The 121,562-nt window shown below is 33.8% G+C and overlaps 2 protein-coding genes across 6 annotated transcripts; both read right to left on the bottom strand.

The window, feature by feature from the left end:
• Nucleotides 1–8,645: 8,645 nt before the first annotated feature.
• Nucleotides 8,646–34,033, bottom strand: LOC133176971 (vitellogenin-1-like). The gene is made up of 29 exons (XM_061312042.1): nucleotides 33,976–34,033; nucleotides 29,024–29,169; nucleotides 23,470–23,618; nucleotides 22,164–22,359; nucleotides 21,741–21,917; nucleotides 21,429–21,574; nucleotides 21,040–21,262; nucleotides 20,133–20,302; nucleotides 19,671–19,836; nucleotides 18,547–18,816; nucleotides 17,451–17,642; nucleotides 16,893–17,110; nucleotides 16,710–16,801; nucleotides 16,470–16,594; nucleotides 16,219–16,386; nucleotides 15,940–16,063; nucleotides 15,593–15,851; nucleotides 15,355–15,517; nucleotides 15,024–15,155; nucleotides 14,287–14,898; nucleotides 11,404–14,190; nucleotides 11,095–11,289; nucleotides 10,745–10,900; nucleotides 10,459–10,618; nucleotides 10,212–10,372; nucleotides 9,958–10,097; nucleotides 9,758–9,866; nucleotides 9,416–9,617; nucleotides 8,646–9,212 (listed from the first exon to the last, which is right to left on the bottom strand). The coding sequence occupies exons 1-29, from the start codon at nucleotides 34,016–34,018 to the stop codon at nucleotides 8,932–8,934; spliced, it is 7,962 nt and encodes a 2,653-aa protein (XP_061168026.1). The 5' UTR covers nucleotides 34,019–34,033; the 3' UTR covers nucleotides 8,646–8,931.
• Nucleotides 34,034–39,860: 5,827 nt separating this feature from the next.
• On the bottom strand, nucleotides 39,861–119,908 carry LOC133177003 (uncharacterized). 5 transcript variants are annotated; one of them, XM_061312082.1, is made up of 16 exons: nucleotides 119,205–119,908; nucleotides 118,489–118,617; nucleotides 100,590–100,756; nucleotides 71,002–71,060; nucleotides 67,650–67,779; nucleotides 67,160–67,305; nucleotides 66,711–66,865; nucleotides 62,792–62,921; nucleotides 60,988–61,050; nucleotides 54,662–54,873; nucleotides 50,280–51,802; nucleotides 50,030–50,145; nucleotides 48,066–48,184; nucleotides 44,354–44,636; nucleotides 43,807–43,992; nucleotides 39,861–40,762 (listed from the first exon to the last, which is right to left on the bottom strand). In XM_061312082.1, the coding sequence occupies exons 1-16, from the start codon at nucleotides 119,313–119,315 to the stop codon at nucleotides 40,752–40,754; spliced, it is 3,540 nt and encodes a 1,179-aa protein (XP_061168066.1). In that variant the 5' UTR covers nucleotides 119,316–119,908; the 3' UTR covers nucleotides 39,861–40,751. The 5 variants fall into 5 exon arrangements, with proteins under 5 accessions (XP_061168066.1, XP_061168065.1, XP_061168064.1 ...); XM_061312081.1 differs by having other exon boundaries at nucleotides 43,811–43,992; nucleotides 44,354–44,552; XM_061312080.1 differs by having other exon boundaries at nucleotides 43,811–43,992; nucleotides 48,066–48,181.
• Nucleotides 119,909–121,562: the final 1,654 nt, after the last annotated feature.

The following is a 121,562-nucleotide window of genomic DNA, read 5'->3' as shown; positions in this document are numbered from 1 at the left end:
TTACATAAGAACTTACGACTAAGACCAAAAACTTCAGTTGACTGTAACATTTTGCAAAATTGATGATTCTGTTTCAAATCGTTAGCGTAAAAGTGCAGAATCTTTCTACATTCTTTTTAAAAAGATTAAAACCATTTTCTATTTAATGTAAATTAGAAAGTTATTAGCAGAATTAAATTTTGGTCTTAGTCGTAGGTTCTTTTGTAAAACGTGCCCCAGATCTCAAGATGAACCACGTGCTGATACCCTGGATCTTTGTCACAAGATAATGCCCATGATTTCTGCAGAGTAGGCTATGCTGCACGGCGTGGTCAAAATGTAGAAAACATTATCCATGTGTCATTTGCAGCTGTAGCATATTCATAACAATTTTTACTAGTTGAACATCTTTTCAATTTTTATTCACCATGCACTTTTACTACTTCATTATTATCCGGAAAATCATAACGATTTGCTTTCGTATCTTACACACTCCCAGGTTGGGGAGTACCTATTGTAAACTCTCTTTTATATAATCATAAATTATCAAATATCTGAAGAGAAATGATAATGAAATTGAAACATAATAAGAACAATTAAGACTTAGTTTAAAGCAAGTTTTTAAAATATTTTACTCATGATTTTATACATGTTATCATTTAAGAATTATTTTACTGAACTAATAGAGAAATAACGTCTCATTCCCCCATGTGCACTTTCTAACACAACCACAAATAGATCGGCGGCTGCTGCGGCTGATAATGAAACTGCGAAACCCTATTTTTGCAACATCCTAATCTACGGATTATGATGAGAGAAGAAATTTTATCTACACTTCATATGAATTCTTTCATGTTAAATTTTTATCATCTTGGTAGTACCATTGTTTGGAAGAAACATTTTTAAAGACTAGTCTAAGCATTACTATAAAATTTTGATCCCATATCCAGCTTCATAAAACTCTTGGGTGCATGATTTGAACCAAATTGAGTATAAACTGTACAATGAGTGAGCCACTACTATCGGCTCATCATTTGCTCACTAATATCACTACAATTTGCACAATAAGTGCTGCCTGCAGAGCAGAGTGACACAGGAATCGCCTTACCTGGTGTCTCTTCGACTTTTTTCCATTGCAGAGGTGTCTAAGAGAGAAACAAACAACAACTCTGGACAGGAGATTATGAATAAGCTTTTACTTAAGTTTTGGTTGTGTCTTGAGAAAACTCCCCCACTCTCACCCCATCACACACACACATTTATTTGGGGACACCGTAGTCCTTGGACTATGATTTGAAGAAAACCAAATTTATGCTATATAGTAATGCTTGCATATTATTTCTACTAGATGTAGCCCTGCTGATTAAAAAAAAATTATCCTATCTATTTCGATGTAAAAGTCTTTTTTCCCCCAGTCAAAATGAAGTGGGGATGGGTGACATGGTAAGAATCTACTCTGGAAGAGGAAGTATTAACTTAACTTCTAGCTCATCTCAATGAAGTTCGAAGAGCTTGAGTACTACCTTGGCAACGGTGTCAAAGGTTAAAGATTTTGTTTCACTGTACCATTCAAATTTCAGATGCTGGATTTTTAGCCATTATTTTCATAAGAATGACCAGGTTAATGTTTTTGGTGAATGTCAAAGTTTTGGGAACAGGTCTCACTTCCAAGTTACTAGTATATAATCCCTACTGGACCAAACTTGCAGGGATGACTAGACTTGTTTCGATTGCTGGATCTGACCTCGCAGTCCATGTATGAGTGACCAGGTTAAAGATTTTGGAGCAGGTTCACTCTAAAGAACGATAAGCTCTATGGTGACCAAACTTGCATGCATGATGCATCTAGGAATCCACACTATCAGACATGCTTTGGATTTTTTTTACCTAATATATACTAGTATTTTAAATGAGTGAACTGGTTAAAGTTTTTGGAGCAGGTTCATTTCATGTATAAGTCATATCCAGACCAAACATGCATGTATGACGCCTTGATCTAGGGATGTTCACTACCAGACCTGCTTCGGATGCTGGATCTGACCAAATTTTTCGAGAGGATTGAACAGGTTGTTTATGGAGTTGGTTGATTCTAAAGTAACAATAAGAGAATCGCTCATCCGACTGTAACCAATAAAATTAACTCAAATACTTGTTAGGACTAATTCACAAATCTTTGATAGTTCAGGAGTAAAAAATCCAATATGGAAGATCAGATAGCAATAGAATTTGCTAAATATATACCGTAGATTTTGTCTAGTTGGCTATTTTTGTTTTCTCAATTTTCATTTGCATTGTGTCATATAATTTATAAATATAGTAGCCAACATCTACATTAATATCAAATTTATATTTGAGGGTCTATAACTCCAACGTTTAAGAGCAAACATTAAGGAAATTTGGTACACAAGAAGACCTTGTTATACCATTTCATTTTGTAATAACAATTGTGCAATTCCAATAGATTTCAAGAAATTCAGGCCCGTAGGAAGCAATTTCAGTTGGGGGGGGGGGGGGGAGAGGGGGCACAGCCATACATTTTCAGTTGAGGGGGCACTATCACCTACCAAAAATTCCTTGACAAACCAAAAAAAAAAGTTATCAGACGTTTTTTTTTTTGAGGGGGCACAAGCATATAGATCTATGTTTTCTGTAGTACTCCATATATTGGCAAAATTATTGGGGGGTGGGCACGGCCCCCAGTGCCCCCCCCCCCCGTTCCTACGGCCATGAAATTATATATTCAAGAAATCAAAAACTGCAAGAATCATCAGAATTTGATATATCGGGGCCACAACTCCCACATGGCTGCACAAATTGTTGCGAAGCTTGCTTAGTAACTCAATTCTGCCATTTTGAATATTTTCAACCTTTCCAGAATTTGCATATCTGCTTTTTTTATTATTAGTTAAAAACTGCATATCGCCCTTGTTTTATTTTTAGTGGCCTTGTTCCCATGTAGAGTCAGAGAAGATGTTTGAAAAAAAGTTTACGACAACGATGGTCGCCAAAAGATGGTATGAATTCACTTGGCCCTCTGGCTTGCTGAGGCAATAAACCATATTGTGACAAAACAACATGTATGGCTGATGCATCTAGGGATGCACATCTTAGACTAGCTTCGGATGCTATATCTGTCATACATTTCCCAAAAGATTGAACAAGTTTAAGTTTTTGGAACTGGTCCATTCCCCTACATTTTCCAGATGAACAAGCATTCTGAGAGTATTGCATTAGCAATACTAGTCCCCTACCGGCAAGTGTAATCTGGTTCCCTTTAAAAATTGAAAATGCCATAATTCCGTCAAAAATCATTGAAGCGGAACGAAATGCAAACTTGATCTATAACTAATCAAGATAAAGTCACATACCAAAAATCGGCTCAATATCTGCAAGCGTTTAGAAAAAAAATTGTGGAAAACCCTTAAAAATTAAAAAATCGTAATTCCGTCAAATATGAATGAAGCGGAGAATTGCAAACTTGATCTGTAACTCATCAAGATACACTCACATTCCAAAAAATCAGCTCAATATCTGCAAGCGTTTAGGAAAAAAGTGCGGAAAACCAAGTGGGACAGACTGACAGACAAACGGACAGACTCAGAGGAAACCTATAGTCCCCTCCGGTTTCACCGGTAGGGGACTAATAACCAGGTTGATTCCAAAGTTACTATAAGCCCTATGCTGTCCAAACTTGCATTGAAGATGCATTTATAGGGATGCACACTACCAGGCTAGCTTCAGATGCTGAATCTTACTTACATTTTCTAGGTGATTGAACAGAAAAGGTTTTTGAAGCAAATCCATCCCCGAGTAGCTATTTAAAGATAACATTCGTTGAGGTGGCTTTCTATCTTTAATTACCTATGTTTCCTGTTCTTCTTGAGTGGTTCCTAAGAAACATTTTGAATATATTCGACGCAAAACTGCAATCCTTTTCGTTGCCCTGTTGTTTTCTCATAGATTTCCATTGATGCTCAATGTGTTAATTATGGTTTATTTATGAACAGATGAAGGCAGGGAGTAGACAGGGGAGAACAGGAGAAGGATAGCGAGGGGTGGGAGGATAGGAAAAAAAAATGAATATGGCTGTCTGCCGGCAAGAAGTTATCTTATTGCATCGAAGTACTGGATATGATCTTCGATTACTTGTCAAATCTCAAAGTTTTGAAGATAATTAGTGTTTAAGGCAAATCTCAGGCGGCTTTAAAGAACATCTAGCTGATAAAGGGAAGAAAACCCCAAAAGAAATCCCACCCTCAGGATTTATTGATTTGGAAATACTACTAAAATCCAAATGAAAACAAGATCATAGAGAAGAAAGGATGGCGAGAAAAACAATGACAAAGAGCTAACAAAGCCGTTCGGACTTTAGCCGACTGACAGCTTCTCTGTATACCAAGATCAACATCAACTTTCGGTACACTGATTAATCTGCGGACTAGGAAAAGTAACACTCGTTGAAGGTTGAATTTCTCAAGTGAAACAAATTGGACATTATTAGGGATAGGTCTGAAAATGATATGCTCCAGGGGTGTGCAATTAGCATCGCCCGACGCCCGGGGCTACCATTTTTTGGGGTCGGGCTAGTTGTTCTCTGCATGCAGGTAGCCCCTTGGGCTAGTAAAAATTAAAAATACCAATGTTATAAATGAAAATCACTACCGGTATTTTCACTTATTTTTTGCTATTAAATTCCCAAACAATGAAAAATTTCCAGGCAGAATGCTCCTATTGTTCGTAAATCTCCATAATCTTATCCATTTTGCAGCACTTCCTGACTTATTTACTTCCAAAAACGATCGTTTTTTTCCTAATCCGAATTCCCTCCATTCATGTGTTTATGATAAATAAAGGCAGATATCTATTATTTACGATCACTCAATCAACTGAAAGATAAGTATTATGTGAATTACGTGTACATAAAATATATTTCCAGTGTATTTAATAATTTAAGATAAAAAAAAAGATTTCACTTCGTTTTAAATGAGCTAGTGCAATATGCACAGAGAAAAGGAAAAAAATAATAATTTATTTAAATTCATCTTTATTTTCTACCATAATTATTTATTTATACATGATTCAATTTTACTAGTGAGAATAAAACTTTAATTTTAAAAAGAATTACCTTAAACCCCTGACTTATTCAACAATTATTTATTCAGTTTTCGTAGTTGTTACTTTTCCCACCTACATTTGGGCTAGTAACTTTTTACTTGGGGCTAGTAACTTTATTGCTGCCACTAGCCCGTGGGCTAGTACTTGATTTTTTTAATTGCACACCCCTGTGCTCATGACAACTTAAAGAAAAGCACAGAAGGCGGGGGATTTCCGGGGAATCAGTCAGTTCAAGACTTGTTATTACCAGTTTTAGAAATAAGCACAGTATTAATACTATTAATAATAATAGTATTAATACTATTGCAAAAACATTCCTATAAATATAGCCAAAAACTCAGCAATGTAACTATTTACACCTTCAGAATTAAGAATATGCAAGTCAGTCTATGGTAATCTAGAGAGAGAAAGTACGATTTTAAAGACGTGACCCCACATAAGGTATGTAATCTAACGCAGCCAAGCTTTTCAAGGAAGGAGAAAAAAGAAGAATTGTAATATTCAAAGATGAGGTTACTTTGGTAGATAGCCAATTGAGGCTTACCACATTTAATCCGAGTTTTCTCTGAATCTAACACCTGTTTTTATTTTGTGACATTTGCAGGGGAGAGTCAGAGCGGAGGCCATATTGAAAAGTGGGAATTCGGCGACACCAGCTGGTGTAGCGACTCTGCCTACCTTTTACAACTTTATTTCGCGGATCTAACATGTAGGTAAAGAGAGATTTCAATAGGGACTAGTTGGCTTTTTCAAGTAGCGGAGGCATCTGCAGAATGAAAATATGAAGGTACTAACGCTACCAGACAATTCGCTGGTAAGTTTTATCCGACAAACAATCAAATTAAAGAAACTCAAGAAATCATCTTTACAAGAGAACAACTGAAAGGATGAGCGCAACGTTTTTATAACTTTCTTATCTGACCCACACTAGCTGCTAAAAACATTAAACATCAAGGAAGCTTCATTTTTCACAAAAATTCGGCATGCTAGACATCCTTGTCAAGTGAAAAGCAAGTACATATGGTGGATTTAGAAATTCAAGAGAAGAAGTTAGATCATGAAAGAACCAACAGAAATGAAAATGGGATTCAGAGGACTCTATGTAAAGCTGCAGAGACAACATCCCTACCACTAACAAGAGACCAATGGTCCACCTTGATTCTGCTGTTGTCTCTCTTTATACCCATAGAAAAAACGTGATCCAAAGATTGTGGCCCAACCCTTGCCTCAAGAAACCATGACTTAAGCAAACTCAAATCCACAAAACATTGGGATGTTTCTTTATATGACTAACATCATGGTCTTGCTAATCTCGAGAACAAACTTTTCCCTGCATAAAAAATTGTAAAATTTGATTCCCTATTTTAGCCCCGCCGTAACCCCAGGGTCCATGATTTGAAAAAAAATTGACTCCACACAGCTTGGAAATGTTTACATATATATTACAAATTAAGTGTGATCTTGCTATTCTTGAATAATTTAAAAGAAAGTCCTTAGATATTCTCATGTAAAACTTTGAATCACCATTTTATCCCTACCCTGTCCCAATGGGCCATGATTTTAAGACATATAACGACTTATTAAGATTTTGACCAATGTTTTTACATGTAAGACCTCGCCTCGATTCCCTATTGTGTTCGAAATCTACCCCAACCAATATCTCCGGGGAATGATTTGAACAAACTTGAATCTACATTACCTGATGATGCTCGTATACTACTATGACATCAAGCTTTTACTGTTCTTGACAAAAAGATTTTAAAATTATTTTTTCCTATATATATTCAAGTTACCCGGTAAACTCTGATCCACTATTGTGTCCTAACCACACCCCGGTGTCATGATCTGTACACATTTTAATCCACCAACTCATTAAGAAAATCTCAGCTATAAATGTTGTATTTTTAAAAAGGAAATGGATACTAGTATATCATAGTGCAAGTCAAGTCAAAGAAACATCATTACAAGACAGGACCTAGAATGGAATCCTTAGGGGAAAAGATAAAGGGACGGTACATGAATACCAGGCAGAAAGATACAGACGCAAAAATGAAAAATGGATCTGGAGTCTATATCCTCAGATAGAGAGAGAGAGAGGGATGGGGATGGACATGAAGAGGAAATATTCATTAGTGTCCGCTTCATCGAGCCTGGTATTGGGTTAATAGCCTATCTAACAATTATTTGTTCTAGGACTGAATACAAAATAGTTTATATTATTACAAAAGTTCATTTTAAGAACATAATTATAGGTGGCGAGGGAGGATAAACTTTGGAGAAAAAAGATTTATAAACACATCGACCACAGAATAAAATCAAGTTTAAGTCTTATTTTAGGGATGAGGGTTGTTGAGATTGCAGTGCCATTAATTTTTAATCATCGTCAGTAACCCATGAGTTTCTGTTCACTTCCACTTCATCATTGGCAACCTGGATAAAAGAAGTGTAAAAGAATAGAAAACCCCGAGTGTAACCGACGAAGATTTCTTAAAAACTTTAAAAATCACCATGGGTTACATCTGATATACATTAAACATAAAAGTATTCAGATGTAATCTATTGTGATTTTTTAAAGTTTAAAGACTTTCATAAGAATACTAATTACCAGGATTTTTTCTTTAGTGCAAACTTTCAACTTCTATAGTGTAAACTTTCAGCATTTTCGACTTCTTCTGCAAAACCACTGGGTCAATTTCAACTAATTTTGCCGCAATGCATCCATGGGTAAAGGGGATCGAAGGATAGAAGTTTGTTAAAATGAAGAGCCATGCTTTCTTTCTAGGAGAGATAATTGAAAATTTGTTAAACTCTGAAATATGAAAATCTCAAGAACTACTGGACCAGAAAAAATTAAACATAGGAAAGTGTCTTTTTTTCATGGAAAAATCCTTTGAATATATTCTTCTGAAGAACAGGGCCTAGGTGACTCAAGAGGGCATCGTGGCGTATAAGCGTTTTTTTTAAGTTGAAAAACTTCGTATAAAATATTTTAAAGGTAAGTGAAAGTAAATATGCATGGATCATCTTTGGTATCTTTTGCATTTGGACCAAATTTTTAACATTTATTTGTTTCCCGGCTTTAAAGCTTGCTTTTATCTAGATATTGAATTATTTGTCATTTATGATCAGTAGGAATATCGAGAAATAACTTATGATACGCCGAACAAATACAGGTAAAGAAGGAAACGTATCAAAATATATAAACATTTACTGTATTGAGATAAATGCTTCATGAAAAAAAAAACGCATGAAATGATTTCTTTTGAATAGGATACAAAGCATGAAATTAAGCCTTACATTTTAGGAATACCGTATTGAGGACTTGTCGTACCTATCTGGAAAAGATAAATTCATTTTAATGTAGGGACTAGTATAGTGTATTACTCATTGATTTTGCAGAAAATGAATGGTAAACTCTTCGATAAAGATGACAGCGGGTAAGTTCATATTTCTTTTATCTGTATTCAACACTAACACGACATTTTCTGATCGAAGTCGATAGAGGAAATGCTAATACTCAAAACATTTTGAAACTTTTTCATAAGACATGGTTAGAATTTTCACTGCTGCATGCATATTTTATTCACAATACACAACAAATCAATGGTTATAACAACAAAAAACTTGCTGCATAATGACTATAGACTAGAGAACCCGTTGTTATGAAGACCACAATCTATACTAAATAATGTACATATACTCGCAAATGATTAAAAAAAACTCCGCCACCAAAGATCTTTTTGATATGATACATCGTCTATGCCCTATATATAATCGCTAATTTTATATCGTGCACATATTTAAGATATAAAAAAGTGATAAAAGGTCCAAGAGAATTTACACTTCCCCACAACTTGTGGGTTCCTGCACATATTCCGTGTAATCGGCTTGATGCGACTTCAGTTCCGATACAGGGCCCTTGTAGCTGGCTTTCTTTAATGCTTTGGCTTTGACACTGTCATGCTCATAACACACCATGGGGACCGCCTTTGATTTGGGGTCTTTTTGCTTGCAGTGGGCTGGACAACTCTTCACAGAACTCTGGGAGAAACAGAGCTGGGATACGCCTTTGTTCAAACGTGTTCGTAGTACGGTTTCAGGTTTTACTAAGCATCGTGCTGTGGAAAAAAGGATAAACACTCATTCAAATCATATTAAATCCTGGAGTATTATTTCATAACCTTAATGACGCAGATCGGTATCTATGGTTCTGAAAAGTTTGAACTTACATTAGAGAGTCAGAGATTACGTAAGTCTGAATATAGGAATTCTTTGAATGCATCGTTGTAACAATCATTGGATTAAAATGAAGGACACTTACATGGCGATGACGAATTCTGATGTTGATGACATTCCTTCAGTACACTTCCAGAATCACATTTACTGTCTGGGATTAAATAATCAAGAACAAAACAATTTGGATCGGAACGATCAACTCTCTGCGGACTTTGATATTCATTTCCTTGTTTTCCGTCGAAGTTTCCACAGAGACCGCAAACTTGAGAGTAGTAAAACGGGGTCACCTGAAAAGAGACGGCAAAAATCAACAATAACAGAAAATTAAACAAAATTATATGCAGGAGTTATCTCAACAAAAATCAACAGGAAATGTACAAAAAGAGTAAAAAGATTTTAAATACAGCAATAAAATGCCAAGACAAACCTTAATGGATATTTTGTGACCATCTGATGTGACATGTACTCCTTTCCGTGATGCCGAGATGGAAATCCTATTTTGTTGACGACTGATTTCTAGTCTGGAATCTTTATTGCTAAAGAATGAAGGAAAGAAAAATAAAAATAGATATAGAAAATTTATGAATCAGCGAAAACAAAAACGAGAAAGGGAGGAGATTTTGGTACCTGCTTAAGGATGATGCTACTTTAACGCTGATTGCAGACTCAGCTGGAATGTCTTCTTTTTTGCCATCAACTTTAACATCTAAAGAGGATTTTACTGGAACAATCTCTATGCGTTTACCTTCTATATGAACCTCAACAGCCTATGAAGACGCATGAAATATTCAAAAATATATCAAAGATTTGTTATAAATTAATAGGATATGTTAAGCATTATAGTCTTTCAATGACATTTTTATTCTTTTAAATACACTCACTCTTTTAGAGGGATCGGATGAATCCTTTCTGTATTTAATGGCGAATTGCTTAGCAGAGGAACAGTCTATGGACAGAACGACTTTGCAATCCTTTGTGTCTGGTATGCTGTATTCTTTCCCATCCATAGTTCTAACCTGGTTATGTTTCACCTCGCATTGTCCTAGAAAAATATGTCTTTATTAATGTGCTAAATGTATAAGACTATTTCAATTTTATGAATTATAGTGCATAAAAACCAGCTCTGACCTGGCAGACGGCTAGTGATGCTGGACAATGTCTTCTGTAACGGACGTCGAAGTCCATCCCTGATACCTTTCATAGATTCAAAGAAGAATGGTCCAAAATATGGAATGGAAATGCCTCTCAGAAAGTTAGACTCTTCAGAAAGTTTAAATTCTGCGTCAAACTAAGGTAAACACAAAAAATCTCTCACCTCTTTGAAGATTAATAATGCTTGAAATTGCGTTTGAGTTTAGTTTGCGGAATATCAATCTAATAACATGAAAAGATGGTCACATGATTGCTATCTTACTTGTCTATTGTTTCTCCTGAAATTAAGAAGGACTTCCAATCTGTCTTTAGGACGGAAGGAATGAGGGTACTTTGTGAATAAATGTCGATACATCATGGCTTTCATTGCTTCATGTGTCCACCACGCAAATTCTTCTAAACTACGAGGTATTTCTTCCTAGAAATGAAAAATATGTACAAAAATGAAATGTCCACTTATAAATCTAGAAAGTGTTTAAAACCATTGCACTTTACTTGTACGATATTTTAAAAGATGTAAGACTTTTCCAATTGGCAGGTGAATGATTATTTCTAGAGAATTTTACAAAATTGTTTGGTTTATAGAAGAGATATATTCTAAGTATTCGTTACCCTTTCATAATGAACACGGACGTGCAGGTGACGAATCATGTTCATTTCTAAGCTGAGTTTAAGATAAGCTGAAGTTACTTCTTCAGATCCACCTCTCATTTCCCTCAGATATGTTTTTGTTATGCTGCTTCTCTCTAGTGGCGATTTTTGTGCCCTTTCCCATATTAACTGTTCCAAAGAGGGTGTTCCGAGAATCTTCAATGGAACATTTTATTTTAAAATTTTGTATTGAGAATGATTTTTACCAAAACTAGTGACAAATAAATTTTTCAAACACAGATACAAAGGTGCTATTCATCTTAAAAATACCTGGACTTCGAAAAATTTCTTTTTATCACCTTCGGCCCCGTACTGCGCCTTCACCGATATACACATTTCTCTGTCGGTTTCTACTTTTAAGTCTCCAGGTGCTGACGACTTGGCCTTCCTGCTTGACTTTTGTTTTTGACGAATGTCTTTGCTCTTGTCTGACTGCTGACTGCTTGGTCGCCTTTTAGAAGGACTTTGATCACTGCTTTGTTTGGAGTCAACGTCGCTTGGTTGTGAACTCCTAGACTCTGTTTGTTGATCGTTAATGGATTTCTCAGATCTTTGTTTTGCGGATTCTTTTTGTGACCTGCGAGATATCTGTTCAGATTTCTCTTTAGATTTACGATTGTTCCTTGTACCATCTCCATTCTGTCGATCTTTACTATCTTGCAATTTGTCTTCTTGCCTAATACCGGCAACAGGTCTATTTTGAGAAGATTGAACTGACTGTGACTCCCGGGATGAGCTTGTTGAGCTATGTTGAGATTCTTCGTTTTTGAGATCTTGAACCTTCTGCTGCAGTTCTTCTAACCTCTTCTCCTGAGTTTTCAAAGAGGCCTGAATGGTTTGTTTTTCTTGTGGACTCATTTCTGATTTCGGTATGAGTTCCTTTACCTTCTCAACAATTTGTTTTTGGATTTCAATTCTTCGCAATGGTTCTTTTGTAGTATCATCCACCTTCTGATGGAGTTGATTTGATCTTATATCACTTTCTACCTTTTCGATTTCATCTTGGACGGTTTTACATTTTGCAGCTAGTTCTGTAATCGTTGTGGATTCAAGCTTTTTAGCAGACTTCTTTTGATCCTTTTCAATATCTCTTACTCTATGTTCAATTTTTATTTGCATTGATCTAATTAATCCCATCTTATTGTGGACTATCTGAAGCATTTTATTATCAGATCGACTAAGACTAGAAACGGATCTTTTCGCTTTAATTGATTTTAGTATATTTCTCATTATTTGAAGATACTCAAGTTTTTCCGTTTCAGCCTTCTCCTCAAGTTTTTCTATTCTTGTGTCCATTGCTTCGGAGCGGGAAACAGATTGAATCAATTGCTCTCTGGCACGCCCAGCAACTAATCCCAACAAACTGTGTTGCATTTGTATAACCTCAACAAGTTTAGCTATAACGTCTGGTGGGCTTTGGTTTACATTGCTTTGTTTGATTAAAGACACTATTTGTGTGCCTGTTTCATCTAAAATCTCCATACATTGCTGCACTCTTTGAACTGGTTGGGCATTATCTTTCCTAGATTTCGCAGATGATGATGATTCTGCAGCCACTAACTGCTGGACAGCGATTACTTGTGACAGCTGGACTTGTCTAAGACTTTCAAGTGTTCTCTGTTCTCTCTGTGAACGTGTTCCCCTCACTGCCTCTCTTTCTTTCTCTTGCTGAGTTGCTATTGCCAATACCTTTGACAGTTTGTCATTTTCTTGTTTCAAGTGTTGCAACAATGTCGTCATTTCTTGCATTTCTTTCTGATTTTGCGGTTTGGATTTCTGTCTTTTTATTCTCTGTTCTAAACATTTGGAAATTTGTTGTTGTTGGATTACAGCTTTTAGCAAAATTGCTCTTTCCTTTTCAATTCTATGGGGCAATGAGGTCGACGCCTCTCGACGAATCTTTTCATTGATTTCCTTAGCTACACGAACTGCTTCTTTTATTTTCTTCTGATCAATATTTTTTGCCCCATCCAATTTTTCTTTCGACTCGGAAAGTTCTTGAATGGCCTCCCGCTGGATCTGCAGAAGACTCGAAACTGATTTGGATAAAGGAGACTTACTTTTGGACTGAGAGAGAGAGGCGCTATCTTGGGATTGTTGATGTGTCCTCTGTAGTTGTTCCCGACTTTGCGGTGATTTCTCTGACTGTTTGGATGTTTTTTTTGATTGCCGAGATTGTTGCTCCGGTTGTTCTGACTGTTCAGACTTTTGTGGGGATTCCTGAGCCTCTTTCGAATTAACTTCAGGTACAGAGGGAGACTGAGAGTCTGACTGTCCGGGTTGCGACTTAGATGAATCCCTTTGTTGTGTTTCTTCTGACTGTTGTGGTTCTTGTTGCTGAGAGGAACCCTCAACCTGTACTTCAGGGATGGGCGGAGATTGTGGATTGGATTGAGAACTTTGAGAAACCCTCTGTGAAGAACTTTGCTTTTGCAATATTTTTCTCAGTGATTCTCTGTTTGTTTCTAATGATTTTTTGAGAGATTGTTGATCTTTAGAAGACAATGCCCTCGATGAAGATAGGACGGATTCCTCAATTCTTTGCTCAACGATTTGTTGAAGTAATGCAGAGTATTTTCGTAGATTATCAGATTCTTCACTGGTTGGAACTGATCTTGACTCTCTTTCTAAAAGTTGTTTAACCTTTTCTGACCACTTTATGACAGAGGAGAGTGTTGATTTTATCCTCTGAAGTTTTAATGGGTCAGATGACTTTCTACGAATATTCGTCACTTCTTTCAGAAGATGTTTCTGTTCTCGGATAAGCTTGATTACCTTTCTGTCAGAACTTGGCGAAGATTCTTCTGATTGACTCACTTCCGTGTTCACAACTTCGTCAATGATTTCTTGGGTGCCTGTTGAGCTTAAAAGTGTTTTTAGAACTTTAATCTGTTGGCTTGGTATCTCCCGATCGATTAACCTATGATACTCATCCTCTCCATGTCTTCTTATATGCACCTCTATTTGTTTTTCAAGCTCTTTCTGGTATGATTCAGACATCAGTTCCGAAGGATTTACAAGTTTTGTTGGTAAATTTAACTTGATGGCAATGTCCATCTGAAATCACACAATTTAAGCTATAAGTTCATTTGTTCTTCAGGCAACACATAGAGCAAATTTGTTTTTCACATACACAACCAATTTATTTCTTACCTTCCATGCTTTGGTTTCTACTTCTGGAACAGGAGATCTATTCAGAGTCGCCAGAATTGAAGTGACTCTTGAGCTCATGTCAAAACCGGCTGCCATACAGACTTGCAGATGTCGTTTAATTGATCTAGATTCATCTATTCCAATGACATTTATCAGAATTCCAATACTGTTGTTACGTGACACAACAGCTTTGTCTGACTGGACAGATTGTGGTTCTTTCAAATGTTGAATGAGACTTGCCAAGGATGAATCTTTTGATTTGATGTCTTTTGGAGGAGAGGAAGGTTGTGAAGAAGAGGATGGGATCTGATCAGACTGACCACCACTTAATAACGTTAAATAACTTGCTATTTTAGAAATAATCCCTTCTTCTCCCGAATTCGTAGCCTTATCTGAGGCTGATTGTTGAGCAGATTCTTGTTTTGGAGCCATCAGTTGAACTTGAAATTCCATATATTTTTGAGGATTAATTCCTGGTGATAAGGTGATAAACAATTCCTGTTTACCTATCATTGGGTAATATGGGACATTCATCTCGAAATCGCTCACAACAGCTTGTCCGCTTATTCCTACTTCAAGACCCAAACTGCGTTTACCAAATGAAATTGACAACTGTAAAAGAATTTATCACACTAAAACCTAGTATTAGAAAATATTATATCATATTGAACTTCATAATATGGATATTTCAATGATCGCTTCAAAGAATGAATGTTAATATCTATGTATACACTTACTGGCATGGCCTTTGCACCTTCAGCAGCCCTGATGCATTGCGTTTCTCTTGGTGCAGGATACTTTGCTATGTCAGACGGGTTTTCTTTGAAATACGTTGATGGAGATATTTCCATCTTAGCTACTTTCTCATTCTATTACGAAAGAAAAATTCATTATATTCAGTATTGCTTTCTTCTCAACTAGATCAAATTACTAGTAAATAAAATCTTGTAATGTAAAAGTATGTACACTAAGTCTTGTAATATAATATAATATAATATAATATATATATATATATATATATATATATATATATATATATATATATATATATATATATATATATCATACCAATTTCTCAATATTGACTTTAGTTATAAGTTTGGCAGTAGGAAGATTAAAGGTAGTGGAGATCGAAAGAGGTGTCTCTACATGTGCCATAGATTTAATAGATACACCCGCTTTGAAGTATTCTGCATCCATTTCCATTTCACCTCGCATGTCAACCAATACACTGAAAACAAACAATGAGTCCTAAGCAAAGATCTCTCAGCAGGAAATTTTAAGACTGAAAGTGAAATGAGAATACCTTGGATTAAGTTCTAAATCTAAGCCTAGTTCTCTCGCGGCCTTTCCTGGACGGTTGATCTGAAACAGAGAAGGTACCCCAGAAACTTTCATTTTGCCTGTTACTTTAACTGCAGCTGTCCCCCTAAGTTTCAGACGGAGTGGGAGACCAGACTCGGTTGGAATCATAGTGTCAGCATCGAGAGGTATGAGAGACCTGTGTATGTCAATGTCTATACCGCTCTTCATTTTCTGTTCCGTCACACTTAACAGGATCTTTCCTAGAATAGGGAGTTTTATGCTTGTGAAGTTCATAAAATACGCATAGGAAGCAATTTCCTTTAAAATGTGTTTTGTATAAAAAATTACCCTCTTTAAGTAATGCTTCCACCATAGTACTGCGATCCAGACTAAAATACTGGAGTTCATTGCCCATCATTTTTATGTATAAATGGCCTTTAGGTTCAGGGCTTGTACGAGCTGACACCTTCAGCTATAAAAACACCAGTTTGTTTTATGACAACAGAGTTCACAATCTTGATATAAGAAATATTAAATGGGAAGTTAAGGTTGTGAGGGTACATAAAGGGAAGGATGCTCATTAACAAAGATGATGAAAATCATTGCAATGCCATTAAAATTCATCACCTGCTGATGGATTTGACTGATCGGGTCACTTTGAGTTTGCGTTGACTGTGAACTTCTGCGTACTCGCTGTTTGAGAACATCCACAACTGATTTTCCTTTGGTAAGTTCACCGAGTGGTCCAACCATTTTCGACAGAAGTGTTTGCAATCCCTCGGTGTTGAATCCAATCTTAAATGAATGAAAAAAGGGAAATATCATAGTGGTCAAACTCCTCAAAAATAAAGCATAAACTATCAGAATAAAAAAAATACCTCCATAAAATTAATTGAGCTTCCCAGAACATGAGTATTGAGATGTACAGCACCAGCTCTTGGAATAAACTCTTCTGGGGAAGTTATGAAACCAAGTTCTGCAGCTGCCCCTAGCTTTACTCTATCTATATTACACCAAAACCAATCAGACATACATGTATTCAATGAAGTTACAAGATAAAAAGAATATGTTTTTTATTATAAGCTATAATTTTAAGAAATTGAAACACTCATTTTTACCGTTGTATCTGGAGAATTGAAGAAATCTCGAATATTGGAACGTCGGGCTAAACTTCTTTGCAAATCGCAATGCGAATGTCGCATTCTTTGCCCTAATGATAAAATGAATAGAGTGAAAAAGTCATGAGCTCATTAAACTCCAAAAGAAAAGAAATCGAAAAGAAATAAACAAATGTGACCTACCAAGACATGAGGCATGGATAAGTACTGTTGGACATTTGTTCAAGGTGTGTATAGACAAATGTTCCGACATGTGGGTTGGTTTCTCTGTGGAGCGAATGGGCAACCATCTCTAGAAGCTGGCGGGAAGGACTTGTTGATGTCAAGACAATATATGAGGAAATTCTAACTTCCTCTTTCTCAGTGCGGTCAAAGTATCTGGGTAGCAGAATGGACTGAATCTGTGGCGATAATTAATTGTCATTAAAAATTATCTCTAGGATTTATAAATATATGCTCATTTTTGTTGTTGCATTTCCAAACAGTTTAATTCAAAACGCTAGAAATGTCATCAACAGAACAGTCACTCCCTGTTTCATTATGACTTCAACAAATTGTTTGGATTCCTCATAAAGATTAATTAATGAAAAGCGATTGTTTATGAATTAATATTAATGTCAAGTCTTGGAAAACATAACCTTGTGCAATGCTTCAGATTGCCGTTTTCCAACAGTCATACAAAAAAAAAACGACTTTAGACAACACTATACCTGGAAATAAACAGGATTATAAATCACTCACGTCTTGAGGGTGCTGACTGGTGAGTTTTCTCAAACTGTAGATGGCTTGAGCTCGGAGCAGCTGAGGTTGGGACTTATCTTCTATGTATGTTCTGATACTGGGAATCATCTCCCGCAGTCCGGAGTTCCCTGCTGTTTTAAAGCTTAAGATTTTATCGTCAATGTCAGTGGACTTCATTAAACTCTGAATTTCCTGTTGAATAAAAAGGCTTTATTTGGTTTTAATTGTTTCTCACGGATTATTTTCAGGTCTGGGCGAAACGTATAGGGATGATTTCGATTACTTGCAAGTATATCATTAGTCTGTAACTCTTCTTTATTCATGCTATACTCTATTGAGCTCATGCGTTTGCTAGTGAAGTATTTGTCTTTCGTCCGTTCATTTATGTATTCCTGTGAAAAACGTGTATAAAAAGTTACTCTTTAAAATTTTCGAATATATCCTTAAAATGCATATTTCAATTTCGTTGATAGATGTCGCTGACGCAAATATAGAAAATTGGAATTAAGAAAAAATGAGTGGTAGTAAGAATTACAGATTATGAGAGTTGCTTAGATTATTTGATTCTTCTCTTTGGCATTAAAATTTGATTGAAATGGCTTACCAGGTGAAAATATCAGTAAATATTTTGTTCTTCATGTTTTTACCACAATCAAAGAGGTCTTTTTTTAAAAATAATTCACATAAGAATCTTAGAATTGTTATAATGGATACTGTTCCTTTTTCACACCGTAATTCTGTTTTAATTTCGACAATCAACTGCACGTATATCGTCAGAATTTTTCTATTTTTATTTAATAAATATAACAGCATTTGCCAGAATTTATGGTAATTGTGTCACTTGACGCATATATGTTTATTATCGATATGTTAAAACCGTTGTGTGTTCGAGTGATTAATGCAGATTCCTATATAAATATTAAATATACCTTCAAAAATTTATTTTAAACCTTTTGTATGTCAAATATGACTTGGGGGACCAAGCTCAGTATAAAAAGATAGCAACAATCACATGTACCGAAGCGAAAGTGGTTTCAAAAACAGTTCAAGGCCCATATTGTATTGACATTTATTTAAAATAAAAAGAAATAAAAACCTTGACAATTTCCTGTCTTATTCTTGTGTAAATACTCTGCTGTTTTCTCTTTCTATCCCCCATATCTCTCTTTTTGGACTTCAGTTTTTTCCTGCTCTGAGAGTTTGACACAGTAGACATAAGAGTATTGACGATCCTCTCCTGACGAGCCATTTGGCGGGATCTTCTGTGTTCTTCCTCTCTAAGCTTACCCGCTACTGCTCCCAAACACAGGAAAGCTGCTCTTTTCAACATTCGATTCTGAGAAACTTTAGGGCTCTGTGTTAGTTCCTGTTAAAGGATACACAAAATTGCATAACTCTCGAAAAAATACCAGGGTAATGTATGTATGAACATATTAGACTGGCTTGTAATTGAATCAAGGAATTGTACGATCAATTTTGAAAAATAGCGAAGACGTGTCAGTTGTATGAAACTCTTGCAGTGGCAGTGGGTACACGAATTTCAAAGTGTCTTTCTAAATATGAAAAAAGTTACTAAAGAATTGTTGATTTTTTTATGCTCTTGCACCTGTATTTAGATGGAAACTATCTTAAAAGTACTAACATATAAGCCAAAGCCAAAGGTGGCAGCAACTTTACAGAGAAAGGTTCTGGAAAAGTTCAGTGTTTCCGAGGATTGTCGTAGAGAGCAAACGCAGCCCGCCGATAAAGACTGAGCTCACTGGAATGTATATAGACAGCTCTGTCATCATTGGCTGGCCAACGATTGTCTTCCTCTAACTCCTTATCTAACTCTTCATCATGCATATGTTGAAAATAGCGTAAAGTTTTACACTCTGGAAAAAGAGGTTTCGAAAGAGACATTGGTATCGCACTGCATGCAAGTGAGCAAAAGAGAGGTAAAAACATTGATAAATTCAATGCATATAGATTCGGATCTTCTATCATCGTTAAAATGTTTAGTAGAGCAAAAGGATCTGTGAGGAGATACAGAGTGGGCAAAAGAATGTGAGAGAGGTTAACCTCAGCAAAAGGATGAAATCAAAGCTGTTTTGAAACCCCATTCCCATTTTCTGTAGGGCGCTACAGAAAACCCCACATAAATAACACTAGAACTACGGGTGATGATTTAGACAAAGAGGAATTTTTCAATTGATGATTAATATATAAGCAAATGGTTACCAAAAGTGTTTTGGCAACAAGAACTTCCGGTCGGGCTGACAGAGACAGAATGTTTAGAGCGATGGCGGCTTGGGGCTTGGTGATTTGGTCATTCTTGATAGCGTCCCTAAGTACTTCTGTAGCAGGGGCGGTCCCAGCTGACGGCAACAGGTCCATCAACATCTTTCTGTAAGGTTTAACAAACAAAATAAAGATTTATTTAAATATTTGTTTCTTCTTTGTTCACAACCTTAACACAGTGTCACTTAACGGAAGAATTGTAACGTCAATTTTTTTAGGTTTTGCAATTCCAAGCATTCTTGGTATTTGTTTCTAAAACGAATTATCGAAATTTGACCTGAAATTTCCTTGATATTATTAATGTTTTCGGTTCATTGAAACAAGCATTGATGTATGAAATAAAAGAGTATCAGTAATCAGACAGTTAAGATCTTTGGATTTTTATCCATTACAGTGACTTACAATTTTTTCTTGTCTGCAGATGCACTTTGGACTGTTTCGCGGAACACTGCTCTCAGGCTCTCGACGTCGGCCTTTCGGATCTCCTCTAGAAGTGACATTAGAAGTGGGCCAGCCTCTTCCTTGATAGTTGGTTTCATGAACGTTTCCAACATTTTCAACAGTTTTCGGATCTTGATATTGTAAATAAAATATTTATTTACTAAATATATTTTATTATTGCTAAAAAATTATATATATTTAATCAATTAGATAATAAACATTTTTAAAAAATAAGTTTCGTTTTCAAAAATCAAGGATGGATATGAAAAATACCGCATAGTCGTACAATTTTCTAAGGATTTATATCATAAGTGCATTCTGTTCTTGAAACTTGATAGACGATTACACATTTACTAAATTCAAAATGTTAGATTAACATTCCCAATAATTTCCCTCAAAATTCTTTAGAAATAGGAATACGATTCATTTCCGGACATATGAGCAGAAATATCTCAATGACGTCAAAAATATAGTGCATTTTTTTTTTCAAAAGTGATAGCTTATGAAATAATTTGTGGCTTTTCATCAATTAAAATATTATATGAATCTAATTTTTGAACGTTTATGAGGCACATGAACTACGATGCTTCACGCCTGCATATTTATCATGAAGCGCTTGCAAATTCATCTCTTAATTCAACAAATTATCAGTGTCTGAACTATTGAGTTTGTGTGTGTGTTCTAGTATGCGGTAAACAAAAACCAGTGAGCACAGAGACGCTTTAAAAGGAAAAAAAAATCTTGGATTGGCCTGACGTGCTTGCAACCAAACTGGTATATCCATATGAACCTCACTATGGCATGGGGAAAAAATACAATTTTTCTCAAATTTATTTAATGAATGCGTATGAAGATTTAAAGGATGTACCCTCTCTTTTGCCTGATTTGCACTTTTCTGCGACTGTTTGCTGAGCACCTGTGATGCTGGACTTTGACTGGAAGGTGGCGATTTCTGTGAACTACTCAAGGATTCGTCACGTGATTCGATCTCACGAGACGAGAACTGCAGTCCAGATCTAACAGTTTTTGGACTGCTTGGCTGAGATAAACTATCTTTTACATCCATTACTTTTATCAGATTTAAGGTTTGGCTACAAATACATAAACCATTCATTGCTATGACACATTTTCTTCTTTATTGAAATGCCAATTATTTTTCTCAAGTATTATTCACTCCTATAACGATAAAAAAGAAATATTAACTATTTCATTGTTAAAAATTATATTTGGCAACATAAAAATTATAATTTTATGCACTTTAGATAGGTTGCAACATTCCCTCCTTTTTCAGAGTATGGTGTGAAGACATGCTGACTTTCAGCAATGGCGCTCTGGATCTGAAACAACCTAGTATTTCCCCTTAATGTGTACATGACCTGCGAGGCGGATCTCAGTGGGTCTGACTGTGGAAGAAAAAAGAGATTGACTAAATTTCAAAGCTTATTACCCCTTGGCTTTAATGAACAGCTTTAGGGTCATCTAAAGCCAAGGAAAGTACAACTATAAACATGTTTCAAAACGATGGCGTACAAAATTTGACATGCTGCATTATTTTAATAAATATCTTACCCTATCTTTGACACACTCAGCACACTTTTTTCCGTGGAACATAGAGGTTAAGTACATTGGTCTGTCCAGACAGTTTTTATAGTTTCTGACTTTCGTTATATACATTATTGGATCACCACTACTTGATGTGCGAGGACTGACTTTGTATAGAGTTTCACATTCACCACCAATGCTGGGCTTAAAATATAATAACCATAGATAAAGAAAACTGTAAGTGACTGGGCAATCTTAATACACTTACTGTTAAACCGTTTAACAAAACAGCAATTATAGAAATAACTTTTTCTACAAACATGTAATAGTCATCTTTTTATCGAAACTACTAGTATTTATTTTAAAAATCATTGGCATTTTTATGCCCGAAATTCATTCAGAAATTAACGCAATATGCATGCATTGAACTGGGCCCATCAACAAACCTACCTCCATAACCTTATACATGGAGTCTTCGTTAGCAGACTGGGGACGCAGAACTCGAGGGATGGAACTGCTTTGGTCTAGCTGCTTCCTCTTATCTAGGTTCACTTCCAGAATACTAAGGAGACCTTTCTTAACATTGACCGACCACTCTGGGTCGTCTGCTTCTTGTTTGATTTCGTGGATGCTGCCACGGACATATCTTTGCAGAAAAAACAAAGCCTCAAATGGAAGAACTGCTGACTGCCATACAAGAGGATTTTACAGGTATATACACAAAACATTATTTTCTTACAAGGGGAGGGGGGGGGGGGGGGTCACACATGTAACGAAGCACTGAAAAACTGGATTTCATCTCTTTTGAATTTACCCCTTTTTAATGACGGAATCAAATAGAAATAAACCTCTCCGATATACGCCCCCTACTTTCGCGAAAGCGTGAGGACAATAAATCTCATTCGTCTATCTGTCTGTCTGTCACAAAAACTTTAACCTTGGTTATAGAGGATGGAGCTGTTATATTTTTAAATGCATTCCTGAGTCTTATGCTTTTTGACACCATGACCTTGGGGGTTTGAGTTTCAAAAATTTTAACCTTAAGCCGTAGCTTTTGCACCTGAGGAGGTCAGGCTTTCACATTTTACATTACCTGTGATGAGACTTTCTGGATGTACTATGATTCTGACCGTCTGTCAGTCCAGTTAGTTATTTGTCTGTTTCAAGAACTTTAACCATGGTCATAAATTTTGAATGAGAGACGACATGACCTATTGAAAGACACAACAATATCATAGAAGGCTACATTATTGCAGGTAGGTGTACATGTATGTAATAAAATGTGGGCAATGTATCCAGAATTCACAAAAAATATAACTTGTATGTGTACTTCAAATTACTAGTATAAACAATTGTATAAAACCTTTTAAGTATGTTAGACAGACAAGACAATTACATGTATATACAATACGCCATAGATCATTACATCCCAACCATTAAGACCAGAAAGTTGGAGACCACGATTCTCTGAATTTGCTAGTTAAAATTCTAAGAAATTATCTTCAAGTTGAGTGGCATGAGAATTTTGTGATCTTTTCTGCTTAGAGAAAAATTAATTCTTGATAATTTTATGGAAACTACTTCTCAATACATATACTTCCAATACAAGGAATAATTCTTCGAAGTAAAGGTTCTTGAAACAATACATATATATAGTATTTCATAAATTAATCTACAGAAATTAACAAGATGGAGACAACACATGAAAACTGATAAAAGAAATATACATTGACTGTTCGAGATGGTGCTGGCTTACAGGAAGTTGATGGGTCTAGACAGGTCTTTTATCATCTGGTCAGTATCCTTGCCTGTGAGTGGTCTGAACAGACTCTCGGGTACCTGTTGTTGTGTTGGGTTCACCGATTCGATCGGGTCATTAATCTTCGCCAAGGCAATTTTGTCCATCTAAAGAAAAAAAAAATTCTAAACAGTTCAGCACGATTGTTATTTTTAATGATAATAAATTCTTAATAATTTTAGTTTATGAAGAAAGTAAGAGATTACATTTTCAATCATGTTTAACAGCTGTTTAAGATTTCAATGCAAGTCATTCTACTCTTTTCGACCAATCACATGATTATGTAGCAAATAGAAGTTTTTGACCACCATTTTAGCCACGACTAATATGTTGAGTGTTGTGCACATAGTTACCAGACTGACTGTATTTTTGTTTTAAATTGCGTTTCTTAAAATAATTTGTGTATAGTACTTTTACTTACATTAGATCCGTTTACAACTAATATCATCAGATAAAAACTTAAGCACTGAACATTTTGATTAGGCAAAAACTTTCTTGAAAAGCCATACCCAATCAATTTTGTCACCCCCCCCCCCCCCCCAACACACACACACAATGATTCATTATTTCAAATGAGAAAATGTAAATAGAAGTAAAGTGACTAGTTTTTAAAATATGGGTACCAACTGGTGCAGATCCAGTGCTCAGCTGGGAAAGGGGAGATGTGTCATTTAAAGTCAATCAAATGCTCTTAAAGCAAAGGGTTTTTGTTTCGCTTTGGAAATGGGGAGGGAACACGAAAGTCAAAGACACCAAGGTTTTACAACTGTTTCTTTTGTTTTCATTTCTTTAAATTGTAAAAAAGAAAAGTAAATTGGTTGTAAAAATTCTAACTTGAATTCATCACAAAAATTAAATTAATTAGCACTTCTAATGTTCCTTATGTCTCAATTTCTTAATTTTGATATTTTTACCACTTGTTAGCGTAATTAAAACATGAGTGACATATTTAATGTATATTTACACATGTGACCTGGACTTATAGGAAAAAGGCATCTGAATAGACCATCCTCATAAAGTTTTTATATTCACTATAACTGGAGATAATGCAATAATGATTTTCTAAAACTGAAATCTTTCTAATAATTTGAGTAATGAAATGTGGTGGTCCTTAAAAGAACTGGGAAGTAATGTATAAAAAGGCCTGTTCACAAAAAAAAGATTATTTTTTTTATCTTTATACAACCATTCCCCGTGATAAATCAAAGTCAAGGCTTTTTAACACCAGCAGACAGCTGCTTTTTCAATAAATTTACAAAAATTGTCATTGGTCATATGCAAAATTATTTTGCTAAACAACATTTTGATTGTACACACATACATGCATTTAAATATATCGACGACGTATTATCAATTAACAATAGTTCATATGTCGACTAGTTATATCCCCGTGAACTTGAAATAAGATTGATTGTATGTTGTTTTACGTCCCATTCGAGAATTTTTCACTCATATAGAGACGTCACCATATACCGGTGAAGGGCTTCAATTTTGACCTTTACTCGGCACTCAGGGCCATTGAGCAGTGAGGGATCTTTATCGTGCCAACGCCTGAACTTGAAATAAACAAGAGGCCCAAGGGCCTTAACGGTCACCTGAGTATAATACAACAATTTAGAAGTTAAATACACTGATAGATGAAGCTTTGTTGCCCTAAAGCAAGAGAAGTAGGAAGATCAGGATCAACAAAATAATTAGTCTAGTATTCAGTATCAACTCATAAATTAAGTTCTAATCTGTCCCCCACTTAACACTATCACCATGCAGACTATTAACAAACTATTAGTGCTTCAGTACTATTTTTAATCCCATATTAAGAGCTCTAGCATTGACCTCTCTTATGGTCTTTGAAGAACTTTTAATAAGATAAGTTATTTTTGTCTCATTTTTATTTATCTATTACTTACAGGTCAACCTGATTATTAAAACTAAGAAAATACTTTTTGAATTATATGATAAACATTCTTGCATAATTATCTTATTCTATTAACCTTTAAAATACATTATTTACAGTGATTAAAGGTGAATGGAAAAGGGGAATAACTTCTCTCAGTAGAATACAAATTAATAGAGCCCTGCCCAGGACTAGAATGCTTAGACAAATGGTCCAGATGTTCAAAAATCTGGTAGAAATACGCTTACTTATATCATTTAAACTTTTACTCAGTTTTCTTCCGATATGCCCAGAAGCAGAGAAGAATTTCACAGGTACAATGCTTCAACAAAGCCTTACCCTAACACCAGAACCCAAGACCAAGGGTCAAGAAATTTACAAATTTGGAAGAGTTACCCTCATCATCATACCTATGGACTTCAAAGAATTAACACTTTTGCACTATATTATCAAAAGCCCCCCCCCCCCCCCCCAGGTATGCCAGAACCCCTGACCCTAGGACCACAAGATTTAAAAATTCTGTTCGAAGCTCACATTTTCATCATAGCTAAGCAATTTATTTATCAGCTCAACGCTAAGGAGCAGACAGGATTAATTAATGATTAATTAATAGAATTAATCTTTTTCACTATATAATCAATAGAGCCCCCCCCCCCTTCCTCAAGAACCCCAAAAACTGAGGCCATATATTTAAAAATTTTGGAAGAGGCATCCTTGCCCATCATAATCATGCACCAAGTTTGTTTAAATAATCTCCAGTAGCAGAGAAGACGATTTTCAAAGAATCAATGCATTTTCACTATATAATCAATAGAGCCCCGCCCTAACACCAGAACCGCTGACCCTGGGGCCATGAAATTCACAATTTTTGAAAAGGCATCCTTATGCATCATAACCATGTACTTAGTTTGTTTAAATAATACCCTGGAGCAGAGAAGAAGACTTTCAAAGAATTAATGCGTTTTCACTATATAATCAATAGAGCCCCGCCCTAACATCAGAACCCCTCACCCAGGGGCCATGGCTTTCATAATTCTGGAAGAGGCCCACCTCCTCATCATAACTATGTACTTAGTTTATCACCTTAATGCCCAGGAGCAGAGAAGAAGATTTTCAAAGAATTAATGCATTTTCACTATATAGTCGATAGAGCCCCGCCCTAACACCAGAACCCCTGACCATGGGGCCATGAAATTCACAATTTTAGAAGAGATACTCCTGCTCATCATAACTATGTACTTAGTTACTTTATTTAATACCCAGGAGCAGAGAAGAAGATTTTCAAAGAATTAATGCATTTTCACTATATAATCAATAGAGCCCCGCCCTTACACCAGAACCCCTGACCCTGGGGCCATGAATTTCAAATTTTGGAAGAGGCACTCTTGCTCTTCATAACTATGTACTTAGTTACTTTATTTAATACCCAGGAGCAGAGAAGAAGATTTTCAAAGAATTAATGCATTTTCATTATATAATCAATAGAGCCCTGCCCTTACACCAGAACCCCTGACCCTGGGGCCATGAATTTCACACTTTTGGAAGAGGCACTCTTGCTATTCATAACTATGTACTTAGTTACTTTATTTAATACCCAGGAGCAGAGAAGAAGATTTTCAAAGAATTAATGCACTTTCACTATATGATCAACAGAGCCCCACCCTTACACCAGAACCCCTGACCCTGGGGCCATGAATTTCACAATTTTTGAAGAGGCACTCTTGCTCATCATAACTATGTACTTAGTTATTTTATTTAATACCCAGGAGCAGAGAAGAAGATTTTCAAAGAATTAATGCATTTTCATTATATAATCAATATAGCCCCGCCCTAACACCAGAACCCCTGACCCTTGGGCCATGAATTTCACAATTTTGGAAGAGGCACTCTTGCTCTTCATAACTATGTACTTAGTTACTTTATTTAATACCCAGGAGCAGAGAAGAAGATTTTCAAAGAATTAATGCACTTTCACTATATGATCTATATAGCCCCACCCTGGGGCCAGAACCCCTGACCCTGGGGCCATGAATTTCACAATTTCGGAAGAGGCACTCTTGCTCAACATAACTATGTACTTAGTTACTTTATTTAATACCCAGGAGCAGAGAAGAAGATTTTCAAAGAATTAATGCATTTTCACTATATAATCAATAGAGCCCCACCCTAACACCAGAACCCCTGACCCTGGGGCCATGAATTTCACAATTTTTGAAGAGGCACTCTTGCTCATCATAACTATGTACTTAGTTACTTTATTTAATACCCAGGAGCAGAGAAGAAGATTTTCAAAGAATTAATGCATTTTCACTATATAATTATGGAGCCCCGCCCTAACACCAGAACCCCTGACCCTGGGGCCATGAATTTCACAATTTTGGAAGAGGCACTCTTGCTCAACATAACTATGTACTTAGTTACTTTATTTAATACCCAGGAGCAGAGAAGAAGATTTTCAAAGAAATAATGCACTTTCACTATATGATCTATATAGCCCCACCCTGGGGCCAGAACCCCTGACCCTGGGGCCATGAATTTCACAATTTTGGTAGAGGGCTCACTGCTTATTACAATGATGCCAACAGTTTGACTGCTTGATGTCCTGGAGTAAAGAAGAAGATTTTTAAAGATTGCATTATTTTTGGTGGTTTTAGCCCCACCCCTCAGGCCCCAGGGGGGCAGGGACCATGAAATTCACAATTTTTGTTCTCCTTCACCCATAGATGCTATATGCCAAATTTGGTTGAAATTGGTTAAGCGGTTTCAGAGAAGAAGCTAAAAATGTTCAAATGTTAACACACGACGCACGACGCACGCCGACGGACGAGAACGGATAGCAATAGGTCACCTGAGTGACTCAGGTGACCTAAAGATACGACAGAGTCTGACCCATCTGTTTCTTATCTGGATATTCTACTAGAAAAAAAACGTTAATGGTAACATAACAACAAAACTATGATAAACGTGATGACTTCAATTTTTTCTATCGTCAACTTCCCTTATTTTTGTAGCAAACCTTTATCACCTACATATGGAATTGATTCGATACGGAAGACCATATTCTACGTACGAACAATTTCTGAAACAAGGCAAGCTACTGACAAACACTGAAGTTGATGAAACAAGGATATCAACAGTCTCGTTTGAAGTCAACATTTTGCATGTTCTATGGTCGATACAATGACATTGTCAGCAAATACAATCCATCATGAAGCTGACTGACGTTTTTCACACTAATTGTAATGCCATTATTTACACACTGAATCATTGTCTACGTTTTTTCCGTTTGCCTGATCATGACAGGGAGCACACGGCGGGTGTGACCGGTCGACAGGGGATGCTCACTCCTCCATGGCACCTGATCCCAGCTCTGATGCTTTTAGAGGTCCATGTTTGCTCTGCTTCTGTTTTTATTGTTTAAATGGACCTTTGAGCTTGATTAATGTTCGTTATTTTTTTACTTGATTAGACTTGAACACTGTAACTCGTGATCATCAAAAATTTTATAGCTCTGGATAAAACTCGTAATACGTAATTATTGTAATACGTAAATATTTAACACATAGATCGACACTGGGTTTTTTTACAAAAAAATCATCAAATAAAAAAAAAACTAACCTGTAATGTAGCCGAGGATCTGGAGCGGAACTGAATTCTGACGTCACATTTTAACTTCATTCCAGAGTAAATCGTGCTTCCCTGAGGTATTCCAGTTAGTGCTTGTGTTTCATATTCATAAAGGTATTCCTTATTTCTCTCGTAGGCTAAAATCATAAAGCATTTACAAATAATATATCTGTGAAAAAATTTAATTATTCCAAATACTCTCCGAATAAGAATTAGTAATCATTTATTATGATGAATTATGAAAATTAACGGGGAAATCACTTTACTGTTTACAGAGAAATTTTGACCCATGTTTTATCCCCCCCCCCCCCCCCCCAGCGAATATTCAAGAAAGCATATTATCTCGTATGTACGACTTAGAAAAAAAATATTTTCACTTGGCAGCAATACGCTTCCGTAACAAAGACTATTTATCCCTCTTATTAAAGTCAGATGTGTTAGGCGAATATAAAGCAGGGCAAAATCATTTGCAAGCGTGATACGGCGAATACATCACTGGGCGAAAATAACCCTGTTTAGATTATCGATTATCATTTAACGTTTCAAATAAATTAATCTAACAAGTCTAATTTAAAATTTGTTTTGAGTGATCGTTAAATGCAAGTTATTTTACGAAAGAAAAATAATATGTTATATTAAATACATTTTTCATATACATGTAAATAAAATGTTTTATCAAGTGATAGGTTTTTTAGTGTATTCAATCGAATTAGGAACATATAATTTTCGGGTTCACACTATAGCACCGCCTTTTTAAGTGCTTCTGTGAGAATGCAAAAAAGAAAAGAGCCAAAGCAGATATTTGTACTGAAGAGCATTTCAGATGTTGGGTATGTCACAGTTTCCTCGTACACTTTTGCAGACAGATTCACGACAAAAGCTTAACTTGAACATTAGATACTTTTTCGTTGATTTGAACAGTGAGGACTTTCTTCAACCTTTTTTTCGAACACCATTCTATTTTGTCTAAATAAATGCACTGGTAAATTTGTCCATTTTTTTCACCCTCGAGATAAATCAATGCACTACTGCAAGAACCTACGTGTAAATTTAGGCTTACAGAATTCAACTTTATAATTTGATATTACCGTAACGTTATATTCAAGTAAAAATACTTGCCTTGACTAGTAGGACTTCGCGCTGCTGAAAAAAAAGAAGATATGTTTGAAAAACACAAATTAATGTCCCATTTGAGATATGGATAATTTGATCTTGCCATTGAGTCATACAATGTATAATTTTCTCCATTTGTAATATTTCGTAAAAAAAAAAATCCATTAAACAGTTTTTGACGGGATAAAGATTTTACTTTGGAACCGATTCCTATGACCTTGTCCAAATGAGGCAGGGTCAGGACATTCCCTCTAATCATATGATATCAAATACTACTGTAAATCAATTACATTTTGCGAGACTTAAGGTATGTCACTCGTGAAATTTGTTATATCAAGGATTTTTTGAGAAGTATATTTTGGATAAGTACTCATATAGTATGACTCAAAATCGCAGAGAAAATGGGGGGTCAGTGTGCATCTAACTGAGCTACGGTACAATTAAGTTGACCTTTTTGCACTTAAATTGTAACTCTTTGGTTAATCACTTTAACCGTTATCATATTTTATCACATGTAACCATGGCAATAAACATAATCTTATTTTACGTAAAATAGTTTGAATAATATTTATCATTGAACAAATCATGCAAATTAATGCGCGTAAATTATCGCGTGACCTTTTTGCACTAAAAAAGTCTCATATTTGGGGTATTAAAAATCTAAATAGGCAATAGAATATTTTCTTGTATCAAACTTTTTACGACTTAAGTGCTGATTGGTCAAAAGTATCGAGTAGTTTAAAATAATGAAAGAAAAAGTTGGGGTCAGTGATGTAAATTTTGAAATATTGGTCAAAATATGCAATTTTCAGGCAAAAAACTGTGTAAATTTTATCTCGACTTCCTTAATATATCTTCGTTTCTTGACAATGTTTGTTGAGCGAAGGTGTAAATTTTGTTATAAAAATATAAATTGAGACCTATATTTAATATTCCAGGCATATCATAACGGAAAATATTCTCTGAGTGAAAGTATGTGAGGCTAAAGTTCCAAGATATTAAATTTAATAAATGTGGAGATTTGCAGAATTTTCAGCTAAATATCCTTCCGCCACAAGAAATAGTCCCTTATAAATCTTGCTTCTTTGTGAATTTTTGAGCAGTTTTTTAATTGATTGTTGAACATTTTACATTGTTTAATTTAAATATGTTATAAAGATTGAATTGTAATAAATAGTTTTTAAGTAAGAGGTTCTGACTGAAATTTTCTAAAAGGCTGACGAGTGACATACCTTAAATCTCTATTTCTTTGCGCGATAAATATTTTGGCGAGTTCTCCATACAAGTCCCGTAATATTTCACGAGCTTTATCTTTTCGAGTCGAGACAATATAGCGAAAATTCAAAAACAGTATTCTTGCAAACTATTTCAGTATGATATACACATTATGTACATCTATATTTGTGGCAAGTATGAAGTATACAGTCTCCATGTTATTTAATTCATTGTTCTGGACATCCTATAGAGGAGGAGACAGGCATAAATCAATACCTCATTCCCCGATGTAGGGGCATAAAATGCTTCAAAATCTTAAATTTTAAAGTGTAGTCTTTCAGGGGAATTCGCGCTGGGTTTACGTTAACCTGAATCACTTACTAAAGATTTTGGTCAGGAAAACTAAAGATTAAATAACTAGTTTTTGGCCAGGGAAACTAAAACTAAAAAGGATTTTTTTGTTATGTTTTTTGGTTTTTTTTTTTTTTTTGGTCATAGAGTTGTCTTTTAAAACCAATTCACAGTAGGTAAACAGTAACCTGGAGCACTTAATCCATATTTATAATTCACGCTTTGGTAATTATGTCTTTTTGGTGGGGTGGGAGTGGGATTAAGTTTATCAGCAGTGTTTTATTTAAACAGATTGTGGCTGACAATACAGGCTTGTTGGAACCTAAAAAAAGGAAAATACAAAGATGCTTTACTACTACGGTTGTCTCAAAAATTTGTTTTAACAATTTCCCCCCGAAATGGAATTTCTTCTCGGTTGCCCCCCCCCCCCCCCTGAAAAATTGCTTCCTTCGAGCCTGCATTGCGAGTTAACCTCCATTTACCCAAGTTAACCCTTATTAACTAAGAAGTGTGGACAAGATTTCATGTTTTTTTTTGTTTTGTTTTGTTTTTGTTTGTTTGTTTTTGTTTTTGTCTTAAGGTTAAGATCTAGTAAAGAGATCCTTTTGGTGCCAGATCCATTATCAAAATCAATTCAAGCTTACCTTTTCCAGTACCTTACAGGTAACGTTAATTGTAGAAAATGAAGATTTTCACGGCATTCAATTTGAAATCATGTGAAAAGTAATCTGGATACTACATGACAATACCCATTTAGGACCTATCAAAATTATTTTTAAATTCAATATAACGAGTTGTCGAATTTGTTAAAACGAATTTAATTCGCTAAATCTATGGCATTTTCTTGAATTCGTTTTACCAAATTAAACCTGTTTAAGATGGGCGTATTTAACGTGTGATCTGCTGGAATCATCTGTACGAAACATTTATTCACATGTAATTTAAATGTCCACGAATTGGTCGGCTGACCACAGCTGAACAAACTTTCCAAAGTTACGCACATAGGAGAATGTTATATTTAGTTTGAAATATCTTGTGAAATTGTTATATTTAAGTTCGGTTATCTTAATAGTTACTATATCATATTAATGCTTCACATAAATAATAAATACCTGTAAGATAATCAGGGTATAATTAAATACAAGTACATTTGTATAAAGTATCAGTAGGTTGAAACGATACTTTCGCTATTGGTCCAACAGAACCAGAATTTATAAATTTTAAAAATAAAAAAGTTCATAAAATTAAATTGATAAAAGAATTGATTTTTTGCATTAAAAAAATATCACGCTCCATGTAAGGATCGAACCAAAACATTTTCGACTCCATTGCATTGGACTATACTGTCTGTTCCTTTGAATTAAAATACACACAAATAATGTTTCAAAATCATGGAGAGATGACCCAGAGATTAGAAACTTTTGAGAAAAACATGCTTAAAAATTTTGTACAAAATGACTCATAATCAAAACAAAGTATCAGGAAAATATTTCCTTTTCTATTTCACAGGAAACCGATACATCAAATTCATGTGAGAGATCAATGAAATTTTCACTTTTCAAGTCATTCGGCAAACCTCGGATGATTCCGTCGCCTTCAGATGAGGTACGAATCGACCGAAGTGTGCCGAGTGTTTTCAAGTGCGCCCAGATTCCTGCCGAATGCCAATCTAAAGTGCCCTAGTTCTTTGATACAACAAATTAAATTCAACAAATTTATAATAACATATTAAATTCGTTATATAGACCATTTTAAGACTATTTAAACCTCCTGGGGAAAAAAGTCTTGCATAAAAATATAGACAATTGCATTAAACATTTAGCTAGGTCATGTGATTTTTTTTCTTTACTAAATAATAGTAATAGTTTATGACCACCCAGTCTCCTTAAGCATCATTAAAAGAATTCATTTATCAAAACTGAGAAACTTCATTTACTAGATCTTAAGGTCTTGTAAGGATGAAGGTTTGATCATTTAATGTATCTCTTTTGCAGTTATATCTATATATAGTTATATCTATATTTTAAAGAACCAAGAAATTGGTTTGCACGAAAGAAAACGAACATTTTTTTCTTTGAACGTTTAAAAAATGAGTGCATACATGGTTTGTTCACAATCATTTTGAATATAATTTCCAGTTTATTCTATACTGCTTCCTGTAAGAATAAATTGAAAAGACTCAATTTGACCATGTGAAATTTTCATAAATCATGTTTCATGTAATTAATTTGAGGGAAAAATAAAAAACATTATGATAATGTTACCTGACGCGGCAACCGCCGCCGCTACCGCCAGCAGAAGATACATCCCTCTAGTGTGACTGGATGGGACTGGGCCTCGGGTTTTTATACAGAGTACCCTGTCCTTTATGTCCAAAGCCCTCTCTCAAAACCGATATGAATATTTATTTTGGCATTTTGTTATGGAAATCGTTCGTGTGAAACTGGTAGCTACAACAGAGAGGTGGTAGGAGAATCTGTCACAACATTCAGTCCGGCTACCTTTGGTGCAAAACCACATTATGGGAAAAATTTATTTGTGTGTTGCACTTTGAGTATTATGTTAAGTTTTGACAATTCTTTGGACAAATTTTGACAATTTACTTTGTGATGTTACTATCTAATTCTTAATGCGTTTTCATGTATGTCAAATGAACGCTGGAAAGGTATTTTGTCCCACATTTCATCGGTATATTTTGGTTTTTTTTTGTTTTTGTTTTTATGTCTTTCAGAAGCACAAGATTTCAGAGACAAAAACCGAGTTTATTTGATTTGTAAAGCTTGAAGTATCTATTTCTGTGGTTGTAAAATTACTTTAAAAATTATCTTAAAATTCAGATTGACCACGATCAAATAGTGATTTATTAAAAATATGATTCTAATGCAGTGAGAGTTTTCAAACAATTCCTTTTGAAAATGTCCTCGTTTTCGAGATCGTAAAGGTGTAAATTTTCGAAAATCGTACATTTTAGCCTATTTCTTGCTTATAAGGGCTCGCATTAAAATGAAACCTTCGAGGTATATTTTTATTAATAAAAATGCATCATTTAAAGTGAACTTCTTCTTTGACTTCGCAGACACTTTAAAGATCATGTTTACACGGTTCTAGAATCCTAATTTTCTTCTTCTCCCAAGAATGTTTCAAGGAGACAAATACAAGTATTTCCACAAGAAAAATCGAACACATCTTTATTCTAAGTTACGATATTTTAAGGCAAATCTGCATAGCTATCATAGATTCGATTCTTGACTCAATCGATATACTGGTATTCAACTTGCATATTTCTATTTCATCGCCGTATTGTAACATGCGCTCTCTTTACAAACCACCAGACGATATGCACCACAATGAAGAACATTTTCAAATTGGATATAAATACAAAAATTGTCATCAGTGTTTAATTATGTTTGCTCTCTAAACGATTTACAATATTTCAAAATGATTTTGCATCACAAGATGTTCCACAGACCTTCTCTAGCGAAGATATGCAAGTACATAAATACGAAAAAGTGAAAAGGTTGGTAGCAAGCTTTTAGGGACACACGGAAATATCGCTTTTAATTTGTCAATTTTGTACTACGGATAAGACAATTTTTATTATGTCGTGCATTCCACTTTGTTTAAGGTACCTTCGAGGATTATCACTCATATTTCAAGAGACGCCACCACTTCTCGTTGGAGGGCTGTAAATTTAGACCTATACTCGGCACTTACTGCCTTTAAAGGGATCCTTTTTGTGCCAGCACCTACTGCCCCACGGGACCTCGGTTTATACAGTCTCATCAGAAGGACCGGTCTCCCGAGTCACACAGTGGATTCGAATCGCGACGTAAGGATCAGCTCCTTACTCCGCGACTCTAGAGCAAGAACGCTCTAACCACTGTGTCACGCGGACATTTCACGTATTTGGCTACTGAAAAGCCCCCCCCCCCCCCCATTTCTATACCCTTTAACACTGACATGTATTGTCTTTACAAAGAAAGACAGGTTAACAATGTGAACAGTAGATTTATTATAATTGTACATGATGTCTACATATAATATCAGTAAAACATATTAATTATAATAACAAATCCAATAGGTTGACCCATCAGAGGTCAAAGGTCATACAATATGACAAAACACCATTCAATACAACTGGAAATATGTATAAACTCGTATATATAGATTTGAAAGAAATGGGTAAATCACATGAAATGTTAAAAACAATTAACATTTAACTCGCAAAACATGAGAAATGACAAACTTGAACGACAGAAGGACGCCCTCGTTGTTGTAATGGTGAAGACTGAATAATGTGCAATTATTCACGTTCAATTTAGCAAACATTATCACAAGCGTGGGGGTAAATATAATGTAAATAAGGATATACAATAAAAATGGCCACATGTAAATGACAGGACATTATATGATAGTGCACTCCTAGATCTTGTCGTACATTTGCAAATATGACTGTCCGACTTACTGTCCCTTGGGTCTGCGAAGTCTTAAATTGCATAATTATTTCACAAAAAAAATTCAACCATCAGATTTTGTAGAAAGACAATATACAGAAAATTTAAAAAAAAAAAAAAAGGTGCACAACCGAAGTACATCATAAAGCAGATTGTAGTGTGCCCTGCAAAACATAATCATAAGATTAAAATCCTCAACTGCATAAAAATGTTGAACAAGGCAGTTTTAGAAGAAAATGGAGTGTACATTTGTAATATAAACGCAAAATGTAATAAAATGTTATTGTTATATTTTGTAGCATTATACATGTATACTGCTTTAATACAAAATGTAGCATGTATTTAAAACGATTTTTGACACGGTTGCGATTAAACCAATCATCACTCTTTATTCTTGAAATTCCAAAAAGATCAGAAAACCGATAGTTACACTGTATTATTACATTTGCAATATGTTAGATAAGTTGTTTTTCAAAACGTGTTTTTTAAATGTAATCAAGGTAATGACGAGATTCAGATTCCACGCGGGATTATCATGGCATGTCAAACATTGATATTCGATTTTTTCCATCTGCAATTAATTATTTTCTGTTTGTATTGTATATCTATCCATTTCAGGCCCGTAGGAAGCAATTTCAGTTTGGGGGGGGGGGGGGGGGCACAGCCATACATTTTTCAGTTGACAGTTGAGGGGGTACTAATAAAAATTTCCTGACAAGCGAAAAAAAAAAAAGTCATCAACTACCAAAAATTCCTCGACAAGGAAAAAAAAAAAAAAAGGTCATCAGACGTTTTTATTGAGGGGGCACAAGCATATAGTATCTATGTTTACTATAGTAATCTATATATCGGCAAAATTATTGGGGGGGGGGGGAGGGCACGCCCCCCCCCCCCGGTTCCTACGGCCATGCATTTGTGTTTTATAATCATTCATTTGTATTGTATAATTTTCATTTGTATTGTTTAATTTTTATTTGTATTTTATATTTTCCATTTGTATTTTACAGGTTTCTATTTGTATTGTATATTTTCCCTTTACATTGTAAAAATTTCATTTTTACTCTATATTTTCCATTTCTAGTTGAGCAAATTAAATTTTTAAATTGCATTTTAAATCTAACTTTAAAAAAAACTCTGCAAAATTGTATTAAATAATAAAAGTACGTATTTTTTCACACATGTAGGATTGTTCAAGACACTTTTAAATGAAATGGTCTAAAAGTTAAAAAAAAAAACATTAAGCAAGATGAAGAATGTTTCTTTTAAAAATCTGTAATTTTAGAATATTTAATGTAGTATTTGGGAACATGCCATGCAGAAACCATTGATAAAAAAATGACAAAGAACTAGAGTGTTCAAGGAACATATTTGTCACCTGCCAGTACTAAATATAGTAACATAAGAAATTATACATGTAAACAGTGTTTTAATTAGGTCAAGAGGATCACAATTAGAAATTTATTATAAAAAGCACAGTCTTATAGCCAAGAGTCTTTTTGACAGAATTTCACAGAAATTTCACAATTAGTAACCATGGTTACACTGTCTATATCAAAAATCGATACTCAGAATAATGTCTTTACTGTAGTCTCCTGGTGTAAGTCTTATTGACATCAGACAAAAACTAAAGGAGGAATAGTTTTGAAAGAATTCCATTGTGCATGTATTTTGTATTTGGAACACTGCCTTAATCAAAAACTGTTGTACAGATCAATAATCATAGTCTAGTCTAAATGTGTAACAAGTTTTATTGAAATTAGACCAACAGTGTAGGAAGAGTAGCATTTTTAAAAAGAATTTCACAGAATCTTATTACTTTTTTTTAAATTGGCATGGCAACATTATTTGTCAAAATCAACAAGAGGCCCATGGGCCACAATGCTCACCTGAGTAACTCTGGCCCTTCCTGTTCTTCATCATTAGATTTTTTTTCCTTATATATTCCTATGTAAAACCTTTAATTATCAATTGTAGCCCTACCCTACCCCCAGGGGTCATGATTTAAATAAATTTGAATCTACATTACTCTGAGGATGCTTCCATTTAAATATGACGAATCATGGCTTTGCTGTTTTTGAGAAGATTTTTTTTAAAGATTTTTCCTATATATACTTATACAAAACTTTGATTCACCATTGTGGCTACAATCTACCCCTGGGGGTCATGATTTGAAGCAACTTGAATCTAAACTATGTCAGGAGGCTTTCACATAAGTTTCATCTTTTCTGGTTCAGTGCTTCTTGAGAAGATTTTTTAATGACCCCACCCAATTTTATCTTTTTTTTAAAATTATCTCCCCTTGGAAGAGGGTGTGGCCCTTTATTTGAACAGACTTGAATCCTCTTCAACCATGGATACTCAGTGCCAAGTTTGGTTGAAATTTGCAAAGTTGTTCTGTAGAAGAAGATGAAATTGTAAAAAGTTTATGACTATGACAACAACAACAAAACCGGTAGACAACAGACAAATTTTGATCAGAAAAAGCTCATCTGAGCCACAGGTGAACTAAAAATCAATCTCCAGAATTATGTATCTAAGTATAGCTTAGTTGTGCATTATTTCTAACTGAATAACTGAAAGGAGGAGTACTTTGTAAAAGTTGTTCACAGACAGATGGACAGATGAAGGGCACCTTACTATCTCATGAGCTCTTCTGGTTTTTGACCAGGTGAGCTAAAAATTTGCTGGGGCAAAAAAAAAAGGGGGGACAAAGCCCTGTTAGCATCAATATAAACTTTATATAGACTTTATAAAGTACCTGCTTTAGTAGAGATCAATTCAAAATTTACAGTGTAATTAAACCAATAACCTTGTAGGTGGTGGTAATAGACAACAAGCCTGTATATCACAGATATATAACATAAAATGAGTTAAAAGGTTCAACAAAGTGTAAGGAGCTACACTAATACTAACAAATTGGATTGAAATAAACAAATGATTTAATGGAAGCACAGTTAAACTGGTACTATAAGCACCAAAAGGATATAGTGTATCAAAGTATGATCTATAGGATGCCACATTTAACATGGATCTAAACTTTACACAGACATGTACATACTTAACCATAATCACACTCAACAAGTGCCTAAATTATTATATTTTTTTTTTTGGGGGGGGGGGGTTATTAGATTCTGCAAACATTAAAATTGAAAGAAAGGAAGAGGTAGAATTTCTACATTTTGAGAGTAAATTATTTGGCTTGTAATTAAAACATCAGTTTATTGTAAAAATAAGTTATTAGCACATGATACATGCTTTATTCAAAGCACAAAATTATATATCAAAAGTACACATTCTTTCTTGCCAGGTGACTGAGATAAAGAACCCAAACATGTGAATTGTATATTTCAAACTTAAATATACCTGGTATATGTACATTGAGGATTGAAAATTGTGTTTTTGTTTACTATTTTTTGTTCAGAAAAATATCAATACCTAAAAATTGTTTAGAATCAAACAACAGCATGCTGAAATACTGATGCAAATAATAAACAATATCATTGGTTTTGGTTACAAAGAAAAATACCTTTTTAAAATAAGGTTACTGTGCCACTATTTACCACCCTGATAGCCACAGCAAATAAACTTTCAGGTTTAAAAGAATAATGATGACATTAAATGGAAAAATTTTTACCAAAGTTCATAATTTTTATGGTGTTATTTTACTTTAAGATACCAAAACATCACCTGCATATAATTTTTTTTAAAATGTTAATTCCTTTAAAAATATTTAATGAATAAATTTACACATATACATCTCTTTCTTTGCTTGGGTAACAGGTACACCGTATTGGTTAAAACAAAGTATATCACAACCAGTTAAACTCTTCTGTCAAAGACAATAAAGTACAATGGAGTTATCTGCATGAAATGAAAGGAAAATATCAACTGTATCATGGATTGTTATGGTCTGTTGATTGTTAAAACATGAACATGATGAAAGTAGGATGATTCAATTACAAAAATACAAAAAAGTTAAAGCTGTACAAGACTTTATAATATTTGTGATTATAAAGCTCTCACTCTGTTTCTGTGCAGGTGCTACCATAAAGAAATATTTCAAAAAGGAAAAATATTAACAGCTGATAGACAAGAGCTCAACCATTTGGTAAAAAAAAAATCTTCCCTAGAAACTGTTTCTCATGTGCCATGAACAATGCATGACAAACTGGAATGATAATTTATTTATATTGAAAATATCAATGGGAATGAAAGGGAGTACAAAGCTCTCAACTTTGTGGCAGATTCAGAGAAAAACCAGAGTCCCCATCACAGACCTAGTCATCATAGCTGTGATTGGTTTACACAGAGATGGTCTGCCATTTTGGTCAGCCTCTCTCTGAATCTGTCACCACGACAACCACAACTGCATCTGATGGGAGACTGAACACATACGAGGCTACATTATCACAAGTACACAAGTTTGCATTGTCTGTCTGTCTTCCTGTGCTGATTGGTGACTGACGGACCGTCATGTGTGAGCATATTTTTTGTAGGCAGAGTACTTCTTGGCATCCTGCACATTCTTAATTGCCATTGATGTTTTGATTGCTACATCCACACTCTGTTCAAACCTGAAGGTGCACTCACTTCCCTGCTGTAAAAATCAGATGTTGTAAACAGAGATATAAAGGCAATATCAGTTTCAGAATGTACAATAAAACATATTTAAACATACATGTACCTAAAAAATGAGGTGCCATTTTGGTATTTATTGCCATTAAGTGATATCACCTATTCAATTCAGTGATATCAAATAATCACATATTCAAACAAGCAATATCACTTATTCAATTTAAATTGGTGATATCATATTTGTATTTGAATATGTATATCACCTATTTGAATAAGTGATATCACCTATTTGAATAGGTATATCATTTATTCCAATAGATGACATCAACTATTCACATTGAATAGATGATATCTTCTATTTGAATAGGTAATACATGTACATGTATCACTTATTTGAATTGGTGATATACCCTATTCATTTTGAACTGTTGATATCACTTATTAGAACAAGTGATATCACCTATTTGCATTTCCTACTACATTAAAAAATGATGGTCCTTTCATTGAGAAAATCTAGCTTAAAAGCAAGTAAAGGATGAAATTTTAAAAGCCTTTCAAAGAAAATTTTATTTTCTTAGTACTGCTTCAAAAATGATGACATGTTTAATAACTATTAAACAAACTTTTTTGAAAAAGATTATAAAAGACTCTCTGGACTTATTGAACTTAATCTGAGCCATATTCTCTACTATTTCTGCATTTATTTCATAAATAAACTGAAGATACACTGTTAAAGGTCTCATTTTCAACAGAAAAAAGGGGTGGTGGTGTATTTTTATGTTGTATGTACAAATAAAATTGTTCATGAAACATGATTTTACACATGACAAACTAGATTTAGATTTCTCCTTAGCAAATTTGGCTGCCCTTTACTCACTTTATATTTTGAGACAATTTAAAAAACCATAAGATATCGCTCCCTGTGAAGTTATATATATTCAACTTGCAGTCAGTTTTTGATATATTTATTGATACTTTATCTCTATTATTATTTATGTACAAAGAAACTGAAATGTTTAGAGTATACCGTATGTGTACTTAAAAAAGCAGGTTTCATATTTTAGCAGCTTTGGTGCAGACAACAATGTGCTAATTCATGAATACTGCTTAGAAATCATTTATATATACAATACATGGCACTGATATGTGTTGCGCTAATTCATGATTACACCATCAACTCAGTACCCAGTGATTGCACTAAATTTTGAGTACGCCAATTTATGTACATGTACATTGCATGTATATTCTTGGGAGCAGTTGCTATTTCAAACATAGTTTGAATATGTGATATCACCTATCTGAATAAGTGATATCACCTATTCAAGATGAATATCACCCCATTCAAATTGGTTGTATCACATATTTGATTTGAATAGGTGATATCGCCTATATGAATGAGTAATATCATCTATTTGAATAGACAATATCACTTTTTAAATAGGTGATATCATTTAATGGCAGTAAATACCAACCCCACCCTCACACTAAACAAGAGGCCCATGGGACACAAGGCTCACCTGAGTTACTATGGCCCATCTGTTCTTCATCAGCAGATTCTTTTTCCTACATATTCTTATGTAAAATTTTGATCACATATTATGGCCCCATCCTACTCAGAGGGTCATGATTTTAACAAACTTCAATCTACACTACCTGCAGATGCTTCCATATAAATGTGACTAAACATGGATTTGCTGTTCTTCAGAAGAAGAATTTTAAAGATTTTTCATATGTATTCCTAAGTAAAACGTTGATTGCCCACTGTGGCCCCACTCTATTCCTGGGGTTCAAGATCTGAACCTACACTGGATGCTTCCATGTAAATATTAATCAAGGCTTTGCTGTTCCTAGAAAAACAAGATGTGTTTGTGAAACACTGATGCCCCCATATGGCAGCTCAAAGGTCAAGGTCTAAAAGGGCAAGATTGTTGGTACCCAAGGAAAGGTCTTGTCACAAGGAATATACAAGTGAAAAATGAAAACCCTACTTTTAACCATTCAAAAGTTATGGCCAAGATTAGAGTTTTTCAAACGTAGGTCAAACTCAGAGGTCAAGGTCAAATGGTCATTATTTGTTGGTACTCTAGAGAAGGTCTTATCACAATGAATACACATGTGAAATATGAAAACCCTAGTTCCAACTGTTCACAAGTTATGACCTAGATTAAAGTTTTTGTAAAGTAGATCAAACTCTAAGGTCAAGGTCAAAAATTCAAAAATATTTGTACCCAAGGAAAGGTCTAGTCACAAGCAGTATACATTATAAGAATGAAAGCCCTAGTATCAACCATTCAAATGTTATGACTAATGGTAAAGTGTGGTAAAATTTTGCAAAAGTGGGTCAAACTCCAAGGTCAAGAGGTCAAATATGTTGGTACCCAAAGAAAGGTCTTGTCACAAGGAATACACATGAAATATGAAAGCTGTAGCTCCAATCAATCAAAAGTTATGGCCACAGTTAAAGTGTTTGCAGAGAAACAGACAGACAGACAGGGCAAAAACTATATGTCCCCGAATCTTCGATTTCGGGGCATAATAATTTGAAAGATTTCTATATATATTCATATAGGTCATGAAATGTATAAACTTAAATTTGCAGTATATAATGAAGCTTTCGCATAAGTTTCATCTTTTTCTGGCCAGGTAGTTCTTGAGAAAAAGATTTTTGAAAGGTGCCATCAAATTTTCACAAATTCTTAATTATCTCCCCTTGAATGAGGGTGTGTCACTTCCTGTAAACAGACATAACTCCCCTTCACCCCAGGATGCTTTAAAGCAAGTAGCTGAAAATGGCCTTGGGGCTCTGGAGAAGAAATTGAAAATGTGAAAAGTTTACAGACAGATGGACAGACAGACAGATGGACTCCAGACACTTTTTGATCAGAAAAGCTCGCTTGAGCCTTCAGCTAAGGTGAGATAAATACATGTATTTGTTTTTAAAAACAGAGTGATTTTGGCTTTCCTGTAGAATCACATTATCATGTTTTACAGAAATTTTAATGATACTGCATATTTGAATGAAAATATCGATTTGTTGTACATATACCATAGACATTGTCTAATCACCTACACCATCATCAGATTGCTGGTCATCACTGTATGTACAATCTCTACACCCTTTCCAACTCAGAAGGCACGACTTAGCTTGAGGAGATTCTGAGGATACCACAGTAAAATCAAAGACTTTAGTGGCTGATGCAGGTGAGGGGGGAATATGACCGGGAACAGGGGAGGGATGAACCTCTAAACTATCTGTAAGGGAACAAAAAATAATAATCTGATAAAAAAAAATTATACTGAAGACTTGAAAGAAGCTACATGTAACAGTTCAGACTGTAGCAGGTAATCTAGCTACTACTGTTTGTAGATCTGTCGAATGCACCATATGAATTAAAGCTTTTTTTCCCTACATAACAAAACTGGAATACAGTATTCCAGTTTAAATTAATTTGAATTTGCTCTTCTATCTTGAATTCAGCTCAGATCACTTTAGTAATATAACAAATTTCTTTCAAATGTAATTATTTGGTTATTCAAAATCAATATATATGTATAATCCAGTCTGAATTAATTTGAATTTTGTTCAAGAGTTCCATTAGGGGAGCTAACTCACCAGAAAACACAGGGATAGGGGATGGGGAGAAGGCAGTCTCCATTTCACTGCTGCTGTCATCGGGGTTAGGTCGATGGAGAGCGCTGTTACAGGCCATTCGAGCGTGCCCATTGCGCGAGTCCACATGGTGATTGGAATGGACAGAGTCGTTGTTGTTTTGACTACGATGAGTATGACTTGGTTTCTTCTTCCTTAAAAACTGTACAAAGCCATGCTTCCATGGTGAACATTTGATAAACTTTTTGCTCTCTGTGTTGTGTTTACCATTTTTGTCAGAACAGTTCTGCAAAACAAAAAGATAGAATATCAGCAGATATCTTTCTTCCTTTTTTTTTTTTTTTTACTTATTTTTAAAATAAAGAGAGAAAACTGGAGATGACAAGATTAATCATTATCCATGAGAAGAAAACCACACTGATAAGAATTTGTTTCATTCAAAATATTTTGATATTCAAGACTTTTTTTATCTATTTTCCAAGGAACTGCACTCTTGGTTTATACGCTTCATATCTTTATAAAAGATTTCTTTCATTTTCTTGCCTGTATTTTTTCAGATTATGTTGATGTGCAATACCAATTTAAAACTTGATATTAGTAGCTTGACTTGTTCTCAGTATCATTAGATATCCATGACTTAAATTTTTAGTTTTCAAAAGAACTATGCCAGTAAATAATGAAATTATCTGAAGATATTTTAAAGTTATATGTGATTAGATTTATAAACTAATGTAAAATAGTTTGCTTTAGGTGATAAATGTATCATTCAAAACTGCATGGCTTCAAAATTTAAAATGGACAACCAGGCCTACAATGAATTCAGATTTACACAAATGTACATTAAATTATGAAATCAACTCTTTGCATTTTTGCCATACCAATGTAGCTTTACTTCAAGTATGATTTAACATTAAATTTCAAAACACTTTCAAAAATATTAACTTTTATCCTTGTACATGCATTCAAATTTTTAGAGAAAGAGATAGAGAGAAAGAGAGAGACAGATTGTGATTTGATATTTTTTTTGAAAAATAAGCAAATTTCAAAATAGGTAAAAGCAGCATATGTTTCTGCAGTCATATTCATATATTACTTACTAGTCATGATGTCAGTAAAAATATTGTATGTCAGAAAATTTTAAAACCATATCTAAATGTATACCAATATGCCTTTTTATAAAAATTATACCATTCAAAGAATATTTAAAAGTTATACCATTTAAAGAATATTTGAAATTTATACCATTTAAAGAATATAGTGTTAGGAAAAATCCATATCTAAACAATACCAAAAAAATAATAATAAGGCAATAAGTAAATTCATACAATAGTTTTTAGAAGGAAGGCTGGAAAATACTAAAGCTAAGCAATTATCTTGTTAAACTAGTTAGTGGGAAAATTAGAGAAAAATAAATAACAATCTAGTATATAAAATAAATTTTGACGAGTATTAACATAATCCCTAATCAATGAAATTTGAAAGGAAGCCATAGATCTTTTTGAAGACGACATTTATATGTGGGTGTCTGTCAGTAAATGAAATCTAACTGTCTTATAGCATTTCTTTGTTATGTTGATACTTTTGGTAAAATGATTTAAGGAGACTGGGTGGTCAACAAATTACCCAAAAGATCCACCTAAAAATATAAAATATGATTTTTCTAACCATTTACTATTATGTAGTAAGAAAAAAACCACATGTTCAAGCTATAAAATTTAATACAATTTTCTATATTTTATTTTTTTACAGAGCTCTTCTTTTCAGGAGATTTAAATATATAAAAAAATGGTCATGAACATCAAGGCCTATGGAATAGTTTCTGGTTACATGATCTAAAAAAATGATTATTACCATGTGTATCTGTAACAATTTACATTTATTGACTGTGTTTGATGGCAACATACTTTTTGTCAGACCCTGAAGAACCAAACTGTTTACGTGAGGCCGTTAGGCCGAAAGCAAACATTTTGGTTCAAGGGGTCAACAAAACGCATTTTGCCCAAGAACACAGTCAATGAATATTTTGTTATACCTTTTATTTATTTATATTTTTACTGGCTTCCATGATGAAAAATCTCTTTACTTGCACTGCGGAAAAACTCGGTCAATTCACCTAAGATTTAGCTGATCCCACCCAAAGTGTAACGTAAGCGGTCCAATATCTCATCGATAGGTCCAATATCTCACTCTGCAGTCAAACATTGTAAATGTTAAGACTTTTTTAGTATAGATTTATATAGGAACCAATTTTTAAAGGTATAACAAAAATGCTAATTTAGACTTTAAATTAGTTAGCTCTCCCATTCCCAACTAGTCATGACCATGTGACTTTGACAAGATACTGAATCAAGGTCATACCTCACCCACCCCACCCAACCCCCATTTAATGAGCAACAACATATATTTATATAATAAAATATATGTAATTTCCATGCAATAGTTGCAGAATCATACTTCAGGCATAAATTTAGCATATCATTCCATGTGACCTTGAAAATACAAACTCCTCAAGGTTATGGCACATATCAAGGTCAAAAATAAGCTCAAGGCACATGCAAACTTGTAGCAGAAGAAATGCCTCCTTCCATTCCTGAGCTATGTGTATTGTAGGCTTTTGTTAGATATACTAAAAGCTTTATGGATTATAAAATCTTATTGTGTAGCACAAGAAGAAAGAGGACTTTTTCTGTTGCATCTATATAAAATTTTGATCAGTACCTATTTTGCAGTGTTGGCTATTTTTTGTTTGCATTGAAGAAAAACAGGCTAAAAATGCCAAACAAAAACTAGAAATAAATAGAAAAGCATTATTATTTTTGAAACTCATTAAAATGCTAACCATTTACATGTAAATAATGACTACTGAAAATAGCCTATGCATGATATATTTAGCATATATCATGATAACATACATTTGATATAGAGGAGAGAACATCCAGATATATGTTACAATAAAGGCATGACACTAAAGAGAGAGGATTTACCTTATGGAACTGTTATTTATAGGCCATTTGCTGCTTGATTGGATTCGTGAAAGAAAAAGAAGTTGCTGGTGTAATTTATTTGTGGATATTAGTTGAAAGAAAAAAAAAAGCCTTAAAGAGATTAGTGGCAAAGATAAAATGTAATGTAGGACATACGGTACAGTTTTATTAACTTGACCAAGAAATAAAAAAAAATTAAAAACATTAAAATTTGGTGGTTGTTATCAAAAACTGTGTAATTTCATTCAAACGAGTAAAAAATAAATGAAAGGAGTAAGCTACAAAAAGTAAGCATTAAAGAATATTTCAAGACACAAAGCATTTCTCATTTTCCACAAATGCTAGTTAGCTGACTCAGACAATAAAGCTTTCAGAATAGGAACAACTACCATTGAATAATGAAATGATGCTACATTTTCTACCCACACATAAAATGTGTGTGGACCTCTAGACAAATCCAAAGATGTGGTGGATTCAGAGGGATACGATCAGGGTCCATTATTTTTATTCTTACACCAAAATTAAGAACAGCTTTTTTTTGCCAGAATATCTCTTAATGTGAACTATGTTTCAAAAATCACAATTGAATTCATGCCCTTTTCCTCTAAATGGAACCCAAACTAACCTTGGATCCACCACTGTAAATCTATATCATGATACAAATGCACAGCTTGACTTCCAGGACCAGATCTCTACATCCAATAAAGGGACATAACTTAGGAAGCACTGACCTGGGTATTCTTGCCCTTGATGTCATTGTCAGTATTGTCATTATTGGTCAAGCAGCGATTCTTCTGGTTTGACTGGGAAATCTTGGATCCTTTGACTAATAATTCTGTCTCCTGATCTTCTAAAATAAAGCACATTTTGCAGTCTGTATCTTGCTTTTCCTTTCAATAATAAGTACAGTCAAACCTCATTATTTCAAACTTGACGGGACTGAGAAACAAGAGGCCCATGGGCCACAACACTCACCTGAGTCAATATGGCCCTGTTGTTCTTCATCAGCTGATTTTTTTCTATTACATATTCCTATGTAAAACTTTTATCCCTGTTGTGACCCCAACCTCCCCCTAGGTGTCATGATTTTTATAGATGTAGTCCCAATGTACCCCTCAAGGCCATGATTTAATCAACCTTGAATGTTCATTACCTACAAAATACTTCCATATCAATGTGACTAAAATGGCTTTGCTGTTCTTGAGAAGAAGATTTTTAAGATTTTTTTCCCTATATATTCCTATGTAAAACTTTGATCCCCCCATTATGGCTGCAACCTACCCCCAGAGGACATAATCTGAACAAACTTGAATCTACACTACTTGAGGATGCTTCCATTGCAATATGACTAATCAGGGTTTTTCTGTTCTTGAGAAGAAGATTTTAAAAGATTTTTTTCCTATATCTTCCATTATACACTTTGATCCCCAATTGTATCCAAGACCCTACCCCAGGGTCTTGATTTATACAAACTTGAATTTACACTATCTGAGGATGCTTCAATACATGTATCAATATGACTTATCAAATCTTTGCTATTCTTGAGAAGAGGATTTTTTGAAGATTTTTCCTATATATTCCTATCTAAAACTTTGATCCCCCATTGTTGCCCCACCCTACCCCTGTGGTAATAATTTGAACAAACTTGAATTTACACTATGTAAATAAATTTTCACCTTAGTTTCAACTTTTTTTTTTTTGGCCCAGTGGTTTTTGAGAAGAAGATTTTTAAAAGATACAGCCAAATTTTCAATTATCCTTAATTACCTCCCCTTGAAAGAGGGTGTGGCCCTTCATTTGAACAAATTTGAATTCCTTTACCCAAGGGTGCTTTATCACAAAATTGGTTAAAATTGGCACAGTAGTTCTGGAGGGGAAGTTGAAAGTGTGAAAAGTTTACAGATGGACTGACAGATGGACAAAATTTGATCAGAAAAGCTCACTTGAGCTAAAAACTGTGAGATATCCAAGGATTTGAGATACAGAAGTTAAAATACATTATGGAAAAAATGGTTGAGACTTCCACCTCACTTTGACATAACCATAGTATTTGAAATATTGAAGTTCAAGATAATAAAGTTTAACTGTAGTTTAAAGATTACATTTTAGAAACCATTTTGATATTAACCAAAGTATTGGAACAGTGATTATGGAGATTTTCTACGTGACTAGCTTAAAGTAAAAATGAAAATGAAAAAATAAAACTGCCAAATGTGTCTAACGTCGGTCTCTTTTGAGACACCATGATAAAGTAGTTGAAGCCTGAGTTCGTTTCAGAAAAGTTAAAATCACACTTTAATATATAACACCATTGTTTTAAACTTTTTTTTCAAATTTTGTTTCCAATAAGAGAAGTTTGGGGAATATCAATTTTATAAACAGTTTTATAAAAACTGTATCTATCATTGTGTTTTGTAATGATTTTAAAGTGTCCCAAAAAATGCCCCCCAAAAAAGAATCGCATTTATTTATGAGGTTTTGATAAAGAGAAGGAATAAAAAGTTGCCTAGTGGGAATTTACATCATCTTGAAAAAGTTGCTATTCAGAGGATTAAAAAAACCCACACACAAACCAAGCTGTACAAAGCAAGCAATACAATCAACTTGGATTTTCTAATCATTTCATCTAATCTCATGCTTTGAAAAGCACTAGGGTAAAAATAAGCTCAAGCAGTGGATGGGTGTGCATATTTACCTTTGTTCATTGGATGTATTTTGGCTCTGCTGACTGTTGACCCTTTGTCCAATCCATCATCTGCTTTATTTTGGTCATTCCCAGCACCAGCAGATAAAGGGTCCACAGAATTACTCCTGAAAATAAACCAATTTTAGTTCCTTGGCATATTAACATAATTCAGATGTTTTTTTACCAAACCTCTTTATTCTTCCTCTTTCTTGGATGCTATGGACAATTCATATGGCTGTGACTAACATGTGATACTTACTGACATTCTTGGACTTCTGGTTCCTCATTTGCATATTTTGGGCTTCCTTGCAAATTTGAAAGGGAGGATTTTTGTTTGGTTTTATTAGACTTTAATTTTGCATTTTTCTTTTTCAGGTTGAGTTTGTAGCCAAAACATGGCAAGGTTGGGGTCTGCACACAGCTGGAAGGAGTTGTGGCTGTAGATTTTAATTCAGTATTTGAAAGCAAGAAATCAAAGTCATCACTGTGGAAGCTTTCTATGCGAGCAAGAGGAGTTTTGAACATGTTTCTAGTTGGGGTATTGGGCATAGCAAACTTATACAAGTGTTTTGAATAGCTTTCTGATGGAGTTAATGGACTAAGCTTGTCCTCTGGAAGATTTGGTTGAATAGAAGACTCTGGTACATTCACATCACTACTGGCATTATTGGCAATATCTTTGGCATGAACACTTTCTACACTGGGGAAATTTTTCACCACTGGCAATTTCAATTCAAGCTTTTGAGGTGTGCATAATTTGCTAGGATTTAAGTCCTTCATGGTAGTCTTTTTCACAATTTGATCTTTGGAATTAATCCTCCTCCCTTTCAGTGGATGATGGATTTCCTTCACCACAGAACTCGGATTTACCACATCCAACAAATTGGTTTTACTATCTGACTGATCCTCTGAACAGTCCACATCTGAAAGACATACAATTCCTACATCCTGAGGCATGTTTGGAGAATTTCCATCCACTTGGTCAAATCCACCACAAGCTTCATCATGACTATCACTTTCTGACAACACCTGAATGTCACTCTTTTGCATAGAAGAATAATTTTCATCACAAGAACCAGAAGAGGAATAATTGCACTCTTTTTCACTCTTTGCAAAATGATCTACTGCAGTTTGAATCTGACCATTCCTAGATGGAGAGATCAACTTGTTTTTAGGTCTCACAATGGCTTTGATATCTGCAGAAGCAATTTTTGCCTCGACAGAGTCCTGATGCACAGCCTCTAACAATGGATGTTTTGATTGCCTGGAATGTATCTCAGCAGTGGATGTAGTAGTTTTGCTAACTGATACAGGAACTATTTCTTCTGGATGAAGGTATCCTGCAGAATTTGGACAGGAAGCATCTGAGTTATTCTGATCACTCTCGTCATGTGAGGAATCATCCATCACATCACTACAGGATTTGTGTTGTTTCTGGCCAGGCACCAATAGTGTCACAGAATCAGAATGGAGTTGAATTGTGGCAGACCTTGGAGTTTGATTTGCACTAATTGGAGGGTCAATCTTAATTTCTGGATTAACAAGCAGTACAGGACTATTGGGTTGTGAAGAACTTGTGTGTTCCTTCATGCTAGCAGTCCTCCTGTGACCTGGGCCATAAGAACTGGATCGAGGACCCTGCCTCCTTTTTGAGGATCTCCGTCTGAGGGAGCGTCTGTTGTAGGGCTGGGCTTGACCAGGTGATAACAGATTGGGGTTGTCTTGTCCAGGAATTCCCTGAGTATGAGCCAAGTTTTCTGTTGAGTGTGGAACAGATTCCGCCTGCAACAACAAATTAAAACTAGATATCATTGAGATGGGGCCATCTCAAAGGGCCCCGCTTTCAGCAACGAACATGAAAATGTAAGGTAGCTGAAAAGGGTTTATTTTGAAGAGGAACACTTGTGTACCATTAAGGGATGTGTTGTTTGAGTCTAAAGAGCTTCTATGTCATCCTTGTTATAATAAAAAATGGCACGAAAATCAAGAGTGCTCCATACCCTCTATCAAAAAACGGCACAAAAATCACAAATGTTGCATATCCTCTATGAACACTATTGCATATATATCAAAATATGGAAGGAAAATCACAAATGTTTTGTACCCTAAGTCAATTGGTAAAGTTTGAGGCTGACTGGACTTAAGAGAAAGAAACCATGCACCGAACAAAGATTTTAAACAGAGAGGCTATTTTTGACCTTGACCCTTGACCTAGAAACTTCGTTCAAGGTCACTGCACATCCATTGACCAGTGGCACTCTGAGAGTGAAGTATGAGCCACATTGGACCAAAACGAAGGAAGAAGATATGCTCCGGACAAGGATTTTTCATATAATTCTGCTATGACCTTGACCTTAGACCTAGAAACATGGTTCAAGGTCAATACACACTCTTTACCCAAAGGCACTCTGTGGGTGAACTATGAGCCAGATTGGGCCAAGGAGAGAGAAGATATGCTCCGGACAAAAATTTAAACAGAGAGGCTATTTTTGACCTTGACCCTTGACCTAGAAACTTCGTTCAAGGTCACTGCACATCCATTGACCAGTGGCACTCTGAGAGTGAAGTATGAGCCACAATGGACCAAAACGAAGGAAGAAGATATGCTCCGGACAAGGATTTTTCATATAATTCTGCTATGACCTTGACCTTAGACCTAGAAACATGGTTCAAGGTCAATACACACTCTTTACCCAAAGGCACTCTGTGGGTGAACTATGAGCCAGATTGGGCCAAGGAGAGAGAAGATATGCTCCGGACAAAAATTTAAACAGAGAGGCTATTTTTGACCCTGACCCTTGACCTAGAAACTTTGTTCAAGGTCACTGCACATCCATTGACCAGTGACACTCTGTGAGTGAAGTATGAGCCACATTGGACAAGGGGAGAGAATATATGCTCCAGACAAGGATTTTTCATATAATTCTGCTATGACCTTGACCTTAGACCTAGAGACATGGCTCAAGGTCACTGCATGCCCTTTACCCAAAGACACTCTGTGGGTGAACTATGAGCCAGATTGGGCCAAGGAGAGAGAAGATATGCTCCGGACAAGAATTTAAACAGAGAGGCTATTTGTTACCTTGACCCTTGACCTAGAAACTTTGTTCAAAGTCACTGCACATCCACTGACAAGTGGCACTCTGTGAGTGAAGTATGAGTCAAATTGGACCAAGAGGAGAGAAGATATGCTCCGGACAAGGATTTTTCATATAATTCTGCTATGACCTTGACCTTAGACCTAGAAACATGGTTCAAGGTCACTGCACACCCTTTACCCAAAGACACTCTGTGGGTGAAGTATGAGCCAGATTGGGCCAAGGAGAAAGAAGATATGCTCCGGACAAGAGATCTCGGACGGACAGATGGACGGACGGACAGACGGACGGACGGACAGACTGATCACTATAGGGCGCCCGCAGAGCGGGGCCCTAATTATATCTCTAGCAATATACCAAGGTATTATTTCTGCATACAAGTGTATTTTAATGTACACATAAGTGCTCTTAATTTAAATCTTACAAAACCAGATACTATTTGCTAATTTTGTACATGTAGTACATGTATTATCCACCAAAGAACTGCAACTGAATTGCAGAAATGCATGTGTGATAATTCAAATTCAATGCAGAAGATTACTTTAACAATCCTAGATCAGAAAAAAATGACATTATTAAAACAATCTTATGCGACTTATGTGGGTATACTTGTTCTGACATTTTAAAGTTAAGATTTTTTAACAAATTTATGGCTTAGAAGTATAATCCTTTATTGTTTCATCAGTAGTATATTCCTAAGAGTAGCTTATTAAATTCAAAGACCTCAAATCTCCGACAAAGAATTCAAAGGTGGGTGATTGTGGTCGTAGGATTATACAATAAACCTCTCATTTATGCTCCATTTATCTGTACATAGAAATATAATATTTCGAGATTATTTCATGTCCTGCAACTTACTTAATACTCAAATTTCCTGTATTGCCTAAAATTATTCGATGGCTCACTTATCGTAAGTAGATACAAAATTTCATAAAAGTAAACTGATCTTTAAAAAAAGCAATTATTTTAGAAATTACACAATGTACAAAGGGACAATAATTAGAATTCAATGAACTTCACAAAAAGTTTTTTTCTCAGCAAAATAAATCTAAAAATATTACAGAAATTTAATCTATATACCTTTACCTACTTTTACAGTAGTATTAACCATTAGCTTAAATGATTTAAAAGAAAGCATAATACTATCTGTAGGATAAATTCTATGACACAGCCAAATGTATTTTTTAATGTTGAATAAAACACATACAAAAGTAATGGTACATGAGGGTGGATTGTTATTCGGTCAGCTTTAGTATAGGTGAAAACACACTACTCAGTACAATTAAGTTTTAAAAATGCAAATTTTTGAGGACTGATAGTTTGTAAAATAATCTTTAACAGTCAATTCATTCTAATCAATTTCATCTAGTCAATATGCACATAAATTAAGTGACTAGATTTAGTGAAAGAAAACATAAAAACATTGAATTTGTTTCCTTCTATCAAAATGTATTGCATGGAAAATAGCACCTAGACAAAATTGTATTATACTTTTGGTATCGTGAAGGAGGTGTATCGTTTCACCCCTAATAAACATGCCTACCTCAGATGTCGCAGATGGAAGTGGTGAATGCAAAGGATTCTTTCGTCTTCGGGATCGCCTTTTCTTTCCCTCTAGCCACGTAGGAGCACTACAAAGAGCCATGAAGTCAAATGCAGTGCTGACTTTGTGATCATGAGCAGCCTGCAGTTTCTCTGCCTCTGTCATTGGTGTCCCAGTTCCATCTTTGTGAAGGTGAGGGTTGGAGGTAGCAGCTGAAAAACCCAATACATCAGTCAACTTTCCAAGTAGACATACTGAAAAACCCAATACATCAGTCAACTTTCCAATTAGACATACTTCACTGATAAAGATGAGCCCTGCTCATTTCTTAAATGAACTCATGCCGGTATGTCAACAGAAAAGTATAAATAATCGATGTAAAATATTAATTAATAGCAGTAGAAAATTAAATCACACTGAAAGGTCCAATATATGATTTTCCAAACAAGTGGGGAAAAAAACAAACCATACTCAACAAATCTGCATAAGATTGTTGCTGAGAAAAATACTCCTGGTGATATTTCCCAATCATTTTGAAACACAAAACCTTCCTTCACAAAACAAACAAAACTTCTCTACTGAATGGAGTCTTTGGAGATTTGAAATACACAGCAGTGATTATGACTTAACTAAAACAAGATTATGAGAAAATCTTCTTATTGAGTCAACTGCACCTAGGTTAAAATACCAACATAATTAATAAACATTCTATATATAACACTCAATAAGCTTTAAGAACTCAAATATTCCTTTGTATTTCTGGGGGAATAAAGATTTTCATTTTGTTGAGAAAATATTATTTATTCTGCAAAATGTTTCAATAAAGATCAGTTTCTAAACAAGAGGCCCAAGGCCTTAACAGTCATCTGAGTATAAAACAACAACTGTATGGATTCATAAATTTAAAGTATAAAATAACAAAAATAAATTGATAGATGAAGCAGGAATCAGGATCAGGAATCAACAAAATAATTAGAACAGTACTTGATATCATATCTTCCAGTAGATTTACTTCAAGTAAATCCACCTCTTACCCTCTTAATTGGTCTCTCTTGGTTTTTTTAATTTGAAGTTCATTTAAGGTACAAAGGTAAGGTATTTTGGTCTCATTTTCAATTGTCTATTATTTACAATCTACCTGAACATTATAAACTATGTACTTTTTGTATAATATATATTGTAAAAATTTTTGTACAATTCTCTTATTCAATTGATCTTTCAATGACATTATTTACAGTGATTAAATATACATGTACATAAAGAGCAAAGGGGAATACATTCTCTCAGCAGAATACAAATGAATAGAGCCCTGCTCAGCACCTGAACACTTGACTAAGTTGCCCAAATATTTCAAAAATCTGGTAAATATATCCTTGCTTATCACAAATTATTTGTACTCTGTCCAGCAGGAGAGATGATTTTCAAAGAAGTAATGCATTTCCACTTTATAATCAATAGAGCCCCACCGTAACACCAGAACCCCTGACCCAGTGGCCATGAAATTCACAATTTTGGAAGAGACCACCATACTAATCATTATCATGCACTTATTTCCTCTGCTAAATACTTAGGAGCAGAGAAGAAGATTTTTCAAGGAATAATTCATTTTCACTATATAATCAATAGAGCTCTACCTTAACACCAGAACCCCTTGCCCAGAGGCCATGAAATTCAAAATTTTGAAAAAGGCACTCTTGCTCATTATAACTATGCACTTAATTTGTCTGCTTAATACCTAGGAGCAGAGAGGAAGATATTCAAAGAAATAATGCACTTTCACTTTCTAATCAAAAGGACCCCCCTCCTGAACCCCTGACCTTGGGGCCATAATTTCACAGTTTTTGAAGAGGCATTCTTGCTCATAATAACCATGCACCTAGTTTATCTGATATATATACAGGGGTAGAGAAGAAGGTTTTTAACAAATTTAAACTTTTTCACCATATATAATTAGAGCCCTGGCCTAACTCCAGAACCCCTGACCCTGGGAATTGAAATCGGTTGTGGTTCAAGAGAACAAGCTGATAATGTTCAAAAGTTTATGACCGATGAACGACTTACAATGCATGACGACAGATGAAAACAGATAGCAATAGGTCATCTCAGTCACTCAGGTGACCTTAAAAAAAAATTAATCCAAGCCTTAAAAGAAACATTGTCTCAAGCCAAATTTCAAAGTGCTCCTTTGATCTATGAAAGGCTGGTCATTTCCAACACAAAAAAAGGCAAACACTGAAAGGAACAGTTGATTGATTTCTGACCACACACACACACATATATATATTAGGGATGTCAACGAGTACCCGGTTAACTGGGTACTCGATCGAAAGTCCGAGTATCGAATACTAAAAATGGTACTCGGTTACTCGGATATGTATTTTTTCTTATTTCAAAGTACTTATTTTTATCAAAAACTTATCAAAAACTAATTTAAATACATGTATGCATACGGTAATTATAGCTTGTAGTCTTCTACACCTCTAAAACACCAATTATCGCCTGTGGCTGTGTATATACAGTAATTAGTGACCCAGCTGTTCTCACCTATTGTGGTCCTTAATTTCTGGATGGCTTGAGTGATTGTTTTCAGTGAATGTCGATGGTCTATTATCTTCAAATCATTTTTAAATTATTTAGTTAATATACGGCAGCAAAATCGGACATGCATAGAAATGCCACAACTCACTTCAAAAGTGAAGAAATACTTAGAAATAACTAAATATTTTTAAAAAATGTTGAGGGTCAGCGTAGTAAGTTTAGTCAGTTAGTGTAATCAACATATAAAATTGTTTCCCCTGATACACTAAACTTACTATAATATTAGACTAAACTTACTATAATATTAGAATAGCGATCCCAACAACGTCCGTTGCTTCTCTTTCGCTAGTCTAATCATTACAAACCTGCATAACAGAGTGTCCTACTTTTGATGAAATATAGATTCTAAACAAGAGCTGTAAACCATTTGTAATTTTTGATCTAATAATTATGTCTTATGTGTTTATTTGATAAATAAATTTAATGCCAAAATCATTTACGTTGGAATCGGTGTTTATATAGTTCATTTATACACCTGATAAAAACAGCCTTGGGGTTTCACGGGGTTCAAGAAAATTAACACACTTGTATTTACACTTTTATCGAGTACCCGGGTACTCGATCGGAAAAACGTCCGAGTAACCGATTATCAAAAATTGACCGATTTGACATCCCTAATATATATATATATATATATATATATATATATAAATAAAATTAAATGCTTGATACAGGATATAGTTAAAATGGTTGAATTCTCATTAATTAACAAGTAGTTATTCAGGGAAGAGTGACACTGGAATCGTCGGGAGGCAAAAACATTCTCTCAGACACAGAAATTCAAAGTTCATGAATTCTCTTACAGAGACTAACTTTAATTTAACTTTACTTAATTAAATTAACATGAAAAAAAAAAGAATGACTTCACTGCAGACACACTACTTTAAACAATTCAAAATCTAAACAAAGAGAAAAGGATAGACAAGAGCAAAGATATTGGGTACATGGTTGGATAGTTTTCAAAAAGATGGCACCAAGATGAAGAGTTTTCAAGGCAAATGGTACAAGTACAGTGAAGGTTTACACGTAAGTATGAGCAAAGGGCTCAGGACAGTCACTCTACACACACTCTGGGTTACCTCCTAGGAGCGGTAAACTATGGAAGCAGTCCTTTTTGGGAGTTGCCCTTCGAGCTATAAAACACAGTGTCAACATTCTCACTACTTCTGAGCATCACAGACCATTATTTTTTCCATTTCAATACACTCTGTACTTATAGCAAAACTTATTACATTGAATATTCAGGTATGGAACATGAATGAGAAAAGGAAATGCAGTACTTCATGGCAACTTGATGAGGAAATGCTTACTGTTAACTGATAAGAATGGTTTAAACACTGTGAGGGACCTTTAAAACAAAAGTATGGTAATGATTTCATGTATTACCTTGTATATGTGGTAAACTATGGGTGTGGTTGGCAGTGTGGCAATCATCCTGGACTATATAAAAAGCATTTCCCATAAGCACAAATTCCACAATTAAGAAACTATAAACTAAATTTTTACAAAGTGAAAAACTTGATACTTTGTACTATGTCTTGAAATATGGTACAGTTAACTTTCAGAGTTCTATAAATCTTTAAATGTTTTTATCTATTTTACCTGAATGGTTGACAAGACATTTAGTTGGTGTAACTACAGATCAAGACACTAGGCAATACCATGTGACAAACAAAGGGGAGATAACTTGTGTGGGATAAGGTAACACCAGGCTTCAGATAAAATTCTAATATTCTGCACACACACTGAAATAAGTCTGGGTATATTTTCTTTTAAAAGTTCATGAAATGTAAATTTGTAAAAATTTCTGCTTATTTAATAGTGTCTACAATCCTTTTTTTTCTTGGAGCATCTGATTTTTGCAGAATAATAAATTAATCTGATAAAGAATGGAATCTTTCTGTAAAAATTGATTTTTTGGGGGGTAAAAAGAACAGTTTTCTAACAGTAGATATGAGAAAAGGAAACTAAAACAAAATTAGTATTCTACACATGGAAAAATTTGGGACAAATTATTGTATTGTTATAATGAGATTTAAGGAGGAGAAGGACCTTGAGCTGAAAAAATACTTGTCATTCAATTTTTTTCATATTTTGTATATTTCTTATTAAGTATGTCCCACATATCATAAAGCAGTTATATCATTAGGTTTCTTACCTTATTTTGGAAATATTGATTGACAAATACTATGCCCTACAGTATCTAAGTGGAGTTTTAATTTTCCATGTTTCCGGACTCATCACTCTGTCCATAATTGGATTTTTTAAGCATATATAAAAAAATGTTAAAGTGGACATGTATCTTTTAAAATAATACAGAGTATAAATAGATTGAAAATTCGAAAAAGCAAGTTTTGTCTATCACACTGCATCTGGATATGGAAAATTACGCACTTTTTAAGACAACTTAAACAATAAAAAGTGTAATTTACAAAAAATTCTATCATTCAATATTTTTGTATTTACGTTGAAATGCAAATCCTTCAAATTATTGATGAACTGTAAAAATTTCGAATGATGAAGCTGACCTCAATATTTCACAGGACATCGTTAAAGAGGACATAAGCATGACAAAAACGTCATGTTACATTTCTCGAGTACGGGAAAAACCAACTGTGACGTCACACGTAAGCTAAATAAGCGAAATAAGATATACCTACATAAGATTTCCGTCATCAGCCATGCAAAAATAATTTTTGTGTTCCCCGTTTCTCGAAATATTTCATCATATACCGATTATGACCTGTTTTTACATAATAATACCGCCCCTGTGTTCACCGAGTATGATCTTGCAGTACTAACAGATCGTGTATGACGTCACCGACTTGTTGGACGCGCAGTTTTGGAAACAGAGGAGTGGATCAATCTTTTTCATAATTTGTTAATGTTTACCAGAATGTTGAAACTTTTTACTTTTTTTTAAATAAGATGGTAATTAAAGTTAAAACATTGTCAAAAATTTATACAAGAACTGAGGCTTTACACGTTTTGCACTTGTATAAACGGAGACTATGACGTAGTTAAACAGAATCATGTGACCATGTGTCCTTCTCCTCCTTAAAAAGAGTTATCTCTCTTAGCATAGTGTTCTTCCCCTTTAAGACCTCTGACAAAAGACATCAGCACTTGTAAGATAAAGCAGTTTATATTCTAGTATATATTCTTTACTGGTGGCAGAAAAACTTATGTTTTCTTCATATTCTGAAAAAGCTTACGTGTTTTATATACCAGATCTGACTTCTGATTGATATAATTAAATCTGGTGCCATTTTAATATAGGTCTTAATTTGTACTGGATGTCAATGCATTTAATATTTATTATTATCTCCTAATGACTTACACTTTCATGGCTCTGAAAAGAAATCACTAAACACACTTATTAAAAAATGAGGAAATTCAACATGCAAGGGCAAGACAATTTTGAGTCTGGTCTTTGTGGTCTTCTGGGTAATTTCACAACAAAACATTTCTAGGTCTCAACATGCCTTGGTTTTCATTCTCCAGAGTTAGGAACTGTGACTAGTTGTGTACACTAGATAGGACGGACATCATGCCAACAGCCACACTAGACTTAACCAGTGTATACTATACATGAGATCACCACGGCGTGCACCAGGGGTCACTAATAGCTAGATTACCTTTGACCTCCTCCAAATCAACCTCTTGAGTAGTCACACTTTGTGACAAAATTTGCGGACTTTGTACAACTTTCTTTTTATGCTTGGTACCTTTAGATTCTCTTTTTTCTCTTCTTTTTTCATGGAAGCTGGTGTAGTCCAGGTCAAATACTCCTGTAAAAATCAAATTTATTCATTCTCATATCTATGTTTTTTATTTCCTATTGTAACAATGAAATTGCAAACATGAGTGGATATAATTGTTGTGGCTATTGCTAAATCAGAGTGCGGGACGGTTCGCCCCGAAAGACCATTGCGCTGAGACGTTTCGCCCCAAGACGGTTCGCGCCGAAGATCAATCAATTAATTATGTGGCAATTATCACTTGTTAACAGCAATTATCAACTTCTTAACTTTTATACTGTGTTATATTAATCCAATCCATTGGTTCAATCATAGGCACTCCCCAGCTTAATTGTTAAAAAATATATATCTACTATACTATAAACATAACTTTTATAGTATAGTAGATATATATTTTTTAACAATTAAGCAGGGGAGTGCCTATGGGTTCAATCAATAATACCAATTTATATGGGTTATACTTAACACCTGACACTGCAGGGACCTATAAGGACCTATAAGTCCCTGCGGACACTGAAAACCAAATTATAATTATAACACCTTAATTACAAAACTGAATCAGACAATTATGATTGCTGAATAAACATAATTATATCTGCACATGGATAATTATACCTTTAATTACGGTATAAGCCTATTTTCAACAATTTAAACAGTCATGAAAGTTTTTTTTAGTAACTTTAGAACTTTTTTTAATAAAGTCAATATTAACCTTATATGTAAATATTTATCTTAAAACATATCGTATTTATATCGTTATAGACAATGAAGATTAAATCGGGCGCGAAACGTCTTGGCGCGAAAGGTCTTTGGGGGCGAATGGTCTCGGTGCGAAACATCAATAGGGGCGAAACGTCCCGTTACCCTAAATCATAACCCCCCTCCCCATATATTTTTCATCCATAAGCTTTTAAATCCTTTTATCTGTAACACTGGAGGGAGTCCAATTAAACAGGAGTCAATATAATGTATATTGACTCCTGCCTCACTACCTCATAAAATATTAAGCCCAACATTGTGTTAATTTAAATGTTATTGGGAAGGGAATGAAATATTAATCCCTAATCATTTATAGTGCTGGGAAAAGGATTTCCATATGGTATGACTTCAAATTACATGAATGTGCAAACTGTGACCATTGATATAATTACAAGGTTTGAATTTTTTTTTTCAAACTTTGTAATTATATCAATTGATCATTGTTTGCACATAATTTGTAGTCATACAATATTGAAACTGTTTTCCCAGAATTATAAATCATAAAGGATTAATATTTCATGTATTTCAGAATATCATGTTTAAAAAAAATAGTAGGAGTCTACATGATCAACAATTATTTTTGCTTTAATTCCCTCATTTACTTTTGAACGACCATATTGGATCATCTTAGCCTTCATAAAATGCACCCAATGTAACCATCCTCGCAAGCCAGGGGTACTGAGTCAACACATTGCCGTTGGACCCCTGGCATATTTCATTCAATATTTGTGGGCTGACTGTAGCGACATCTTTTGGAAAAATTACAAATCTTGATTGTTTTTCTTATCTCTCAACCAATCACATTAAGCCATTCTATGATAAACAACTTGTAACACGTGCATTTGAGGTGTCAACTGAATCCTTATCTAACTATTTATGAAAGCTTTAATTTGATTGGTGCTTCTCAATGAGAGAAGCAAGCTCACAAATATTGAATTAAATATGCCAGGGTCCAACGGCAACGTGTTGACTCAGGATCCCTAGCTTGCGAGGATGAATGTAACTGGCTTACCCTTTTCTTTCCTTTTATTGTCCATCATCATGTTAAACATGGCCGACAGTTCATCACATTTACTTTCATGAACAGTTTTTTCCACCTGCTCCTTGTTCATTTCCATCATTTCTGACAACTCATTAATGACCTGCAACAAAATCAAACTCCAATTATAGAAATTATAAGTATCTATAGTACACTACACAACAATAAGGTAGGGGGTTAACATTTGTTAGTATAAAGCATGTATCAAAAGTACAGTGCAACTTCAATGATGAACACTACATTGTTAGTTTTCCGATTTTTTTTTCAAGGTGGCATTCATGAACATTCATTACTAATTGTACAGTGCTACCATTCAGCTATCTTCATTCTATGTCTTCAATATGGTTAGTACACTATTAGAAAGTATACAATGTATTTAGAAAGAAATACAGTTAAGATATAAGTTCAGAGAAGAATGCTATATGGAGTACAGAAGAGGAAAATTAATTATGGACATTCAGCAAACATGTTACACAGAACTACTATTTAACAGTATGTGAAGTAAATTCGAAGAGAAAAATATTCAAAATACTGAGGATGGGTCAAAATCCAATTATCATTATGTGCTCCAATTCTAGTACGGTAATTTATGCCTCCCTCCCTCCTACGTACACACATTGATCCACTCCTGTACTTTTTTTAAAAAATAGAATTCCTTCTTTTATTTACAAAATTGTAAACATTAATTTAAATATTTCTATATCATAAACTATTCAGATCAAATTGTTCCGTTAGAGGATTTTAGTACACTCCTTCATCCATTACCCTGTCATTTATCTCAATATCTATAAATTTCCGTAAAAAAATTAGTTTTGCTACAGGCACTTATTACGGCAAATCTGTAATATGACTTTACATTGAACTTATATGTAAATTCAAGAAAGAGAAAAGCTGAAAGATAATAAATATACTAAAAATAGTGATTGTGGTTTGTGAATAAATTAATTGTCAAGGTTAAACTTGCAATTTTAGAAAAATAAAAGAGTTCTAGATTATCAAAATACAAAAAAATTAATTATTTGAAATTAGTGAATCTTATAAAAATAAAGGTGCTTAAAGAAATTCTGTGAAATATTGTTCTTTTTTTTTTTTTTTTTTTTTAAATTCTTTGTGAAAATTCATATACATAATGCTTCAAAAATAGAAAAAGATCACATCAGAAGGTTTTCAACATTATGTATAGTATGACACTTATATAACACAGATACAAAATTTAACTTAAAAAAAAACTAGCTGTAATAGCAGCTAGAAAAGTAACTGAGCTTTGAAAATACTTGGCTGTTGTTTGAACACCCCTCCCTTTTGATTTTCTGGTGTGATCTTTAACATTTTATAAAATAACATGTACAAAGTTTCATGCTTTCAAGCTTAACAATATACATGTAAATCTAGATATAAGGAAGACAAACAAACAAACAAAAAGCAAAAAGCTACTTTACATATAAAAGTTAAAGGCCAGCCAAGCATTTTCAAAACCCATGCAAAGACTTCGCTAATGTCAAAGAGAGTCAAGCAATTTATGAAGTCAGCAGAGGAATTAATCTCAAAATATTTTGTAAAATATTTTGAAAACAGAAGAAAACCTGAAATAAAACTTTTTTTTTTGGCTATATGTGCTGCTTATCAAGAATAAGACTGAAATTCAGTGACATTCATAAAATATCAAATAAAGAATGGGTCTTTAAAATGATGTGCTTAACTTGAGAATGAAAGACTTGAAAGATCTTCATGAAAGTATAAGTTGACACAAAATACATGGATATGGTTGCACTATTTTTACCTCATTTTCTAACTCTTCTAAAATGGCTTCCTGATTGTCCAAGAAAAGAATGGGGTATATGAAGATTCAAGATTGACATAATATATATCTCAAACCCATTGGATTACATATATCTCATAATAAATTTTATAAAAAGTACATTGTAAATCTAAAGACATATGTATAAAAGGAAATGTGTAAAAGATGCATGGATTTTTCAAAACACCCTATTTGTATTTAGGTAATTGTAGGATTGAATCACTGGATCACCAAACAACTTCAATGAATACATGTATTTATTTCAACAAAGTTATCCTAAATTCAGTGTATAACAGTATCCTAAATTCAGTGTATAACAGTATCCTAAATTCAGTGTATAACAGTACACTTTATGGTGCATGCTGTGTGATGTTATGATACAATTATTTCATTTTTGGGAGAGTGAAACTATGATTTAATTTAAAGAAGATTCTTCTAGTCACAACATTTCAGGTGTGTCTGACAAACAAAAAAAAATCTTGAATGCACAGTCAAACCTCATCATTTCGAACTCGATGGGGCAAAGAGCTATTGAGGTTAAAAAAAATAAAGAACAAGATATGTTTGTAAAACACTGATGCTCCCATTTGACATCTCATAGCAAGGGTGAAAGTTTTTCAAAAGTAGGTCAAATGCCAAGGTCAAGGTCATGGTAAAAAATGTTGGTACCCAAAGAAAGGTATTGTCAAAATTTTGGCTAAAATTTTTCAGAAGTTAAGGTCAAACTCGAAGTTCAAGAAGTAAAATATATTGATACCCCAAAGAAAGGTCTCATCAAAAGATATACACATGTGAAAAATAAAAGCCTTAGCCCAACCATTCAGAAGTTATGGACAAGGTAAAAGTTGGTGAAAGCTTTTTTTTTTTTTTTAAATAGGTCAAGCTCGAAGTTTAAGGTCAAAATAAAATGTCAAAAATTGTTGGTACCCATAGACAGGTCTTGTCACAAGAAATACACATGAAATGTGTGTGAAATATGAAAGCCCTAGCACCAACCATTCAAATGTTATGGGCTCATAGCATGATTAAAGTTTTTGTTGGACAAACAGATTTACAGACAAACGGACAGACAGACCAAAAACTATATGACCCCACACCTCTGATTACAGGGTAATCGGCAAACATAAAAAAGTGGTCAGGACTTCCAACTTACTTCAACATATCTATGTTATTCAAGATACTGATGTTCAAGATACTGAATGTTCAACTGTATGTCAATATTGTGTTATGGTGGCTCTTGTGGATGCCCCCCCCCCCCTCCTACATTTCTATTACAAAGTTAAAGTATAAAAAATCTATTTGTCTATTTAACTTTTGCAAGCATAGGTTTACATATTAGATTTCACATTAGTAGGTTTTAAGGTCACTTGCTACAAAAAAACTTTTTACAAAATTCATGAAATCCGAGATACAATGGAGTCTTATTATTACAATATTCATTTTGTCAGGAAAAAATATTGTAATACCAGGCCCAACATAATAAAAGTTCCCATTAAAACATTGTTCAGAAATCATTTTTTCTCTCTGGAAGGGGAGTGTATCCTATTTTCATTCTGTTTTCTTCTTTCTTTCCATTTATGTTCTTAATATTAAGGTCTGATGACACGATCCTTAAATATCTGATTTTGCATCTCTTCGTAATATACCAAAATCTTTTATAATTATTAATATCTTCTGATTTCTAAACCGTTTTTAAAATGTCTGGAAAAATATATGAACCAAAAATCATGATACAAGCAATTCAAGTAATTTTCTATAAGATAAAACAGGAAATACTATCTACCTCAATCTTGCACAAATGCCTGGTAATGTACCCTAATTTTTTGTGAGGAAGTTTCTTAAGGAAAGAGAACTTCAATATCAAATTCTTGGGAAAAATTATATATTTTTGAAGAATGTGTCATCTGACCTTAAAGCATTAGGAAAATTATTTTAAAATTTTTCACTCCAAATTCTTTTTTCCCCCTACATGAAACACTATATACACCACCACAAAAATCGGAAGTTTTGAATAAAATTTAACATGTTTAATCTTGCTTAATATTTTTATATAAGAGCAATACTTGAAAATCACAGAATAAAATTTGTAACTACCTGGGACTTGAGCAGTTTGTCCCTTGGAAAGGCATGAAATGGGTAGAAAGGCATTTTGGCATCACAGGTCACCCAGGGGTGTATCTCCACATCCATCAGGGGCAGACGATGACTGGGGTTTGGCTCCAACAACTTACAGAGTAACTGTTTCAATTCTGTACAACACAGTTAACAATTAAAGCCAGCAGCTAGTCTTGTGATATCAGTAGTCATTTCTAATCAAACTGACAAAACTTTTTATATACTCTTTTGCTTCATTGTCCTGAGGTTTAAGGCTTCAAAAAAGAATAGACATCTTAGCATTTGATTGGATACACAGAAATAGAAAATTGCTCATTTTAAGACTATCCAAGTATGACTGAAGTTTAGATTATACTTTCTTAGGTCCATTTTTATACATGAACTGATTCCACATCAAAGAGCTCTCTCTTTCTCTCTCTCTCTCTCACCTTCACTGAGATTACACATTTCTTTGAGTTGAACTTCAGTGATCCCTTTTTCCACCTGTTGGAGGAGTTTCTGTCTTCTGTACTGATCAGTGTATGGAGTTGTGAACGGAAGTTTCCCTATTACCATTGCATACGTTATGACACCTCTGTAAAAGAAATTCATTCCAGTGTTCATATTACTTAAATTAAGAATCCAAACTCATTATGACAAATATATTACAATATAAATTTCATAGCAATATTATACTCTAATCACTTCTCACAAGTTCCAAATTAATCATTCTTAATTTATGTAAATTCAGAAACTGAGATTAATATTTTAACATCAATTAACACTAATTATTTTGAACTCAAAATAGATTTTCTGTTTTATTAAAAATTAACTATTCAGTGATATATCCATAAATTTTAAAAGTAAAATAATTCTCTCAGTTTGGGAGTATATTATTTGAAGATTACTCTGTTATAGAATAATTTAGAATTGATTTACATTGCCCACACATCCACCTCTGGCCCGTACTTGTCCGATGGGTGGAACAGTTCTGGAGCGGCATATTCTAAAGATCCACACCTTGTTTTCATCAGTTCATCCTTGTTAAATGTATTACTAAGTCCAAAATCTTATGAAGAAAACAAAAATAGAGATAAGTACACAATTCATAAAAATCTTTCTGTGTATAAAATTAGATGGCACAGTTTATTTCATTTTTAGCAGTGAAATACTGTAATTTATCAGTAGATTCAAATTGTTATTATTTTTCACATAAGTGTTATTATAACATATTTACAGCAAAACATGAAGAATGTTAGAAAAAATACTCTGTACAGTTTCTCCAAATTATTGTTAAAATCATGTTTACAATTTTCAATCTCACAATCGCTTAGCTATGACATTTCTCAACTGCTCACCTATGATGACACAACTTTAGCCAGACAGCTACTATAGATAGCCCATAGGGGCAAAACAAAAAACCAAAGAAATGTCATAAACATAAAATTCAAGGTTTTGTAGTTAGATATTGAATTTGTTTCAATCGTGATAAAGAATTTTTTTAAATATTTTCACTAGTGCTTTGCATTCATCAAAATATCAAAAACATGAAATAAATTCCATTTCCAAATACAAAACACTGGATGTCCTCCACACATTTGCTGATAAGGATTGCCTCCCTTCTACCACTTCTGTAACTTAGCAAGAAAAAGTACTCTGGGAATTTAATTGCAGAGACAACCAATGACAAAATTGATGCACTGGTGTACAGATTTCTATTTAAATTTTTTTATTTTTTTTTCTATATTTAACATTATCTAAAGTTGGACATTTTCAATCAACAATTTGTATACTAACCATTATAATATGATATACATGTATTACTATCAGAGTTATTTCCCTTAGACCATGTTCCTCATTTTGTTCAGGTGCAATAAATTATGTAATTTTATTTTAACTCTAGCTTCATACAAACAAATCTTTATGATCCAGAGAGTTTTATCAAAAAAGAAAAATAATAGAGAACCCATGTGATTTGATATTCTATTAACAGATGTTAAATCAAGTTTGATGTTGCAACAAATTAGAGGTCTTCCCATGGCAGCAGCATGCAGACAAGCCCTTTCTGTGGGTTTATCAATCAATTCTGCACACAGTGCCACCACAGATGGAGTTCTACTGATAAACAGAACCTTTCATCTTTAGGTCAGAGTAGGGTAGCTCAACACTATCATACTAACAAAACTTTCAGGACCCCCCAATATTATAGTGAACTGGCCATCAATACTCAATCAGCCTATTTCAGCCATTTCCTCTCTCTCCAGATATGCTCCTTCATTTAGATTGGAGATTAATTGTCCACAGAGGTTCAAATTAAGGTCACCTACCCCACCCATAACATCTGATGCTAGAACAACTTTTTCCCTTCATAAAACTACTCTCCATTCATCATATGCCAGCTAATCTTTTCTGACATGTATACTTTCAGCATCTTTTGCTTTCTTCATGCCTTCAATCTATATTCATAACAAAAACCCATGCAAGATGTCTGCATAATATTGCAATAAAGTCAAATTATGTATCATCTGCAGATTTTACAGTTGGCAGAAACACTTTATTGATGAAATGATCCTGTTTAGGAGGAATCCAGTTCAGCGGGCTGCCCCAGTGAGAAGTGATTGTCAATCCCGGCCTATACAAGTCATACCTGATGTGGAGTCTGGGCTTCACATCAGAATTACTGCCTATTGGGGAATTACTCCCATAATAAATAATTCCAACATGTCAGAATCAATTATTGATTTGTATACTGACAGCACATTTCTATAAACATCCAGTGGAGATATTTTGGTCCTATCAATGTTTATATATACAGTTTCTTCAGTGATTAGAGACAATGTAATTAGTATAGAGACCCTGTGTGCTTTGGATTATAAGTGCTGCAGGCAGTTCACAAAGCTGACTCTGACAAGTAACCAAGATTCCAATCAGCCACTGGATTGTCAGTTTTATAAATGGAGTATGAGTCCGTGAATGCAAAAAATGCAATACAACTCAAAAATAACGAAATATTTCACTTCCACTCTACATTTAACATGTATCACACTCCCAAACATGATGTATATATAAATACAAGTGACTGGCCTTGAGAACAAATTTCAGCTGGAAAATTTTAAGTGCAAAGCACCTGCATCTAATTGAATGTGAAAGAATATTCTAGTGTATTTGGTGTCCCCAGAAAAAGATGCATATAGAGACAAAAGGGGCAAGGAAAAACTGCCTCCATAGTTTTAGTGGCTTAAAAAGCAAGCAAGCAATGCTGTAGGACTATAAAATTCTGCTAACTGGTCAGAAGTTTTTTGTCAACTCTGTTAAGGCAATGAAAAGAGCTAGGTCATATTCTGTGTCCATTCTAAGAAGTCTACAAAGCATAAAAAAGTAATTCAAAACAAACTTTGTGAATTCAAAGCTTTACAGTTCCTTAGAAGAAGCAAAAATCTCAAGAGGTTTGTTTATCACGGGGAGACTGAGAATGTAATTAAACACCTTAACAGCATCAAGGGGGAGGAAAGCAAGAAAACTTAAAAAGCATTTCTAGCTGACTGACTGACCTCAGGGTCAAGCGTACACCAAAGGTCACTCAGGTAATCCCTGTGGATAGATGTCATTGCTATGCTAATGCATAACCCTCCTTCCCTCCATTCAAATGTCTGATAAATTACAGGGAACCCTCTAGTATTCTATTCGGGCTTACAAGATTGGGGGCATTCATTGGTGAGGGGACTGGTAGGACTTGGTCCATAAAATTATCAATTATTCTGCCACAGTCCCCTGTCCATCTGTCAGTGGTCATTAAAATAGGACCAGTCAATGACCCTAGTCTGTGGTCCGTTAACATGCTGTGCAAGTCAAAGCAATCAAGTCAAGGTACAATATGATTAAAGCCTGTATCATTTGTTGAGATCACACATGCTATAGTGAAATAAAGACTTAAAATGCCTAAAATTTAACAAGGTAAATAATTTAAATGTATATTATATTAAGGGAATCCCCCCAAAATTATCATGTTAAAGAAATATTTTTTTATGGAAGACTTTTATTAACCTTGACCTTCTAATACTTCACCTTGACCTAATTTGCATTAATTTTTATATTTTGTATAATACCTTTAATGGCTCATGAATATAAAAGTTCACATAAGGAAGAACATTTGGTAAACCCAAGATAAGAGATATCTTTGAGATGTGGACCAGGCTAACTTCCTTGAAACCTCAAATTACGTCAATCAAGATAATGCCTGTATCTAGGCAATGCTACACCAAGCCTTAAAACTGTCTACACAGGTACTTACCAACTATTTTGATATTCTTTTTCTTCTCATCCAACATGATGTTTTCCATTTTTAAATCCCTACAAAAAGAAAAACAGAAACTTGCTTTCATATATGTTTAATTGTTTATTGCATGTCGGGTCCTTTCTTCTCCGATCAATGGGGGTGGATAAGGGAGAAAATCGATGATGTTTTAATATGGGTAGATATTTTGTGCTGAAAATGAGAAGCCAAGATACGGGTATACAAAACTGTGCTGAGGAGATAAGTTTTTAGTAGATATATAGATAAAGAAACTCCTGTCAGACTAAGAATTCAAAGATTAATGTTTTCTTATCTCCTGATGAATCTCTGGGGAATCAGACAACTTTGCTAATTGAATAGAGTTATCTCCCTTTGAACACATTATAAGCCATTGCCCCGATACTGCTTGATGATTAATATGCTTTCTAACAAGTCATTTTTCTTAATTATGCAAGGAAAAATACATAACAAACAAATCACCAGTACATCAGTCAGAATTTGTCTGACTGGTCATTTGCTTGAACTTTATTTGCCACACAGGTATGCTATCGAACTTCAAAGGTTATTGTTACAAAGTTAACAAACAATAATTTATGGTCCCTGACCATTTCAAATCAGGACGGTTTGATGATTTATTTCTTTGAAGAATGGAAGGCTTGAACCCTGATCAGGATTTTCACCTCTAAACAAACATAAGCCTGTTAACTGAAGCAAACATTTGATTAAAAACAGATTTTTATGCATTTTTAAATACTAAAAATATATAAAAATCTTTTTAATTTGATAATTAGAGAGAGTTTTCTGAAGAATTTGTCAGCAGTTACTAGGAGAATGCACACATAACTCATATGATGAACATATATTTTTACTGACAAATCCTCATAATTTAATTTTTTTTAAGTTCATAAAAATGAGATTCCCCTTATTACAGGTGTCTTTCCCAGACATATTTTATTTCTCAAAGTCATGACACATTTTGGCAGATTCACTTTTGATACACATATCTGGTACTTGCTTCCTTGAAATTGGCATATTCAAATAAAAAAATATTATGTAATTGCCAAGACATGATGCACAAAATCTGACCGAAAAAAATTAAATAATCATGCAAAAATTAGGGGCACACAAATTGATCAATTCTGTTCAAATTAAGACACATTATAATAGTGCAAGATGCTAGCAGTGTTTGGCATTTAGTATTAGAGCGATGCCAACATTTAATGAGCATATCCAATACACAGATATTATAGTAGATAGCATCATAATAGCTAAACCTATAAATTGATACAGCAGTATATATTCATCAGTCAAATAAATCTGATTTTTTATTCCTATGAAGCCAAACTCTATCCCAGGATTTGTTTTTCCCCATTACAAGGTAGATCCGCCTTTTTCAGTTTATTATGCAGAAGTCTTGCATGAGAATGGACTGTTTTCGAGGGTTACATCACTGTAAACCACATTGGTAAATTCAGCAACTTGGAGCCTTTTAATCTACTTTTCATGAACCAAAGGCTTATGCAACAAGATAAATGCAGTCTTTGGTTCTATTTTGATTGAGTAATCAATATGAAGGCTTTCTCTGTGTCTGAAATATTACATGTAGTGGTCTAATGTCTCTTTACATAGGATTACTTTACTGAAAAATATCCTACGAAAGTTCTTACTAAAAGATAAACAACATTCAAGAACCCATTCTGCTTTTAACTTTTTATTTCATCATTCTTCATCTCTCAGGAAAAAAATCTTCTAAGCAGGTTTAGCTGCTTCAATCTGTTCTTTATCAAATTAACTTATACTCTTTTCAAGAGATATTGACATTTAGGAGGAGTCGCATATACTTTGATTACGGCTGTATGTATGGTACATAAAAATGTAAACCAAAGTGAAAATCTGGCATTATAAGACAGACATATGGAGACAGCCAGTTTATTGCAAAAGCAGGATCTGTTAAGTTTAAACACTGCAATGAGGACATGTACACTTTGTAATGTTGTGGCAACTACATTAATTTCTCTGGATGGGGAAACAGCAAGCATACCAAAAATGAATTGCAGATTTAGAGGGAAAATGTTCTTAATTATAAGTCTGGGAGGGAAAAGTGCTAGAGTTCTTGTACTGTAGGAGTTCAACACATATTTAAAAAAAAAAGGCAATAAATACTGGGGGGTTTGTTTGCTAAGCTTCTTACTGTGAATACCTTTTGCACAGACACACATACAGTGATTTCTAGCATGTGAAGCTACAGAAACCAAACAGACAGAAAAAGACTGTCATCTCACAGAATAATTACTGCTGAATCACCAGCACCATCAGTAGCCACAGGGGTCTGCAGGTCAATGGGGTCAAATCTGCATATACTAACCAACCATAAAGTCACAAGGAGTCATCAGCAAATGACAGCTAACATTTTTATCATTTCATTGGCTTGGAAGTTAACATGGGGTTCAAATTCCCTACTCCACCATTAATCAGTGACAAACATTGGTCAAGTGTCCAGCCCTTAATTCAATCACTGGGTAATTGACATTTGATATTTACATGGTAAAAGCGATAGGTATGGGGTCCTCAAACTTTGATTACCCCCAATAACTATACAATAAATGTCGTCCTTCTCAGACCTTAATGAGCTCTGATTACTACCTGTCACAGGCTCAAGTTTTTAATTTAACTTTCACCTTTCACTTATTTTAAAGCTTTGTGGATGATTCTACCATAAACACCTCATCTTTATGGCTAAATAATGAACAAAATTAAACTAATCAATGAATCCCAAACTGACAGTACTCAGCGCATAATAAAAATCACTGCTCACAGAATCTAATCAATGCCAATACATTTTATATAAAAATTTCATACAAGGAATGAATTTTTGATGATTAAGTTTACAGTGCAAAGTGAGACTGTTTGCACTGCCCCCTGGTGAAAAAGTTTATCATTTTGTGAGACAGCAAATAAAAAATGCCTTAAAATTCATGCTCAGTTTGTCATGCCTGCTGAAAACTTCAGCAACTTTTTTTTTTATTTGAGCTACAAATTATCATCTTTTGACAGATATTTATCTAACATTACAATAGTCAGATTTCTGTTGAATCTTTACAGATTTGTTTCCAGTAAACATGCAATAAAGCTATGAAAATTTACAATTTTTATTCTTCATTGAATTTTTTTTTAAACTTTGTATTAAGTCAACCATTAGGTCCCTTTTGTCAGTTCTATTCTTGAATGAAAATTAATATAAATCTTTAATAGGTAGATGCTATTTTAAGGGTTTTAGCCTTGTTATAAAGCAGCACATAATGGATGACACTTAAAATCATAATGGTTTAGACTTGAAAAATGCTGATCTAAAAAATTACTTGTGGTTGTCTGCCTAAAATAAAAGAATAAATGTCAAAGAAATCATGCAATTGCCAACATTCCTTAAGTTTTATTTAAAAAAATGTTTTTTCAAAGAAGTAAAAAAAAGTGTTGTATTTGGATAGGACTAAAAAGCATAAATACATAACAGTTTCAAAACATGCTAAGAACATGCATGCCTAAGACATGCGTGCAGCTTGATTTGTTTTGAGGTAAATTTAAATCACCAGAAAAAAAGATGGTGCAAGCACATTTCTGATCAATGTAATCTAGACACCTTTACAAGATGATAGATAAATCTATGAGCAATCAAAACTTCTAAATGCCCAGGTAATGCAGATTTGCACAAAACAACAAAATACAAGAGTACTTCACAACATGCCTAAACATACACATTATACTGAGGGTTAGACAGGAAACACGAAACTTATCACAAATTTTCTTTTTGCGGTTTCTTAAAAACAAAGCCATGTAAAAATAACAATGTAATAGACCCCTCCCATAAAAGAATTTTAATCTATAGTTTATGTAATTCCAAAGTGTATCTACTCAAACAATCATCTAATGCCTCAGAATGAGTTTTTATTAGGGACCATTGAGCCCATTATGTATCTGGGGGATTAATAACGCAAGATGTTCATCAGTTTTTGAAGGAAAATAAATGGAGAGGAAAAAACCAGCATTCAACTTGTTACAGTCATTATAGTATTTTATCTACCGATTGCGAGGAATATTGCACCTGGCCCTAAGCAAAATAATTGCAACAAACGAGTTTGAACGAAAAATTCATTATCTCGTGTCTGTCTTGTCTCAACAGTATACTTCCCAATACGCCATTTTTATCTCTCTCATTTTATATATTGAGAAAAACTGCATATGCAGAGTTGTTCCAATCATTTTAAAATACCTCATAGTATTAAATTCTATAAACAAAAACATTCAAATTCAGAACACAGTAATTTCTTCCCAGTGGGTAGAGAGCAACAGACTGGGAAGGCAACATCAAAGCCAATTGATTTTCTTTTTTTTAAAGTGACTTCTGTTTAAATATGAGAAAAAGCAAAAACAGCTCCTGTTGTTTTTATTTAATTAGTGGAAAGGAAGATAGGCACTGATATCAAACATCATCTGATTCAATATCAATCAATATATCCCAGCCTTGATTGGGTCATTAGGCTACTGAAGTCTAAGACAAACAATATCCCTTATCATCACAGCCTTTCCCTTACAAATTTGATAGATCTGACTCAAGACATTTAACAGAAATTATGATTGAGATTTTGGGGGGTGTAAAGTCAGCTCTGCTGGGAATTACATTAAATCAACAGCACATTATCCCCCATTGAGGTAGCAGCCTGGATACATGGTTCAACACAAGGACAGAATGTTGTACTCTCCTGACTAGTGGATTAGACCACCTCTTTACCCTTTCTTATGGAGCATCTTTTCCTGTATTTCATCAGCATATCTTATAGTAATTTGATTATAATTCAATTAAAATTTCTGTCAACCATCAAGTGCCAGCAAGCGCCACAAAATGGAGTCTAGCACATGTCAAGTGTTCGGGTTCTGACTGATACAATCATTCCTTGATTACTTTTACAGATAGTACATCTATGTGTGTATTGCTGCCATTCCTTGCCTACATTTCTAGGTTATTCCAACCAACACCCTGAAACTGAGGCAATCAGTTTGTGACACAAATTATTAGAACACAGAAAAAGGGCATGACTCCACTGTGCAGTGCAAGAAAATTAGGTTATCAGAACCTAGTGCATTGTTCAATAGTTTTTATTTTCTAAAATATTACAGTCTGTCTGCTTCTATTTTTTCCAGCAGCAGATGTGTTAAGATAGACACTGAGAATAAATATCTTTTTCTAGGGTTTTTGTCAGTCTACTTTTTTTGTCTTCATCAGCAACATTTGAGACAATATGTCCATTTCCTGGTGTGTGTGAGGTCAAGAGGACAAAGCTAGAAGGTACAGAGAAAAAATAAACAACTTCATACATCAAAGTACATAAAAGTAAAAAGACTAGCCTGCCTGGAGACTAAATGTACTTATGGCAGCCATACCAATTAGTAGCAGTGATGACACATATATATTACTCTGATTGGAGAAGTTATCAACCAAAAGAACAGAATATTCTTTAAATTACCATAGGCCAAAATTTCAAAAAAGATCTTTTTAATATATTCGATCAGTGCATATTATCTATTCAAGATATATTACTAAAGTCAGGTACTCTTCACACAATTGCTCCGAAGAAAATAGTTCCATTCATGATCAGTAGATAAAACATTACAACAAATATTAAGAATAATCATGTATATTTAACACGTTAAAGAAAACAAAATTATCGTTAAAAGATTTTAAGAAAATCACTTTTTCCCCAGAGAAGCAAATAAAAAGTTTTCATATTCCTACGCTCGCTGCCTCCTCAGTCTTTTTCACGAAAATATATAGGTCACACTTCGATTGATAATGATAAATCTTTTCACCAGTTATATTACTGTCATGATTATTGTTCGTTAATTGCCGTACATTTTCTTTTGAGTTAGAATGTTAATCATTAACTGTGTGTGTGTTTTTTCTCTCTTTTTTTTAAATAACGGAATGGTTATTATGGCTAAACACAACGTGATTTTCCGAGCTCGGAAAGATCTCCGCACGTGTGTAGACCTAGGCTATTTGGTCTTGCAAGAACAGGTGTGTGCACCGTTCCCTAGTGACGCTTATATCAGTAGACTGGGTATCAGTACTTGCTACAGACATAAAGAAGTTTAGAACTTAATACACCAGTTTCATAACAAGTGCAGGTTTTTTACTCAAGGTGAAGCCCTAGACTGGGCTAGAGGGGCTGAGTTACGGTCATCGATCTAACACGAAAATGTACTATTTTTGTAAATAAAAAACATTTCTAGAAACAAAAATGAAGTTTATCTTCAAAACGTCTGTATATTCAAAATCAGTATATGGTGGAGGAATATTCAGTGATGCTCCATAGCCGCAACCGATCTCGCGCTTTCCTTTGCGTTTAACAACGGCCGTCAATGCATCACTGGACGAGTTCATTGATTACTCTAAAAGGTGACAGGTTGGAACATCTTTAACATCTACCTATACTTTGAGTGATAGTACTTTTTAATAGCACAAAATTAAAAAATAAATTAAAATCTATCCTTGGTAGATCTATAGTTTTGCTATTTGTGAAAATGGGCTATCTTTGATAATCCATAACGGCTTGGACTTGTTTTGAATTTTTTTTACAGAAGATTCTATCATTGGAAAGTTAGATGGTACACATGTAGCAGGCCCATAGTACGCGGGATTTTTTGGGAGCCCCCCCCCCCCCCCTTTCACTCTGAAAACGTTGCTATAGGCCTGTAACATGCTATTTGGATTAAATATTCCTGAAAATGAGTGAGGCGTTAAATACATTGATTAATTATATTTAGTTTATGTTCAATGTGAAATTAAAACTATTTTTATGCATGTGGAACTTTGTGATAAAGTCACTACATGCATGTAACGTTATATATGTACATGCAGTTTGTTTCCTACTATATGCATATTTTATTCAACAAAAGATGTTGAAACTCAGTAGCCTAAATATTATGTCATTTTAGGATATTTATGTATATGGCACTTTTATAGTTGACTTTCTACAGCTTGAGTATCTCTGACGTTTTGTCAGTAAATACTTGTTTTTTTATTAGAAATCATTTGAACACAATGAAAATTCGAATAAATTAAAAGTCGAATATCTTGGATATGGGGTAACCCATATCTATTCTTGTTCATTATGATTGTGGGAAAACTTCATGATAAGTAACTAATGGGACAGAAGCTTAGTCTCATCTTCGCCTGCCACTGGTTCTTGCAGCTGACACATGGGTCATAGGAAGCAGTGTTTTGGGGGAAAAGGAATCACACACATAATAAATAAACATTCTGAAACCCCCCAATCAGTTTGACATATCCCCCCAGTGGCTTAGGTACATTAACACTGCCATTCATCTTCATCATCAGCTCCTCTCAAGTAGAACAGATAGTGAGCTTATCTGACCTGCATATTGCAAAGACTATTTTCTATTATTTGTTGGCAACATTGGGGGGGGGGGGGGGGAGAAAAATAAATTGGAGTTTACTTGACTTGAATATTGTGTTTCTCTGTTTCTTTGGCAAACTTCGATTTGAAGATGTCTTGAACTTGAGGATACAAAAAGTCTAGGACTAAAAAATAGTAGCTTTGAATTTACAATCCAAAAGGCCATGGCAAAATAACTAGTTAAAATCATTCTTCAAGAGGCAGTATTTGCTCAGTTTCATTTTTCAATGACATTTCAAAAACCTTTTTTGAAGGAAACCATTGTATGAGTATGAAATAATTTAAACTTATTACAGTTACAATCATATTCTTTCCAGTAATGAGGGACTAGGACAAATGAGGTTGCACAAAGTGGATTTAATTTTCCATAATAGGCATTCAGATTTTCAAAAGGTATCTGTCAGAAGTTTAAGAAGTACTTGTTCAATTAAAATATTAAATTTTATTTCAACACTTGAAACTAATGAAATTGGCAAACTGGGATGGATCTTACACCCAACTGTCAAGTAGTTTGTCTTTAATCTTAAAATATGTGAGAATAGTAATGGGTTCATTCTCCCTTTTAAATGTTGATCTCACAGACTTTTAATTTCCACAATTAATTCAAAGAGCTAAAGGAATGATACACCATGGAATGCAAGGAGCCAGCTAATATCCCAGATTGTGTTAATCCTCCCAAAGAACACTTATCAATTTCAAACAACTCCAATTGTTTGAATGACAAAAGATACCAGTTTGTCACTTACAAAGTATACATAAACATCAACAAATTATGAGCCGGATTTGGTTATGGACTATATCTACACCTCAACACCAAAGATCTTACAGATTTAGTCTAAAGCTTTTGGCTGGTCATCATTATTAAAGGACATTTAATCTGTATTATCTATGATAGAGGCTCAGCTAACCAAATATTTTGGGTATATTACAAGCAAAACTCAAAAGATTCTATCTCAAATGTCTTTGAGGTATGGTTCAATTTCAATGGTTAGAAAAACAACCTGCTTTTTTTCAAAGTTCATGTCAGATACAAATACTTAGGAAAGGATTTCCTCTGGTAATCTTTTAAAAGGAAAAGCAATACACATTTATTGACTGATTGATAAAGATTTTATTGATAAAACTGTCATGCACTTAAAGGCGATTTTGTGACTACTTATAAATAGGATGAAATTTTGACATGTGATCCAAAGTTTTCTTAGGTCAATGTTGATAAAAGATTAATTAGTTCCCTTTTACTTTCAACATATACATCAATTAAAATGTTCCAGATCAATGTTGCAATTAATTTTTTATCCAACTATACATTGGTGTCGTTACAATTAACAAGCGTTAACGAGAGGTCAACATCTATTCCTCTGCAGCTAGTTGTTACCTTTAAGCTCCGTCAAGTGCAAAAACCATTATGAACCTAGTTGAACCGATTTCTAAGTAAACTCCTTAATTTTGGTAAATTAACTAATTTCTGTCCATTTCATATTTATTTTCTGCTGCCAAAGACAATAAGAATTCCCAGTTTCTGATTTGTAGAATAAATTTACCTATCCTTGACTGTTTAAGATCAAACAGAGATTATTCTATCTTCAATGGCTAATATTTGAACTTGATGAAGGGCAAATTAGTGATAAATTTTGGGAAAAGCTGGTGGTATATTTTGTATCTAAGAATTATTATAAAAGGGCAGAGAATGATTAAGCATAGAATCTCCAGAGAACAAGATCAAGATGAAGCTCAATTTCAAAATAAATGTTTTCAATAAAGGTCAAAGCCAAAGTATATAATGTTATCAAGATAGCCCATGTGTCAAGAAGGCTAGAGGCTAATGTGAATATAAATTGATATGGTATCAAAACCTGGCTTAAATCAGCTCCTTTTTTCTTTACATTGGATTTGTACAGCAGCATCATAAGCACTTGCAAAGCAAGACAATCACAAATCACTGTTATCAACCAAAAAAAGGAGAGAGAAATAAAAAGAATAATGGAACATTTTACTCCATTTTTTTAAAAAGGCATACCAATAAAAAACAATTTTTGCAAAAAATCAAGCACTTTAAAAATAAAAAAATCCAATGTGAGAAATGTTCCACTGTGAATTGAAGTTGTATTCTTTGAAGAGATTTAAGAAGGTAAGTATATACTGCATCCATATGAATAAAAAGTCACTTACAATGAATAAAAAGCTTTTAGATTTATATATCTGGGATTAATTTGTACTATTGTTCTTTTATCAGAGTGCAGATTTTCTAGTTATGGTAAAACTTCCTTTTTTACTCTACTCTTTATACTTTTGTGCTTTAAGCTAGTTAACAGCATTTTTTTTCATATCAGAAGGCTAATAAAGATTTATGTGCCAGAAAAAAAAAATAGTATAAAACGTCCAGACGAAACAAGCAGATTAAGAAAAGTGCCTGGTCCTCAACCAGTTTTTATCTGCCGGAAACATCAAATCAGTTATACACACATATATACTTAAGTTTAATTCTTACAGTCATTTAAATGGAAAGGGGTAAAATAAAAAAAGAAACATAATGCGTGTTTTGACTCTGTATCAGTCCAAATCAGATGCAATTTGTACTTTGATTAAAATTACACCAATAGTTGCTGCGTTCAATTTCTGGTGATGCATAATATCAGAATGTATTTACTTTTTGACAATATTAGACTTCAGTCTATCTCTTTTGTTAAATGACACTGACTTAAATCTTAGTTACTATTTAACTAAAAGGATGAGTCAAATTTGTATACACCATAATGATTTGGTTTTTTGTCACTTGAGTTAACATAGGATATTAACACTAATGCAGGAGTTGAAGCAATATAATTCCTCATAAAATGGAATAAAGGGTTTTGAATACACTGGTTTAGCTCTAGGTGATGGCAAACCTCTACTTTCGGCTCTTAAAGCCTTCTAATCATGGGCCACAGCCACCCCCTCTCCAATAACCACCCTATCCAGTCGTATTTCTGTCTGTCATCCAACTTAATGATTTCAAATTAATTACAGCTAAGTATTTCAACTTTGTGGCCACAATAGGGTATATACCTACTTCAAAGGTAACAGTTTTTTATTGGAATGAAGAGCTGGATTTAAATCTAAGGTCCACCTCGGGGTTATAGGAAGGTCGAGCGGTGCGGTTTATTACTGTAACTTGACACTCATAATCCTAACTTTTATGTACCTCTAAAGCCACTGAAAGTACCCAGCATGGGAAGGTACACAAATGTACAGTAAAAGATCCTCATTCTTAATTCTAAAATTTGCATAATTAGTTTTTATCTGGACATTGAGTGTGGCCATTCTCCCTTTCATTTGTATGGAACACGCATGAAATTACTGTTAGTTACAGCAGTATGGAATATCTGATCACTTTTTTTTCTGCATTGTTGCAGTGTACCATTTGAAGAGGAGTGAAAAGTGTTTCTGATGAAATCCTCAGCAGATTCATTTTCTTAATGAAAGTTTTCTTCTGTACATATTGTATCCAAGTGTAAGAATGTGTCCACCATTTTTTACCTGTTTTCTTGTCCACTTCAATATTCTAGCATGAATCCAACAAAAAAAAAAATCTAGACTTTGGTAGATTTCCATTATTTCAAATTAGCAGAACAAAATTTGAGGAATTTCATGAACGAGAGCTATTGCTGGATCAGCATACACAATGCTTTTGACTCAATTGGCCAATTACTCTTATCATTGCACCTGATTTACCACAATTGTATTTCACTCAATGCTTGCAGAAATGACTTTGAAACCTTATATGTAACTAAATAAACAAAGTCTTATATATCATTAACTATCTAAAGTAATTTATAATGTACATCTTCTAATTCCCCCTCCATTTACAGTTAATAATATGGAATACTTTGATTTGTTCACAGATTATGAAAATATGAAGACATCATTAAACTGTCAGAGGAGATAATGATGGCATGATAGAAAAATTAAGTGCAGATTTTTTTTCTTCCAAAAGTGAAACCTGATACTTCCACATTACAGAATTAAATAATTTAAAAATCAGCTATGTAATTTTTCATTCTCAGTGACAGTTCTCAATCATTACTTATCTTGATCAAAGCCTAACCCATGATGTCGACCAGACATTTACAGAAAAAACATTGCTCTTTAGATTTGTCATGACCCACTGAAAAAATTTTAATATACATGTATAATCTCTCTACATAATTATCCTAGACTTCTTCCTGTACAAAATTATTCACCAGTTATCAAGTTATGATAGCAGGTGTCCAAAATAAAGTCCAAGTGTTTGTAAGACTTATCTGAGTATTGTATAGATCTAAGTCAAAGACACAATGACCTATCTCTGGACTATAAAGAAGGGGGATGACCAGGCAAACAAACAAGGTTTGGCAGCAATATAATAAACACTACCCCTCTCCTTGTACCATCTAATAGTCCCTCTTAAAACTCTCAACAAACAAACAACGGCTCTGATGGGACTAACACACTGATGTGAAACATTCCATTGCGACTGAGGAGGCCAAAATCAAATTTCACTGAAAAAAATTTAAGATTTACCTCCCTTTAACTGCTTTTCTGCCAGTCAGTATATTTTTTTTTTAATTTTAAAGTAGCAAGGAAAAAGGATGGAGCATGGTGCTCACAATAGCACTTACTTTTTAAATTGAAATATTTGCTGACTGTTGAAAAACATGTCAACAAAGATTAGCCAGCCACAATATGTAGCTTCCTTGCTGCATGAAAGCCACTGGAACAAGCAAGCCTGTTATTCATCATTCCAGGCTGTCAATATCATCAGCATTTCTCTTTTCAAGTAAAGTACACACTTAATATGTTGAATTACTCACATGTAGTCAAAAGTAGTTTTTTTTTAAGTATAAAAAAAAATGTTTAAATTTAACTTTCTTGGGGTTGATAAACTTGTCATATTGTAACAGTAACCTTTAGAATGAATTCTAGTTTTATATCACATTAGGTGGTTTATTAGCACATTGCCCTTAACTGCACCTGTGTATCAGACTTATAAGCTGTCTGCAATGTATTTTTTATTCTTTATTGAAAAGAGATTTGTTAACTTTGAAGAAACTAGAACTAGGAGAGCTAAGTTCATTGACTGCTGCATTTTTTTTCTTTGCTAGATCAGGGTGGTGCTGGTACAAATGGTTAAAGCAGTACCATGTAATTACAGTAGCCGTAAAAGTATATATAACTTTTGTATTCATCTCCTCGATGAATTTTTCTCCAACTTTGTGTTGTGCACTGGGTAGTTCAATAATTAGAGAGCAGAACTCCTCAAAAGTAAACATTAATTTCTAATCATTGACATTTTTGTTCAGACACTAAATGTTAGTTTTTGCAAAAAATGTGTCAATCATTAATTTTTAATGACACAACCTTTCTTTTTTGACAGATACTCCTGGCTTGAATATCAGCAGGTAAATCAAATCTTGTTCGTAAAGTTTCAAGTGTCAATAAATGATTAAGATACCTAGTAGCGCATTACCATCTTCTTTAAGTTTGAAGTAGTCAATTTATAGATTGTAAATATACCTAGAAAGGTTTATAATTGCTCTTGGTGGAAAATTCAAATTTCTGATTTATTTATTTGTTGGTTCTCAATTTTACGGCTAATCTCCTCTTGTGCTGCCGAGAAATGGACATTTTTTATGCTTTTAGTGTAGCATATCATAAATGACAATGGACTATCATTTTACTGGGCAAATTAGCCCATAACAAATCACTTGGACTCCTAAAAACTATTGATTTGTAAGTTACTCTCTAGGAGATAATGTTTGGAATTGCACGGTCTCTCTGCCACATCAGGACCAAGTATTATTCTGCCATATGCCACATTTTTTACCAAATGACAAAATGATAAGATCGATTCCCTCACGACTAGAAGCACACCAAACCCAGGAAATTCAGATGATTTGGCACTTTGAAAATTTTGTTCTAGGTGACAGAGGACATCTGCCGGCACAATGGTGGTTCTATGTGCAATAGAGGACAAAAATTTCTCCATTTCATCTATCACTCCTCATCTTACACTATACATATCTAGTAATTATTGCATTACCCAATACACCTTTTGCGGTTGACAATACCAGCTTTGTTTTGAGGGGTCATTACAGACCTTCATAATCCGTGCACAACATGCCAATTTTCAGTTCCCCATATAATATTGCCTTTACATTACATGCTAGCTGGAATTTGAGTATACAAGTCATTTGTGATAGCATTTTAACCTGGATGTAGGCATTTATAAGTTGCAACAAGTCCCCCATTATTTGAGTTCATCTCAGTGTCCCCATCTCAGATCTTACCAAGTTACATGTATGTAAAGAGTATCATGTAGATGCATGCACTTTGTAGAAACTTTGATACAGTGTTTTAACCCAAGTAAAGAATAGAAGACCTGTGTAAACTATGTACCCACCCTCTTACTAAGTAAATCAAACCTCGATACTAACGACTGACACAGTTTCTAGACATGGACAAATGTGATACTAGATATAAAGGCAAGCTGGCCCTAAAGAAGTTAAAATATTATGTTGTATTTGATATTAATGTTTATTTGGAATTAATCATTAGAAAAATGGTGCATATAATCAGTAATTAGCCAAAGAAAAAAAAATGTTACAATAAATGGAGAACTGCAAAGATCAGTAGGTGCTTTTGCAATGAAAGAATCTTTTATACTATGGTGTACATATTTAAAAATTACTGAGGATGACAAACATTCACAATGTTCATTAAAGTTTAAAAGGATACTGAAATACATTAATCCATCTCCTTTATCTTTCTTTGTATCTTATGATGCAAGCAGCATATCAGTATGGATTACATAGACCATAGATCCACCTTTATTCATTCAAATTATTAATTCCCCCCAACTTCCTGCGATCTCTTTGTGGATATGTTTGTTTACACGGAGACATGTAAAAACTTACAGTAACATGTCCTCCTAGCACAGGAGGTATAAAATCACACAGCAAATCAATCTAAAATATACATCATGTTTACAGAAAGCTTTTACATTATAGAGTACTTCTATCAAGTTTAATAGATGTCAAAGATATATAGAACTGGAAGCTAAGTCCCATAAACTATCAATCAAGAGACATTGTTATCTCTTTATTGGTGTGTCAATTTCATTTTCTACTCATTATCCAAACAGATATAAAACAAGTTCAACTTATACAACTTCATCATTTGCAAAGAAAAAAGAAAAAGATTGGGCCAACAAAATAACAGTCAGTGACTTTATCAGTAATGCTGGGTGATTAATCTTGCTGGATTATAGCTGGTCAAAAGGATTCATTATCTCTGATCAGACAGTTTAACTATAAAAAAAAGACTGATTTATTGTAGATTCTGCCTAAATAACAAGGGTAGATTTTGACATTTTTGTAAATTGTTTTCTTATTGTAATGAAGCTATGTTTTTACCAGAGCTCCTCTGTTTTTCTTTAAATTTTAATATTCTCAAATATCAAAAAAAAAAAAAAAAAAATGAAGAACCCTAAATATCCATGTGGGAATTATTCTACACTGTACAAGAAGTGATTTAAGATGTTAGAGTGAAATGAAGAATAAATTAGTATCATGTGCTTTATCTACTTTCACTTGCCGCTCTGGGTCATTCAGAGCCTAGAAGAGATTATGGTTTTTCAAGGACCTTTGATCAAGTCATGAAAACCTTTAACAAGAATTTCAAACTTCCCCCTTAATACCTGATAATACAGTCACAGGCCAGCCGTGCATGGGAAGCAATTTTTACCTGTAAATTTTGCAGATAATTTTTTACTCTGGGCTGTCAGGTTCTAGCAATAAGTTGTGGAGATTGTCACTTTTTAATAAAAGTTTCTCACTTTATTTTGTTTGATTAAAGCCCCTTGACATTCATTTGTATCATATGTAGAAAACAAATATTTGTGGTGTCCTTGTCCAAAGCCAATCAATTCAGGCAAGACAGTCATGTACCTTTTGTTTTTTTTATTTACTCTCTTGGTCTATTTTTTTTTCTTGAATGGACTTACACAAACCTGAATAAATATCAAAAGAATTTACATGGTTCCCCATTCAGGAGCAAGCAGGAAATGCTGACAGAGACTTTTTATCTCTAGGGGAGAGACGTCTTGAGGAACCTTTCCAAATCTAGAACCGTAAATAAGTTCAAATAATTGTACAAGAATGATACCTATCCTTGTCAATTTTTTCTTTTGGTTGGAAAAATTTCACAAAATCTGTAGATCTACTCAGAATTTTTAAATGAATCATAAAGTTTGATTTTATTACAATGTCAAAAACTATAAAATATCTTTAAATTTCTTTGAAAGTTTACGGTATATATTTTTATAATGAGTGCAGAAAGGGCAAAGGGCACTTGAAAGTCTTCTGTCTGGATTGATCCACTTGAAGTTTCTTGAAGGAGACAAGATTGCAGAAATGTATTGATAGAATGCACTCAAATACATGCTGCAAAGAAATACAATGAAAACCTCTTTACTCTGCATGCAGGGTGTAAAAAAAACTGTCTGCATTGCAAAGACTTGAGGAAGCTAACAAGTAAGCCATGAGATGCTCAAGTCACATGTGAATGCCCCATGTGACACTTCAAAAAATCCTTGAATGCCACCTTATATAAAAAAAATATTACATGCCATTGTGGAAACCGTTAAAGAGCTCGTGACTTTGGTTCTTTGAAACAAGACAAACACGTAATCAGTCTGCTCGACAAGTTGTCGAGGCATGTAAAATCTGATGTAGTTTTCCCTGTTCTTGTCCAAACTAACATTCAACGTTTTACTTATCCTAAAATATACACACTGAAAGATTTGGCATTTTATATAAAAATAATCAGGAAATTTAACAGCCCTACATTGGCAAGATGAAAGGCAACACCAGTTATTCTTGTCTGTTTGAATTTAATCAAATCTTAAACCAAGTCCCTTCATAGATAATGCATGATGTGCTCTTTTTGGCCCATTTGCCCTCACTGATTAGTTACCTTGGGGCCCTTACTTTGTTCAGTTTCTCTGGGTTTGAATAATTTGTATCACTCTTGCAAGCAGACGGACCAGGCAGTCCCACTGGGATAACTGTGTGACTATGCTCAATGACCAGTCTAAATTTCTGTCCATGAAAAGGCAAGATTCTTATGGCTTAGGAGCCTACAATTCAGAATTCACTCACAGGGAAAATTAGCTTTCAAACTTTTGAGGGAATGAATATAATTTCCAATCTCATCTCATTTTTCAACATCAATGAACCCTGTACAACCTAGTCTGGACCAAAAAATAAAATTGATGGAGGCTTTTGCTTTTCAAGGATATCAATTGTGTATTGGGGGAAGTTCAACCCAGACAGTGACAAGAGGCTGGCCCACAAATCCACCCATTAGACAGACCTTAGGCAGGTGCAAAAAGTGCTGAGTGTGGCATTCTGATTTGGCAGATGGTGGCTCTATCCTGATATTATAAGGACCTATGATTTTTCTTTTTTTATTTTGGAGACCACACAGTGTCTTGAGTCTACAATCTTCTCAGGTAAAGAAAACTCAGAATAGTTTGGCCCAATTTCAAATATGCAAAATTACTCCAGTTAATAGATCAAAGTGGCAATCTTATCCACTTCCAGGTTAATATCTGATTATGTGGACCAAAATATTTAAATTCGCTCTCTGGCATATTTGGAAGTATGTAATTGTAATATATACATACACAAAAAAAGAGCAAAAATGAAATGATTAAAAAAATATATACAGTGTAGTCATTTATGAAATTTGTGTGATCAACAGTAAAGATCTTTCAAGTTTAAATGATAATATTTTATCTGTGAATCACTAAGGGGCTCAATATTGATTAACAGGTTGAAATGATATCTAACCTGTATATTTAGCTGATCCAGATCATGAGAAAGCTTTCTATTTATTTTTAAAATAGCAGAAAGTACAATACACACAACAGTCAACTTGACATACACCTTTGAGCAATTACGAGATTAGAAACCGCTAAAATATTTATCTAATCCAGCCGATTTTCAGGGGTCAAGATTGGTACACAAAGATTGAAGTTTGTCAGGTTTATAATTCCCCAAGTCTGACATCCAGAGTGTCAAGGAGAAAACCCGATGTCCATCCAGCTCATAGTGTGTGGGGTCCAGAGGTATGCCTGAGTCATCCCCTGTTTCTATATACACAAAAACCACAAAGTCTTAAAGATCATTTTAATGTTAAAGTTGCTTACTAATACTGCCAATTGTGTATTGGTATATCATCTGCCCAGTGACTCAGATTTTCACGGCCATAACCAATTGTTTGCACAAATTTTGTTTGTAATGGGATTTTGAAGAATTCTCTTTATACGAATTAACAGACACAAAAGATTACAGCAAGAAAACAGTAATCTGCTGGACGTGTGTATTGTCTCAATGTGTGAGAAAATATTCAAAGCACCAATGATTCACTTTAAAATGCAATTTTCTATTTAAAACCATTTCTCTTTCACAAATTAAAGTTTCTTTATCTTCAGTGATACAATTGTCCCTAAACCAGGTTTGGCATGATCTGTTCCATTACATTTAGCTTTGATTACTTATGCAATCAAATGCCTATTTTAAGAACACACCCTTTTAGTAATAATTATCATAAGTAAACTACATGCAATGTGATAATGAGTATGTTAAGAGTTTATTCAAGTGAGAACAATTATTGCAGCATGTCAGACAGATAGATTAACTTGAATATTTCCATTATCCTCTGAACTGGGCTTTAACATACTTATAAATGCACATTTCAAATACATTCAGGTCATCGAAAATCAAATCAACTACAATTATTTCCACAGTCAAAAGTATTTAAATTGCTTGACACTTTCCTTTGAATTGTTGGATATATTTTATTAACAGAAGAAAAAGAAATAGAAGTGCCTGTGAAAATCATGTTTTATTTGAAAAAAAGGCACACCTTTCAATTTTCTCAATTGCTAAACTATAGGCCATTTTTCAGGCATTCCAAGCCCTGTGCAAAATAACAATGACATGATGCATACTTGATCATTCACAAATGTAATCAATTACAAAGTCCTATATCTGTATGTAATAAATGTATGTCAGATTGAAAGAGCAAAGACACTTTAAAGACTCTTAGAGATACGACCTAGAAATTCCTTGCTAAAAAAATTGTCATCTTGAAAATATTTAAAAATATCAGATAGATGACTCAGTCTATGGGCAGACCGCACAAAAATTCTAGATAGATCAAATATATGCGTGTTTACAAAATATACCCCTGGAGAGATAAGCATTGAAGCATTTTCACACCAATAAAACTCCCTATCTTTTGTATCGAACACTTCAAGAATTTAAGTGAAGTGGATTTTGTTTTAAAGTTTTATGAGTGGAAACCACTCGGGTGGCTGATTCGATAGAATTGTTCCAGTAGAGAATAGACATATAGGTACAAAGTTCTTCGTTTGTTTGATGGTATCTCGTTTGTAAATTTATGACATTCTCTATTTCTATATGAATTGTACTGTTCAGATGGCAATTCTATACTGACCCAGGCATTAACCTTCTATCTCAGGTTTCTATTTAGCTGAGATCGACAATAATTACGGAAAGTATCGATTTAGCAGGCACAATCATTGGTTGATTAAAAACTAGCAAAATTTTACAAAGGATGTAAATAGTATTCCCACATCATTTGATTAATACAGTACTTGAATTGTGCAAATTGTGGAATAAAATTTCTTATCAGTTAACAATCATGTTGATATTCATCAGCGTAATGGCTCCGACAGCCGTTTATATGTTAAAAAGATTGCGAGGCTCCTCCAAACATTTTGTCAACCTCTTCATATTGATGACTTTATCAAGAATGTATTTTTAGATAGCAAGTTAAGATAAGACAGTTACCTATCATTCATAACATTCTAAGCTATTGAAACTCGTGAACTTGTTTTAAATTGCCATGAAAACAGGTAGAAAATTTAATAGGTTTTCATTGACGAATTTTATTTAAATCAATGATCGATGCTGATTGCGACAATTTAAAGTCTCCAAGGAATATAACCTGATATACTGGGAAGGCTGTGTATTCTAAAACACCTGCAAACTAGGCAGAAAATGCCTCACAAGAGTGAATCAGTCTTACATTTACGGAATTCTTCCTTATGCTTATCATTATTTGATATGTTATACTCCCTATGATCTCTACATGCCATCAATATTTATATCTCCAATAATGTCAGAGCAATCCTCATTTTTTTTAATACCTTAATTTTTCAAGATGTTCTCTGAATCATTCAAAAGACTATAAACAAGATATGGATGATCTGCCGATTTTCTTATGTTATTAAAGGTTAATCTCATTTTTATTTATCACCTACTGTTGAAAGAAGTACATGATGATTAAACATTAAACAACATCTGTGTCAGGTGTCTATATAAAAATCATGCTAGTGACCTTGAACATGTTCAGTTGATCTTGAGCCAGGGATCATGACACCCTTTAAAATCATTGTGTCAGCTTTGTACACAAATATTTTTTCATTAAAAAGTTGAAGCCTGCAAACTAAATTTATATATTTTTTTCAGTCAATGGTTTTGAACTTACCCAATGACTATGATAATGTAACAGGAAAGGAAAAAATGTATGGCTAAACCACGAATTAAAGCCCTGCATCTCTAGTCGAGTGCTCTTACAACTGAGCTACCCATGCTAATATCCACGGCCAAAACCATTACATTCTCCCTCCTTAAATTGTCTTTGTCCTAGAAGACACAACTCAAGTTCTAATTTGCCCCTGACAGGACTTTCATCCTCAACAACCATTGGGTTGGAATCCTGGTCACGGCACCAAAATTATGTAACAAGAAAGGAGAAAATATATGGTTGGACTTGGAATCGAGCCAGGACACCTACATCACTAGTCAGGCACTCTACCGAGTTACCCAGCCTGATATCCATGGCCCAATCCATTACATAATGAAATGCTGAAGTTGTAAGCAAACTTGGTGTGTATTATGAGCTTCTAATCTTTATCCACCATAAAGTTACAGCCCTGGAGGGATGACCTTAAAAATCTTGATCATGCCTATATGACTTTGAGTGAAGGAATACCATCAGAACAGAAACAAACATTGTGCCTATATGACCTTCAGATATATTTACAATGACACACAATTTACATTTTCTGACTGTGATGTTAACTTGTACATATATATTAGGATGCAGTCACAGTTGGGCAATCTATGTGTCATATATCATTATGATTTCTATCTTTTCATATTTATTTTTATTTTTAATATTACACAGTTATTTCTTTAACATTGCATGGACAGACATATTGACAATGTGATTCTTATATACCCTCTCCCTAACCTTTAGAAATGACTGTTTATCTTTAGCACTAAAACAGTATCTAGCTCTTTCGTTGCTAAATCTTACAGTAATTATCTTCTTTGATTTATTAATATTTGCTGGGACAGCTGAAAACTCCCAGGTCTAAGTACATTAACATCAGTAAATCTGAACAAGAGATTTATGGCACACCCACCCACACGCCCACTTTTTTTTCAGATGATGTTAATTATTACATCCACAAAAGGCTTTATGCAATTGGATTTTATGGAAAACATGTTCATAGACTGTGGAAGAAATTCCAAATACATGTATCTTGGGACCAAATTCAATCTTTTTTTTACCATGAGTGTATTGATTTTTTTTTTCAGGGTAAATGTAAACCAATTGTCATGAAATAATTCTGCAACAGGGTGTCACATGCCTTGATTTTCTACTCTACACTTATTGCAATTAGCTTTTTATCTTCCTACTCTGGTCAAGTGCAGATAATTAAAAAGAAAAAAAATTGTTCTCCCATTTGCCTCATTTCTGTCCAGTATTGATCCAGGGACAGTCCTGCTTTCCCCTAGAGAGTAAAACTCTATCCAACTGTATCTCAAAAATAACACAATAGAGGCTGTTAAACCAAAATAACAGAGAAAATTAATCATTTATTATTGATTAATTCATGAGAAGCCATTAGGAACATAAATAAATATTTTCACATAGATAACACAGTTGATTTACATGAAAAGAAAAACCTTTCACCCAGGTGGTCGTGAGTGTCATTCTTAAATAGAAAAGCACCACTTCAAATCACAGAGCTTTAATTGATTTAATACGATTGGCTGCACCGCAGCTTCACAAAATCATCATTGCATAGCAAGCATTTAAATGATTTTATTGGTGAAATAAGAGCAACAACTTCATATTGTGTGAAAATTTTAAAGCATTTGAAAATGTTACCAACAATGTGGTTTGAAGTACTTGTTTATTGATATATTTCTGTTCTCTCTTGTAAGATCAATGACAATAATAAAGGGGATCAGTGAAGACTCTACTTACTACATTACATGCTAACTGTATTACATGCTTACCAGTCCAAAGACTGAAACAAAATGTGATGAGAATTATGATTTACATTCTGAAGTCATGAATTTTTTGGCAGTATGAAAAGTTTTGGCAAGATGACTCTGAATAAGTCTTATCTGACCTTTGACCTTGACAGAGATTAAGCTTTGACCCTGACCTTTAATTCAGAAGTCTTTATTTTGTAAAGTCAGGCTGTGAGGGGAAATCAGACAAGTCAGAAACAATGTACTGCCAAAATTTTATCCTTGAGAACATAAAAGTGTAGCCTGAAGATGATTTGAATGTAGGACCTTAAGCTCTGAAATCAAGTACATCGTGCTCTTCTATCTGAATACTGTTCTTTAACCATCAACTTGTATAATGAATGCAATGATTTTTATCCAAATGAATGGTTTTTGAAAGAGCAAAGAAATAATGCATGGCCATGGTTAAAAGTACTTAAAACCAAATAATTAAACTTTTTTGCATGTTAATGCCATTTACACTCTATTTTAAAGAAACCTAAATAGAAAAGATGAAAAGAAAAATTCGAACATTTTATGTTTAGATGCATTTTACACAATTGGTTAACATTCATTGTGACAAATTTCTTTTGATTTGAACCATTAAAAATTTTCATCAAAGAGATGATCACTGATCACCTGCATCAGGTAACATGGAGTCCATTTGTGGGTTTTGGGTGTATATGATGACAAGGGAGTTTCCAGTAGCTCCTTATTAATTGTAGTCTGAGCTCAGTCTGGGCTGTATGGCACACTGACTTCACACTGTAGGCCTTAACACAACATTGTGTTATCTATGAACCATAAGTAACAGGGCCACACTAAAATAAATAGCTTTTTCCATTGCAGTACGTAAAACAAAAAATAAAGAGAGGTCTTATACAATTACCTTTGAATACATTATCCAGTTGTGAGTAGATAAATGGATTAAGTTGCCATTAAATATAAGTAATTTAACAAAAGTTTAATTACAAAACTGGTCCTCATTGTCATTTAGCAGATGTAATTTAACAGAAGTCTGTCTACCAAGAATTGTTGTACTTGTCATCTGGTACATGTAAATTAATGCAAGTCAAACTTCAAATAAACCTTTTTCTGAGAGATCAGGGTTAAGTCCAGTTTGATTGCCAGTTTCTCCCCCCTCCCTTCAATGAATCACAATAAATAATGACTGTGTAGACATAAAACAATATTTTGATATACTTATACTAATGACTCTGGCAATATGATTTATAGTGTTAAACCTTTCATATATATCATTACAATAAATAGTTTTTTTTCTGCATTCTCTGTATTTTAAAAACAATACACTCATATCATGTCATCTCTTTCATAATACAATCAAGGTAGCCTGCCAGAGGCACTCAGAATTTTATAATCCAAATATTTAATGAGAACTAATTCATTTCCACTGAACATTTCCACTTTAAATGTTAGCAATTGAAACTCATGCTTTTCAAAATGGCATTGACCTTGATTATTTAAGGAAATGCAAGAATACTACAGACATATTTGACCTTGACCTTAAAACACTTACTCTTAAGCAATGTCCATAGTAATGACCAATCCCTATATCTAGTGTGGTGTTTATTTTCCCATCATATAGATATAAATAAATCACACTAATATTGTCAGTTTATACCCTGTGGTTTCAGCTAATAAATCCCTATGTCTCCAGAACGTTTAGAACTTCCCTCACTCGAGACAAGAAACCTACATCTTTTGACAGACACTGACAAAATACAAGCAAACACTTCCCTACCTAATTGTAAAATTAGCAATGACTAAATGGCAAGTTCTTCATGTGGTATATACCACGGATGCTTCACAAGACGTTTGGTCTTTTGGTAAAATTTCTCTCTTCTATAATCTCAACCTTTCCTTGAAAGATGATGGTTGGCTAAATATTTAGTGAGGTAAATAAAAATTAAGATGCAAAAAAAAAATTTCTTTTCGTATTCTTCACATAAAACAGGACATTTAACATGTGTGCTATAAGAGCGAGTTGACTACTATATTAAACAAACTAAGTGTTTTTTTTTATTTGAAAGAGTGACAGGCATCCAACAAAGATGTATAAAAAAGTGAGAATGAAACCATCTTTTTGACAGAAATAAATTTAAAAAAATATATTCATTGCTTTAGTATTCTATCTGATATTTCACTAGGTTTTAGACTTTTATTTCCATCCAATCCTTATAATATTACTTAGATTAAAATGCAATGAACTTGCTGTATGACATAGATTAGGTCTTTAACAGACTAATCAAACCCTAAAATATATTCTGAGGAAAACATAAACGAGACACACACTTATTCTGCACTTTGAAGCAGTTTATAAAGCATCAAAGAAATTTTTTACCAAGCTACCTTAAAATGCAAAGATTTCTTTTATATTAAGATCATCCCTTTGACTACTGGCAAGACTGAGTAAAGTTCATCTGAAAATACATATTTTACCTTCACACACACTAACACATAAATATCTATACATAAACCATATGCAAAATAACCTGTATGCACCTGTTGCATTTCTTGACAAAAATAAATAACCTTTTCATAATCCAGAGTTTGAAGGTAATTAATATACTGGTTTCCTTGTAACATTTTCTATAGGGATACATTTGTAAAGATTATATTAAAATTTATCAGTTCACCTAGTAACCATGAACCTAACAAAATCCAGAAATTGAAAAGGAAAAAGAAATGTGATGCACTTTAAAGTTTGTCCTGTGAATATATATCTCTAATTAATGAATTAATCACTTGTTGAAACTGAATGATATATGTCTTGTTTCTCTCATCTAACATATTATATATATATATATATATATATATATATTATCATTTTTGACGTCTCATTTTATATATTTTAAAAATTCAAATGATGAGCACAGCAAATTGCTATAGAAAATATATTCTGTCATTCTGTGCTCATCAAACTTTACTCTGTCCATCTGCAAATGGGGAATTAAATCATCAAAAATTGGCTAAATAAGCATTTTGCCCTCAAGTATTTTTTAATCAAGTTGTCTTATAAAATGCTGACTGAAGAAAAGTCGTGCTAAAATATGAATAGTTTGTCTATTTGTCTGCATGTACACACCCTCCATTTGACTTTCTGTAACTTTGATCTTTAAATAACTTGTTCACTTAAAGAAAAAATTTCACATGGGAACACCATTTTTGGTTGTACTGAAGTGGTTCATTATAAGGTCTTGGCTCTGAATCGTGTAAGTCAGTCAGTGCTACTATATCAGACGGTACATGACTTTGGGATTTGAGCAGACATTGAATGAACATGCCACTTCTAATTAATAGTCAAATTTTTATATAATTGTAATTGAAAGACAAATGGAATTATATACATGAGATAAGTGTTCCCATAAATCTTCTTGTCTGATAAAATCAGTGAAAAGGAAAGAAAACTAAAAAGAGACCAGTACCTCTTGATTAGACATTCAACACGTAGAAAACATCATTTATCATTTAGCAACATCTAAAAACACATAAAGAAGGCACTGGTCTGACAATATACCAAACTCAGCTGTAAAGAATTTATTTTTGTTTAAAAAAAAAAAATCACACAAAATTGTGTTTTTAAAATTTAATCAAAGGACATGAAAGACTCTCTCTCAAGAATGGAAAATAATCAAAAAATGTAATTAGCATTTTGTTTTCCATTTCTCCATGCATGACGGTGATATGGTTGATTTTTTTTTTTTTGTGTCATGCAGCCATTGGATTGTGAACTAGCTCACACAGTTAACGACTGTCTTAAATAATTAAAACACGCAACACAGTTGTCGAGAGTCTACAAGTTTAAATGTCACACACACTGTGCCTACTTACTTATCATATACTATTAAACAAATACAATACTCTCTTAAGTTCTGCTGCAGAAAAGGATTACAAGAAATCAGAGAGAGGTTATAAGTTAGCGTACATATGATCACTGTTGTCTATAGGTTAACGTGCTTGGCCACCCTAAAAGTTGCCATAGATTATCACGAAGCGATAATCTACTTAATTGCTGATATTTTGCTTTAGAGGAATTTGAGATTTTTGCTTCTTTCTTCCATACTGTATATCAAAAAAGGATTGAAGGAATTTTTATGGTATACCTGGGTGGTAGGGGAGATAAGTTATGATAGTTCACAAAAGCTGGAAAAATACCTTAAAGCACCTTCAGTTCTGCTTCTCAACATTAAAGGACATTTTCATGATATACCTATAGATAACATCAGAGGGCCACAAAAGCTTGTACGGCAAGGAAGTTTGTCCTGTCTATAAATAAGTATGATGTATTACAGGTACATGATATGAAGACCTAAACATCATACATCACAGGTTCATTATGACAAGGCAGGCAAATTATAGGCTGTGTGCCTGATTATGGTTCCTCTGTCACTAATAATTAACTATGTCCCATGTTTTTATGCTGAGTGGTCAAGATATGTGAATGAAATAAAGATCAGGAGACTTTTCATTCACACAACTCAGGTGTTGTAATTAAACAGATGTTGCTAAATGACATGACAGGTATTATTCAATTAAAAGAAAAATTATGAATGTAATATAAACTATAAAAGAAGGGCAATTTTCATATTTTCACACTTAAAAATCTACATTTTAAAGTTTTGCAAAGAGATGTACAGTAAAACTTGGTCATAGCAAAGGGACCAGTGAATTTACTTAAGGAATAAATTTAATAGCTACCCAAGTTATACTGGTATAACCTGGGTTGGGGTAGTTTATGCTTTATAAACCACAAAGCGGATTATAAAAAAGAGTAAACTGTGCCAACCCAGGTTATACCAGTATAACTTGGATAGCTATTAATTCATTCCTTATAATTTAATTTTCCATCATTAAGTGTAGAAAATAACACAATTTCTCCTTCAAAAATGCCTTCAAATTGTACATACTTTAAATATAACATCAAGCGGATTGATACGTTTTTGACATAAGTTGTGATGTAGGCAACCCAGGTTATACGATATAGTCTAATTTTTTTATCCAATCAAACGACACGTTACAAGCAAAATTAAATTATTTCACTATATCCATAATATATTCATTATATCTGTATAACAAATAATTAAGGTAGCAAATTTGCAATTTGCATCCATTGAAATATGACTACCAAATATGTTCTGAACAGGGAAGAACTCTTTCCATTGCTAAATTTTCTGATATATTGAATTTCAAATATAAGTACTTATGAGAACTATAATGTCAAGTCAATATTTTATATTTTGTTATATTTAAAAAAATCATTATAAAAGATGTAAATTTCATTATTTTTAACTATAGGACATGAAATCAGTTTGCTATATCCATAACTTTGTTAAATCAGAGTTTATTATAACCATAAAATTTTACAAGGAATTGTTAAGAATTTTGCTGGGGAAACCCAGAAAACTTTGCTATATCCGTAAATTTGCGATATCTGTGTTTGTACAAAACAAGTTTTATTGTACATAACCAATCTTTGGCTTTATAACTTTAATTGGTGCTATTCAAGCCACAAAAAATGCCTATATCTTTTGTGTTTTATAGATAGCAGTTGTAGCTTGGGAAAGAGATTTTTTAGACTATAGATGAAGATTCCATTATTTGTTGATCTAGACCTTAGTTGCCTGTTTCTATAGTGACATTTCTGGGGTATTCATCTTTCAGATTATAAAGTCAACAGACTTCGGCACTGACTAAGCATCACAAGGGAATTTTATAGATGTCAATTTTTATTATGATTTTTTTTTTCATCCCTGCAGATCATGATTGCTTATAAATCTGTAGACAGTACTTCTAGAAAATTCAACATAAAATAAACTGTTTTAATAGAAAAGCCTTTTTTACAAGGCTGCTCTGGGAAAAAACACATTGTTTTTCATGCCTGTTATAACAATACTAATCAATAAGTATTGATCAAACTGCTGGTAGCCTCATAAAATTGAATTAACATGAGGATAAGAACTGTGCACAAAATATAAACTTAACATCTTGTTTTTGAAGGGCTTCATGTACAAAATTATCACAATATGACGTAAACTAAATACCAAAAAGGTGTTTTATGGGACCTTTTTCATTACCAAAACAGGTTCTCCATCTAGGAGCTCTTCCCTATTGGGAGATGTAACCTGCAGCAGCTACGAGCTAGATTAATCTGCCTAGGAGTCGTTAAATTAATGATCTAGTCACCTATCAGAAATTTTAACTTATCAATCCTTCTGGTTTAGGTTTCCTTCCACAATCAACATTCTATAGATTGGTGAATCTCTCCTGATAATTAGTCTGTGATCAGAAAGAGACAGGGGACCACTATTAAGAGAGGGAAACTAATTAAAGGTCTTTTTTTTTCTTTTCCAACAGATTCTATGTCAATCTCTGTCATGCACCCACATTGCCAAGATTTACTACTGCATTTCTTATGTAAAAATATAAGACAGTTTTCACACTTATAAGCCTAACAGTTTGAAAAAGCTAGGATACAAAACTCTTAACAATAAAAAACAAAAAACCAAAATTGCTTTTTAATGATAATTGCTTCACGGTGATTTTTCTCTTTGCAAGACGCCAAAAAAAAGCAAGATGCAGGAAATTTGAATGTTACTGCTTGTATGATTTTCTCATGTTAATTCTGATTTTGCTCCCAGCATACATTTGTGTTTTGCAGCTGCCTACACTCAGCCTAATGAGAATGTTGGAACACTCAGGAATTGTCAGCATTTCTGTGACAGGAGGCAACTGTCACATTTACAGATTGGGTTTCTTTTTAAAAATAGTTTTTCCTCCTGGAGATGTAAAGGGATTTAAGATTTTCTGCTTTTCAGGTTAATTCTTGAAAGTCTTAATTCTGGGTGCTAGAACACAATTTTAAATTTGTTTGCACTACCAAAATTTCATCTTTGCAAAAACTGAAAGCATTTAATTATCATCATCTCAATTTTATAATTTACCATACTGTGGAATTATCATTGTTCCTGGGGGACCAATGCTCTTGGATTTCATACTAAGTCACCCATACCCATGAATTTACATCCCCTGGCATGAACCTATGTTACTATGCCAACATGTGAGTTCATTGATCATAAGTTATGAGTTACCCATGAAATTACCTCCCCAAAAAGCAGTAAAATTTTGTTTGCCTATGAACACTGACCCTCACAAATTAAAATGATTCCAGAGCATTCTCTGAACAAGTAGTAATGCTGACAATGATATGATCACTAATGATATACACATATTCACTTATTTATTCCTTTATGGGGTGTCAAGATGTACCCTGGCATTCAATGAAGATCTTAATGAAGACACTGTCTGCATACCATTATCCCCCTTAATTAGGGGACTGGGTTTCCTCAGCGTTTATTGACAAACCATTGACCTCAATTTATATGGGTCCTATTGATAAAACCATACAACACCTGTCAGAAGATTAATCTTTATCTCCTTATTATCAATCTTGTCTCATCTACACATCAAAATTTACATATGCATCTTATCCTGTTTATATCAAAGGACCATCAGAGTACCATGTAGAAGTGTATACATACCAAACTTTCAGTAGGTTAATTAATGCATGCACATTCAGCATTTTGATCAGGAATGTAAGGCTTGGGATTTTGTTGTTGGGGATATGCAGCTAAAGAAAATTTAAAATATGGGCATATTTTCTTTTATTCTTTACCTGTGAGCAACTCCCCTTTCATGAAGATAGTGCACTGCAGATACAAGTTGTCTGAAGAAGTCTCGAGCTTTGTCCTCGGGTAAATATAATTGTTTGTAAGTCCTGATAAACGTCATTAAATCTCCACCCAAGGCACACTCAAGAACCAAACAGTAAAGAGTGGTTGCCTGCAAAATAGATAGAGCAAGCATTGAAATTTTCATTGAAATAAAATGAATTAAATAAACAATTACCATTAACTATTGGTACAATATTGTTAAATTCATTAATTATATTAGGCCATCCTTAAAAACTTGTTTGTCTGGAATTGCCGCCTGGGAGGTTTCAGACCCAGGAGGGAGGGAGGGAAATTATTTTTTCTTCAAAATTAAAAGTTAAATTAAAAATTGATGATAAAAATCTCAATAAGAAATGAACAAATTATTTTCTGCCTTTTTGTAAAGGGTATCTCCCATCAACCAGGAACCCAGTTTTGCTTAGATCCTACACTTATTGGGTGGTACATGTGGTAACAGGCCAAAAATTAATTGAATAAAAAAAATCATCTTATTTTTGGTCCATAAAATTTTTCTAGGAAGGGCCATTTCAACAAGGCGGGGGGGGGGGGGCAATTCCAAACAACCAATAATTTATTTTGGCCTTACAAGAGAATCACAAATAAAGTTTTGTTATGCAACTTTAAACAAAGAACTAACAGAAAGATTTTGAAAGCTGAAACTCAAAAATATTTTCACAAATAATTTCTTCTAAGGGAGTAAAGTAGCAATAAAATATTGAAAACTCCAGTAGAAATCTCTTTTTTTTTTTTAAATATATAGTCACTCTTTGATGCAAAACAAAGGGGGGGGGGCATTAATAGGTTGCAATATGGTTTCTGCTATAAAACCATCCTTTTTCCAATAAATCAGATGATATTTTTATTGGAGACCACACTATAACACATAAAAGGTTGTAAAGTGAGAAATTATTCAATAACTGATTATTTTCAATCTCAGGCTCTGCTTGCATGCCATAATAATTGATGGAAATATGCACATCTGCTAGATGGTCTTTTGATTGCTAGTCCATGTTCTAAATGCTCTTTACTTTCATGCTGGCATGGAAAATTAGTTACATCCCCTGGTGTACATGAATTCTTCATTTGAACAATCTAAAGAGGAGAATGTTGTGCCCTAGATGGGGATAATTATTCAGAATTTGAGGTCACAAGGCCTGTTTATCTTCATGCCAATTTATGTTGCCATTCACCATGCTTTACACACATATTTCATTTCAAGCTGAAGTCATCTTATCCAGAATTCAATTTCCATCCTCCTAACTGAATGTGCTGTTTGCCATGTTTACCAAATCAACTGCACTTGTAGACTAAGATAACTAGTCTCTGAAGTCGTTTGATGATGATTGTTTATCATCATTATGGAAAATCATTTACAATCGACCTCAGTGGTCTCCCTTTCCCCTGCTAAATCTTATCAAAAGCCAATCCAAACAATTTCTTTCATCTGACCTATTGCAGTTGACCTAAATGAAGGACTTTGAAAGAAAAGGACTACATAGTTCCTTATATTAAAAACCTACTGCCAAAGCCAAGGTCAAGGTCATGTAAAAAAAAATTGGTTATATTTTTTGCTTGATGAAAAACTATTTCATAAATAAAATACATTATTCATATTCTTATATTACAGGGATCATTTTAAAAAAGAAAGGCACAGAACAAGTATTTAAAAAACATTCAATATTTGTTTAACATTACACATAGAGCAATAAATGCTCTTCAATATGGTCATTGACTTGGTGATTTAAAATTTTACTTGGAACCTTTTTTAATTATCTTAATAATACACAACATCAGGTCTGTTTAGACAGGCAGTCACCTGAAATGTTATTTTATTTTCTTTTTTGTCACACAGTCTTAATACATCTTTGTTAATAAGATCCCATTAAAAAAAAATGGTGTTCTCAACGTCAGACACCAGTTTCTTCTTATAGCATTGTTCACAATACATGTCATACGTAACTCAAAGATTTCAAAGCAAATTAACAATGATCTTGCACTTCTCATTAACATGTGTCAAAATCGGAAGAATGTCTATCAAATGAAATTAATTCATTTTTGACGTATTGAACACAGACAGTGGAAGACAGGAAATTACTTTTCAACATAAAAAAATATACCTAGTCTATCAGGACAAACAAAGTTGTCCAATGGATGACATTTTGTACAACGTTGGGGGAAAAATTGCAGTATGTTTCCGTAAAAATTCAATACTGATTACACTGAATCATAGCAGAGGTGGATAAACCAACAAAGAGGTTGTTAATCTGATTAAAGACGGTCTCCTCCGAGAATTGTGATGCTGATGTCATAGGGAAACAAGGCTCCTCCAGAAAGACGTCAGACATTGATATTTTAAGACTCTGGGTCCATTCACTTACAATTCTGTTTTTCATTACTTGTTTTTACAAACATCTTATACGCATTTATTTCTGTGCATCAAGGTCTCCTCTTTTGAATAATTCTAGTATTTCCTACTTCAGCAACAGTTTAAATCAATTTGAAAGCTTCGAGAAGGTTTAGATTTTCTTATTTACTGGTACATCAAATGCAGTAAAGTCCTTTTACAACTACAAGCATATACAATTCCTATTTTAAAACAATTAAACTTGCATTATACAACTGTTCATACATGGGAAATTTGAAGGAAAGGTTTCTTGATCCTATACCAACTACTGAAATTTTTTGTTCCCTTAATTAGAAATCAAAACAGGTCATGTAATTGAGGATCGTTGATCTGTGGTATTGATAATCACATGTAAATTGTAAACAAGAGAAACTAGATCAGAGGTTTAAAAATGTATGCTACACACGTCAAGACTTTTTGAGACAGTATATAAAGTACATACATGTATGATGTGACAAAAATGGACAAATAAGGCTAAGATAAGGAAAACTGAAGGATCAAAATTGAAGTTACATGTTCATTATGAAAGGTTGCTTGGAGGCCAAATCCGATTAATTGACCACATTCAAAGATGGACAGGCAATTTCAATATGAAACATGATATCAGAAAACATAAAAAAATGCTCTAAATTCGATAAAAATACAGGTGTTTGGACATAAATATTCCAGAAAGTTATCATCTACTACAAAAAAGAAGAGAGATAACATCAGATTTCCAAAATTATAGCAGTACAACGTATCAATTTAGATGACTAACATAAAACTACCACAGTGGCACTGCCCTGGAATTCAATGGACAGCACATGAAGCATGCTAGACTGAATTATGTTTTTCTAATTGACCACAAAAGTAAAGATGAAAAACGCCTTTTAAACACGAGATTTTTGTGTACCTAAAATGGAGAAGTACAATAGGCATTTTTCTTGGTGAAATGTTCAAAGTGTCATCGATATAGGTTTATCTAAGGGTATGGAATTGGTCGTGTAATTGAAAAATAGCTGTACAGCTGACACGTCTTCCTGAAGACAATACTGTTGTTTTACTTGACAATGTCTACAAAACATTAAGCATTAACTGCTGTATTTTATCTATTTTTAAGGGGGTCTTGTAAAAATGAAAGCACTAAGGGCCAAATTTTCAAAAAAAAAAAGAAGTAAAAACTTGATATTACTATAGAAGGTATATATGAGAGACATAAGAGACTTTTGGAGGGAACAGAAGGATTTTCCTGCCACCTCATTCCATGGACCACATATAAGACTGGGAGGACACTTGACTTTGGAGCAATATTTGACGAGTGGAGACTTCACTGCGGGGGTAGACGTCTGATAAAGAAAAAACATCCTAATTGATAATAACAACTTCAGACATAATATAAAGAAACCCTAAAGATGGAAGCCATCCAAATCTAAGTACAAGTTTTAGGTATACAATGCAGCCATGTGAGGATAAATGTTCATAATAGGGTCAGTTCAGGTAACTTAACTCCTGTGTACGTAAAATTTGAGGCAGCTCAGTAAAAAGTCAATTTACCAACCTTGACAAAGAATTGAGTGTTGTGTTTGGTTTAAACCTTTCAAACTTGAACATTTTTGTCTGAACAGTTTTTCCTTTCAATATTTGTAGGTCAAGAAAATGAGAGTAAGGAAAAATTCTACAGAGTGAGTAGACAGACAGACGAAGAGGGCAGTACACAGTGTGTTAAATCTCCCAGGTTAACACTTACAACTAAGGCTTTCATCCGCAAAGGAAAAACTCCAAGAATATTAGGTTCAGGGTAATAAAAGAGCATGGGGATAGACTTTGATCCTTTTAATTGTGTCAACATTAGGTAGAGAGACTTGCATTGTCACAGCACACAACGGTGAATGCAGAGATTACTAACAAGGCATAATCAAGGGCTTATTTAATTGTCACTTTGTGTGTCAATTATGTCTCCCTCAGACACCATTGTAACAGTTTGTCTCAATTCAGTTAACTCAGTCAGTCTTACCAACAGGGTGAATTGAATGTGCTTATGTAGCATTGCTTTCATGTTTTTTAATAAATTTGAAATATATTGGAAAATTGAGAATGTGAGATTTGTTTTCCTGATGAAAGAGGAACTGAATTTTATTTAGAGAAAAATCAAGACCTATGCAATTTCAATCAGAATCTTTATTTTGTCACATATGTCATTGATTTTTTTTTTCATGTTTTTGTCTTGAAAATGATTTTTCCCGAATCCCAAGTATTAAAAGAAAATACATGTACCAAGATTAGTCTCTCCAGGAATGTCATTCTGTCAAACAAAATATGTCCTGATTTATTTTGAAGGAAAACCATGAATCTTTATTTCTGCCCATCATCTTGCATCAATTGAGAATTCTATGTCAGTTTCTGCAATAGTGCAGGGTGGTACATAAGAGTGCATGTATTCAATTCTACTCACAGCACAATCTAATAATTATGTAGATTAAAAAACCTGATGGTGGCAATGTTAATGATGGTGGTCAAAAATTTATTTTCACTTTGAACAGAAAATTCATAAATTGCCTGAAAGACACACGATAAGTGAAGTCCCTTTGAATTTTTTATCTTCTCGATAAGTGAAGTCCCTTTGAATTTTTTATCTTCTCGGTATAATTTTAAGTCTCTGAAGACCTTACCAAGCTAGAGCCTCGTGAATGAGAGAACTTTAACTGATATTACTGCAGCATTGTACGTGATTCTGGTCTGATAAATATTGCATGATGGGAAACTCACTTTTCTGCTGAGGTCCCATAATAAATCCTGAGCATGCTATTGCTTACTACATACCATCAAACAAAAGGGGATTCTTTTTCTCTTCAGTATAAACTACAATAAGCCAAATCAATAAATTTTCCATTATTATTGAAAATCTAACTTCTTGGAGCATGTATCCTTTGAGAATACAGGGATGCTTCTAGGGTTTCATTTAGACTCAATCGAGTGTGGTGCAAATAACAATTAGAAATCAGGCGCTTTGTCTGTGTCCTATCACCATTAATGAGTGAAATATGAGAAATCTATAACGGTTATGCAGAGACATAGATCCTTCAAAATAAAGCATATGGATTGCCATATTGAACATTGCTAAAAATCAACATTAAACAACCCTCAATATTTTCCTGTTTTATGATTAAAACATTTCATTATTGGGAATGACTCGAGATCAAAATATCATCTGAAGGTATTTTTCCTTAAAAAATTGTTGGAGAGGAATCTTCATGTCATTGTGCATGCAGATACCAAACAAATTCATCAAACATCTACGTAACAGTGTACAACATTCATAGTCAAAAATTCAATCCAGTCTTTCAAATTTTCATGTTACTTGAAATATTCATTTTACTTGGTCTATTCAGTGATAATTCTAGCATATACTATAGTTTCTATCCCCCACAATTATTTACCTCAAGCAAAAAAAAAACAAACAAACAAACAATTTTTTTTTAACAGCCAATCTTTAAAACTGTTCATTTTGGAAAAGAAGACAACATATGCACAGACTTTGGGAAAAACTCCAAATACAACTTGTTTGCCTATGAATAGCATAGTGCTGATACTCAGCAAGAAATAATGTTTCTTTTGATATAAATGAAATATTCAACAGAGCATATAAATACTATCATGTTACAATTATTATTCTGAGATTTTTTTCTAATTAAACTTTAATTAGAGAAAGGTGTCATTTTTTTTTTTATATATATCAAATTATATCAATACATTAATATTGGCATGTTTTCTGATATGCTACATGAGAAATCCACTGATTTAAAAAAAAAAGCTTGCGTTTCATGCTTACTGTAGTATACCAGTACATAAAGAAAATAATAAAAGAAAGACTTTACAAAGTCTTTGAGTTTGCAAGAAAAACAAGGAAAATATGCTTTAAAAATTGTTTATGTCTTTGGGAAGTAAAGAAAAATTTGGGTAGATAAAATTGCAAATAATCCTTGCATCAGTAAAATGAACTGTCTGGTCACCACATGTTGACGAGCAAAAAACTACGATGGCCGATAACGGCCGTCAATTTACACTAACGTTATGTGTGTAACATGTCCAGCATTTTCAATTAAAACTCACTGACACATTACACCTAAAACGAAAAGTGTACAAAGTGTACAGTGTCAAAGCAAATTCCATGTACACTCTACACCAACGTTTTACGTGTAAAATGTCAGTAAAACTTTCATGTACACTCTACACCTAAAGGTGATATCAAGATTCAAAACAGATCCAATGTTTCTTTATCGTGCTGCTCCCTCAAAGTGCCTCTTGATGTTCACATAAACCTGAAGTAATTTTTATTTATATTTTCGTTATAAGGAAATGGCTAAATAAATGCGTCTGTCCAGTAGAAGATATCAAACAGTTCATATAGTTCTGGAAGTGAAAAATCTTGTTTCTAGTAAATATGGATGAAAGGTTATAATACATTTCAAAATATATAAAGTGAATCATTTTCTTTTACTTAGCGGTAATATTTACAATCATTTTCACACAATGTGAAATGAAAACAAGAATTGTTTCATATTGTGTGAAAATTATCACTTTCCATTTTTTGACTGGAAAATTTAAATGCTGATGTACCTCTCCTACTGGCAGACTGATCCGTTTTCCAAGCTGTGTCCTAAATAGCATTTTCGATAGTTATTATCATGATCTGAATAAGTACCTGTAATTTAATTGATGACCATTTTAAACCTTTCATAAAATACTAATTTTGCTCTTTACTGATTATTTACCGAGGAACTTAATTTGCCAGCATTTCCTCAGGCCCCAAAACCATAAAATGAGAATAGACTTAAATTAAAATTTTGAATTTTTTTAAAAATATTGTTGCTTAAAAATTTGCAATTTTATATAACATTTAAACTGAAATATATGATGAAAATTTGGTTTCAATATCAAAATTATTTCAAAAGTTATATTAGTTTGAAATTTTGACTTAAATCTATTCGCAGTTTATGGTCTTGGTGCCAGATCTATGTGAACTTCAAGAGGCACCTTGCGGGAGCAACACAAAGAAACACGTCTGGTTCTGTGTTGAATCTTGATTTCACCTTTAGATGTAGAGTGTACCTGAAAGTTTTTCTGACACTTTACACACATAACTTTGGTGTAGAGTGTACACGGAATTTGCTTTGACACTGTACACTTTGTACACTTTTCCTTTTAGGTGTAATGTGTCAGTGAGTTTTCAGTGACAATGCTGTAGATGTTACACACATAACGTTAGTGTGAATTGTCGGCCGCTATCGGCCATCGTAAAAAACAGCCCTCTACACAATACACTATATTAGGCAATTCAAAAGATGCTGTTACCTACGATGGCCGATAGCGGCCGACAATTTACACTAACGTTATGTGTGTGACATGTACAGCATTTTCACTGAAAACTCACTGACACATTACACCTAAAAGGAAAAGTGTACAAAGTGTACAGTGTCAAACAAATTCCGTGTACACTCTACACCAAAGTTATGTGTGTAAAGTGTCAGAAAAACTTTCAGGGACACTCTACATCTAAAGGTGAATCAAGATTCAAAACGGAACTAGACGTGTTTCTTTGCGTTGCTCCCGCAAGGTGCCTCTTGAAGTTCACATAGATCTGGCCCCAAGACCAATAAACTGCGAATAGATTTAAGTCAAAATTTCAAACCAATATAACTTTTGAAATAATTTTGATATTGAAACCAAATTTTCATCATATATTCCAGTTTAAATGTTATATAAAATTGCAAATTTTTAAGCAACAATATAAAAAAAAATTCAAGATGCTAAAAAATCAAAATTTTGACTTAGGTCTATTCTCATTTTATGGTTTTGGGGCCTGAGGAAATGCTGGCAAATTAAGTTCTTTGGTAAATAATCAGTAAAGAGCAAAATTAGTATTTTATGAAAGGTTTAAAAGGGTCATCAATTAAATTACAGGTACTTAATCAGATCATGATAATAACTATCGAAAATGCTATTTAGGACACAGCTTGGAAAACGGATCAGTCTGCCAGTAGGAGAGGTACATCAGCATTCAAATTTTCCAGTCAAAAAATGGAAAGCGATAATTATCACACAATATAAAACAATTCTTGTTTTCATTTCACATTGTAAATATTACTGCTAAGTAAAAGAAAATGATTCACTATATATATTTTGAAATGTATTATAACCTTTCATCCATATTTACTAGAAACAAGATTTTTCACTTCCAGAACTATATGAACTGTTTGATATCTTCTACTGGACAGACGCATTTATTTAGCCATTTCCTTATAGCGAAAATATAAATAAAAATTACTTCAGGTTTATGTGAACATCAAGAGGCACTTTGAGGGAGCAGCACGATAAAGAAACATTGGATCTGTTTTGAATCTTGATATCACCTTTAGGTGTAGAGTGTACATGAAAGTTTTACTGACATTTTACACATAAAACGTTGGTGTAGAGTGTACATGAAATTTGCTTTGACACTGTACACTTTGTACACTTTTCCTTTTGGGTGTAATGTGTCAGTGAGTTTTCATTGAAAATGCTGTACATGTTACACACATAACGTTAGTGTAAATTGACGGCCGCTATCGGCCATCGTAGTTACCGGACTCAGCCTGGCAAAGAGAATAAAAAATCACCCGATTTTTATCTTTTTGTGAGAGAAAAATGAAGGTGACTCTTAACCGTTAGCCTAACAATGTCAATGGTGTATGAAAAAAATGCGTACACCTGAGTAAAGCTTCACATTCTGGGTGTTTTATAACATAAGGCCAGGGACAAAAACCACGAAGAATGAATAATTGTGCTAGGCAGTACACAGTGAAATTTTCACCAGACAGAAGTTCTACCTTTGTGCTATTTATCATTTCATAAAAATAGGTAATTAACCTTGATGGTTCTTAAAGATTACTTAAGTTAAGAAAAAATGAGACAAAGATCAAGAAAGATAGAAAAAAACCACACAAAGTTCTCATATTTCTCTTTTTAACAATGTGTATTAAACAGATCTTAGACAAGGCTAAGCAAAACATTGCATTTTCTGTACTTTATGACATCCTTAAATAACCATCCCAAAAGAGCATGCTCTTGTTACAGATGCTATAACGATACAGCACATGGTACTATACTGACCGATTTTCAGGTATACCTACTGGTGTGTGTTATTTGATACAGTGGTGAGCATAATTTTATTGTTTGTAAGGTACTGAATGATACCGTTGCAATATTATGCTGCTCATACTGGAGGGTACATGTATTTAATAGTTGTTTGCAATGGCTATGTATATGAATGTTGTTGTTGTCTGTATTTGTAATGATGTAGTTGTGCTGGTGGTTGATGGCAATCATGGTTTATTTGAACAAGTAGTAAACATAGTGCTTGTAGTGGTGATGAACTTGATGGTGGTGTACTACACTGCATATGCATGGTTGTAAAGTGGTTGTTGTTTTTTATTTTGCCACTTTTTTGCTTTCTGGTTGCACTGTCTGTTGCTAAGGCTATTTATGGTGATGAAGTTTAGTGCTTTATAACAATAAAAAGAAAAAACATAAAAAATCTATTTCACCATCCTTCTATGTGAGCACATACGCAAATACTTTTATAGATTTGTAACATTATCTTGATTAACCCATCAAATTTTATATTCAGATAACTCCACTGCATATGATTCAGGATTCAGTTCAATCATGCTATATTTACTTTTCTGAAGTTCAGTAAATACAGATTTATTACCCTATACATTCTTTTTGTTTTCATCACTTTGGAGTCTGAGAGCCAAAATACAGCAAACTATCGGTACGGTAGTTGCCATTTTCTGATAAAAGTCAACTGCTCATGCTGGTAGGCTTATAAAACTGGCATGTTTGGCATCAAAAATTGATGTCTGATTAAGGTTATAATATGGGTATCTAACAAAACACATCATGTTTACAACACCAGTGGGGAGGACTGAGGTAGCTAGCACTCAATAATTGATAGCAGTACTGATTTGAAAGACCATAAAAGCAGAGCTAGGAGATGTGTCCAGAATCTACAAGTGTGTTTGGCAACTCTAAACCGAATCTGCATATGGTGAAGAAAAAAATTTAGCACAATTTATGTGTAATTTTTTGTACTATGTGTTTTTTATTCTAGGAATAAAAGTGTCAAAACTGTTCTATGATATTTGAAACTCATCATATTTGTCTCACAGTTCATTGACCATTAATGGTTTTTAGTCTCCTAAGGGACACAAGAAGTGATGCAACTCATCAAAAGGTACAGAAACAATATCTAGTTACATCACAAAATTTTCACAGGAATGTAATTAGTTGTAGATGAAAACAGAAGTTTGCAAACAATAGGAAGAGAGATAGGGTATCCAAATAAAAATCTTGTGACATAACTTCAAAACATAAATTGACAAAAGTTGATGACAGACCCTGCCTCAAAACATGGGACTCATTGGAGAGGATACATAAGAAGTGATATTATTGATGTACTTCAATATAATGTCTAATCATCAAAGGTCAGATATACCCAGAAGGCCATTCCCAACAATTAGCAATATTGCTGCAAGTAGTCGTAGTTGCACTAAAGAACACATAATAATGAATGCAGACCCTGATTATTAGGACCAGAGCCGAAGCAAAGGGAGTTAAAACATCCATGGGGACTAACAAATATCATCAGTCACACACTCTAAAAGGACTGATGAATGTCATCCCATCACAATTGGACTTAATTTGTGTCTGCAGCAAACAATATCCACCCTGATCAGTGGTGGGCTGGATGTCACTTGCACAACATTACCACCATTGTCTATCTCCCTACAACCATCGACTCAATCATGGAAATTACAAAGCCTGCTGCACTGTGGACATTAACGGGATTAGCTCGACTGAATACATGCAAATAAAGCAGAGAAAATGATGTTATAATCATAATGACTTGTTTTCCTAATCATCTTCATCGGACTCCAATCAATTCCTGCTATATGTGACAGGTGCTTCTATACAGTTACCAGTCTAAGGAATCTGACACCTTTACCAAGCAAAGCGGGAGTAAAAACCTTCTTCACTGATGCAATGGTTCAGGTCACTGACCATAAATTATCAATAATTTTTTGGACTTATGTTCAAATCCAGATTAGGACTGAATTAGTTAATCACTGAAAGCACTTGTCTATTTTTTGGTCATAAAATTAAATACATGTAACTAGAAATATCCATAGGACATGAGTACTGTAGATTCCTAAATATACGCGAGGAATTAATTAACGCGTAATTACGCAAGGAGCACCACTCAGGAAATAAAATTACTCGCTTTTATTTTTATGGTGTTGAAATTAATGTTAAATCTCATTGTAAACTCTCCTTTCACGAATTATTGTTCTCGCGATTTGGCATCTAAGAGCCCTTTCGCGATATTAAGTACTCGCGTAAAATAAGGAATTTACAGTACCCCACCCAGGGTTCAGTAGTAATACAACATGAAAATCTGTATTAGTGTATGAAGTTTAATGAAAATATCTTGAATATTTCATTTAAAACTGAGTTTTAAAGACAATAAAGAGTAAAGTCAAAGGTCATTTGGAAGGTCAAGGTAAAAAAGGGACAAAGTTGGGAAATTCTCACCAAATAATATATCAGTGCATAAGCTCACATAAAAATACCTTGAATAGTTTCTTTTAAATGAACTCATCACAAATTTGAGAAAAGTGAAAGGTCATAGGAAATGTCAAAGTCAAAATTGTTGATACAATTGAATAGCTTTCATCAATATGTATAAGCATGTAAAGACTGAGAAAAATATCATGAATAAATTCTTTGAAATTAAGCTAAAAATAAATTTGATGTCAAGGTCAAAGGAAAGATCAAAGTTAAAAATTGTTAATGCAGTTAAATAGCTGTCACCAATATGTATCAACATATTAGATTTGATTAAAATATCTTGAATAGTTTCTTCGAAACTGAGCTTATCACAATTTTAAGAAAAATGAGGTCAATGTACATGTAATAGGAAAGGTCGAGGTAAAAAATGTTGATGCAAGAACAGCTCTTGTCAACATGTATAAGCATATAAAGTTTGATAAAAATATCTTAAGTTTCTCTGAAATTGAGATAATCACTAATAAAAATTATTTTTAAAAAAAGTTAGGTCAAGGTCAAAGGAAAGGTCAAAGTCAAAAATGCTGAAGCAATTGAATAGCTCCCATCAATATGTATCAGAATATCACATTTGATTAAAATATCTTGAATAATTTCTTTGAAACTGAGATAAACACAAATTTAAGAAAAGTGAAGTCAAGGTCAATGGAAAGGTCAAGGTCAAAAATGTTGATGATAAAGTTCTCATCAGTATGTATCAGCATATAAGGTTTGATGAAAATATCTTGAATAATTTCTTTGAAACTGAGCTAAACACTAGTTTTTAAAAAAGTGAGGTCAAGGTCAAAAAATGTTGATGCAGTTAAATAGCTCTTATCAATATGTTTCAGCATATGAAGTTTGATAAAAATACCTTGAACAGTTTCTTTTAAATTGAGCTAAACACAAAGTGTGATGAAAGGACAGAAGGATGGAAGGACAGAAAGACAGAAGGGTGGAAAGAAATGTAAAGGGATGTCCTAAAAGGTACATAATACTTTCCAGATACATGTATATGCATAATATTTTTTCTTCTTCTTTTTGAGTTATAAAATTACAATAGATTCTCTAATGATATAACATGCTGTGCAGAGAGTAAAATAGTCAATATGAAAGTTAATAGTTCTTCTTGGTTGCTTATAACGTTTCTGAACTTTCTAACAAGAACAATTTATTCTGAAACAAAAAAACTAGTGAGCCTTTTCAATCATCTGATTATTACCAGTCACAGGGTAAAACAATTGACAGAGCTGTTGATTCCTTGAGATGGTGAGGCTGAATACAAAATATGACAGAACTACGCATATAAAATAGCATGATACTGTGATATTTCTTTGATATACTAAGTCAGTGGCGGGGAAGACCGCTGGCCCAACGTGGAGGAGAAAATCAATATAAACAGAAACAACTTTGTGTGCAATGGTCATGCAAGTCAAGCTCACAGTAAAATCAATGCTCAGGCTAATGGGCTTACTGTCCAAAATACTCGGCTGCACAATCTCTGCTTAACTTATTGTGATAAGCTTAATGTCACATATCTCTTCTTGCTCTATTGTATGGACTTAACCCTTTAATACTTAACTACTAGACCTGCTGCTTATATTGTCTGTTGCACTTCTTCAGCTTAAATAATACAGCTTGGGCTAATCCACTTATTCAGCTCAAAACTATTTCATCTTCTGAGCTTCTTCAAGTCTAAAGTTAAACTGCAAGATCAGCATTTTTCAAGCTTTCATCTTGGGTCACTTACCAAACTGCTCTATATTTGAGTTTTTAGTGATATCTACTGAGCTATTATAAGTGAAATCCCTGATTTCATAGTGATTAACCACCAAAATATGACTGAAATACTACAATATCCAATTATTTTCTTAGTGATATCCACTGAGCTCTTAGTGATATCTTCTGAGCTCTTTGTAATATCTCATGATCTATGTGAGATCTGAGCTCTTAGTGAGATCTCCTGAGCTCTTAGTGATACTTCCTGAGCTCTTTGTGATAGCTCCTGAGCTCTATGTGATATCTCCTGAGCTACTACTGATATCTCCTGAGCTCTATGTGATATCTCCTGAGCTCCTACTGATATCTCCTGAGCTCTATGTGATATCTCCTGAGCTCTATGTGATATCTCCTGAGCTCTATGTGATATCTTCTGAGCTCTATGTGATATCTCCTGAGCTCTATGTGATATCTCCTGAGCTCCTAGTGATATCTCCTGAGCTCTATGTGATATCTCCTGAGCTCTATGTGATATCTTCTGATCTCTATGTGATGTCTCCTGAGCTCTTTGTGATATCCCCTGATCTATGTGATATCTCCTGAGCTCTATGTGATATCTTCTGAGCTCTATGTGATATCTCCTGAGCTCTATGTGATATCTCCTGAGCTCCTAGTGATATCTCCTGAGCTCCTAGTGATATCTCCTGAGCTCTATGTGATATCTCCTGAGCTCTATGTGATATCTTCTGAGCTCTATGTGATGTCTCCTGAGCTCTTTGTGATATCCCCTGATCTATGTGATATCTCCAGAGCTCTTACTGATATCTTCCAAGTTCTTTGTTGTATCTTCTGAGCTCTTTATGATATTTCCTGAGCCCCTAGTGATATCTTCTGTCTAATATCAAAGAATTAACTCCCAACACAATTTACTGTAATGCAGCCATGCAGCTATTCTTCAGTTAGTTTTATAATAGTTTCTAATGACTTGTCATATTGACTTCTATGACTATGAGCAATAGTCAACCCTTACCTCAGATAACTATTTGAAATGTTATTACATAACACAACAAAAACATGATTGTTAATTTTTGTTAAAAAGACTACTCTAGAATCTCAATACAGAGATTTTTTTACAGGCTGATGTACATAATAGCTTTTTTCAGCATTTGTGGTCTCAAGTCTTGACATGTGAACAAAATTCTACCTAATAACTTAATTTACCCCACTATAAACTGAATTTTGTTCACATGACACCATTAAAAGCAGGGATTAATCGCCTATTATTTAGGAAAATTTCTCTCAACTTAAAATTATTAAACAAAATCAAACTATATATCCTTTTTGCATGGTACATACAGGATTATTTCTATAAGATATTGTTACAAATTATGTATCTGCATGAATGGTTATAATGTTCTCTTTTAAATAATTAAAAACTTTATGTAAATGCAATAGTCATCCTGCAGTGTCGTTCAATGTTGGGAAACCAATAGCCTATAAATTTCCAATACTCACAACATAGTGGATGTTCTAAGAAAATGTATTTTTTATAACATACATGACATACTTCGCTTCAATCCATAAATCAACATTGTTTCTAAATTAACCAGGTTCTTATGTACTATATTTTCTGACATAAATTCTCCTTTTCATTAGAGGTCATCAGCCTCTTATCATTTGGAAAAAAAAATGAGCACACCCAAAGTATTGATTGTCAAACACAGGAACAAGTGCTACAGATATTTTCTGGAGTTTTAAACTGTGACTTACATTTAGAATTGGCAGTCATGTGTTACTTTCTCTCAGTGCTGTATTAGTGTATATGTATTATTTATGGCTATTTATCATTTGAGGACATTACAATAAGTAAATGTTCCATTCCATAGTTTTTCCTATGAATATAGCATCCTCTCTAGGGGCAAAGGTTGATTTGGAAAGAGGTTTATGATATACAAACTGAAAGACTGCTTTAAACCAGTTTTTCTTTTTAAATTGTACCTTCAAAATGCTAATTTAAAAAAGGATGCAAAAAGGTGTGCTTTATTTTACATTGTATTTTATTTACCTTAATGAGTAAAGTAAATCAAAGATAGAGTATTCCTATACTAGTCTAAGTCAAGCTCCTAAACATCTAATCAATCTATTTACATGTACATTGTATCCAAATATTGTGCACAGCATTTTGCTATTAAAGTGAGAGGACATTAAATCTCATTCATCTGTCAGTCTGTCAAAAAAACTTTAACCTTGGTCATAACTTTTGAATGAGAAAAGATAAAGCTTTCATATTTAATTTCACATGTTCATTAGCACTCTGATTTTTTACCCTATAACCTTGACCTTGAAGTTTGACCTACTTTTCAGAAATTTTAACATTGGTGATAACATTTGACAAAGAGAAGATAGGGTGTTCATACTTGACATGTACAGTACCAGTAACAAGTCCAAATATACGATGGTTTTTGACCCTGTCACCTTGACCTAACATAAATGATTACTTTTGAATGAGAGAAGATAAGGCAATCATATTATACATGTGCATTACCTGTTACAAGACCTTTCTGAATGTACTATTGTTTTAATTGAGTGACCGCCTTAAAGTTTAACCTACAGTACTTTCACTTTTCAAAATTTTTAACATTGGTAATAACTTTTAAATGAGAGAAGATGGAGCTTTGAAATTCATATTTTACATGTACATTACCTGTGACAATACCTTTCACAGAAACAATTATCATTTAGACTTTAATACCTTGATCTAGAAGTTTTGCCTACTTCTCTAAAATTTTACTTCTGCTCCAGAAGAGACGAGGCTTTCATATTTTTTTTCACATGCCCATTACCTGTGAAAAGACCTTTCAGATTATATTGTGATACCTAACCTCATGACCTTGATCTTGAAGTTTCATGCAATTTTAAGAAACCTTAATTTTGGCTCTAACTTCTGTCAATTCAAAATTATAAATATTTTTTGTATGATGCACAGAAAAGACAGGACACACAAACAAGGCAGTTACAATATGCCATAAATAATTGCATCTGAACCACTAAGACACCAAAAGCGGAAGACTTCAATTGTTTTCTCTACAGTTTTCCTTTTGAGGCAAATAAACCTGTGAAAATAGAGGGTCCAAAAACTTTGTGAAAATAAGTGATAGTTCAAAATCATAAATTGTTAACTGGATGTAAATACATGTAATAACAAAGATATCATTTTGGCTATCTTTATTAAAGGTCTTCTTTCTTTTTTTTTCTTTGGCTTCATATCTAGAAATTTAGAGATTCCTTTGATACACCCTTTCTGTACTAAGGTCTCATACAATTAGGAGCAAACATATCCATCTAAACATAGGATAAACATTGGATTTGGCTGCACATTGGAACGTACTGCCATTTGTCTGAATCTTTCCTTTGCTCTAAGCATATTTTGTTCCACAACATTTATACCTATATTTCCATGAGATGCTACTTTTTTAACCAACTAGTGACTGTATGTCCAAAAAGCCACATTATCTATTACCTCTCAATATTTTCAATTTTAATTTTATTGTAATGAGAAGGTTTTGAAAATGTGTAATAGGAAATTAAAAAATTACAGGGCATGAAGAAATACACGTTAATATTAAATTGTTTGGTTTACCTAAAATTATAAATCTGAACAAACATTTCTAATTGAAAATGAAAAAGGATTTTACAACCAACCAAAAAAAGAGTTAAAAAAGAATCCATTTCGTAAACAATGCAAGACTGCAAAATGTTCGAACTGTGTAAATTTCCAAGTTTCTGAAGCAATATGGAAAAACATTTCCAGAAGTTTCCACAAAAGATATGTCTTGTGTTCCCCTGTTCTACAAATCAATCATGGCTGTTATCAAACCAAAAATGGTCAATAGTGAACCCAGGGACAGCAAAATAAGAAAATACATCAAGTACAGGTGGCAATTTAGAAAGAAAATATTTTTTTGAAGGGAGGGGGTCAAACATTGCCTTTTTTTATAGAAAACACTGGATTAAAAAAATTTCAGTTCAAAATTGAAAAATAAATCAAAGCTTTCAAAGCTAGGAAAATGAAAGTTTATTTTTTGGTCACTTACCTTTAACGTTTCGTAAAGTCGGATGATGTTCGGGTGACGAAGCTGGGCTAAAATTCTGGCTTCCCTGTGTAGATTCTGGCGAGAGTATTCTTCCTTAATTTTACGGGTATCAATTATCTTAATTGCAACCTAGTAAAATACAATAAACCTCTTTAATCTGTAAAACAGGAGGCACTGGGGTGACAATTCACAACAAGACGCTTGGATCAAGCTCGAGGTTGTATTGTACAATTTGAACAAAATTCGAAGGTAACGTCATATCTGCTCTCGATCATCGACAAATTTACCAAAGTAAAAAGGCGTGGTCGACGTCACATCAAATATAGGACGCGTGTGTTCAGTTCTCCATGCGAAAATACTATATACATGTATGTTTAATTTAAAACAAAGCAAAAATAATTGTTAAAATTATTTTGTGAAGCCGTGGTTTTATGAATAATTTGATATATTGCGGGTTCAGTACTTTGAATTGTATTTAAATGTGTTTTCCGTTTGATTAATATAGTACTACGATTATACAGCAAGTATTTTCTTTGATGCACAGTATATAGCAGGCTAATACATGTATACAATATATCAAAAATCCAATCCAATTTTTAGTTTATGTATAAAATGTTGTTCGATCTGTAATAAGAAAATAACACAACTCCTCTATATATCGGCATTTTTTTTAAATATTGTACATGCAGTATTGAAAGTTAAATGAAAACACGCACCTTGCATCCTGTTACACTGTGGGTCGCAAGCTCTACACGTGCGAAGCTGCCTTTGCCCAAAGTTTGGCAGTCCATGACGTACCGCCCCAAACATTGAATTTTCTTCCCCATGATTTTCTTACTGGGATCTTATATTCCATACCTGAAATAAATCCTGATCAAAACCGAAAAATCCGTCCTTGTTTTTATACGATGGCTTTAGTAATTTCGTATAAAAGGACATAATCAGCTAGTTTTATTTTCTGTTTGTGCTATACAATGTGAATTGTTACATTACAATTTAAGTGGTCCGCCACAAGATGACTATGCTAAAAACCGAAATGAAATCTCGCTGCGGATTAAAAAACTGAATTTCCATGCAACAATATTTTGAGAATCATCATGTTCCATTTCACATTTATTCATCTAAATACACCGAAAACACAAATTCCAACAGTTCGCATGACGTTTTGTGCGTCAATATCGAGTAATGTGTGCTTGTTGAATGCAGCATACCGCGGACTTTTCGGATCAATAGCGAACTAACACTATTCTTGAATCAGAATTCGATTTCCTGCGCAAAAAATAATGTCGATGCTTCTCATTTACACGGAGGACTTTCGAACCACTTGTTACCAAAACTGCAACCTTCTCAACCATTTTTGCATGTTCACGAGCATTTCTTTAATGCACAGTCATGTGACTCGGCGATTCATGAAAATTTTATCTGCATTTAATATGATAATATGGTAGATGGAATTGCGAAGCCATGACAACAGAGCATCAATCGGACTTGTTCGATTTTTTTCTATCGCCACATATTACATTGTACGTCTACTGTTGCATGAATAGTCAATAGTTCCAGCATCTGTACCCCAAGCGCGACTACTCAGTACTCTGCTAGCTGAGAACAGGCGACATTTTTAACACGTGTCCCACCGATACCTGGGGTACAACATCCGATACAATAGAGCGCATGGATTATTGATGAGCCGAAAGCTCGGGAGTAGCATAAGGTATAAACCTGTTTAGTGTCATAAAGTGGTATGTTTCATCGAATTTTGCAACACCTGAATTAACACAGTGTCTGTCGTTATCTAGACCTTAGCTAAAAAAGACTATACAATAAACGTTTACTGAAAGATCATCAAAGGCACAGATGGTGTTGTAAAATGCATGCTACCAACAAAGTTTATTTATTCTCATCCCAATTAAACCTTGCCGTTCTTTTAAGAAAAAGTTTGCACAATTTATGAAAAAAAAATGAAGCTGATACAAAAGCGCGCTTAGACTCGGTTGATATCCTCGTGGTCGTTATATTCAGCTCATACTGTAAAAGTACACCGTCGTTAAATGATGGCCATTTACAACAGCGCGTGAATCATTTGGAGAGAGAGAGAGATATTGCTCGCGTATAACTATAGGCTTGTACACAGCTTTTGTTATGTAGTTTTATATTCTCTTAATTCTAAAATTTTATTGTATTATAATTATGATTAGTAGACTTTTTCACTAGAAATAGCAACTCCATCCATGAAACCAGCTGTTGAATTTTCATTGCATCAACACTAGTATAATTTCAATTTTAAAATTATCAGTGACTTTTTTTGACAAGAATATTTATCAATTTTGGCAACCAGATATTTTGAGCATTTATAAAACAGTCATTAGAATTGCAAATATGAGGTCCATATAGATGTCAATCAAAAGTTTTTACATTGTATTATAAAGCCATTTAAAATGTATATTGTAAATGTACTCGTATGTCATATATGTAATTTTTGTTTATGTAGTTGCCTGACCGGTCAACCATATGGATAATATGCAAATAAATATTATATTAATACATGATTTGGAATACCTTACATGTGAACTGACGAAGTGTCGGGGCAGTTTTGACAAGAATGCCTCGAATGAGTCTTGTAATGCACTTGTATCTTCTTTCTACTAGAAATACTTATACATTTTTTAAAAAAGTAATTACTTTGCTTAAAGTAACCATAAATTTCATTAACGTTTTCGAAATGAAACCTTATCTACTTTGCAACAAATATAGCTGCAGAACTGTAACTCTCTGGTTGAGAAAACCTGCTTTTCCTGTCCGAATTTTCTCAATCAGAGAGCTACAGGTTAGTCTTCGTTAGATATGCTCATCTGCAAGTTCGAAACACAGGGGCCGGTGCCATTCTTAGGAACTCTTTTATATATAGTGATCAGATAAAATCTAGTATAGTATGTTCATGAAACCTTTAGTTCGAACTTGACGTCCAGTCAGTTGTACCACCCGTCTCTCCTTACGTTATCAATATTGGTGTCCTAAATGATGACCAGTTTGTTCCATAGGGGCTCAGTTTAAGGATGGATTTTGTGTATTGTTTT

This window comes from Saccostrea echinata, unplaced genomic scaffold (genome assembly GCF_033153115.1).
Source record: "Saccostrea echinata isolate AGI-Se365-2 ecotype Australia unplaced genomic scaffold, CSIRO_AGI_Sech_v1 ptg000086l, whole genome shotgun sequence".
NCBI classification, from domain to species: domain Eukaryota; kingdom Metazoa; phylum Mollusca; class Bivalvia; order Ostreida; family Ostreidae; genus Saccostrea; species Saccostrea echinata.
Note: the sequence above shows the minus strand (reverse complement) of the source record. Positions and strands in the feature narration are given on the sequence as shown.

What these genes read in the sequence shown, in the direction of transcription:
- LOC133176971 (XM_061312042.1), bottom strand. Translation starts at nt 34,018, where the DNA reads ATGTATCTTCTGCTGGCGGTAGCGGCGGCGGTTGCCGCGTCAG. An exon ending in AAGGTGCAAAGGCCATGCCA is followed by an intron (nt 14,899 to 15,023) that starts GTAAGTGTATAC and finishes ATTCTTTTACAG; the next exon opens with TTGTCAATTTCATTTGGTAA. An exon ending in TCCGTGTTCATTATGAAAGG is followed by an intron (nt 10,901 to 11,094) that starts GTAACGAATACT and finishes TTTCATTTCTAG; the next exon opens with GAAGAAATACCTCGTAGTTT.
- LOC133177003 (XM_061312078.1), bottom strand. Translation starts at nt 119,315, where the DNA reads ATGGGGAAGAAAATTCAATGTTTGGGGCGGTACGTCATGGACTGCCAA. An exon ending in AGAAAAAAGAGAATCTAAAG is followed by an intron (nt 54,874 to 60,987) that starts GTACCAAGCATA and finishes TGGGTTTTTCAG; the next exon opens with CTGCTACCTCCAACCCTCAC. An exon ending in CCCTATCCCTGTGTTTTCTG is followed by an intron (nt 43,993 to 44,353) that starts GTGAGTTAGCTC and finishes GTTCCCTTACAG; the next exon opens with ATAGTTTAGAGGTTCATCCC.